Raw genomic sequence first — 122,925 nt, 5'->3', positions numbered from 1 at the left:
TGTTGTTTATCTGAAATTGAACTGTATTTTAACTGGTGTCCTGTATTTTTGCTTGCCAGATCTGGCAACTCAACTCTATGTGCATTCACTTCTGTACATTTTAAATTTTGTTCCATGGGTACATATTCCCCATTCTAAAAATAATTAAATTTTTTTAAAAAGTGGTTTTTGCAGTTTGTCACATATTGAAAGGCAATTTTAGCAAAGGACAAGAAGTAGACACAGGATAGACTGCAATTAAATATGTGGCCTAAGGATAATTTCTCTAAATAAGTATAAAAGAGCGAAATTTGCAAAGATAATTCTGGCATGGATTTTGCCAACAGGGTACAGCCAAAGGGAAAAAGTCTGAAAACACACTTCCTGGTGAATCTGTAGTCATTGGAACCCTGAGGGAGACACGCCAGTCCGCGGATCTTGAACAAGACTAAGTCAGGAGAGGAAAGAAATTGTTATCTGAATTCCAGGTACCTTCAGCTCTATTAAGGTGGAGCCTTAAACTGACTGAACTTTAGAGCTGGAAGGAACTTTGGAATTTTCTTTTCAATTACTTCATCTTTTCCAGCACATTTGAAAATTAGGAAATTCTATTTCCAGTTCCTTCCCCCACACCTCTCCACCCCCATCACCAGCTCCCACCAGGGGCCTAGGGATGGTGTCCCAGTTTTTGAGGTTCTCAAGGTAACATTAACATACCCATTATGTAATAACCCTACCCTAAGATCCCAGCCTTGGGATCTTAATTTACCAATGGTAATGAAAGAGAAAGTGACCCAGCAGGCCTAGCAGAGGACACGTTATAGGAAAGGTCAGAAGAGCCCGCAGTATTCCCATTCTAGCTGTGTCTGTAACCAAGCGTGTGCTGAGGAAGGTTACTTAACTGCTCTGGGCCACAGCTTCCTTAGTTATTAAAAGTGGGGAGTAGAGTTTCCTGGCTGGCTCAGTCGGGAGAGCATGTGACTCGTGATCTCGGGGATCATGAGCTCAAGCCCCATGTTGTAGAGATTACTTAAATAAACAAAACTTAAAAAATTAAAAAATAAAAATAAAAGCGGGAGTAGGAGCCTTATTTAGGGGCATGGGAGGATCAAACGGGATCACGTACATGAACTACTTGGATTAAGTCAGTACTCAGTCATTTCAACTATGACTTTTATCTTAAAATAAGATCAATCCACTTCTCAAATGTAAAGACATCTTATCCTTGCGAGAAATATAATCTCAAACTTACTATAGATCTAGCTAGAGGATAAATCAACTGACATAGTGATGATTATTTAATTTTCTATGGAGTTTATTGTTTATTTGCCTACACTCACATATTTATCTCAGCAAACGACTAAGACAAAACATATCACGTAATTGAATACAGTTACAGTTTAATTTTTTTCTACCTTTTTTTGTTGTTGGGAACAGCTTTATCAGGACATACTTCACATACCATATAATTCACCCCTTTCAGGAGCACATTCAATGGTTTTTAGTGTATTCAGAGCTGTGCAATCATAAAATTTTTTTTAATGTTTACTTATTTTTTTTTTGTTTGAGAGAAAGAGCACGAGCAGGGGAGAGGCAGAGAGAGAGGGAGAGAGAGAATCTCAAGCAGGCTGCATGCCCTCAGTGTGGAGCCCATAGCAGGACTCGATCCCACAAACCATGAGATCATGACCTGAGCCAAAATCAAGAGCCATACCCTTAACTGACTGAGCCACCCAGGTGCCCCTCGTCACCACAATTTTAGAACATTTCATCACTCCAGAAAGAGTCCTTCACACTTTAGCAGTCACTCCCATCCCCCACTCCCGTTCTTTCTAGCCCTGGGCAACTGTTAACCAATTTCTATCTGTATAGGTTTACTTATTCTGGACACTTCGTATTAGCAGAATCGTACAATATGGGACTGTTCGTGACTCACTTCTTTTCATATAGTGTGTTTTCAAGATTTATCCATGTTGTAGCATATATCTGTACCTCATTTCTTTTTGCGACCTAACATTCTATTTTATAGATATGCCACATTGTATTTACCCGTTCATCAGTCGATGGACATTTGGGTTGTTTCCACTTTTGGGCTACTATGAATAATGCCGCCACGCGTATTCATGTACATGCTTTTGTGTGGACACAGGTTCTCAGTTCTCTTGGGTATCTACTCGGGAGTGAGGTTGCTGGGTCTACCTTTAGCCATTCAAGGAACTGTCAGACAGCTTTTCAAAGTGACTTCATCATTTTTTTATTTCCATCACATTAATGTGTGAGCGTTCTGATTTTCTACATCCTTGCCAACATTTGTCATTATCTGTCTTTTTGGTTACTGCCATCCTAGTGGGTGTGAAATTATATCACACTGTGGTTTTGATGTGCATTTCCTGGATGGTGAATGATGTTGACTATTTTCCCGTGAGCTTATTGACCATTTACATATCTTCTCTGAAGAAATGTCTATTTAGATCATTTGCCTATTTTTCAATTAGGTTGTAGTTTTTATTACTCAAGTTTTCAGAATTGTTTATATATTGGTGTTTACATATTCTGGATACTAGATCCTTGCCAGATATATGACTTGCAAATATTTTCTTCCACTCTGTGGGGGGCCTTTTTCACTTTCTTGAGCATAAAAGCTTAGTTTTGATGAAATCCAATTTACCCATTTTTTTCCTTTTGTTGCTTGTACTTTGTTGTCATGTCTAAGAAACCATTGTTAGTACAAGATCATGAATACTTACTTCAATGCTTTCTTCTAAGGGTTTTACAGTTTTAGTTATTACATTTAGGACTTTGGCCCATTTTAAGGTCATTTTTATATATGTTATGAAGTTCAGGCCCAAGTTCATTCTTTTACATGCGAATGTCTAGTTGTTCCAGCACCATTTGTTGAAGACTATTTTGTCCCCCATTAAATTGTTTTGACACTCTTGTTGGAAAATTAATTGATCACAAATGTGAGGGTTCATATCTGGGTCTCATTCTTTTTTCTTTTTTTTTTTTAAAGTTTACTTATTTATTTTGAGAGAGAGACAGCACCAGCAGGGGCAGGGTAGAGAGATTGGGAGAGAGAATCCCAAGCAGGTTCTGCACTGTCAGCACAGAGCCTGATGTAGAGCTCGATCCCTTGAACCATGAGATCATTACCTGAACTGAAATCAAGAGTCAGTTGCTTAACTGACAGAACCACCCAGGCCTCCCTCTAGACTCTCATTCTGTTCTACCGATTTGTATGTTTACCTTATTCCAGGACCATATAGTCTTGATTACTATAACTTTGTAGTAAGTTTTAAAAAGCAGAAGTATAGATCTTCCAACTTTGTCCTTTTTCAAGATCGTTTTGGCTATTCTGGTTTCCTTGAATTTCCATATGAACTTTAGGAACAGCTTGTCAATTTCTGCAAAGTAGACAGTTGAGGCTTTGATAGTTATTATGTTGACTCTACAGATCAATCTGGGAGTTTGCCGTCTTAAAAATCATATCTTTCGGGGCGCCTGGGTGGCGCAGTCGGTGAAGCGTCCGACTTCAGCCAGGTCACCATCTCGCGGTCCATGGGTTCAAGCCCCGCGTCGGGCTCTGGGCTGATGGCTCAGAGCCTGGAGCCTGTTTCCGATTCTGTGTCTCCCTCTCTCTCTGCCCCTCCCCCGTTCATGCTCTGTCTCTCTCTGTCCCAAAAATAAATAAAAAACGTTGAAAAAAAAATTAAAAAAAAAATCGTATCTTTCAATCCACGAACATGGGATGTCTTTCCATTTACTTAGATCTTTTTAAATTCTTTCAACAATGTTTTGTATTTTTCAGAATATAAAAACTAAACTTTTTTATTAAATTTATTTCTAAGTATTTAATTCTTTTTATGCTGTTATAAATGGAATTGTTTTCCTGATTTTACTTTTGGTTCATCGATTGCAAATATTTGGTGATATAAAGGCGTTTTGTATTTTGGCCTTGTATCCTACAACCTTGCTAAATTTGTATATTAGTTATAATACTTTTTTAGTGTAGTGCTTAGAATTTTCTACAAGATCATGTTATGTGCAAATAGAGATAGTTTTCCTCTTTGTACTCTAGATGCCTTTTATTTAATTTTCTTGCCAAATTGTCTGATTAGAACCTCCAGTACAATGTTGAATACAATTGGTGAGAATGAAAATCTTTGCCTTCTTCCTGATGTCAGTGGGAAAACCTCAGTCTTTTACCTTTAAATATGATATTGGTTCTGGAGTTTTCATAGATGCTCTTTATCAGGTTGAAGAAGTTTCCTTCTATTCCTAGTTTGTTTGGTATTCCCTAGTACAGATCTTACCTGACTTATGATGGGGTCATGTCCAGATAGATCCAACATAAATTGAAAATATCATAAGTCAAAAATGTACTTACTACACCTAACTCTCCAAACATTACAGCTTAGCCTAGCCTACTTTACACATGCTCAGAACATTTGCACTAGCCTACAGCTGGACAAAATCATCTAACACAAAGCCTACTCTATAATAAAGTATTGAGTCCCTCATGTAATTTATTGAATACAATACTAAAAGCGAAAAACATAACGATTGTATGGGCATAGAATGGTTGTAAGCCTATCGGTTGTTTGCCCTCATGATGGCATGGTTGATTGGAAGCTGCATCTTGCTTACACTGCCCAGCACCGTGAGAGAGGATCGTACCACAAATCACCAGCCTGGGAAAAGATCGAAATTCAAAATTTGAAGTATGGCTTCTACTGGACGCATATCACTTTCACACCATCGTACAGTCAATAAATTGTAAGTCAAACCGTTGTAAGTTAAGGGCCATCTGTATTTTGTTGAGGATTTTGTGCCTGTATTTATTAGTCTTCAGTATTCTTCTCTTGTGGTGTCTTTGGTGAATTGTTTTTTAAAATAATAAACATACCCCCCAAAAATCTACAAGGGTATTAGGTCTTCTCCCTGCCTTGGCTACCCACCCTTAGCCACTCACTGTTACTAGTTCATATAAACAGCTATTTAAAAATAAATCTTTTTTAGATTCCTTACCATTTATATTTTTGTAAATAAGTTATTAAAATTATAATCAGTTACTCTGAGTACTTGACAGAAGTTATTCTCTATCAGATTGTAATAATAAAATCATTGGAATTTCTATAGTAAAAGACCAAAACTCACTGACCATCAGAAACTCCACTTCTAGAGGTATAACTTGGATAAGTCATGCTTTCTGAGCCACATCTGTAGAAACAAGAATAAAAGCCCCTACCTGCCCCCTTGTTCTGAGGACTGAGGGAGATGATATTTGTGAAAAAAGGCTTGGGACAAGGTAGACTCAATTATATTTACTATTGATTCACAGATTGCATATCACAGTATCCCTTTAAATAGCAAGCTGCTTGCTTGTGTGTTAGATTGGCATAAAAATTTTCAAAAACCCTCTATTGCATAAAACTAAATACTTCTGTATGTAATCTGTTTTTCAGAAGTTATCTTTCAGTTCTTAAGTCCTTTTTTTGCCTAGATTCTTTGATTTGTTGCCTATTTCGGAAACTTGGAAAGTACCATGCAAATACAGATATAGCTTTGCTAAGTTAAAAATAAAATACTTAGTGTTTGCTGGTGAAGGAAAATATGATGCTATGTAGGTAAAACTGTGTGATGAAAATCAGATTCGCATTTCATAAGAACATTTCTGGAGAACCTTAGACTTGAAAAGTAGGAGCCAAATGCTTCTCTCAGACGATAGTTTATAACTCTCACTGAAGTCAAGAGTAATTCTGAGGGTAGAATTTAAGCCAAGTGTTTGGAAAGCTGGGAGAAAAAAAAAAAAAAAAAGAAGCATGCATAAATTTCCAAATCTTTCCAAAGTACTTAGATGGGAGGAGATTTGTAGTTAAGATCTTGAGAAATGTTTTTTCCACTAGTGGGCTATTCATAACACCTTACTATATATTATTTTACCTTCCCTAGGATTCTAATTATGATCAAATTTAGTTAAATAATTATTTAAGTAGCAAAAACTACACATACAATAATACCAATTATAATATCTAACACGGAGTAATTATTTTTAAAATTTGATTTTATTTAGTTTTTTAAAAACACATATGGACTTTTATTTACTTACTTTTTTAAGTAAACTCTATGCCCAACGTGGGACTTGAACTCACAACCCTGAGGTTAAGGGTCTCATGCTCTACTGACTGAGCCAGTCAGGTGTCCCTGACATGGTTTTTAAAGATATCTTTAAATGGAGAGGTTCTCTAAAGCCTTTTAGAAATGAAATAAATCATTATGAGATTGAGATGAAACTTTTCAGACATACCTGTTACATAAAACTAAGTCCATACTCGATATTTTTAATAGCCTAATTAGAAATGATCTTAGATACCTTTTTTCCTACAGTAATTTCACAAGATCTTTTTTTCAATTCCTACATGTTGAATAATTAAACTTCTAAAAATTAATTACAATTAAAAATGTGGACGATATTGATATAATGGCAATCATTAAAAGTGACAATGTACAACTTTGATCATGATGTTTAAGGGCATTCTTAGTCGACTGTCTGACATAGGTATTTCAGAAGACAGGAACTGATATCTCTCACTATTTGTCAGTGCTTGAATAGACTGGCTCCAAAGTTGATCTTAGTCTATTTTGGGCAAGGGTGCTAGCCACAAAGGTCATATCTACCAGTTGATGCTTATCATGACACTATCTATGACACAAAGTAACACAGATGCAAAGAATAAAGGCTTTCTTTGAAAAACTGGTAAAGGCCACCTGTGCCCAAGGTTAATAGTAACACAGGTCAGAGGAGAAAATGTAGGGGTCTTTTTCTGTTCTCTTGATTTCCTATATAACCATAGTCAAATTTTTACAAATAAATGTGCCAACCAAAAATAAATACAGTAAAATTATTGAGAGACAATTATTTCCATTTATTCAACTACATAATTATCTAGTTTGATCTGTGCAATGAATCTCTAAGGGAAGTAGCCTTAGTCCAACTAATAGAGAAAAAACAAAACAAAACAAAACTCAGCATCAGTATGGGTGATTTTCCTAAAGAGGTCACATTTACAGAGTACGTACTATGTATATAGTTATTTCATGTAATACCTGAACGAATTCTCGAAACTTCCCTAAGCAATAGGTTCTACATTCCCCATTAGCAGGTGAGGAAAAATTAGCTGGCCCCCACAGTTGGCCTTCTGGCTGCTAGTAGGACTCAATGGTAGAGCTAGTCCGGTGCTCTTCCCTTCATACCCCAGCTGTTCTTTTTTTTTTTTCTTTAATTTTTATTTGTTGTTGTTTTTTATTTATTTTTTATTTGTTTTCATGTTTTATTTTATGTTGGAGAGAGAGCGAGACAGAATACAAGTGGGGGGAAGGACAGAGAGAGAGGGAGGCACAGAATCCCAAGCAGGCTCCAGACTCCGGGCTGTTGGCACGAAGCCCACGATGGGGCTCGAACTCACGAACCATGAGATCATGACCTGAGCTGAAGCCCCCTGCCAGCTGTTTTTTAACTATGGTGTTCAGCACTGACTCAACGCAGAACCAAAAACCACTGCAATATGTGATACATGACCAGGCGGAAAGTTTAGGAAATCAATATATATATATATATATATATATATATATATATATATTCCTTTGTCAACAAATAACTGGTATTTTATGATTCATACGGTATTTTCGTGTTTTGTAAAGTGTTGTTGTTTTGTCATTGTTTGTAAAACTGGCTTTGTCTTGTTTATATCATAAAAAGAACAAGCCATATCAATCCCACGTGGAAACATTTTCTTCCAATTACATTAGCTATGAAAACTTTTGACAAATTATTAGGTTTGTACACACCAAATGTGCATTTGATTCCATTCACGTTCCACATCACTGGAGTAAATGGCCCGTTCTTTTTCTTACTTCACCTTCTTGAACTGCTGCACATGTTAGCAACTCATGTAAAGCTTAACTTGGGCCTGCAAAAAAAGAAAAGAAAAAAAAAAAAAGATCAAATTCCCAGGGCCAAAGAATCCTGTGAAAGTCAAATACATTGGAAAGAAAAGAATGAATATTTATTTTTGTTTTTCAAGTTCTCCTGAAGGCAAATCTGTGACTCATTTCCAATGCTCTCTTTATTTCTTTTAATCCTTGTTTTCCTTATAGAGTTACACAGTCTGATGGAATCCTGGACACTCTTTCAATCCCCTGTACGTTTTATTGACCTTAATTAGCATGGAGTAGAAAGTGATGGGAATATTGGTATTAAAAAAGGTATGAAGTAAAAAAGGTATAAAGATGAATGAAAGCCACCAGAAACTTCTCTGGAGTAAACAGTCCCAAATACCTAATGTGAGTTGTCAGGTTTTCTTAAGCACACCATCCCATCGCATCAAATCCTGCTTTACATCGTGAGAGGCTCTCGTTGCCTATCTACAACAGGTTTCCAACCTTTTAGGACCCGTGCACCTCCTAAAATTAAATAATAATAGTGATACTGCTATTTCTAAGTGGGAGAGGCTAAAGAAATGAATTCACACCAATCTGGATAAAATTGCCACTGTAGTCAGCTGTTTATTCATTTACTTATTTTTTATTTTTTGAGAGAGGGTGCACATGTGTGACCAGGGGAGGGGCAGAGAGAGGGGGAGAGAGAAAGAATCCTAAACCGCCTCCATGCTGTCAGCACGGAGCCCAAAGGAGGGCTTGCTCTCGAGACCTGTGAGATCATGACCTGAGCCGAAATCAAGAATCAGATGCTTAACCGACTGACCAACCCGGGCACCCCTATATTCAGCAATTTCAACACTGATTTTTGAAGTGTTAAAGATATTTTCACATGCTTTGCAATAATTTTCATTAGATGAATGCAACTCATAGATTTATTGAATAAAAATAATAATGATACAAACTAACACCACCATAGCAATTATGTCCCGGGTGTCATTCTGTGTGATTTAGACATAATAAACACTTTGAATCCTCATGACATAATACACATTTTGAATTCTTATGACTGCCCTATGAATTAGGTGCTATCACCTCCATTTTACAGGTGAGGAAACTGAGGCACTGACAATAGGCAGTAACGTGTCTAAGGTCTTAGAGCCAGAATCCATACGATGTGGCGTTGGAGCCCACGTTCTCCGTCATGAGGCTGATGTTCAATGTTTCACTGTGCCTCATTAATAGAAGATGGTGTAATTTAGTGTTAGAATAAAAGAATTGTTGAAATATGTCCCTGTGGTTTAAACCACCACAGCAAAACATGCCCCTTTCATGAATGTGCTTATGTCATTGCCACTAACTGCTTCACATACCTATTGGATATACACTCGGGGGCTCCCAAACTCATGCCTTTTCATATTAAATATTGTTTATTGTTTTTTGACCTGAGCCGAAGTCGGATGCCCAACCGACTGAGCCACCCAGGTGCCCCCAAACGTGAACCTCTTGAATAAAGACTACATCTACTCCCTACAACAAAGATTCTCAAAATTTGGCTCATGAACAATTTGCATCAGAATCCCTGACCAGCCTGCTAGAAATGCCTGTTTGCGGGCCTCAGCCCAGATGAACTCATTTAGAGTCTTAGGGAGTGGGACGCAGCTGATGCCGATGCCAAGTTTTGAGGACCTTTCTGCAGGTCCTTCTTCTGACCCTGTTTAGGATGCCTCCCCCCTGCTTCTACATGCACCGACCCCCCCACCTGGAGTTCCCCTGAGTACAAGATGCTTTTTCACACCTCAGAGCCTGAACATGTTGTTTCCTGTGCCTCTCATGTTTCTTCCTCCTCTGATTGTCTTCTGAACTCCCCTCCATCAAGAGTCAGTTCAATAGTCATCTCTGCGAGGTTTCCCAGGGTCCATCAGTCAAGACTTAGGTGCTTCCTCCATTGTACTCCAATGCCACTAAACTACATCTGTCCTAGAATTACACAGCAACCAGTCTGTGTACTCTGTTGGCCAGGGAGTCCCCTGAGGTCTCTACATTATCCAGCTTTTTAAACCACCAAAGATGATGTCTGACGTGGATGGTAGGGACTCTAAACTTGCTGTGTGAATGGGTTTGCTTATGAGTTCAGGGCTGCCCGATGGCTGGAGTGAAATACTGACCGTTCTGCAGTTAATTCTACTGGGATGGTAGGTCACGTACATAACTTCTATTAGTAACTAATTTTGGGGGTGCCTGGGTGGCTCAGTTGGTTAAGCGTCCAACTCTTGGTTTTGGCTCAGGTCATATCTCACAGTCTGTGGGTTCGAGCCTGGCAGTGCAGAGCAGAGCCTGCTTGGGATTCTCTCTGTCTCTGTCTCTCTCTCTCCCTCCCCCTCCCCCACTCATTCCCTCTCTCTCTCTCTCTCTCCCCCCTTCTCTCTCTTAAAATAAATAAATTAAAAAATTTAGAAAATAACAAACAGAAGGGAAATAATTTTCTTTGGTCAATTATTTTTATTCTCGCACATTTTTTCCCTTTTCTCTCCCCCCTTTTTAATGTTTTATATTTTGAGTCGGCAATATATGCACTTGGTACCAAACTCAAAATATCCAGGGTGCCTGAGTGGCTCAGTCGGTTAAGCGTCCAACTGCAGCTCAGGTCATGGTCTCACAGTTTGTGAGTTCGAGCCCAGAGTTGGGCTTTGTGCTGACGGCTCAGAGCCTGGAGCCTGCTTTGGATTTTGAGTCTCCCTCTCTCTGCCCCTACCTTGCTCGCACTCTCAAAAATTAAAAAAAACAAAAACAAAAAAAACAAAGCATTAAAAAAAAAAAAAGTCAAAGTATCCAAGACAAGTAGACTGTGAGATAAGTCCTCTTCTCGCCTACATCCTCCAACGGTTGAATCCCTTATGCTGTGCAGGCATTGTTACAGTTTCTATTCCAGAGCCATTTTAGATACATAGAAGCAAAAGGTATGTATTTATCGAATACTGTTTTGTATCTTGTAGTCTAAACTTTGTGATAGCTCCATATAAGTACATGAAAAGCAGCCTGGGCTTATTAACAGATGCATACTCTTCAATTCTATGAACATACCATGATTTAAAAAAAAAAAAATGTTTATTTTTGAAAGAGAGACAGAGTGCAAGGGGTGACAGACAGAGAGAGAGTGGGAGACACAGAATCTAAAGCAGGCTCCAGGCTCTGAGTTGTCAGCACAGAGCCCGATGTGGGGCTCGAACCCACGAACCATGAGATCGTGACCTGAGCCGAAGTCGGATGCTCCACTGACTGAGCCACGCAGGTGCCTGGGTTTTTTGTTTTTGTTTTAAGTTTATTTATTTTGAGAGAGACAGTGTGAGCAGGGGAGGGGCAGAGAGAGGGAGAGAATGTTAAGCAGGCTCCTCCACGCTGTCAGTGCAGAACCCAACACGAGGCTGGAACCCATGAAATTGTGAGCTCATGACCTGAGCTGAAATCAAGAGTCGGACGCTCAACCGAATGAGCCATCCATGTGCCCTGAATATATCATGATTTTTAAATTAAGTTTTAAATTTTAAGTCCAGTATAGTTAACATACAGTGTTAGTTTCAGGTATATATTTAACTTTATTTATTTTTGAGAGAGAGAGGCAGAGCATGAGAAGGGGAGGGGCAGAGAGAGAGGGAGACACAGAATCTGAAGCAGGCTCCAGGCTCTGAGCCGTCAGCCCAGAGTCTGATGCGGGGCTCGAACTCACGGACCGTGAGATCATGATCCAAAGTCAGATGCATAATGGACTGAGCTGCCCAGGTGCCCCCATTTTTTTTTTTTTTTAATAAGACACCTCTTGATTGACATTTAGGTTGTTACCAGTATTCTCTACCATCAATAATGCTGCAATATATAGGTAATTTCATACATGTGTGAGTATATTTGTAGTCTAGATTTCCAGAAATGCAACTGTAGGATTAACAGGTTAACAGTATTAACAGATTAACAAGTTGTATAAAATGGTTTCATAAAGATTATACGTATTTTCACTCCCATTAGCAACATACGTAAATACCTGTTTCTTTTTTTTTTAATTTTTTTAATTTTTAAAAAATTTTTTTTCAACGTTTTATTTATTTTTGAGACAGAGAGAGACAGAGCATGAACGGGGGAGGGGCAGAGAGAGAGGGAGACACAGAATCGGAAACAGGCTCCAGGCTCCGAGCCATCAGCCCAGAGCCTGACGCGGGGCTCGAACTCACGGACCGCGAGATCGTGACCTGGCTGAAGTCGGACGCTTAACCGACTGCGCCACCCAGGCGCCCCAGTACCTGTTTCTTAATATCCTTCCAATAGTGTTTTCTTTCCTGGGTTCTAAAATGAATAAAGGAAAGCCTTTGAATAAGTGTAGATTCATCTACTGGCCTAGCCCAGGAACAAGAAATTTTTTTTGCAGTAAGTCAACACAGATGATTACTCTATAGGATCTCTTCTCCCCAGGCAGGCTGGCACTGGGGTATTTCTTGTTGGTCTAACCCCAATACTGTTTTCAACCCTAGGAGGCTTAGTGAGCTTCTAGAATCATTTCTCCTCTGCTGTAGAGAAGACATACTGTTCATTCTGTAAATACACACTGAGCGACTATCATGCACCAGACGTTGTTCTAGTGGCTTAGGTTTAAACAACGAATAGACAAAAGTCCCTGTCGTTATTAATGTTACAGAATAACGAGAGAAGGCAGAGAGGAAACACAACACACAGGTATGATATGTGGTATGTTAAGTTATAAGTGCTTTGGGAAAAAATAAAGAAGGGACTAGAGAGTACGAGGAGTCACTTTTGTGAAGGGTGGTCAGGGAAGGGCTCGCTGAGAAGGTGACGTTTCAGCAAAGGTTTGAAAGCGGTAGAAAAAAATGAACAAGGTATCTGAAGGAAAGACCAAAAGCAGTTGATAGTGTGCCCGGTATGTCCTGGAACAGCAAGTCAGACTGCTGGTTAGAGCTCAGTGAGCAAAGGCAAGAGGAAGAGGTGAGGTCAGCGACATCAGGGGATTTGGGTAGCAGGTCAGACGGCATAAATCCTTATAGTGAAATGGGAAAACCATAAAGAGCTCCAGAGGGTTGCTCTGAATGCTCTATTGACAACAGACTGGGGGCGGGAGGCAAGAATGGAAGAAGGGAGAACCACTTAGGAGACTTTCTAGAAACAAGGCGAGGAAGGAGATGGGTCACACCGGGTTGGTAGCCATGGAGGTGTGGGAGTATTTGGACTGTGGGTCTATTTTGTAGGAATGGCTGGCATGATTTGGTTAGACTGGATGTTGGATGTGGGAGGAAAAGGAGGCAAGAATGATTCCAAGGTTTTTGGCTTAGAGAAGTGGGAGGCTGGAGTTGTCACTTACTGAAATGGGGAAAGAATGTAGGCAGTGCATGTTTTAGGGTGAAGATGATTTGTGACTTGGCTTATGGTTACCGTGGCTTTCTGTGGCTGGGACTCTCAGATGGCCATGATTCCAAATTAAGTTAATGGCCTGGACTAGACCACGACTGAAATGCCTTCTTGGAATGAAGGCTCCAACGAATCTGCCCATGGGCATGGTCCTTGTCCTGAGCTATCCCGTTCCAAATATGACTTGCACTGAGCAATAGTATTAAATATTCTTACAGCTTTTTCTCTGTGAAATATTTAATCAAAGGGATAGGAAAATGCGCGCACACACATCATCACACATAACTAAAAATCCTGCAAACAACTCAAAAACTTGATTCCTTGTCCACTACGTAACAAGCAGAACGTGAGCCTCTATCAGAGGACTCACTGTCCTCCAAAAATCAAAACTCAATTCTACCTGAATCAAAACTAATTGCCGGTCCGTGACGTCACTAAGCCACCAGTTCCTGAGAATGCCCTGCTAAGCTGGTACAGAAACCACACCAGGACAATATGAAACGCGCCTGATTGAAGAATGTAACCACGAATTCACTGGTCCAATAATTCAAAAGAAGGGATACACTGAAACCAGTCATCGCTAAAGCATCTGATGAAACAATACCTAAAATGGAATGAATATTTCAGCAAATAGAAAGGTAAAGGAAAGCAAAGCCAACAGTTTAACTCTTATTAGTGGAAGGAAAGGAAAACCCACAAGAACAGAAACTGATATATAGGAATTACTTCGAAAAGCTAGGAAGAAATCAGGGGAAAGAAAATTTTAAATTGTGTCCTTGAATGCGAGGCGGGCGACAGTGCAGAAGCGCAGAGAGCAGTATTCTTTCCCTACCCAACTCGCGAGGCCAGCGGGTAGATCAGAAAGAAAACAACCAATTGCTAGAAGAGAGTAGCTAAGGAAATCTGAACTTGTTTTAAACCAAGTAAAGTGGTGGCCAGACTAGGTGACTCAGAGGCATGACTCAAACCCGACAGTGGGGGCCGTCAGCTCCCGGAGGCCGGGGGTGCGGCGTCAAACACATTTTAGGAAAGTACCCGGCTCGAGGAAGGCGACAGGAAACCTCCCCGGGGGATCGGCCTGGGGCTCCTCCTGCCCTACAGTCTGACCTCTTACCAAAAGCACCAAGAGGAGTTTCTAATCTCCTGGCTTCCCCTTCTTGCTTTACAGCCCGCCCACCCCGCCACCCATTTTTCTTCCACAAAGTGTCACGCGGCGTGTGTGTGCAACACGTCGTGCCCCCTCCCAGCGGCCTTCAGCCCCGAGCTCCCCGCCACGCGCCCACCCGCCCCGCCTCCGCGGCGAGCCGCTCCCTTCCCACCCCGCCCGCCGCCCGGGCACGCGCGGCACGAACAGCGCCTGGAGCTGCACTAGACAAACACCTGTCCCGCCTGGGCTCCGCGAGATTTGGGGGCGAAAGCATAGGCAACAGTGGGCGCGTTCTCGCGAGGTTTAGGAAATTTCCCACGGCCCGTGTTGTGTCTGAGTTGAGTAGTGGAAGGCGGTGGGAAGGAGGTGTAGCGTGAGACTGGGCTGCCCGCATTGGGCACATGCGCAGTGCCGCTCGCGCGTGCCGCGCCAATCCTGCAGCGCCTTCAGCAGGTCTCCGGCAGCGGATTCCAGTTCTCCGGGTTTTGGGGCTCCCTACAGGAGGCAGTGCCCGATCTGGGAATCTCTAGGAATTGAAAGGGCAAGGCTGGCGGGGGTGGGGGTGGGACGGTGGGGGTGGCGGTGGGGGTGGGTTGGAGGTGGAGAAAGGGATGTTGCAGGTAGGAAGAAGGGGTCAGGATTCAGGCCCTTCTTCCTCCTAGTAAATGTCCAGACGGACCAAGTTGGCTCCGGTGTTTCCAGGGTTAGGTTGCCTGAAGTACGTTTCGGGCAGCGACCAGCGTCCTTCACTCTGCCAGGCCCACGGGAGGACCTGGGCAGGGTCTGCCCCCGTTACCCCTGCGTTCACACACGGCTGGGGACTGCGATCAGATGCTAAAAAGGCTCACACAGCAAGCCAATCTGCGCCCCAGCGGCACCCCTGGTTTGAGTGCGGGGTGGGGGAGTGTTGGCTCTCAATTCCAACGCAGTTTTCACTTCTGGAGAAAACTGCGCAGAGCCCTAACATGCGTGAGAGAGGTGGACATGAGGGGTGTCTTTGCCAGAGGCCTTGGCCTGACCTCGTTTCACACCCAAGGAGAAGAAAGTTAAGTCCACAGAGCTGAACTGCAAAAGTTTTCCATTTACAGAGCTCTGGAGGGCCAGCCCACGTTGTAACTTGTCTGTCTATGCGCTAGCACGGGGGACCCAATGAGCGAAGACAGTTCTAGGTTTGTCACTCGCAGAACTCCAGGCATCTCTGTAGCTCCAGCATCTAACGCTGACATTAGCATAAGGGAGGCGTCCAATGAACGTCTGAATGAATGAAAAGGGCTGGGAACCAGAGTGAGCGGGAAGCCACTTGGAAAACACCCATTTGAGGAGGTGTTTCATCTAGGCCTGTGAAACGCGGCAGATTTTCCCAGGACCCCTCCTCCCTTCCCCTCGGCCCCGCCTCCTGACCCCTCCATTCCCCGTCCCCGTTGTAATCCCCTCCGGTTTTCCTCAGTCTCCACGTACGTCCCTCAGGGCGCGTCCCAAAACCCGGATAACCGGAGCGCTCCCCATGGACCACACTGAGGGCTCGCCCGCGGAGGAGCCGCCTGCGCATGCTCCATCGCTTGGGTAGGTTTCCAGGGAAGGCAGCGAGCAGGCTCCCCTACTCCGCGGGCGGCGCGAGGCGTCTGGCTCTTCGCGGCGGCTGCGAGGGGAAAAGAAGCGCGGGGGCTGGGTGGAATTGAGGAGTGAGGGAAAAGGGAAGGGGCGGGGGAGAGGGACCAGGGAAGGCGTCAGGGGGAATCTCGCGAGGGTTGGAGTTTTGGCGAGAGTTTGTGGAAGATGGCGCCTGTTGTGACAGGGTAAGTCTGGGGGAATCGGAGCGCTGGGAATCGGGAAAGTTGCGGGCGTCTCGCAGCCCGTGGCGGGCAGCGTGTTCGGGGGCCGCGGCGCGCTTGGCGTCCGGGGCCGCGGGGGCGGCGTCGCGTGCGTCGAGCGCGGCGGCGGCCGCGGCGTGTGGCCGTGCGCTCCCCGCTCTGCGCCGCCGTGGCTCGGGCTCTCGCGCGTGAGGGCGGGCGGCGGCGGCGACGCCGGCGGGTGCGGGCGTGAGTGGAGCCGGGCGCGCGGGGCCCGCGGGCGCCGTGCCCGCCGTGCCCGTCGCGCGCCTCTCGCGCCGCCGCCCGCGGGCCCTGCTTCCCGGCCCCGCGCAGCTTTGTTCCTCCGGGCGGTCGCCGCCTCCTCGCCCGGCCGGTGCCCCCGGCCCCGGGCGCTTTGTCTTTCCCCGCTGCCCCCCGCGACTCTCTACCCCCGGCCCTTTGTTTCACCGCCTTGGGCGCTTTGTCCGACCCGTCGCGCCCCGCATCCCTTTTCCATCTCCTCATCTCAGCTGTCCTTCCTCCCGTGCCCCTTTGTTGTGCCCTTCTCTACTCGGTAGCTCCGTGACCTGCCATAGCCCAGGCACCAGATTTCTGCCTTTTAATTTTTCTTCCGTTTTCTCACTTGTTTTCCTCTCACCTTTCCGTTTGGCACTTGATCACCCCCAGAGTCTTTGTCTCCCCCATCCAGTGGCTTATTCGCTTGGCATCCCCCTTTCCCTCTCATCATCGGTTGATTTATCCACTACCCACGGAGTATGTCGGCTGAACTGTCTCAGCCTCGGGGACTCCATCTGGTGCTCCTGCGAGCAGACAGACCCTACGGTTTGTTGTTGTTTCTGTGGGTCTTAAAGATGCATGGGGATACTTAGTTTCCTCCTCGGCGCTCAGCACCCTTTTCTCTTGGGATTACGTGCACAACCCCCCCTCCCCCCCCACCTTTCTCTCGGGATTACAGTGTCTCCAGTTCTCTTCGCGGTCTCTTTGGGCCCTGGTTGTTTTGCTTGGAAACAGTAGCCCTGGAAAAAGATCTGGTCTCTTGGTTATTGCTCCCCCCGCCCCCTCCACCGCCCGCTCTTAGGCTGTTTCTGACGGCCTAGGCCAAGGGCAGCTGTCGTAGCTTTGCCTCTGGGTTACCTGAGGGTATTGTAGGACGGTTAGAAGAGGTGCGAGGTATCCTTTTCCTGCTGGTGTGTGAGACTAGTTTCAGATATCCACACTGAATATTCATTTTGTACGTGAACAGTAGTAGAGTGAATTTTGATGTTAAAGGACTTGTGAGTATTCGGATTGAAAATGTCAGCATTTTCTAGACTCTAGTTCTAGAGTTTATTTTACCAGTAACTCCTGCCTAAGGAAAAAGGGAGGCATCCTGCTTGGGAATTTGATATAAATGGTTTACTTTTTCTTAATCTTTAGATAGTTTATACTTGTATGTTTTTGCTCTGTAGATTTGTGACAACCCTTCTGTCCCATCTTGGAGTTGAAATGAGGAACACGCTTAAGAGTGCAGTTTCTGGTTGATGAATACTGCTTCTAGAATCTTCGTGGAATGCATTAATCAAATGCAATTAAAAGGCATTTAAGTAATAGTCTTAGGTAAAGTCACTTCTAATGTTAAAGGAGCTTTAAATTGTTCAGAGTGCTTTTTGTTATGGTAATGTAAAAACTGGGCGTTGTGTGTGGGGGTGGGGGAGAGTTGGTGTGGTGTATTTAAATAGCCTGAATATTCTGGTGCTGGGGATAGGAAGTTTTTGATTTACCAGGATTACTAGACTGAATATACTGTTCACAAGTTTTTTCCCCCTACTAGTTGATCACTATTTTTAGAAGTTGTGTTACCCACAAAATCATTTGGAGTGTCATTTCCTTTGTAAACTAAAATTCCACGTAAAGTGATGCTTAGTAGAGGATGTACAAGATTTAGTGTGGGGAATGTTGGTGCAGTAGAAATCTTTTTTTTTTTTTTAAGGCTGTGATTAGAATTAGTAGTTTGAATTTTAATTAATGGAAAATGACGTTTCATAATTGATACGTGAGGGTTTTGTGAAACTTTGTTTTCAGTCTGGGTTCCATGAGTGGATTTTACCAGTAATCATTTGTCTCCCATACTTGTTCTTTGTGCATAACCATTCTGTTGCAGGTAAAATCTTGAGTGCGCTTTTTCTGACAGTAAGCAAAGTATAAATATGGTGTAATAATGGGAGGTATTTTGTTCTGACTTGTACGTGTAAGAATGATCACACAAACATCATAAAAACTACTTTCACAAATTGTTTTTTGTTTCTGAATTGAATAAGAGTTTTATTTTGTGATCAAATAAAATGTTGCTTTTACTAAATTATATCAAAAACAGCATATTTAGAAACATACGGGATGGGTTGTGGTTGGGAAACTTTCATTCTGATTATTCACTATAAAAGCTTTAAATTTATTGTCCATGCATATTGTAAGTCGGTCTGCAGAGTGTGTTTTCAGGGAAAAAAATATAAAGTGCTCACTTTCCAGATCTATTTTAACATATGCTTCTAGGTATCAGATTTTAAGCAGTTAGGTTGTTAAAAAGTTACCAATTGTCCAATAACAGATTTCTATCAATGTCTTTTAAAGGGGTAAGGTAAAAAATGGTTTGTGGGGGGGGGGGCATTCTTGCCAGCTGTAATTTATTAAATAATCTTTGGCACTCTGGATGGATAAGGTGTTAGGGAAAAAATGGTGTGTTTGAAAGTTCTCACAAATCTTAATTCTAGTATTGGGTCATTTTAAAAATAAAATTTAAAAACCTAGGATGTGGCTTTAAAACATTTTTTGCTTCCTCCTAATACTAAATTTCATGTTATTTCAACTAGGGGCAGTATTTTCTCATGGATTGACTAAAAGTTGTTATTCTTGGCATCTGGCTTTATGATTATTTCCAAGTTACTCTACTTCCCCTGGGCCAATTTCCTAACTATGTAGTAAAATGGGAATTGTAATAACTTGCCACATCTGCACAGGATTGCTGTGCCGTAGGATTTGCAGAGAGCATCCTTGGATAAAAGGTGTAGTAAAGTCTAGGAATTGTTACCAAAATAAGCTGATGTGAAGTAGGTCATATTTTACAGGAAGTCAAGTAGGAGGTTATGAACGAAGTTCTTGGCAAGTTGCAATGGTGATAGTGGGATGAAAAAAAATGAAAATATGCATTATAGTTGGGTAAATAAAACCAATACATTTTTCCCCCTATAGGCTTAGACGGAGACGGTTAAGTATAACAAATTACAGGTGACGTGTGTGTTGTATAAGAAACTGAAAATCGGTCAAACTCCTAATAATATGTTGTAAAGTTGTGGGATGTTTTCCCTCTATTGATTTGTTTTCTGCATGTGGTAATATTTTTTCAAGTTTTTATTTTATGCATGTGGCAATATATATTTTTTAATGGTAGCACAAAATGTTTTTACTAGACTGTAGGTCAAATTTGTTCATAGTAATGACTGATTTTCAGTATACCTTATAGTTTTCAAAGCTTTGTTATTTGCTCTAAAGAATATTTTCTAACAACCAGGACCATAAGTTTCAGGGTTGGCCCTCGGTCGAGGAGAGTTTCACATTTGGGAGATGCTCAGTAGATACTGAACACACGAAAACTGTTGCTTCTCTGTTCCAGGTAGATGATAACATGTCCCAGCTAAGTTCCCCAAGCTAGGTTTCTGGATTCCTCTCTCACACTAACTCTTCACATTTAGTCACTTAACAACTGAAACTTTTCTCTCCTGAAAAATCTCTTGAATCTGTCTCCTTCACTCCTACTGCCACAATTCTTGTTCTCCTTTCTCACCTGGATTACTATAAACGTTGGCAGCTTCCTTTTTGTTTGTAGACTCTACTCCTTCATCCAGGTTCCACACCGTCTAAAGAGCAAATCTGATCACTTCATTTCTTAGTTTAAAAACCTTTCAATGGCTCCCCCTAGCAGTCTTCATTAAAGAGGCAGTGGAGTAGAGAGTTGTAGTTCACATTTAGAATTTAATCTGAACTGGATTCCAGTTCTGTCTCTGCCTCTTCAAACCTCTGTAACATTGTAAAGTGATCTAACTTTCCTTGCCTTTTCCATCAATTGTAAGATAATTATTTTTCGTTCAGTGGGATGTGAGGATTAAATGCAAGAAAACACATTTAGTAGGATGTTTGGCACATAGCAGGTGCTTAAAAAATGTTAGTGTGGCATATAGGGTCCTCTAACTATTTCATTTACTTTGTCTCCATCTGAACTGTTGATATTTCCCTTCATAATCAGTGCTCCAGCTGTATTTAAGAATCTGTAGTTTCCTGGATGGATTTAGCAATTTAATGTGCATGAAAAGTGCTGGTATTGGGTTATTATTCAAGACATGAGTCTGAGGATGGTCTACCAGGATCTAGCAGGCTAGCCTCCTTGCCTCTTCCATGTGTTCTTAAAGGAGTCAGTATAATTCTCTTGTGTCGTGCTGAGTTGTAATTGTCACACTCAAAGGCTTATAGTTATCTGGTGACAGATACTGTGTGTGTGTGTGTGTGTGTGTGTGTGTGTGTGTGGTCATTTATATATTCTTATACCCAAAAGAGTGGCCAGTACATGATAGGGACTCAGTAAAAAGGTTTTTTTGAACAAATGACTCGTACTTTGAAACCTTGTTGCAAACTGGTTCCTGTAGGCAGAATTTGATATATACAGGGAATGTATTGATTCTGTAGGGAATTTAGTTGCTGAGGTACCCAAAGGAATTGATATTTTCAGCTACAGGCAGTCTCATAGCCTATGAGAACATTGTAGTAAAATCTTAGAATCTCCTTTTGGATTATACTGTATTGTTTGTGCAAAACTGACAAGCTTAAATTTCACATTTTGTTTTTTGCATGATTGGCGAGTGTTTCTCAGAAGGTTCTATTATTTTTTAATGTTTTAAGTCCTTAGATGCATGGGGATGTATGTTGAAACTTAAGACTCTGTGGACTGCTTTTTTGGGTGTGCGTGGGGGGAGGGGCGGGGGGAGATCCATGCCACTGAATGAAATAATAACTTGATAATCTTCAGGAAGCCTCAGGAATTGTGGGCAAATTACCTATGATTTCTCCAAGCTTCATGTTCTACCTCTATATAAAAGGGAATGATAATTTTGTTTTATTTATCTGACAGGTATCGTGGCTGTCAAGTAAGGTCAAATATGTGAAATTGTAAAGTTCAAATAAAAACATGTATGTTTAAGTGATTTGTAAAGAGTAAAGCACTGTATACAAATATTTTAGTTGTAACAATTGGTTTCTTCTGGTAACCTTTCATAGGCAGGGTTCAAGATGGGCTTTTTATTTTGTAACCTGTGGTTTGTGGGTCATGTTTTAGGAAGGCAGCAGTGTATTTAGTGCAGTGGACCGCAGCCCTTGAAATATGTATTTTGGCATTTTGAGCAGACATATTTGGTAAATTACTGCTTGACCATGGATGTTGCCATTAAGTCACCCCCAACTTTTGGGGTCTCCTTGTTACTACTTTCCTCTCTGCTTGGACAGTGGTAATAATAATGTAGGAATGTTGAATGCCCAACTGCTACCATCTTTCATACACCCTGCCCACAGTTCTGGATGCCCCTTAGACCTGGCACGATATCATGGTGTCACTTATGCCTCATTAGGCCTTTTTCTGCTTCAGGGAATGAAATGATATCCTAGTGGTATGAAAAAGATAATGTGTTTCCTGAACATGCTTCTGAGGAAAAGCAAGCATTAGAGGCATTGTGGCTTGGGTTGTATAATTGGTAGTAATTACCGATCTGCATAAATATTTGTGTAGGTTTGTTATGCTGAGACAGTATATAATGATAAGCACGACAGTTTTTTAGTCAGATTGGTTATGTTCATGGCAGTCTTGGAAATATCTGCACTATTTTAAGTTTACAAAACAGTATAGAAACCACTGTTTCTTAGGTATCCTAAGTTGCAAAAGCCTTGAGATGAAAATGCTGCACCTGTTGGATGTGAGCTACAATGTGCTAGAAAATCAAATTGCCTCTTTTTAACTCCTCATCCATGCTTCCTTTCCTATATTTGATAGTTTTAACTTGGCCTTAGAGCTAATGTGTCTTCTGTGCATTATTAATCAGATGATAGAATTATAAATGAATAAGAGTGTATTTCTCATAAAACGTTTATATAACCAGGAAAAACATTGCTCACTTTATGAAATCCTGTTATTTTTTATTAGTGTGACAAAGATTATAAGGTAAGTAATACTGCAGTTATATAACATAAAGTATAGAACTAGTGTTGTGGGTTTTTTTCTTTATCATTATGAACAATTTATTTTGGAACTAGTCTTGCTCCAGACAGAACATAGTAGCTTTAGGCTGGTTTGCATAATTGAAGGAAGGGTATTTGTTCCCTCATTGGAAAACTGCAGACCCACTAAGATCTTATCTTATTTTGCTAGCATACCTTGTTTTTATTTTATTTTTTTTTTATGGACCTTATTTTTTAGAGCAGTTTTAGGTTCACAGCAATATTGAGGGGAAGGTACAGAGATAACCCATGTTCTCCCTGCCCCTGTACATAAATAGCCTCCTTCGTTATCAACACCCCCCAGCATAGTGGTAGATTTGTTGTAATTGATAAACTTACGGGGCACCTGGGTGGCTCCGTTGGTTGAGCGTCCGACTTTGGCTGAGTTCATGATCTCATGTTTCGTGAGTTCAAGCCCCGTGTTGGGCTCTGTGCTGACAGCTTGGAGCATGGAGCCTGCTTCAGAGTCTGTCTCCCTCTCTCTCTCTCTGCCCCTCCTCCGCCCACTCTCTGTCTCTGTTTCTTTCTCAAAAAATAAACATTAAAAAAAAACTTACATCAACACGTTATTATGTGTGTCTGTAGTTTACCTTAAACTTCTTTGGGTTTGAACAAATGTAAATGTATCTCCCGGTGTGGTATCCTACAGTAGTTTCATTGCCCTAAAAATCCTCTGTGTTCTGCCTCCTCATTCCCTCCCCAACCCTAACTCCTGGCAACCACTGAACTTTTTATTATCTCCACAGTTTCCAGCATACTTTTTCAATTCATTTAACTTTTGGTTTGAGTCTGAGAAAATTTTTCGCTCAAAAAATTATATAGTTCTGTACAAAGCTTCTGATCCATATACCAACTGGAGGAAGTGGAAACATTGAGGTTCCCCGTCATGAAGGGGTGGGGAGGGTGGTTCAGGGAAATGAGTGTAACCACGCTTTGGTGGTTCTTCAGTGTAACTGCAGAAATAATGTTTTAAACAGTTGTTGAGCACGTAATAGGTATGCCTGCCATGTATTGGTCTTAAAAAGAAGTCCGGTGAAGCTTATGATTTAGTGGAAAGCAAACAGAGTTATAATAAGGGAAATTATAAGTACTGTAACATGTATAATGGTGGGAACACAGAGGTGTGAATGATTATCTTAATTGGAGGAGAGTTCATAGAAAAGGTGAGAGTTGATGGGGGGGGGGTGTTAGGAAATCAAACTGGAAGAGTGTTTGGGTCTTCTTGGAGGACCTTGAGTGCTAAGTTAAGGATTTGGGTATCAATCAGGGATGGGGGCAGGAAGGCTTGAACGTTTTGGAAGAGGTGTGGCTGGGTGTAATCTGTAGAATAGAATGGGATGGATGGAGACCAAAAGAGAAATACAATCAGGGTCTGATCTTGATGGTAGTAGGCTTATCAGTGGAAGGAACAAAGCAGCTCTTTTTGAGACAGGATGGTATAGGAAGCTTTGGAATCCGTGCACTGTAGATCTATGGCTATGAGCATTCACTTAATCTGTCTTGCCGTTGTCTGAAAAATCGGAGAAGATAATACTTCATGGTATTGTTGTGAAGATTAAATGAGATATGGGATATAAAATGCCTAGCTCAGTTCTGGGAGTAGTAGGTGGACTCAATAAATACGTCCTTCTCTTCCCCCTCTCTCGAGAATTTAAAGGATAAGATGGAGAGTGGGCAAGGGTGGAAAGGAGAGTGGGGAGGAAAAAATGGAATGATTGAAACTTGGGTAAAGCAACTGGAAGTAGGAAAGTCTGAGTGATGTAAGCAGGTACAGGAGAATCTGCCTGATAGTGTTTTGTTTCCTTTAGCTTTTAAACAACTGCTGAATACTTACTTTTGCTTATTTCTGTAACAATTTTGTATACTTTGGTAACATTTAACATCTTTCTGCGTTACATGAATAGATCTGTTTCGAGTATCCCTCCCTCTCTCTCTGATTTGTCAGCGAGCTCCATAAAGACAGGATCAATATTTTACTTATCTTGTATAATTATGGTATAGCTGTTATCAGCTAGAATGTTACGTGCTGGATGAATAGGACTTGAATGGATTTAATTATATATAACGCTTGCCACTAGGTGGCACTTAGTCTAAGTGATAAGGCTGACATGCAGCATAGTTGGTCTATGAAAAACCCGTGGAGAAACTTGACCTCCTGGATTATGTTCAGCTTTCTGCCATTTCTGGACCATACTTTTTGAAGTAGAATACGAAACATTAGCAAACTGAAAACCCATAGTGTTGAAAAATAGAAAAAGCATAATGCCATTTCAACATGTCCTCTAGAAAAAAGCTGAAAGGAGAGGCTCAGTGAAATGCCACAAGTGACCAAACTCTCCATCTCCAAATGTATTGACAGTGAAGCTTGGTGGTTAGAGTTTAGGCTATAGTTTCTAAGGTTAAAGGAGGAGACTTTGGGAATTTGCTTCTTATTGGACTTAATGAAAGATGATGAAGTGTGGTTTGTAAGGATACTAGACTGTGATTCTGTATTCTTATTTATATTTTGGTATATTGTATTCTTCCTGTAACATACCATAGAATGTAATTATATCTTGTGTGACAAATGTTACAGATTATTAAATCCATGCCATTCAGGAAACTTCAGAGCTGGAAAAGATCTTGCTAATCATATGTTCTAAAGTCACCACTCATTTAAACGTAGGCACAGATGGACTGAATAATTTCCAGTTGGCTAATGGCTGAGACACATTCAATGAATGAGGTGAGACTAGTTCTAGCATGCTTTTTGGGGAGAGACTTGTGCTGGTCTTTTACTCTCTTCAATTTGTACCACTCAGCTCCGTTTTTAAAAAAAATATTTTAACTTAACTTTAAAAAAAAAATTAATGTTTATTTTAGAGAGAGAGAGAGCGCGCGAGCAAGCGTGCAAGTGGGGGAGGGGCAGAGAGGGACCGAGACACAGAATCCCAAGCAGGCTCCAGGCTCAGAGCTGTCAGCACGGAGCCTGACACGGGGCTTGAACTCAAGAACCGTGAGATCATGACCTGAGCCAGAGTTGGATGCTCAACTGACTGAGCCACCCAGGCATCCCCATTCAGCTACCTTTTAATGTTACATGCACTTTGCTTTCTTTTTCTTTCTGTGAGTGCGGTCTTCGACCAAGAATACAAATCTCTCATCTCCGAGCCTGGTTGGAGTGATACTGCCAGTGTTGCTTAATAAACGGTCAGCTCTGGGGCACCTGGGTGGCTCTGACTCTGACTTAGATCATGATCCCACAGTTCGGGAGTTTGAACCCCACATGGGACACTGTGATGTCAGCTCAGAGTCTGCTTCAGATCTTCTGTCCTCCTCTCTCTGCTCCTCCCCTGCTTGCACTCTCTCAGAAATAAACAAAACAAAATAAATGGTCAGCTCTGAGCCTGCCGTTCTTACCTCCTCTGCTGTCTTCCTTCTTGATGCTGCTTGTGTTCTTTATCTTGTATTTCTGACTGACCAGGGTGGCCTCTTTTAGAACACATTTCTTCTCAATGCACACTTCTCACCCAGTGTGTTTTAGCCATCCCTCCTCAAGAACTGTCTTGGTTCAGTTACCCCTGGCCCAGCCCAGCCTCTGCCTCTTGCCTCTCGCCTCTCTAGCATCTTAGTTCTGCCACTTGCACTAAATTGCAGCTGGTTGTTTCCAAAGCCGCTGTTAGAGAAAATGGAAGGACAGAAGAGGAGATTGAGAAAAAGAAGATGGTCATATAGGGAAGGAGGCCACAACTTGAAATTTTATAGTGAAAGATAGGCTCATTTGTGAGCCTGATGATTTTCATACAGTGAGTTTTCTAGTGTGTATTTCAAGGCAGTATCATTCTCTTGACTGTGGAATTCATTAAGTGTGTTGTGTCTGTCATCTGTGCTTATTCAAATGTGAAGGAAGTGAATTAAATCCATTTCAGCATTCCAGAGGTAGTAGTGAGTTTTAGTAATTTACTTACAGCTTATAATGAGTGCCATTATTTGATTAAATGGATCGCACTGAATTAGTGGGAGTTGCCAGTTCACTATTATAATGTTTAAAAAATGAACTTGGTAGCTGTAGCTTTCAAAGATTCTTTCCTAATTATTGATAAACAATAGTTCATCAATAGTCAATAGTCAAAGTCAATAGTTTAGCAAACATTAAGAAGTTTTAGGAAGTTTTCATCCTGGCCTTCCCCCCCACCCCAATATAGGGGAAATACTTTTCCATATAGGATTTTACCTAGACAATACATATCACTGACATAAGCCTAGTTTCCAGGGTGCAATTCCTGAAAGTTGTCAGTTGGTCAATTAAATATCTTAAGTTACATTAGGATTTAAATTAACATGGAGGCTTAGATGTGCAGTTGATTTATTTTTTCATCTCATTTTAGCTTGTTTTTCTAATTATTTCAAGGAAGTGACTGTGTTGATGTGGAAGTTTTTCTTAAGGGTTAATTAATGTCATCTGTAAACAGTTACCTTGATTATTTTTTGTGTTGGAAAAATCACTCATATAAGAAATTCAAAAGTTATTTAAATATGTCATGGAAAGTCAGCCATGGTAGTCTTCCACCAGGAAATTAACTACTGTGAACAACTGGGAGTATAGTTTTCAACTTTTTCTTTTAAAGTGGAAATGCTGACATTCTGTTTATTACGTGTCAATAGTTTAGCAAACATTAAGAAGTTTTAGGGAGTTGACATTTTGTTGAATATCTGCTGAGTCCTCAACTACGTTGTGAGGGAGATGGTATCTCCATTTTATAGATAAGTCTGAGGGTCAGGAATTTAGTAATTTAATTCAAGTTCACACAGCTTTACTTCTGCCTCTGCCATTGATATAGATTTGACTATAACTGTATTCTTACGGAATGTGTCTTTTTCTTATTTTGTGTAACAAGTTTTTATTTTTTAGATGATACTTTCTGTCAACTTTATGTATTTTGTCACAGATTTCCATTTGTCATTCAATTTTACTTACTTATTGTCTTAAATGGTTTAAAAATTTTTACGTAATCCGGTTTGTAGTTTGTCCTTTTGCTTTGTGTTTTGCTTGTCTTCCTCACCCCTAAGATTATGAAGGCATTCTTATGTTTTTCTTATAAATGCCCTTTTACAGTTTATCCCTTTAACCTTTCTGGGACGTTTTTGTTTGGTTGTTTGGTTGGTTGGTTTTTTTGCTGTGTTATGTGATGTAGAGGCTGACCTTATTTTTTCCAAATGTATAACCAAATGTACAGCCTTGTTTTCATATACTCATTTTTTTGTCTTCTGTTTTAAAGGGTTGTGGCTCTTAAAATGACGTCTTTGGACCAGCAGCAATGGGATAATCTGGGAACTTGTAAGAAATGCACATTCTTTCACACTCTACCCCAGACCTATGTCTGAAGCTCTGGAGGTGAGGAGTCCAGCAGTCTGTTTCCCTCCAGGTGGTTCTGGTGCCAGTTGGAGTTTGTAAAACACTGTGAGAACTCTTTAAGGAAGGGCAGGCCCTCTATTTGCGCACAAGGTCCCATCTCTTCTCGGCTACTCTAGAACATTGGATAGCCAGCTAGCCTCCCCTGTCTCTGGTCTCAGTTTTTACCTTTCTGCTGAAACATGCTTGACAGTATACAAACATGCTGTTATTTCTCTGGACTCTGCTTTAGTCCTCTATTTCTCTTTTGCCCTTTGCAACAAACTTCCTGTGGAGAGTTCTTCTATCTCCAGTTACTCTTCATTCTCCCTAAAGCAACTTCAGCCAGGCTTTTATCTCCACCACTCCAGCAAACCTGCTCCTCTCCAGTTACCAGTTACCCTGCAGGTTATTGTAGTGGTCAGTTTTTTCAGATGTTATCTGAGTTGATGAACATTTGATATCTTAGATCACTCCTTTCTTGCTCACACATTTTTTTTTTTTTTCATTTGGCTTGTAGGATACCACACTCTTGGTTTTCCACCTTGCTGGCACCTTTTTCTTGGTCTCTAGTATGTTCTCATTTTACCACATTTATCCTGCTTTTTATCCCACACTCTGTACTCCTTCCTGTTTTATTTTTCTCACTCACATATATCAATTTCTAACTATGTATTATTTGCCTTTTGATTTTGTGTTTCTCTGCCCTACTAAAATAGAGTGCTTGGTACATAGAAGGTACTCAGTAAGTATTTGTTGAATGAACGAACCGATGAAGTGTTCTAGCAACATCACTTTTTTTTTTTTTTAATTTTTTTTTTTTCAACGTTTATTTATTTTTGGGACAGAGAGAGACAGAGCATGAACGGGGGAGGGGCAGAGAGAGAGAGGGAGACACAGAATCAGAAACAGGCTCCAAGCCATCAGCCCAGAGCCTGACGCGGGGCTCGAACTCACGGAGTGCGAGATCGTGACCTGGCTGAAGTCGGACGCTTAACCGACTGCGCCACCCAGGCGCCCCGCAACATCACTTTTTGAATGCTCTGTCGTTTTCTCACTGATTTAAAACCCTACTTCTACTACCGTATGTTATCAAGGTTTTTAAAAAATATTTGTGTATTTTGAGGGAGAGAACACGCAAGCAGGGTAGGGGGAGAGAAAGAGAGAGGGAGAATTTAAGCAGGTTCTACTCCCAGTGCAGAACCTGATGTGGGGCTTGATCTCACTCCTGTGAGATCATGACGTGAGCCCAAATCAAGAGTTGGATGCTTAACCAACTGAACCACCCAGGCATTCCTAAGGGGCTTCCTGGTATTAATACAGATTCATCTAATGTGTTTTAAATGTAATCTGTTATCTGAATGTGATGCTCAGTAGCCTTGAGATCTGTTGTTAAATTTAGCTTTTGCCATTGTCTGGTGGGGAAAGTAGCAGTCGTGTTTGATACAAATTTAACCCAGGTTTACCTGCTAGTTGGTGGAAGAGTTGAAATTCAGACTCCTGTCACTAAGGATTGTGGAATCTAGTATGTGATGATGCTACTGGGCACTCTTCCTCTCCACACCCTCCTCCTCAAATTTGAGATTAATAACCTTTAGTCCTCCGTCTACAGGATTGGGTGTGCTCACTGAATAGAAGAGCCCCTTCCCTAACTCCAGCCAGAGTGAAGATCTGAGGCAGGAGGATGAAGTTCAACAGGAATTTGGTTTATGTGGGATTTTGGTCTCTGCATTTCAGTGTATGATTTTGGAAGAAAGGTTGTGGAAAGAACACAGGCTGAAGGTCACGAAACACATTCTTTTCACTACTACTAACTAATTTGATGCTCTGCTTCCCCTTTTGTTTGTGTGTGTTATTAATACCTGTGATTTAAGCTGTAAGTTAAACAGGATATTATACGTGTCAGAGAACTTAGAAAATAATTCTTATACTGTGTAAATGAAAGGTAGTACTATTAAGAATGACTTGAGTCACGTGTTTTTGGTGCTCTAGATACGTTTGGTTTTTTTTGTATTACACTGGAGTACTTTTGATTTTGTTTTATGTCAAACTGTTTTATAAATGTAATTTTAAAGTTTTTGCTGCAAATGTTGTTTTTCTAAGACAGCAGCTGTGGATGTGGCTTAAAAACTGATGAGCATCTACAATGATGAGCCTTTATGGAGCAATGAAAGGCTGCTCACAAATTGTAGCCACAGTTGAAATGAATTCTGTGTTTGTTATTTGTGAATCCCTAAGGGTAAATGTGTTTTGAGGGGGGTGAGTTAGGATAGTACAGACTGAGAAAGTGTTTCTGTTCTGGTAATCTTTGGAGTCATTTCTGCTACTGCTCTTTCCTGTGGCTGAAGGAATTTGGAATATTTTGCTTGACCTCTTTGATGATTCTTTCTCTATATGTATCATTTGGATATATGTAAAGGTAAATTGTAATACTACGATGTTCTGTGGACCTAGTTTCTGTCATCGAATATTTTTACTCTCAGCAACTACTGTGTATAATAGCTCTTGTGAATGATACTTAACCTGTGTCTGCTGTCTAAAACTATTAAGTGTTGGGCTGTTTGGACCTAAATATTTTCTATTTGGTATGATTAGCTCATGCATATCAATAGTTTTAGGTACAGCGCATTTATTCATTTTTATCTCAAAAGCATATGGTTTTAAAACGTTATTGAACAGGTTCATATAGTTAACTCTAAGTTACTAAAAGTAGTTTTACTCCAAGATACGAAATACCACATCTAGAGCTGAGCTACAAGGAATATTGAGGAGCTGTGGTTTTTTTCTATCAAAATATCTAGGAGATATATTTCTCAAAAGAATTCTAGAAAATGTCTCTTTAAAAAAAAGGAAGGGTGGAAAAGTGATAGTTGGAACAAATGAGGATCCATGGCCAAAAAAACCCCACCACTGTGTATGTGGAATTATGACCAGTATTTCTGAATGTCTTAGAATATAGAATTGCAAATGTCTGTATTTATGTATTTAAATCATCATAATAGATTCACTTTACTTTTTTTTTTTCAAATGTTTACTTATTTTTGAGAGAGAGAGAAAGAGAACACCAGTGAGGGAGGGGGAGAGAGGGAGAGACAGAATCTGAAGCAGGCTCTCCACTGTCTGCACAGAGCCCGATGCGGGACTCCAACCCACGAACTGTGAGAACGTGCTCTGCACCGAAGATGGATGCTTAACGGACTGAGCCACCAGGCGCCCCAGATTCACTTTGCTTTTGTAGACAGTACTTAACATGCTTCTTCATCATAAATTGTTGAGTATTGAGGATATAAAAAAATAAGTTGTTAAAATTGACTTTTTTTTTTCTGTTAAATTTAGTCTCATTCCTCCTAGTAGTAAATTTTAAACTTTGACAGTAATCTCTTTATTGTATGGGACATGTTTTCAAGAGGATTTTATGCCCATTGAAAAATAACAATTTTTGTGAATTGTACTTACTATCTATAGTCACTTGTAGCTATAAAAGCATTTCCGGTGAGTTACCTCTGATTCATAACCAAGTTTTAGCAGAGCAGATGTAGACTACCAATGGAATAATTAGCCAAAACATATTAGGGGGTTAGAGAGCCCTCTGTGTAACATTTAATTTCTTGGCCAGTTTTATATGAATAATTAGTTTTAAGGCAGTTAAAATGTCTTCTCTTGGGATTTCACAGTTGTCACTGATAGCTGTAATCACTAGGGGAGTAGAAATATTCTTTCCATCGAACAGATGGCTTTCCTAGCTCTAGTCCCTAACAGTGCCTATTGAGGTTGATGTTTATGTTGGATGATTTCCTAATCACACCTTTTGAAAGATCACACCTGGTAATAGAATATGATGTAGATGATAAAATGACTTAGTGAATTTGAGAACTTGTAAAAGTTGGAAGTGTATATAGTTCCCACGCTCCTGGGGAAGGTAATCTGCTTGTGTTAGAGCAATCGGTAGTCGCTAGTAATGCCTCAGCTGTCTTGTCAGGGATTCCTTAGCTACCTCTTCCACTTTTTGACTTTCATTAGCTCTGACATTAGTGTGCTGTTTTCATTTCTGTCTGGTCAGATGATCAGCCCATCCAGTGCTTTGAGGCATTGGTAGTTTCTGTTAGGATTAAGGATAGGTTTCCATTGTGTATGAGGAAGATTTCCAGAGGATACAATGATGCAGGAGCTTACAATTACAAGATCACATCTTTTTTCAGCTCTAATGTGAAGCTTATGTGGACATTTTACTTGTTACTAATGGGATTATTTTATCCCTTTTTATTTTTTTTATTTATTAAAAAAAAATTTTTTTTAACGTTTATTTATTTTTGAGACAGAGAGAGACAGAGCATGAATGGGGGAGGGTCCGAGAGAGGGAGACACAGAATCTGAAACAGGCTCCAGGCTCCGAGCTGTCAGCACAGAGCCCGACGCGGGGCTCGAACTCACGGACTTCGAGATCATGACCTGAGCCGAAGTCGGCCGCTCAACCGACTGAGCCACCCAGGCGCCCCATCTTATCCCTTTTTAACACGTCTGTTTTCTTTCTGTTTGGAAATTTAAAAACTCTTGCACACGTGTATTGGAGATTTGCATGTATGCTTATGCTCCTGAAATTTCAAAACCATAGTCAACTATTAAGAGTCTAAGAACTTTGCATTTGTAGGCTATATTTACTCAATAGCAATAAATGTTTGTTTGTTTGCTTTGAAGTCATTTCTTAATGGCATCTGAAAGCCACTGACATTTTGGAGATTGGTGAAGACAGGTTGCCTTTTGGAAAGATAGGGCTGGGCTTTCCATCTTTAATGGAACTGGTTGGGGCAAGTAGTAAGAGTAGATACAGTTATGGTAGATCTCAACTTTGGAGCTATCAGAAATTTGTCAAGGAAAAAAATTCTGGTGCTTTATACTTGTCAGAGGCAGGGTAGTGGTGCCATTTGTTAGATGGGATGGCACAGAGATAAATGGCACAGTAGAGGAGTTGAGTTAGTGTTGAGGGGGAGAAGTTGCTGGTTTTGAGTGTGTTTAGTTTGAGGCCCTTGTAGGAGAGCCAGATGAGGACATCTGGTGGCCAGGTATGTATATGTGTTATGTCTGTGGTTCCTGGAGCTCAGGAGAGAGGGCCGGGTTGGAGATACACACCTGAAGGCTGTTAGATGGTAATTATAACCTTGGGCGTGGGCACAACGTTCCTTGGGAGTTGGTGTTAAGCAGGGATGAACTGCTGGTGAGCACCAACATTTAAGGAATCAGTAGAGATGTAGAAACCAGTGAAAGGAGACTAATGCAAGAGACAGAAACCTGGGCAGTGTAATGTCACAAAAATGAAAAGAGTACTTTCAGAAGGAGGGAAACTAGTCACTTGTGTCAAATTGGAAAGAGGGCAAATGCTGTAAATCCAAGTGTTCACCAGATGTAAGACTTCAAAGACCTTGACCAGAACAGTTTCAGTGCAGTGGGGTCTGTACTGGGGATTGTCATGGGTGAGGGCACGGAGACAACTCTTTCAGGAGTGACGGCTGTGAACTTGGTGTGAGGGACGCTGTGTGTGTTGTGATGGAGCTTTTGAAAGTGAAGTAGGCTGGACTTGTTTAGCTGCCGATTGGAAGGAACACAGAGAGGGAAGAGGATGAAACTTAGATTGAAAACTCTGTTGGTGCTTTTTACAAAGGGTTTTTGTTGGGGAGGCGGGCGCACATTCAGTAATGCTGTGACTGTGAGGAAGTTCACGAATTTGATTCTGTTAACTTCTCAGTCTTTTCACGTGCACTGTCTCGAGTTAAGATTGAGATTCTTTTTTTTCCTCCTGAAGGGGTGGCGCTTATGCTTGGTTCTTTAATATTTTTTGCTTGGTGTCTCTCTGATTATGTGAAGTGGTGGTTTTCATTTCCTGTGAAGCCAGAGAAGGTTGCGTGTCTTTGGGATCTTGATCCGCACACACTGCAAAAGCTGTGCGACACGTGCAGCAGTTCGTTTTGTACTGTGCACTGTGCCACAGTTTCTAGACTTCTGATTGCTCACCTGTATCCATAGAAAGTTAACATGTACCACAGTGTATGTGATGATGTATTCAGTTACGCTGAACTGTTGTACTTTAATAATAAACACAGCAAAATATGTACGGAAATTTGAAATGTTGAAAAATACTGTGATAAAAATGAAGTAAAGTTTTAAAGATACTTTAATAGAATGGAAAAAAACACTTTTTTTTTTTTTATCTTTGCACATGTTTTTTAGTGGTGGCATTGTATTTAAAGACCACTTTGCTATTTTTTAAATTGTGGTAAAGTGTACATAATATGTACTTCATTAATTTTTTAAAATCTTGGTTAATTTTTTGTGATAGGGTCATTCAAAGGGCTAGATTCAAGTTCATTTTATTTCTATACACATCAAGTGATTTTTCTTAGCTTAAAAGCCATTGTTTACCTTAAGTGATTTTAATTTTACAAAAATAACTTGTAGATAGCATACTACAGGAAGCTGCCTGTCTTCACAAGAAAACTAATCAATTTCAGTACATTTTTGTATAAGAAAAACGAGTAACTGTCTTGTTTCACAGCCCTTTGAAGTGCTTTGCCACTAGTTACAGAGCAAAGCAAACCTCTGTGTGGTAGGAGAGATTTTCCTGGTTACTTCTTATCTCATGAAGATACAATGTTTTACAAAACTAGCCACATCCATAGCATCTGGTAGTACTTTGTGCCTTTCTGTCATCCTGTTGTCACTTGCTAATGAAAGATAAAATGAAAGTTCTTGTGTGATGGGATTTCAGTACGCTTTTTACAGGAATCTGCTTTTATTTTGGTTAAAGCAGCCATGCTCACAGCAGATAATGCTCTCACTGGTTTTCTGTAAAATGCTTTTTATTAAAGTCAAAAAAGCTCCCTCCTGAAGATACCTTGTCTTTTTGTTCATTGCTCTATCACTTGCACCTGGAAGAGTGCTTGTTATGTAAAAGACACTCAGTAAATATTTAACTGTATAATGAATTTGCAATTGAGAATATTTTCACATAGATATTTTCTTAGAAAATTTTGCATTTCATTAAAAAGTCAGAAAAGACTATAAACTAAGGCATATTAAAAAACCATCTATACTACCAACTATATGGCAAATTTCTTATACTATGTAATTAAATTTTTTTAAATTTATTATTATTGAGAGAGCATATGAGTGGGGAAGGGGCAGAAAGAGGGGGGCGGAAAGAGGATCCGAAGTGGGTTCTATGCTGACAGCAGCCCAATGCTATCCAGGTGCCCTGAGCTTGTGACTCTTGATCTCGGGGGTCCTGAGTTCAAGTTTACTTAAAAAAAAAAAAAAAAAATCATACTAAAAGGTAGTTTTAGTGAAAGAGACAGTGTGGCTTCTGGATTTGCATGATGACAGATTAAAAGATGTCAGGCTAACTCTTGGTAAGAAACATGTTTTACTCTAAATTGATAGTTAAGGAAGATGAACAAATTTATTTGCCTGAGCAAAATGTAATTGTAAAGGAGAGGAACTTTACAGGAGTTAACATGTTTTATACATTAATTTGGATTACCTAAATAATTACTTGAAAAGTTTTGCTTTATTAAGGTACATAACGTTTCTGCTAATGCTGTTGATTTAACAATAAATATAGCACCATTATACAGATTAATATATAATCTCTGACCTAGGAAAAACATAAATACTAAGACTATTCAGACAGAAGTAGGGAAATAGGACAGTGTGAAGGCCTAATGTTAAGATCAGTGGGAAAAAGACATAAATATTTGACTGCTGGGATATTGTGATTTATGAGAAGTATATGTTTGGTTATTCAGATGACCACACTGCCTTTTTCATATAGGTCTTCATCCACAGGGCATGGTTCATAGTTGCTAAAACCCTTGGGATTTCCTAAGAGATGGGAGTGATAAGGGTTTCTCTTCTTACGTTATTGAGATGACTTTTGGAAGGCCCCTTAGGATGGGGGCTGGTTGCCGGAGGGAACCAACCTTGTGATTAGAGGGATGGAACTTTCATTCCCCGCCCCTCCCCACCACCTCTGTAGGTTGAACCAATTACCAAAGCCCAATGATTTAATAAATCATGACTTTGTAATAAAGCCTCCACTAAAACCCCAAAGGACAGGGTTCAGAGAACTTCCAGGTTGGTGAACACTTGGAGTTATTTACTTGGGAGAGTCGTGTATGCCTGGAAAGGGCATGGAAGCTCTGTGCCCATCTTCATACCTTGCCCTGTGCATCTCTTCCATTGGGCAGTTCCTTAGTTATATCCTTTTATACTAAACTGGAAGGCAGTTCCTTAGTTATATCCTTTTATACTAAACTGGAAATCTAGTGAGTGAAATGTTTCCCTCAGTTCTGTGAGCAGAACTTGCAAATTAATCAAACCCAAGAAGCTCCTTGGAACCTCCAATCTATAGCTGGTCTGTCAGAAGCACAGGTAATAAACTGGGCTTGCAACTAGCATCAGAAGTGGGGGTGGGGGCAGTCTTTAGGACTGAACTCTTCACCTGGGGAATCTGTCTCCAGGTAGTGTCAGAGTTGAGCTGAATTGTAGGACATCCTGCTGGTATCCAGAGAATTGTTTGTTGGTGTGGGAAATACCCTCCCCATGTTGGAATTGGTACCAGAACCCATTTAACCACATACTTAGGTCTCCAGGCATCGCTTAAACTTTTTTTTTTGAGAATGCTCTGTGACATGAACAATTGATTCAAGGCAACTATGTCTATCAGAGTAACTTCTTTATATGGCCTGTTTTCTGTACAAACTTTTATCTTTTTCTATGAGCTTTCTGTTTTGATGGTATGTTTATATATTTGGAATTATGTATATGCTAGATGGAACCTGCTGCCTTAGTTTATACGGTCGGTTGCTCAGTAGGAAAGCTATAGTAGGAAAGCTATAGTAGCAGCTTCTCCAGTTAAGAAGGGAAGTATGCCAAGAGCTGCTTTGGTGTATGTGTGTTTGTGTTTGTTGCATGTCTACTTTGGGATCACAATGAGTTGATACTGTTTATGATAGCGATACTGTTTATCTTTGATTAAAGATCAATAAAAAGTCATTTAAATTGTTTTAAATTCAAAGTAGCATTAATCTCTACCTCTGCGTTTTTGTCCTAATGGTAGCAGTTTTAACACATCCATTGTTTTGTCTGTAGGATTGGAGTTGACCTCACAGCTTTTAAAAACCAAAACCATTGGGGCGCCTGGGTGGCGCAGTCGTTTAAGCGTCCGACTTCAGCCAGGTCACGATCTCGCGGTCCGTGAGTTCGAGCCCCGCGTCGGGCTCTGGGCTGATGGCTTGGAGCCTGGAGCCTGTTTCCGATTCTGTGTCTCCCTCTCTCTCTGCCCCTCCCCCGTTCATGCTCTGTCTCTCTCTGTCCCCAAAATAAATAAACGGAAAAAAAAAAAAAAAAAAAAAAACCAAAACCAAACAAAAAACTCTCCGTGGCATTTTAGTAAGTCCATATATGAGAAGGTTCATAGGAATTGTTTTGTCGAACGCATACAGGAGTTTCTGCCACGATGCCATATATATCTTGACAAACCTTGGACTGCAAAATCATGCCGTGAAAGTAATAAAGCTTATTGGGGCAAAACGGATGGATGGGGCAGACTACTGAAAATCCATGGAACTCTGCTCTTGAATACTAACTAAGAACAGTAGCAATTCTAATAAAAAACAAAAAACAAAAGACCACACTTTTTGTACCTTGTATTACCATCAGTCTTCGGAGTCTTATACCTTGAGCTATAGCCTCCTCGCTGTTGTAGGAGTTGTAAGTTCTAGAAGGGCATTGCTTCCGAGAGACTATTCATTAAAATTAAAAATTGAATCCGAGGTGTGTAGCCTTCTTCATTAATCCATTGTTTGAATACAGGTGGAATTTTTTTGCAGTTTCTTCATCTTCACAGGCAGCTTTGTTTTGCCAAATAGGTTAATTTAGCCAAAAGAGTAACAATTCCTGAAGCCACTAGATCAACCACTATTTACAAGAAAGAAAAGTACTTTGGTAGATTTTTCAGGGTTTTTTTCCTTAAAATATTCATCTTTTGCTAAGGTTTTCTCTGTAATTGTGAAAAAGCTTGTTCCAGTTGCCTTAAAACATTAATATGCTGGGAAAAATCATGTTAATGTCAATATGACTTCCTTTTATACTAGCTTTATTTCCCTGTTTCTAGTCTCCTGAGAAGTAATTCACAGCAAAGGGAGATACATTTTAGCAGAACAGAGTTTATTTTTGTTTTGATTGGATTTATAAAATTGCATATGGTGAGTGGCAGGTGAGTATTAGTTTTGGAATCAGACCGGACTTTGAATTCTGGCTCTGCCATTGAAATGTCACTTTCTGCAAGTTACTTGACTTCTTTAAGCCTCAATTTCTGTATTTATAAAATGGAATTATTATACTTCCCACAGAGTTGGTAGTAAGTAAATGAGATAATACTAGACAATCTTTTTTACACACCAAGTTTACTAATAAATGTTAGCTGTTATAATTCAGAATATTCTTCAGAGCATGACCTAACGTACCACTACCAAGGAATATTTTCAGCAAGTTTTAACATTTCCAATAATTTTTACATCTTGATCAGTTTTATTTAATATAAAATAAGAGAAGACAGGATTGTGTTTTTATCATCAAACGTAGGTCACAAGGAAAGGATATATATAAAATGTAGTAAATGAGATTTGTATTTTCATTTTTTGGCAAAGATTTGTATAGTATACTGATAAAATAATCAGAATATGCAGAAGCTGTGATTATATTTAGGCTCTTATGACGTGAAGGGGCTACAAACAGGTTTTTTTCCTTAGGTTACCATAGGGACGGACTTTTTTTCGTTTAAATGCCATTGAACGTTTTATATTCTCTTCCAACTCGAAGCTTTCATTTTGCCCGATAAGTTGATATGGAGCTCCATTTAAAACTTACTGCTCAGTCTTTTAAAAATTGATGTTGCCTGTTGACATTTTTATTTCTGAAGTTAAAAATATCCCATCTGCGAACTGTCTGGTATCATGCACTGAAATGTTTTCAGCAAATTCTATTCACAGTCATTTCTTAAACACCTGGTACAGGCAAGAATTTTGAACACCTTCAGTTTTGTAAAAGATGAGTTAAAGTTTCGTCCTCAGTAGTTTGGGCTGTAGTGCAGAATCTGTCATTGCTCATAACTAACTGCAGGATGCCAGGAAATACAATGGCTCCTATAATAGAGACATTTCACAAGGAACCTTCAGGTACAGGAGAAGTTCATTCAGACTGGGGGTTTTAGCAAAACTCAAAGGATTTCTTCTTCCTCTTCTTATTTTTAAACTTTTAAATTATGCTAGAGGAAGATGAGTTCTGGAAATCTGGAGGCAGATTTTGCGCAGGAATACCTATGTACTGACTCTGTCCTCTGCCCTTCCCAGTAGGGATGTGGTTCTCTTTGGAGATTAAGTTGATTCAGAAGCCAGGAGTGCCAGTGTTTACAAACATTCTTTGACTGGAAGAAAATAGAAAGTCAGTTGAAAAGTCAGCCTGAGTAGTGGCCCAGGGAGAATGCATCTGTTTTCTCAACTCTGCTAGAGCTGAACCTGAGTGTGGTACTGACAGCTGTGAGAACCAAGGTTAATCTGTGCCAAGGTTGTCTGCCTGCGCTTCTCCAGATAGCCACTGCCGTTCGGTTAAGTTTGGTACCATTGGCTAAATAGAGTAGGAGCTAAATCAGGCCAGATAGATCAGGAGAGTCTGTCTTACCTGTCTGTGTAGGTGCTTCCTGCTTATTTGTAACCTATTGAAATGTAACACAGTTAATACAAGAATATATTCCTATGTCATTATTATGATAGTTTAGAAGTCTCCAATGCTGCTCTCTTCCTCAGAGGTAACCACTGTTAAAAATTTAGAACATATTCCTCCGGACAATTTTCTGTGTACTTACACGTTTAATGTACATACATATAGTTTGGGTTTTCTTCAGGGCAGATGGTCTCATATTCCTATCTTATGTTTATTTTTAAAATGTAATGGTAATTTGAGTTCTTCTCTTGGCATGTATTTAGGATTACTTCACTCTTGTTTTAAATCTGTGTGGTATTCCATACCCATAATATAGGTGTAATGGAATTTATTTAGCCACTTCCCGTTCGGTGTACAATTAGATTTCTCTTTTAGGAACAACACTGTAGTAAATATCTTTGTGTGGCACATATGCATGAATATTTTTGCAGGACATACTTAGAAGTGGAATTGCCAGGATACATACACATTTATAGTTTTGATAGATGCTGCCAAAATTGTTCTCCAAAAGCTTATATTACTCGCACCCATATTTATAGCAGTATATGAGAGTTGGTGAATACAACTCAATGGGAATGGAAACAAAGGGGATTCTGCACCGATAAAGAAGCATGAGTAAAAGCATGGAGGCAGGAGAGCCTAGTTGGTATGGTGAGGAAACAAGGAGTATAGAATCTGATGTAGAATATAGGAAGGAAGAAGGGCTTGTGGAAGATGAGTCCAGAAACGTAGGCTGGACCAAATAACAAAGTATTTTTTAATGTGTTGTTCAGAACTTTAAACTTGAGTAGACAATGGAAGCCTTTCAGAAGGTTTTCATGTGAGCTGTATTTTAAGAGCAGTAACTATGAAGGCTAGATTTTTGAGGATGGGAGATTGGCTATGAGGCTGTTACAGTGATCATATGCAATAATGAAGGTCGCGTCTTTAGAAACGAGAGGAAAAAAATCAGATTCGAGCAGTGGTGCAGATTTAAAATCAGTCTTAGTGGCTTAGGATGAGAAGGTAAAAGATTGAATGTTGTGGCTCTCCGAGTGCCTAGGTGGCACCTTTTATGAAGATAACAAAAATAGAATGAGAAATAGGTTTGGGAAAAACCTAGGTTTGAGGAAAAATAAGGGAAATTTTTATTAAAATATAAGGAATAAAATAAGTTACTATCCACTGATATATTTCTATAAGGTATGTTCAGTTTTTTTTATTGTGGTAAAATATACATAACATAAATTTTAAAATTTTAACCATTTTTAATTGTATAGTTCACTGTCATTAAGTACATTCATGTTGTTGTACAACCATACCATCGTCTATCTCCAGAACTTCTTCTGTCTTCCTAAACTGCAGCTCTAAGCCCATTAAACAATAAGTCTCCTTCCCACCTTACCCTGAGCCCTGGTAAGTAAATTGGTAACCATGATTCGGCTTTTTAGTCTCTATGAATTTGACTGCTTCAGGTCCCTCCTGTAAGTAGAGTCATACATTATTTGTCCTTCTGTGACTGGCTTATTTCACTTAGCATAATGTCTCCAAGCATCCATTTTATAGCATGCGTCAGAATTTCTTTCCTTCTTAATGGCAAAATAGTATTCCATTTGTGCATATGCATTTAAAAAATCTATCCATCTGCCAGTGGACACTTGAGTTGTTTTTGTTGAGGTTTTTGGGGGGAGGGGATAGGCCTTATTTTGTTTTATTAGAGTGTGAATACAGTAAAATTGAGTTTCATAAAACTGTGCAACCACGGTACTCTTGTGTAGATCCACTACTAGAAAATAGTGTTTGTTGCCACAAAGATGATTACAAAAGATCTCACTTTTTTACAACTCCTGCATATTATGGCTATTGGAAAAATGACCCCAAATGCTTATCCTACCAGTGGGCAGACGCTGTGATGATCCAAGGTATAGCATAAACTGGATTTAGAGGACTGCAGGCTTTTAATATCATTATTGGAATATTGTGAGGATTAGGCAATATGTACGAAATTTTGTACACTTTGAAGTGCCCAAAACACAGAGAAGGTATTGTACTAGATGTTCTAGCCTGCTTATTGTTTAACCGAGGAACTGTTTTTGAAAGAATTTTGAATTATTAGGTAGATGAAATAAAATAGTCCCTGCATCTGATGAAATAACCTAAGTGACACAGGTTTCATAGAAGAGAGGTGAATGAGCTGCCACCGAGAAGGTGTTACCTGTTAATTGTGAAACTGCCTCCAGAATCTTGATGACTGTCATAATAATTTTCTAACTGAAATTACAATGAGAACAGAGAAGTGAGAATAAGTGTATGAGGGAGGTTCCTTGCTCTTATTATTCATTGCTCTCTAGAAAACATATATTTACTTCCCTAGGTCTCTGCAGTCCATTGCTCTGTAGCAGAGTTGTAATTATAGGCCCACCATCTGAATTATAACTTTTATTAATACATTTCATTGTAGTTCCATTTCAGAAAAATGTGTTGTTTTGGAACTCATTCACACATGCTTTTCCTTGCTGTTCCTTTCCTATCAACACATACACCCACACATACTGTTTGTTGCATGTCAAACTTGCATAGCATTTGGCATTGGAAAATTGAAAAGCATGAAGAGAATACAAAATATAGATGAAGATGGTAAATGGAAAAGTAAAACAACAGATTAAAAGGAGTGTCTGGAGACTTAAACTAGTTCTTCCTAGGATGGCTAAAGTTATAGGACAGCTCTTAGCTTTAATAATTTCTTTCAGTCCCACTGTAACAGGTAAGCTAATGGAAGATAATTGGTAATTTAAATGAGATGCTTAGCATGTGGAAAGCACTCCGTGTTATCTGTTAAACTTATTATTTCTAATCTGTGGGTTTGAGACTGAGGCATTTTAGTAGCTGGAGAGCATCCGATAATAGGTTGCTGTTCTTAGCTGAAATTGCCTTTATTGTTTAACATCTACAGTGTTTGACTATGGATTATCTCCCTTAAATTAGTCTCTGTTATTAGACATTTTCTTAAATGTTCTTGCCACTTTATCTTTTATTTAATACTGACAATTGCAGATGGCCCAGGATGCATAATTAAAATATGAAGATTATCAGAACACTTGTTTAATAAAGAATACTTTTACCTCATCAGTTTTTTTTTTTTTCTAATCCAACTGCAAGAAGGAACTAAAGAGACTAACTTGACTTGTCCCATCTCCCTATCCTTGGCAGAAAGTTCTGATAAACTGTAATTTTAAACTCTATTAGAATATCTGAGCATATCCAGTTTATGTATGTCCACATCAGAGTATTGAAACCGCCCTCAAATCTCCGGTCTTCCCCAGCTCAGTAACTCACTCCATCCTTTGGTTTTTTAGGCTAGAAGAAACCTTGGAGTCACCCTTGGCCTCTTCCTTTTTCCCTCCAACTCTGCCATCCAGTGTGTCAGCAGATGTTGTTAGTTTTGTCTTTAAAATATGCCCAGGGGCACCTGGGTGGCTCAGTTGGCCAATGAGCCTCAGGTCACAATCCCAGGATCATGGGATCCAGCCCCGTGTGGACCTGCTTAAGATACTCATTCTCTCTCTCTCTCTCTCTCTCTCTCTCCCTCCCTCCCTCCCTCCCTCCCTCTCTGCCCCCCTCCTCTCTCCCTCTCTGCCCCCCTCCTCTCTCCCTCTCTCTCCTCACCCCCCTGCCCCTCTCCCGCTCACATGAGCATGTGTTGTCTCTTTCTTTCTCTCTAAAAAGATGTAAAATATGCCTGTAGTTTTTGTCACGTGTGACATTTCCACTGCTTCCACCCTGGTGTCAGGCTCCGTCATCTTTACCTCCATAGTTAAGTATCTGCCTGATTTGTCTCTGCTTCTTCTTTTATGTCTCACTATCTTTCTCTGCTCCCCAGCCAGACTCATGCTCATCTTCCTTGGCTTAGATCTTAATCTTCCTCGACTCAAAATTTAGAGTAACAAGCTGAGGCCTTGGTGATCCGTGGTGGCCCCAAGAACAGGTGCATGCGCACCCCTACCCATACTCCCTCACCCTCACACAGTGGCCCGTCTGATCCATTGTCCTGCAGCCTCTGTGTCCCAGCCACACTGGTCTCTTGCTTCAGGAGTCCTGGCCCTGCCGCTTTCGCCACCTCCTTCAGGTCTTGGCTCAAATATGACCTCAGTGAGGGTTTAGTTAAAGTTGCACCCCGTATCCTGTCTTCCTTGTCCTTTTCTTCTCTGTTTCTCTCCATAGCATTTACCACCATATGGAATTCTTAATTACAGTGTTAACTCTGTGCTGGATTTTGGTGTGATCTGTGCAGTCAAGTATCCATAGTGCTTAAAAACGGCTGCCACGTTGTAGTTCAAATATTTGTTGAGCTAATGAATTTGTCAAGAGAAAGGAGAGAATGCTTGAAGGCATGATGAGTTAGGGCCACAGACTGGATCATCGCCTGCATAATTGGAATAAACATTAAGTGTGAAAATTTTTTCAAACTTAAATCATAAGTACTTCTTGAACATTAAATTAAAACATTCCTAGGAAAGTGTTTTATTTTGATTCTAGAATTGTGGCATTGGCAGACGTTGTAACTGATTCCCAGATTGTGCTTCCAGAGTCAGTAAATGTTTATGCCTCCACAGGCAGGCAGTGTTTTTTAATGCTTTCATATAGAAGCATTATTACTGCAGTTTTGTGCAGGTATTAGCCACCAAGATTGTGATGGGTGAGATGTCACGTGATCAGTAAGTGTCTAACCTGTGACTCCTGACTCGACTGCAGAACTTGATCAGCACGTTCTTGTGTTACTCATGACAACACGCTCTTTTTAAGTCACCAAAATTTGCATTTTATTTCAAGGAAAAAGGGACCTAAATAGCTAAGCTGAAGGAGAGAAGAAGCTCAGTTCACCCGTAAACTCATAAATGTGTACGTACATAAAAAGTACGAAGAAAGTAGAGGTAAATTTGACTCAGGCTCTTTAGCATTTCTTAGTTTCCTCCCAAGTCCTAGAACGGAAAGAAGCTTCTGTTGATTTGCTTGTTTTGAGTAAGTGTATAGTAGTGTTTATGAGCTGATTTACTTTGCTGCTACTGCTTTTGCTTCCCTAACATCCTTTACTCAGCACTTTTGAACGACTGGTTTTTCATGTCCCTCTCCACTTTCCCCCCCCTCCTAGCTTTGGTCTCTGGGACAGGTAACAACTTGCTAACACCGATCCATTTGAAAAAGGATAGGGGTGTGTGTGTGTGTGTGTGTGTGTGTGTGTGTGTGTGCGCGCGCGCGCGCGCATGCCTGTGTGTAATTATGTTTAAATTATACCTGTGTATGTATACTGTGTCATCTAGAATTCTAGCAGAAATATGGGGGCATATCGTGGTTGAACCCTGGGTGTTTATTTAATTTTTTTTTTTTAAGTTTATTCATTTTTGAGAGAGAGACTGAGCGTGAGCAGGGGGAGGGCAGAGAGAGAGGGAGACACAGAATCCAAAGCAGGCTCCAGGCTCTGAGTTGTCAGCACAGAGCCTGATGTGGGACTCAAAACTCACGAACTATGAGATGATGACCTAAGCTGAAGTCGGACACGCAACCGACTAAGGCACCCAGGTGCCCCGGGTGTTTACTATTTTAAGAGTAGCAGCAGCCTCAGCCACTTTGATGGAAGTTTTTATCAATGTTACCGAAGGTTAGGATATACGTTTTAAGAAAAGAGTTTTCCCAGTTGGGAGTTCCTCAAAAGTAAAATTAGGTGAATATTCCATCTTCCAGAATTGCTGTATCACAATGTCTTTTAGTTATTGAGCCTTGTTGATCTTGAGTTTAGCCTCTTAGCTATAGGTTCTGATGTTCTCTTATCCCTAATTGGAAAAGGAAGTACAGTTTTATTATCAGGATGGGAATCATGATAGTTTATGATTCTTGGAAAGATTCTTTGAAAATTACTCAAAGTTAGGTTTAACTTTAGGTTTATAATCCTCTTTAGCATTGGCAAAAACTAAAGTTGAAATTCCTAGAATGTGTGGTTTTCATACTTTTGATAATAGCAGTTGTTAATTTTCTGTCATTATATAACAAGATTGTTTCCAAAACTTGGTTGACAGAAATTGTTTAAAATTCAAGTGTCTGTAGAACACATCCTGTAAATTATGTTACAAAATTTAAAAGACTTTGCTTCATCAACTCAGTATACCATGTTTTCTCAAAATATTTTTATATACAATAAGCTTGTGAGGATTTATATAAAAATACCAACTTGGCTCAGTATGTCATACGTTGTAGGCGCTGAAAACATTAAAAAAAAAAACAAACTTGTTTTTCACTTCTGGTCTCACCTATTTCTTTTTTTTTTTGTCTCCTTTATTTATTTATTTATTTATTTATTTATTTATTTCATAATGTTTGTTTATTTAGAGCACATGAGCCAGGGAGGGGCAGAGAAAGAGGGAGAGAGAGAATCCCAAGCAGGCTCCACACTCTCAGTGCAGAGCCCAATGTGGGGCTCCATCTCAAGATCTTGAGATCATGACCTGAGCTGAAATCAAGAGTTGGGATGCTTAACACTCTGAGCCACCCAGACTCTCCTTTACTCTTATATTGTCATTGTGATGTTAAAGTCTATTTCACACACTGCTCCTGCAGTTTGGGGGTCATGTGAAGAAGTCCAGAGATCTGAAACACCATTGTGTGTTCTGAGAAATCTCTAAGTTCCACTATGGCTAGAACGTACATTGTATTTGTATGGGTAGGAGAATCTAAGAAGCTGGATCAGGAAAAGACCCTGTGGGAATGCAGTTGTCCAGCTAAACCCCAAATGCACCAACCTGTATTCTTTCATAACTTTCTTAATTTTATGTTCTTTTGTCGTCCAAACTTAATTTCTTCAAGAGTAACTCTACCTCCGTATGTTAAAAGCTGGCAAATTTCTGTATCACCTTTTAATGATCTCTTAAATTTTCTGTTGAGATTTCTCGTCATTTAAATGTAAAGAGTAGAATTGAGAAAGAAGGAAACAAAAATATGTGACAGATCAAAAACTTTTTTGGAGTATTTTCTGACCTTAGATTCTTGATTTAATGGGTAAATTTTCTTGCCCTTTATTTAGAAACATAAAGTTGAAGGACAGAAATAAAGGAGAATTTAAGAGTCTGTGATTTAGAAAGTGACCTGCTAGTTGGCATGAAATTAATTTATTGGGTTACAACTAGCATTTAAATTAAATCATGACAGAATAGGATACAGTTAATATTTCTGAGTGCATATCAGGTTATGTATAAAAACCTACTTTTGGTGATGGTAAGCAAAGTTTGGAAAACTCTTATTTAATATTTATGTATGCTTTTAGCATTTCTATCTATATTGTAAAGATAGTATCCATTCATTTACTTAGGTATTTGAGAACCCACTGCTTCTCTTTCTCATCCTCTGTCTCCTTTCATTTGGGCAGTATTATGTGCCAGATACTGTTCTAAAGCTTTTACATGTATTAACTCATTTTTTTTTCTTCCATTACACAAACGGTATTTTTATCCCAATTTTTCAAAAGGAGAAGCTTAGGTGCCTAGTGATGATTAACTTGCTTGAAGTTGCATAGCTAGCTCGTAAGTTGTGGATCTGGGATTCAGATTCAGACCCAGGCAGTCTTTTCTTCAGAGCCCGTTCTTCTAACCACCACGCTTCATTGTCTCCTATGTGAAGACACCTCTCTGACACTGTGATAAGTGCTAGAGGTACATCTGAAATGGTTCTTGATGTCATGGAACTTAGATATTTATAAATGTTGTGTTTATAAGTCTCTATATTTGTTAAAATATATAAAAAGATACACAATGTGGGAAAACACTGTATATAATTAAGTAACTGTATATAATTAGCATATTACCATGTTATAAATTTCAGTATCGTTGACTATTATTTCCATTGTGTGGATATGCCATAATTTAACTATTCCTGTGTTGGAAAGAAATTCTCATTCCTTTCTTAGTAAGTAATATTGCAGTGAACATCAGAATGCATTCATTATTGTCATTTCAAATTACTATGTGAGTCTATTTACAAAAACCTAAAAATTTGAAGTTACTGGCATCTGTTTCTAATTTTTTGAAGTTTACCCTTTAGCAGTAGTGCTAATCTACCTTCATAAGCATTGTATTCAGTAGTTACAAACAAAACAGAATTCAGTCAAAAATGTCCTATGTCAAACTATCTTCTTTTAAAGTCTCTGTTGTCCTTAGGGGCGCCTGGGTGGCGCAGTCGGTTAAGCGTCCGACTTCAGCCAGGTCACGATCTCGCGGTCCGTGAGTTCGAGCCCCGCGTCGGGCTCTGGGCTGACGGCTCAGAGACTGGAGCCTGTTTCCGATTCTGTGTCTCCCTCTCTCTCTGCCCCTCCCCCGTTCATGCTCTGTCTCTCTCTGTCCCAAAAATAAATAAACGTTGAAAAAAAAAATAAATAAAGTCTCTGTTGTCCTTAATATTGTCATTGCAGTATATAAGTCCTTCCTAAATATTTTCTTTCATTTACTCAGATGTTTCTTTTTTTAATTTTTTTTTTTAATATTTCTTTATTTTTTGAGAGACAGAGACAGAGCATGAGTTGGGGAGGGGACAGAGAGAGAAGGGGAGTCACAGATCCCGAGGCAGGCTCCAGGCTGCGAGCTGTCAGCACAGAGCCCAACGCGGGGCTCGAACTCATGAACCATGAGATCATGACCTGAGCCGAAGTCGGATGCCTGACTGAGCCACCCAGGCGCCCCTCAAATGTTTCTATACTTACTATGTTTTAGAGTATATCAGACATGCCCCCCATCATGAACATTCTTTGTTTAGTTGTCAATCATGTATCCAAAATGTGGTGCATAACATTTTCACATACTTAGGTCGTTAGTGCCTAGTTTGTTCCAGGTCTTTGGTAGTTAGATAATACGTTTAAAAAGATAAAGATAACAGTTTCCCTGTTGGACATAGCATAGTGAAGGAGGCTGTAACGACTGGCATGGAAATATATTTGTCTCTTTTATAAGAAGTGAAATATTTTGTAGACAGTTGCATAGAGTCTTTAATTAAAACACTAATTTTACAATTAAAAAGTATATAGTTGCACATCAGAATTTCTGAGGGGCATTCCTATTGTAATCCACTATTTTGGATATTAATGCTTGTAAAATGAGTTATACAGAAGGGTTAGTGTTATTGATGAAGATATTTTTAAAAAGACCTTTAAGTTTTTTATTGTAATAGTTTGACTCTTAAATGTAGTAATTCTGCAAGATTTTGTTTCAGCAGTGTATAAAGTGGTTTCTTTGAGTCATCTAACTACTTACCAAACAGTGGCCGTAGTAGTTGTGTTGATCACTTCTGCAGTTAGTTTTGGAATGTAGTGTGGATGCATGGTTTCCATTCAAATTTGAAATTGTTTAGGAGTTTCCTTTCCTTAACTTGGCGGATTTTTCTTCAGTGCTTTTTGTTTCTCTTTTAGTTTAATAATGCTTTGAAGTATTGGAGGGAGCTGTCCATCTACTTTTGGGGAGGGGGCTTGTTTTGTTTGTATTTTTAATTACTGATAACCTGACTGAATGGCCTCCCCTCTCTGAGCTAGTAAATATCTCTTTCCATGAGGCTAATACTGGTAGTAGTTTATGAGACAGGACCTATTTGGAAAAATGTGGCAGTGTACCCTCTTTTTTTTTTTTTTCCTTAAGTAGCTTCCACACCTTACATGGGGCTTGAACTCATGACCCGGAGATCAAGAGTCACATGCTCTGCTGACTGAGCCAACCGGGCATCCTGGCATGTATCCTCCTAAGGAAAATACTTTTCATTGCTCATTTTTCTTTGGTCATCTAAAATTCATGTTGATAACTACTGTGGTTTCCAAGTCCTCTTGAAAAGATATTTAAGTGTATAACTTCATGGAAATACTAGATTTCATTTGTAGAACTCAAATGGAGATTCTGATTTTAGTGTATATGTCTGATTCTAATCCTTAGTGGCTTGACAAAGTGTACATATAAACCATGGCTACAGATCTATTTACATATGTTTGACTGGGTTTTGAGTGAAGAAGGCTTTGTAAAATTAAATTATTGTTATATCACCCAGGTTGAAAAACAAACGTAAGTGTTGGACTTGATTTCTTCTGACTTACTCTAGAAGATAGATTGGCGTAGCAGATTGCTTAAATAATCTCTGAGCCCGACCTCCCCGCTGCAGAAGGAGGCAACTAACTCCTCAGTCTCGGGCGTGGTAGACCAGGATGAAATAGCAGTGGTGCTTTGCACGGTTCTTGGCATAATGACAACGGATGTCAGCCTCAGGACCCCCACTCCCCCAGCAATATTCTGCAACAATATTGTAACAGAAAAGTGCTGAAATTCTAGCTAAAAGGTCTAGATTTAGGTCCTAGTTCTTTTGCTGCTTGCTTTCTTGGGTCAGTTAGTTGACCACAGTGTCCATTTTGTCCTCTATAAAATGAGGTTCTAAAAATGAAACGACGTAATAAGAGCTTCGGACCTAGGCTTTGATTCTTTTTTATCTAATGTATTTATATTTTGCCCTATTTCCCAATAGTTGACATTAATTTTTACGTGCAAGGGAGGAGCTGTCCTTCAGGAATATTAAGCTAGTAGTTGTGTGTAGGACGCATTTATGTGGAGGAGCAGGGTAGAGGAAGCAACGCGAGCGCCCTTCCAGGGAGTTGTAACATCCATTGGCCCGTCAGGAGGCCTTGAGGTGAAGTGAGAAGGGGCAGGGGGGTTCCACTGCGTGGTAAAACAATCTGTTCAGAAAGACTACCGTGGCTCTAGTGATTTCACTGGGCCGGGTCCCTTGATTGTGTTCTTCATTAGCTTCTTCCTGCCTACCCTGGTAGAGTTCTTTCCTCTATGCAGTTTTGTCACTGTTATCAGCTTTCTGAAGAGAGACCTGTATTTTGTTATCTGCGTTCTCCACAACCTGCAATAAATCTAAATCTCAAAAATATGTAATTTTCTGACATTGGACTTTGAAAGGTTTTCATCAATTGAACCTACTTTTGCAAAAAGGAAATAGTTCCACTTTTTCCTGAACACAGACTTTTTAGTGCTGGCTGGGAAATTTTGTCATTTTCCATTTCTTGTCTTTTACCGTCACACGAGCTGTTCCATAGACCCAGAGCATAACAGACCTGTTCCGGTGACTCTTTTTCTTTGGAAGCCCTTTTTATGGCTTGCTTTTATTTCAGTCATCCTAAAGTAATTTTAATTGCTTTATGACAAATGCGTATTGATTGTCAGTTTTACTTTCTCTGTGTAGCTTGAGTACTCCTTCTGGTGACTGTCACAGATTGCTAAACCTGAGGCAAAAGTAGAGTGAATTCTTAGATTTACAATGTGGCATATAAACTTATCGTATCACTTGAATAATGAAGTGTTTTAAGTATTTTATATAAGAAAGGTGGGTGGGAGTGAGGACCGCGGGACAGAAACCTGCCAGGGCAGCCGCAGAGCAGCAGTACCACTTGGTAGTTAGCCATGTGTTGTTCATTGATACGTGCATACTCTTATAAAAGTAAGCTTTACGAACTGGAGCTCTTTTCAGCGTAATGACTTCCATGGAATTAAAAAGATTTAGCAATGTTAGCATCAGGTGGGACAGGACCCTCTGCTGTACTTACTAATGAGTTCCCTTTTATATACGTTGTGTGGGTTATTTTCAGCTCTCTTTTAACAGAGAGTAGAAGAGTTGGTCCACCAGAGGCACCCACCAAGTGTTCAGATCTGTCTTTTTAGATTATTTTCATTTCGTGAAAAGAACACTGAAGAATCAGTTGGGGCAAAGAGATTTTGTGGGGTTTTGTTGGATCTCCGTAAAGCCAGAGCTGTCGCGCCAACTGCTAAGCATGTATTCCTTCTCATTCATAATGAGGCCTCACGTTAAAAAATGACTTCCGTAATAGCAGCAGCAGCTTTGTTTTTGTTAGTCGTGGCAGCAGTTAACAGTGCACCAGTGGCTTAACATACCAACACTTAAGTCCTTATTTTTTGTTTTTGTTTTTAAGTCATTGAAATTATGAGACTATCATTCAAATGGAAGCGTTATAGTTCTTCGGAACCATTATGATCTCAAAAGGAAAGGAGAATGATACAGATACACTGGCTGAGGTGTTTTGAGGTGCATCGAAGTGTTCCAAGCTGTGACTTACCTTAACATGTTCTTGAAGTACCATGGCGTGGATTAAAAGGTATGCTTTAGAAATCTCCCAGTGACCCCAGGGTCATGGATAGAATGAACGCTCATGATTCTATATTTAATTGTCACATAGTTAAAGAGACTTTAATACTTAGATTATAGATGTGGTTATGGATTTATGGTGATAGTATTTTTTCTTTTGTTAAAAAAAACCCCATGTATCTATCACCAGCTTGATGAATGATTCCCTCCCCACCTCACCCCCACCCCCGCCCCAAGAAATGGTTATAGAAGACACTGGGATGGATATTTTCCCTGGATTTTAATAGTGATGGGCTGTAATTTCTTTTACCAAATAGTTTAGGAATTATTCATGTATTAGTCTGTAATAAGCTCTGTGGTCTGCATCATAGACTAGTTTGTCTGCCGTGCTGTCATTTCATGGCCTGAACAGGAAATAGTTGGTTAAATGCTTTAGTTGGAGCCTTAATTTGACTAAACAAAATCATTCTTACTTGGACCATTTATAGTTCATGCTTGTTTTGTCTTTTACAAATAATTTTTCCTGAGAGGAAAATGAGTGTCTTCTTATTAACAGCGATTGTTACTGCTTCTCTAATTAATCATTCACGTGTTTGTGGTATGTAGTCCCACTGTTATTTGTGGTTGCTAATAGTGGTAATTCTAGGTTTCATATTACCCACTTAACCATCAAAAATTGTTAGGGTTTTTGTGTTCATACATTTTATTTGACTGATGTAGTCAAAACTACTTTTTAATTATTTGAAACCTTGGAAACCTACTTTTGTATGGCGTGCTTCCTGCTAAATGTTTGCTTAGGGATGGTGGAAGTGAATAAACCCAGGAAGAACGCAGAGTTTATTACTGTTGTACTGGGTTTGGAATTCTTCATCTCTTAGGTAATGAAGGAAAGTATATTGGGAAGGTAACAGTTTAAATCATTGATAGGTAAATTTAATAGAAATATACCAGAGCAGTCTGTAATTTTTATCAGTTGGGCTACCTTATGTTAAGATCTTTTGACAGGTTAGCAGTTAAATTCTAGGTGGAATTTAGTTATTAAACATAAGACAAAAGGGCTTTATATTAAATTCTAGCCTATAATGACAGCAGTGTAATCAAGTTTTGAGGTAAGGTCGGCTGCTTATTAACCAAGGCAATCATTCAGTTCAATAGTATCTACTCTCTAAAAAGATCTTTTCTGACATGGGTTGGAGATGATATTGAATACATTGTTTATAAAATGTATTTCTTTATAATATTTGCTATTTCAGCTTTAAAAATCTCTTTTTGTGGGATAGTACATGGGGCATCTGTTTTTTGTTTTGTTTTGTTTTGTTTTGTTTTGTTTTGTTTTGTTTTGTTTTAACTCCACAGAGGATTCTTGATGCAGAGACCAGAGTTGGGAACCCTTTGGAAAAGTTTATAACTTAGTGGTTAAGAGCTTACACTCTAGTGCCAACTGACCTATGTTTCAGATCTAACACTTAGTTTATTATTTTGACAGGTTGTAAAAATGATATGGAAAAAAGGTTTATATATTAAAAATATAGTAACATAAGTATACATAATTATATAATTTATGTTAATGCATTTTATATGTGTGTGTATGTATATGTGTGTGTGTGTGTGTGTGTATGTACACGTACATATCTATATATAGGTTATATATCTATATAAATAAATTATACACACAGTGCTGGGTAGGAAGCCATTGTTGAGTAACAGATGATTATCAAATGCCAGATTAGGAACCTGGTCTGGGAGGGGGGATGCTATTAACATATTTTTCTTACCTTGAGTTTTACACTTTCTCAGATGATCTTCCTAGAGCTAAATGAACAATCACTATTTGACTGATGCTTTCAATTCTTTGGGCTTTTTCTCATCAGTGAAAGGTGGTCACCAGAGACTGGTAATTTATCTATGGTCCTCTAATTCTGCCCAAGTAGAGCATTCTCTAAAGCTATGTTTTTCAGATTGCAGGTTTCAACCCATTCAAGAAATTGATTTAATGGGTTATGATCAGCATTAAGACACATATTAGAATAGAAAATAAAATATCAGAGAGCATGGGCTATAGAAAAGGCTATTTAAAAAATATTTTGTTTCAGGTTTTTAAAATGCTGAAATAAAATGTATACACATTTATGTTGATTGGATTGCTTTAAGTGTGCCTACCATGGTCACAGATGCTATTGGTCTGTCTTGTTTCACCTTGTTAAGAAATAACTAGGATACGTTCCAGTCTGTGGCTTGTGATGGTATGCCGTGCTCTATATTACCTTCAAGGATCCCCTTACCATCCCTTTCATTTGAAGTGAAGGTTATTATAGGAGAGTATCTAAGGAGTAGAGGAGAATAGGAGAACATAATGGCTTTTGAGTGGCATTACAAGGGTGTTTTATCAAGTAGAGTGATCAAGTATACTGCCCCTTGGCATACATTCTGGTATTTATCATCTGTAGATCAGTGATCTTCAAACTGCCAGTAGTAGCCTATTCTGGAGTCAAATTAATAAGTTACTGCCTTTCCCCCTTAATTAAATGAAGCGGAAAAGAACAGAATAGCAAATGTCTTAATGTATCCCACAATATGGCTTTGTAAAACTTTTGTTTTAGGGGCATGTATATGTGCCAGATTGCAGAGACCTAAGTACTGGTCAATTGGGAAATTGTATGAAGCTCAGTCTTACAAATCTAGATCGCCAAACTGACCCTGGCCAGAAGACTTCAGATATCTAAAACAGGATTATCAGTTCAGTCAGTGGTCTTATCTCTGATAGTAGGTTATAGTTAATGAGCTGTGAAACATTTTTGTTGTTGTTGTTTTTAAGAGAGACGGTGCATGTGCAGGGGAAAGGGGGAGTGAGAGAGAATCTCAAGCAGGTTCCATGCTCCTCACAGAGCCCTATGTGGGGCTTGGTCCCATGACCCCCAGTATCATGACCTGAGCCGAAATCAAGAGCCACTCAGGTGCCCCTTTGTTTTTGTTTTTTGTCATGTTATTGGTATGTGTGAAGAGGTGTGAGCTTGCCCTGGTAAATATTTAAAGTCTCCTAGGTAAGAAATTTATAATATATACTGCTTGAGGACGAATTTACTCTTACTTTACATTGATGAAAGTGGCCCATACAGTTAAAAAAAAAAAAAAAAACCCAAAACCTGATGATATATACTAAAACCCACCCAGTTCATTTTCTCATTCCTTATATGTTAGGACTTTGCATGTAATAAACAGGTGCTGCTTCAATTCAGAAGATAGACATAAGTTTAATGTTGCAAAAAGATTAAGCATAAATCAGATAGATTATAATATTTAGTGTAGTTAAATGTTAGACCTTTTATTTTTTTGTATTTGTGCCTGTGTCCACTGCAGTGTCCTGCTAACAGGCAGATATTTGTTTTATAGATTTGTTGAAGGTGATCACAGAGTTTCTGGTGAATATTTTAAAATAAAGCTTCAAAGTAGGACAATATCAGCATGTGTTTGTTTTAGGATTGTGTCTGAAATACAGTTTCTCTCTAGAAAACAATAAGAGAATGAAGACTTCTGGTAAATGGTTTCATAGCAATGGAATTTGTATATTAGCTTTCTCCACTTGGGAGTTGAAAAATGGAAGAAATCTTTGCCAGAATAGGAGGCCAAAAGATGATAAGCACAATTCATCTTTCTTTGCAAGTTCTTGGAATTTGAGTCAGACGTACATAGTTCCTGCTCTGAATTGGGTACGATATACTAAACTTAGAAATCATGTTTTGAAATTACAGAAGATAAAGTAGTAACCACCCCCCCCCACCCCCCACCCCCTCAACCAGTGGATTAAGTATGCCATTGATGGTAGGTTATCTTTGCAGGGGTGTGCAGGGGTAAATTGCTAGTGGTGAGGCAGAAAACAGCCTGTGGATTCAGAGAATGGGAAAATTAATTCCTTTTTTCCATTACTCCATTTCCCCAAAACCTCCCACTCCCCACCCGACCTTGCCTTCTCCCAGACTGTTCAGTTCTTCCTACCCTCATCAACAGCATCGCTTGGCTTTTCATCATTATTTTAGTCCGGTTTATTCTCAACCTCCTCTCTCTTCCTCATGCTGCTTCTCCTGTTGAGACTGCAAAGTTTCATGGTGTTGCTTCCTGGCATTTATTTCTTCTTCACAACTATGTCCCTTTACTTTAGTTACCAGCATGCATGAGAATGAGAGCAACTTGTATCCTTTATCTTTGGTAGATTTTTCCTCCTAACATGTAGTTTAGAAAGAAACTAAACTGTATTCTAGTTTAGTTGGCCTCGAACTGAGAGCAGTGGCCACAGATGGCCCCAACCACATATCTAGGATTAGAAGAAAGAACATTTCATAAATTACTGTTAATTATTAGATATGGTTCCAGGATACTTTTGGTTACTAAAAACAAGTCAAAAACTCTCTTAAGAATGAAGATTAGCTGCTTTGAGAGTGTTTTAAAAAGATGTTTTAGATTATGAAAATAACAAAGTTTTAAAAATCTTTTGTATAAATGATAACATTGTTAGCATTAGGCACTTTCTCAAGCTAATTTATAGTACTTTGAAAAACATTGCCATTTTGCCTGTTTCTGGAATCTGGGATATCTATTAAAAGAATACTTTAGAACCCTATCTCAAGCATGAACCTAACTGAAGTGGAATATACTAGGTCAGTAATTGTCATGAAAATTGGGGAATATCTTGCTTGTGAAAAAAAAGAAATTAGTTTATCTTGTAATATTGAACTGCTAGGTGATTATGGGGAGGCCAGTGCGTAGGTGAGCCGGAAATGTGCACACATGCCAAACCTGTTGCTTAAATGAGGGGTACGGTTTTCATTATGGAGACCTTATCAGCCATGTGGCCAGGTTCTTACACATCAGAGCGAGTGAACTGCAGATAAAATAATGGCAGCTTTAGATGACGCCCACAAGTCGTCAGGTGTTGCTTTAACAACCGTCACGTCAGCATATACTCTTTAAAAATAATGACTGGAAATGTACGACTTTGGAAAATAGCGATCGGAAAGGACAGCTGCCTTCTTCCACTCCCCCGCCCTGCCCGCCCCTCGCTCACACGCTTGTGCTCTGTGATTATTTGTTATAAGGAATCCTGGGGAGGAACTCTTGGGGTGGTCGGTAGGACAAAGTATGTTTTCAGAGCATTTACTTTGGTGGAGTGCTTTTGTGTTTCATTACCACAATGGGAGGACCAAGGTGATTAAAAATGTGCTGCAAGTGCTGATAGTAGCAGCTAAGCAGCTAGATTAATCAAGTCTGCATGAAATTTACCTTTGTGAAAGTTCCTTTTTGGTTAAAATTCCTGTGGACAAAGTAATCTGTGAGTGGGAAATTGTGGCCTGGGGCAGGGACAAGGCAGGTACAGGTGGTGACTTGGAGCAGGTAAAATCCTTTGGAAACATTGACTTTTGAAATAAAAGCTGTGGCTCCACCTGCTGAGAACCAGTTTTCAATGCCACTCTCTCTACCCCCGCAAGTCACACTGTGTTTTGTTGACTCCTGTATCCCCTGCCCCCAGACAGTGACTAGTCATAGCAGGTACTTAGTAAATACTTGTTAAGTGAACAAACTTTTGGTAATAGAGGTTATTAATATGCACTTGACCTGTCATGGCAGGACAGACCATTTCTTACGTACCAGCTTCTTAATTTACAAATGGAGAGAATGAGTGGATATATAAGGAAGTAATCACATTTTGAAATGATTTTAATTTCTTCAGTTTTATCCTCACTGAACTCTGAGTTAGAATTTGTATTAAAGACCGAGAAAATCTTGAGCGCATAATAGCTAGTATTTAAGGAGTGTTGGACTTACAAAATGCCCCCTCCAGCTCTCCAGGTTGTTACAATTAATGTTTGTATTTTACAGTGAGGAGACTGAAGCCCTCGAATAACTGTGTAAGGGCTAGAGTGGTTTTTTGTTAGAAAGACCTGGACTTCGGGGGAACAAATCTTGGAAATAGTTTATACAATAATTCAACAGATTTTTCTCACAATGGTAGATCTCCAAGTGTGAGTTTTTTTTTTTTTTTTAATAGGGAAAGAATGATTGTGATCTATGCTCGTATCCCACAGAAGAAAAGCTCTGTATTTGAACTAAAACATTTCCATATTTGGGATTGACCAGATTTAGTTTGTTAGGAGGTGGACAATTGCCCTTTTATGGCCGCAGACACTCCATTACTGCTTTATTTCTCTTCGGCTTGGTGGCTCTGACACTTCCTCAGGCAATCCTTTTCTCTTCTTTTTCACTGCTCTGTTGCATCCCAGTGTTCTCTGTATCCTTTCTTCTCTTCCTGCCCCACAACCTCCTCTCTATTTTACATGCAGCCTTAACAAACAGGAATATTTGCTCTGCAGTCTTCCTGTTTAAAATAATGTGTGAACAGTGCTTTTGAGTGTGAGAACTGGGCAGACCAAGTGAGAGAAAGGAGGATGTTATAAAAATAGTATAAAATGTAGGTCCTAGCAAGTTGTCCAGAAGTCAAAAGGGTTGACCCCAGGACAAGTAGTATTCCTCTGTCAGATTAAAAGATTTGTTGAGTATAATGACCAGACTGGTCGGATTAATTCTTGAGGAATACTGGAACCAAACCAAGGCATTGAGGGATAACCAGGAAAAAAAAAATCAACAGTTAGAACTGTGACTCCCCTTTAACTTTGATTTTCATTCCGAAGTTCAAATTTATACTTAGAATTAAGGATCTAATTTTAGTCTTAAACTTTCCTTCATACCTAGGAACCACCATCATTTAAAAAGCCCAGAAAGTTAAGGGTGCCTGGGTGGCTCAGTCGGTTGGGTGTCCCGACTTCGGCTCAGGTGATGATCTCGTGGTTTGTGGGTTCGAACCCCATGTCAGGCTCTGCGCTGACAGCTCAGAGCCTGGAGCCTGCTTTGGATTTTGTGTCTCCCTCTCTCTCTGCCCCTACCCTGCTCGCTCACTCGCTCTCTCAAAAATAAACATTAAGAAGAAAAAAGCCCAGGAAGTTAATTTGTCAGTTGCATCAATATTATTGGCTTATACATAATGGATCTTATATTAGTATTTGATTATTGAAACTACAATGAAAAGTTGCCTGGGTGAAATTGCTGGAGACCTATACCTGGTATATGTAAGTTTTCCTATCAGATTCCTCAAAACTGTGTAAAGGAACATGGACTTCTAAGTACCTTGTTTCAGGAGTATTGTTTATAGCCCCATTTAGATCTTGATAAGAATCTATCAAAAACATGGATTAATACTTTTTTGAAGATGTCAACATGGCTCATTAAGGAACATTGGTATTGTTGAGCAAGTAATAATAGTAAACTAACTATAGCAGGACATTCTCCTTAGGAAAAGTAGATAGTTTAATTAAGGTGAGGAAATTAGTCATCATTTTAGGTTTTTGGACTTGGTAAAATAGTTTCTTTTTCTCTCCTTTATAAAACTTGTAAATTTAATAATTGACTTATTTGGGAGACTATAATTTTTTTCTCCAATGTGGAAAATAGTGTTCTAATTTCAGATCAATTTGTTCATGATTATTTTTAATTCAGAATAGTTCATCTAAATAATATTCTAGTTTAAGAGCTACTATTCCATTTTTTTTGTTTTGTTTTGTTTTGCCACCTTTTTTTCTTTTTTAACATATGACTTGCTATTATTCTGGTTTATTGGGTTAGTGAACACATACTGTCTACAGGCTTATATTTGAAAACTTGATGTTAACACTATACACACTTGAGCCAACTTTAATGTGAATAATATAAGCTTATAGGTTTGGCCATATTTCTCTTATGCACACTTCTATTTAAAAAAAAAAAAAAAGGTTGTTCAGCATAAAAGTTATGGCCTAAAAAAATCCACTGTGCCTATCTGATTTATTGAGGAAACAGGTTGGCATTTTTTTTCCTCCTATAGCTCTTTAAAGGCTCTGGATTCCACTAATCCCTACAGCTATTAACACATCAGATTTCCCTGGTTTATTTCACCTAGTGGCATTGTTTCATATTTTCTAGTTTGATTACTACAGCATTTCATTCTTGAGATTCAACAGTTTTTGTTTGCTGAGAAATAGTTTACAGGTTAAAAAATGATTTTTCTGAAACATTAAATTTTCATATGATGGGTGGTTTGTTTAATGAAAAAAGAAAATAGACATTAATTTATCAGTGAATTAGGGAGAAAAAAGTCCTTATTTTGGGAAGATAAAGAAGATAAGCAGTTTAAGGACCAGAGTATGGCTTGCTTATGTATTTATGTGTGGGTCTCATTATCTTGACCTTAGTATGGTCAATGCATAGTCAGAGGTAGGAGAAAGTCCTGCCTTGTGACTTTCTGAGCTCAATTTTCTAAGTTTGAAATAATGCCTACCTGTCAGGGCTATGAATGAGAATTAAGTGACAGCATATATAAGGAGATACATGCTATTTGTTGGTACATACTTCTCTGTTCTGCTATATGAGGCCAGTTTAGGAAGCTGTGGATAGTAGTAATGAGAGCTTCATTTAGCCTTGTGGAATCGGGGAATGGAAATATAGAAGATAATTTGAGATACAGTTGGCAGCATTAGTCAATGATTTGTTTATGACAGAAGGAAAGAATGAGAAGAGGTCAGTAAGACTACTACTGTAGAGAAACGACATGTCTTCAGGGAGCATGCAGGTGTAGAAGTTGGTAAAAGGAATGTTAAGAATTAAGTGGCTGCAGTAGAGTTTATCTTTAAGGAAGACCTATCCTCCTGTTTTCTAGTTAGACAGTTTGATGTTGGGCCGTCGACTAGACAGTAAATTAACTCTGACAACACAGCTTTGCAGTTTGCATAATTGAAATTCATAGCACAGCAAAACACTAAGTACATACATACGTGAGTGACTCAGATGATGAGTGAAACCTCTTCCTATTAAAGGTGGTTATTCTCGTTTTCTTTGTTGCTACCCTGACTCCCAGCTTTTGCTCCTGTGTTAGTGCTTCGACACCATCAGTTTCTGATGATCTATACTTTTAATCACTTCATGGTCGTTCCCAGTTCAGAACCTTTCCTTTATGCTGAGCAGAGGTCCTCAGATGATTCGAGTATTCGGCTGCTTTTCCTCCCACCCAGGGCAAAGCAGTTTGCCGTCAGATTGCACTCTCAACTTCTGTGCCGCTGTCTTGCGTATTACCTTTCAGAGTCCTGGGCCTCCTGTGAGGCTTGAGGAAGCAGATACTAGCTGCTGGGTCCGTGTTTTTGGTCCTAGCGGTGCGTGAAGGCAGCGTGACAAGTTACTGGCTCGGATAGACTTTGGCAGAAAGCCATCTTTTAAGCTTTGAATTGTGGTTAAGACCACTTCTTCAGAGTGGTTTAGGCATTACCACAAATGCAGGTCTATTGTATTATGGCCTGTTGTAATTCAGAAGAAATGTATTGTTTGGGCCATTAACACTCAACGCTGAAAGTCATTTCCTTATTCATGCAATGGTATTATAAAAAACATTTTGGAAGTCTCTTTCCCATTCTGATCATATGAATTTTGATCATTTTATTATTTTTGTTTATTAAAATTCTCCATTTTAATTCAGTGTCCTATCTTACATATTTTAAAGTGATAATTGGCATCGTTTATTATGCCCTCAGGGACAGGATTCTTTGAAACTGCTTAACTCCTTTATAAACCCGAGTCCTAGCCTTACCTTTATTCATTAGACCTTATTCTGGCTACCCTATCCATAAATGTTCTGGTCCGTGTTTTTTCAAGGAAAATAAAAGGCGGATGCACTGCTGAATTCAGATACTTGAGAATACCAAACTGTGTTAGAGATTTGGCTATGTAAGAAATTGGCCAAACATGGTTTGATGGAGGTTGGGCTGGTACTGTGTTTGTATAATTTCTATCACCATAAAAAAGAAGAATGTAAAACCTCTTTGTTTACTGAAGATGTTTGTGTAGATTCTTGGTTCCTTTCAACTCAGAAGAAAATGTACTTTGCAGAATTATGATCGATAGTGTAAATAGTAAAGTCATAAGACACAGTTCCCACTACAATTGTAACATTTTTCCTTGTGCGAGGAAAATGTAAGAGTAAATGTCAAATTTATGACAAACATATGTGGGCACACACGTGTCTGTATTCATATGTGTGTGGTAGCCAAGGTGTGGCTCCTCTGACAATTGTCTTTAGATTTGCTGAATTTTATGTATTGATAACTTTAAACAGCATTTTTTTCACTTTCTAGTATTCGAAGAAAATTTTACCCTTTACCTTTAAGATTTAGTCAGTAGCTGAAGCATTGGGAGGGTAAAGAAGGTTTCCTTTTTGGTTTTTTGTGGACCCCTCACTGAAGCAAACCACATCTGTGCTTGTAGAAAGTTTTAGGATCAGTTACTGGACTTTACAATTCTAGCATAAAATTCATATCCCTGGCCCCATGTTCGCATGTTAGCTAAATTCCATCTTAATGCAGAGTATATGGAAAACCGTGAACATTATACTTTAGTTCTGGTTTTTTTGTTGGTTTGTTTTTAATGTTTTATTAATTTTCAGAGGGACAGAGACCGAGTGTGAGTGGGGGAGGGGCAGAGAGAGAGGGAGACACAATCCGAAGCAGGCTCCAAGCTCCCGGCTCCCAGCTGTCAGTATGGGAGCCTGGGGCTTGAACTCAGGAACCATGAGATCATGACCTGAGCCAAAGTCCGACACTTTAACTAACTGAGCCACCCAGGTGCCTGGGCAAGGTAGTTTTCTGAGCTAATTTCCGCATCTGCATAATGAGGATAATAGCACCTACCTTATAGGACTGATAAGTGTATGCAGTTGAGATATGCAGGCACAGTACTAGCCTTACGCCAGCCCTCTAGTAGCTGCTGTTACAGTGTAGTCTGTATGGATAGGGACAGTGTGTCTTATTTGTTGCCACATGTTCCAAGTCTAGTGCAGTGCTTAACACACAATAGGCACTTAAATGTGTGTTAAATGATTAAGATAAAAATAACCAGAATATAGGAAAACAATTAAACCATTTTCTGTCTCCTTCCTTTTCTCAGTTTTAGATTAGATAGGCAAAGGAAGCCAGTTTTAAGATTAATAATGGGAACATTTTAATCCTAGTACATATTCAGCATTTTTTCCATGACATTTCATAGTTAGTGATTTTTAAAAAATACGTGGTATTTTTAATCATCTTGTGGTAGATGATTTACCACAGATGATCCTGATATTTTGCCTACTAAATAGGAGAGAAGATTGTGGGAATATCTGATCTACAATTTGGATGGAGAGGGAGGAAGACCAATTTTGTTAGGACTTATATGCCCGTTGACATGATATTTAACTTTTATTAATATGAAATATATCATCCTGGAATGGTGTAGCCCAGGACTAGAAATCACTGCCTTATAAAATTTTGATGTTAAAATAAAATTTGAAGGCAATAGGAATGAATTCCAGGAAAGAACTCTTTCCCTCCACCCCCTCAACCAGCCATTCATTCAAAAAACAATTAAGAAAAATATACATAATACCCACATACACACATATATATTTCTAAATTAATGTCATAAACCTACAGAAAACAAAGCACACAAATTGTAAACGTACAATAAAGTGAATCTTCACAAAGTGAATATACACGTGTGACCATCACACGCATGAAGCAAGAATGTTACCAGCTCCCTGGAAGCCCTTCTTGTTGCCCCTTCTGGTCTCTCTGCTACTCTCCCACAGGTAACCTGTATCCCGATGAACACTGCACATTAGTGTGGCTTGTTTTTGAATTTCCTATAAAAAGATTTATATAATTTTGTGCCTTTTTGAGTCTGGCTTCTTTTGCTCGCGATCAGCGTATCACATATATGGTGATAGTTTGTTCACTTTGGTTACTGAATAGCACTCTATTGTATGATTATTCCTTAATTTATCTGATCCTTGACACTGGTCTTTTGGGTTGTTAGTTTTGGCTTATGTCTGATGCTACAGATGTTCTTGTACATGTCTTGGTATCCATTTATACACATAATGTGGGGAGAGTATTTTTACTACTTTGGAATTTCATCAGCAATAATAATCTCAAGTCAGCAAACAATATATTTTAAACTGTTGTCAATGGGCTAGCAGTATCACTACGTTCTAAGGTGTACTTGCCTTAAGGAAGAGTCACAGGCCTCCATGTCCTGCCTAATTGCATGATACTGCCTCTCAGGCTTTTCTGTTGCATAGGCTGAGTCAGGACTAAGTAGGGAGACACCCACTGGACCTAACTTTGAAAGGGAAACATGCTTTTTCTACTCCTCCCATTTCCTTCCGTGTGATGGGACCTATGTGATGTATGATGCTTGGCCTCTCTCCACATACCAGGTGTGTGGAACATTTTATTTTTAGAGCCTTAGGACTCAATATAGAGTGTGGCTTTAAAATTTCAAGTTCTTTTGGCTTAATAGTTGTGTGGGTTTTTTTTACTGAAAATTACTTATTTTTCCATAACTTATTCTCTGGAGGCAGGAACTCCTGATGTAACCATTTTTCTCGTATCCTTTCCTACTAAAAATCTCCTTGGCCCTTTGTACTATAGGGTAAGCTTCCATCTCAGAAATCATTGATGGCCACTTCTTGGGGTTCTGACCTATCTCAGTGTCAGACGTTTCTTGTTCACTTGTCCGAGGCCGTGGTTAACAGGTAACTGGAGCCCTTCCCAGACAGATGTTTTATACACTAAATGTTGCATGTATTTGCAAGAGTAGAACCCACGAAGAACAGGTGGGAAAAAAATCCCATTGTGGATGGTTATACTGTTATGGCCTTCTAAATTTTCTGTAGGGAGAAAAATGTCTTTTGCTGCCTTCTTTTTTCTTTTCAACCCCTCCCTCCCTTCCTTTTTTTTTTTTTTTTTTTGGACTCACTAAGGTTAGAATATTTAAGGATGAGAAAAAAGTTAATACCTCTTCTGATTAATAATCAGATTTATTTCTTCCTGCAAAGAAATTCCAAGTGGCTGCTTAGCCTTTAAAGAACTGACAACCTTAACATCTCTGACAGAAAATTTGTAGGGAGGAAAAAAAATCTTCACTGCTCGTAACTTGAGGTGGGCATGAAAAATAAGAGGGGACATGCGTGGGAGAAAACTTTGTGACTTCATCTCATATATAAGCCAGTTGTCCATGATCACTTGTGGATTTTCTGTGAAAGGTGTTTAGTCCTAAACAGTTTTTGAGGGGTTACTTGTATGCTGTCTGGGCTGCCCTTCCTTGGAAGGGATAAATTCTAGGGCAAACCTCTCTTTCTCCTTTCGTATCTTTGCCTTGATGGTGGTAGGAACCGTTTGTGTGTGTGTCTGTGTACATGTGGATACACATGTGCTATTTCTATTTATATGTTCATATACTCCTCATTTGTTTGTTTTGGCACCTGCTTGTTGGTGTTTAAGTTACTGCGCAGCTGCTGTTACTTGAACTGGTAGTAACTTAGGACCCCTCAAAGCTGAGCCCTTATCCCTCTCTAAGCCGTAGTTTAAGGCAAAACTAAGGGGCGCCTGAGTGGCGCAGTCGGTTAAGCGTCCGACTTCAGCCAGGTCACGATCTCGCGATCCGGGAGTTCGAGCCCCATGTCAGGCTCTGGGCTGATGGCTCAGAGCCTGGAGCCTGTTTCCGATTCTGTGTCTCCCTCTCTCTCTGCCCCTCCCCTGTTCATGCTCTGTCTCTCTCTGTCCCAAAAATAAATAAACGTTGAAAAAAAAAATTTATTAAAAAAAAAATAAGGCAAAACTAAATGTGTTTTTGTGTGTGGTAAATTATATATGACATAAAATGTATCATTTTAACCATTTTTAAATGTACAGTTCAGTTGCATTAAGTACCTTTACATTATCGTACAACTATCTCCATCCATCTCCGAAGCTTTTTATCTTCCCAGACTGAAACTCTGTACTCTCTCTGCTCCCTGACCCCTATCCCCAGCCCCAGCCCCAACTCCTGGCAACCAGCATTCTACTTTTCTGGCTCTGTGAATGTGGCCACTCTAGGTACCTTATATAAGTGCAGTCCTAGAACATGTGCCCTTTCGTGTCTGGCTTATTTCTCTCAGCATAAAGTTTTCAAGGTTCATCCACGTCGTACCATGTGTCAGAATTTCCTTTTTAAGGCAGAATAATATTTCATTATATGTGTATACCACATTTGTTCATTTCTTCATTCATCAGTAGGCATTTGGCTTGTTTCCACCTTTGGGCTGTTGTAAATAATGCTGCTGTGAGCAATGGTGCGCAAGTATCTGTTTGAGTGCCTGCTTTCACTTCTTTTGGGTTTACACCCAGAATTGAATTTGACTGGTCATGCAGTAACTATGTATAATTTTTGGAGGAACCACCACACTGCTTTCTATAGTGGCCGCACCATTTTACATTCCCACAGTAAGGTACAGAGGTTTTAATTTTCCCATATCCTCACCAACACTTGTTATTTTCTGTTATTTTTGATAATCACCATCCTAATGGATGCGAAGCAGTATTTCTTTATGGTTTTGATTTGCGTTTTCCTAATGACTAGTGATGTTGAGTATCTTTTCACGTGCTTATTTGCCATTTGTTTATCTTCTCGGACAAATATATCTGTTCAAGTCTTTTTCCTGTTTTTTTCTCCTGTACCTATTTTTAAATCAGGTTTTTTGTTGTTGAGTTAGAGGAGTTTTTTATATATTCTGGATGTTAATCCCTATGAGATACATGGTTAATTACATGTATTTCTAAAACAATATAAATGTGTATTTGTTTTGAAGGGTCGATTTCAGTTTTACCGTATTTGTTAGAGTAAATATCGTTGAGTAATCCAGCCTTGAAGGAGTAGTGGTGTTTTACTGAGTGCTTATTCGTACCAGGTACTCTTTTAGGTGCTATACATAGATCAACATTTTAAATTCTTGTGAGACTCATATGGAAGTACTGTTATCTGTGTTTTCAGTTGAGGAAAATGAGACATAGAATTTAAGTAACTTCCACTTGTTGGCATTAAATCTGGGATTTGAATTTAAGCAGTGCAGCCCTGGAGTCCATGTACTTACCACAGCACTTGTCTACCATTCCCATGTGTGATACTCTGTGTTCCATCAGGTGACACTTTGCACCTCTTGAACGCAGCCTTAAAAGGCAGTTCATGAGGTCAAGTGAGGCATTTGAAGGAGTTCTTAACAAAAATTAAGCAGATAGCTAAGATTGGAACCTATTTAAAGCTCTTTAAGTTGCATTGTATTTCCCTTTGTGGAAGTATATGTTTTCCTTAAGGGTGTGAATTTCTTTATTTGAATTGGGCATATGTTTTTCTAAAGTAGCTTCCCAGGGAAATTTGCAGAGACTGTTTTTTGAGTAAATTCTTAACTCGTATGCCTTTATCTATTTTTACTTTAAGCTACCTGTGTTGTACACTTGGTGTGTGAGTTGATTTCTAGAGAATGTAATTTTATTTTGCTGTTTACCTAAACCAGACTTAATTAGTAAAGAATAAGGCACCTATTAAATTGTGTGACACATTCTAGAACAAAATGGAATTCTTGCTGCTGCCTGTAATTATCACAAATAATTGTGTATAAGGTGTATGTATTTTTTTATATGTGCACTTGGGGGAGATGAAAATGTGGACCTTATTTTCTCATTCAAAATGAATGCTGCTAACTGGTTTGCTTTTTTTTTTTTTTTAATTTTTTTTTTTTTATTTAATGTCTTTATTTTTGAGACAGAGAGACACAGAGCATGAGCAGGGGAGGGGCAGAGAGAGAAGGGGACACAGAATCCAAAGCAGGCTCCAGGCTCTGAAGCTGTCAGCACAGAGCCTGACATGGGGCTCAAACTCATGGACTGTGAGATCATGACTTTAGCTGAAATCGGACGCTTAACTGACTGAGCCACCCAGGCGCCCCTAACTGGTTTGCTTTTTTAGGTATATATGGCTGCGACTGGGCAGTGGTAGATAATCAGAAAGTGATTCCTAATTGTACACATGACATTTACTTTTTTTGTTGTTGTTAATACAAATGATGCTTTATTCATCATGTTTCTTCGTATGCATATTTTTCCACAGTCACAAATTGTCTACCTATATAATAAATTTCTTGAATTATTAATAGACATTGTTAAAATGTGTTCCAAAAAGATTGCACAAATTTAAACTCCCGACAGTGTGTGAGATTTCTGTTTGTCCACTTGTGCACTAGCACCGAGTATTAGCAAAACTTTACATCTATAAGCGAATCTTGCATAATTATCAAGAGAACATAAAAGCTGTATCAGGAAGCTGGCCATAGTCTTTTATATGACACCTCCCCTGAATGTTTTTGATAGGTTTGTCACCACCAGTTTCTGTGGCAAAGCAGGGTCAGGCCAGCAACTTGATCAAGAGATTAGTGTTTCTCAGAGTGTGGCCTTTTTATTCTGATACAATTTCAGTTTACAGAAGAATTACAAAAATACTACAAGGAAAATGCCAGGGATCTCAAGTGTTAACATTTTACCACATTTGCTTTATTCTTCTGTATGTCTACACACACACACACACACACACACGCACGCACGCACACTTTATTTTCTCTAGACCATTTGAAGGTAAGAAGTAGACAACTTTCCTTTAGTTTCCCTAAATATTGTGGTGGTTGTTTCTAATAAAAGTAAGAACAGTCCCTTACATAACCCCTGTACAGTTATCACAACTAGGATGTTAAGATTGATATAATCCTGTTCTCCACTCTGCTAGCTCTATTCAGATTTTGTCAGTTGTCTGAATAATGTCCTTTATAGCAGAAGTAAATTCTGGATAGTATGTTGCACTCAGTTATCATGTGTCTTTAGTCTCTTTTAATCTGGCCAGTTCCTCAGTTTTTTATCTTTCATAACCTTGATGCTTTTTATTTTATTTTATTTTTTTTAGTTTTTAACGTTTTTTATTTATTTTTGAGACAGAGACAGAGCATGAACAGGGGAGGGGCAGAGAGAAGGGGAGACACAGATTCTGAAGCAGGCTCCAGGCTCTGAGCTGTCAGCATAGAGCCCGACGCGGGGCTCGAACTCACAAACCTCGAGATCATGACCTGAGCCGAAGTCGGGCACTTAACCGACTGAGCCACCCAGGCGCCCCCAATTTTTTTTTTAATTTTTTTTTCTTTTTTTTTAATGGTAACCTCGATGCTTTTAAGAGTATAGTTCAGATACTGGGCACCTGGGTGGCTCAGTCGGTTAAGCATCTGACTTTGGCTCAGGTCATGATCTCACGGTTCATGAGTTTGAGCCCCATGTCTGGCTGTGTGCCAACAGCTCAGAGCCTGGAACCTGCCTCGGATTCTGTGTCCTCCTCTCTCTGCCCCTCCCCCCGCCCACACTCTTTGTCTCTCAAAAATAAATATTGAAAAAAAATTTTTTAAGTAATTAAAGTATAGCTCGGTTATTTTGTTGACTAATCCATGCTTCAGGTTTAAATTTTCTTGTGTTCATCTTTAGTTTCTACATTTTTTTGGCAGTAACATCACAGAAGTGATAATGTACTCTACTTAATACATTATATTAGGAAGCATTGTCAGTTTGTCCCATTCAGTCTTTTGATACATGAAATTAGCATAGTTTGCCCAGTGTCCAGTTGCCCCCTCTTCTAGAAGCCATAGATTTTAAGATGCATACTTTTCATATAAGATCTCATCTGCAGTGTTAATGGATGCCAGTGTTCTCGCAACTCAGTTATGCCATCTGGATAGTAAGGCTTATGGCTCTTGCAGATTTAACCCGGGAAAGCCCTTCCCCAGGTAATGGATTTTGGAAAGGCACCCCCTTATCCCAGTAATAATATTGGAAATATCTAAGAAGGCAGATACTGAGAATAGCTGGAGATGATGGTCTCAGTCACCCTTCAGTTATGTCTTTCCGGTTTTCCTGTTGCTTTTCACAAACTGCTGCCACATTGTTACAAAGATGACTTTGATATTTTTCTTTTATTGTAAAGAAAAGGTAGAATCAAAATTAAAGAAACCATGCTTTTAGATGTTCTACCAGTACAGGGAATTGGGGGAAGCACGTTTCTCCACCTGATGGGGCCAGCTGCAAGCATGGCTTGTCTTTGAAATCTACCCCGTAGGATATTTGTTCTTATAGAAACACATTTAATACATGTGATGGCCAGGAGGGCACGTGGTGCCAAGGACCACTGGTTGCACCTCAACAGGTTGTGAGCAGTATTGTTACCAAATGTGATTCTTGAGGGAAGAGCAAGTTCAAAACTAGAAATTAAAGTAGAACAAAGGCAGACATGTTTTGCTCAAAGTTGTGTGACTTAATAGGCTGTTTTCTGCCACGGACAGAGAATGGATGAGCTTTTTACAGTAGAGATAAATTACATATTTATTTTTAAAAATTTTCAATTGGTTAAATATTAATCTCCAGTTCTATCCAATAGGTACAATATGTAGTTTCTAAAATTTTACTTTTGGTAATTACATAGAAGAACATCTTTGCATATATTTCACTGTCCATGTGTCCTAATAGCATATATGTTCCATAAAGACATAGATTTGTTCACTGATGTATTCCATATATCTATACTTGATTTCTACTAGGTGAATGAATGAATCTGGAGACAAGGACAGAATGTTATATGTAGCCTTTTCTAATTAGCCTCTTATATTTTTTTGTGAGTAAATTATCAAACAGCTTCCTAGTATATTTTGCTTTCTTTTCATATTATACATTATCATAAAATAGAATAATAATGTGTATTACCTATTTGTTTCCTTCTGGTGGCATGGCCAGGTGTGCATTCTTGAGGATATGAGTCAACATTACTAATTTTTCCTCAATCAAGTGCTAGTTTATTTCACTGTCTTAAATCATGGGAATCCCAATACTTTCCAACTGTATAAAATTAATATGCTGTTTACAGCAAATTTGGTATAAAATTTAGTTTAAGAGTTTGGATTGTTCATGCTTTCTTTTCTACTTATTTCCTGCAAATACTACACCAGTGTTTCTTGCCTTTATTTTATTCTCATTTCTGTTAAAGCAGAAAATTTGTGAAATACAGTAAAATAGAGGCAGTTGCTTTTAGTTCCACAACCCAGGGGCACAAGAGTTTCCCAAAGACTTGAGCTTGCTTTTCCAGCCACATCTGTTTTTAAAACTGATGTTCTAATATTGTTACTCTAGATAACATCAGGTTTTGGGGACTTTTTGTAGCAATATGTTAAGATCAAGTCATGATCTTATGGTTCATGGGTTCGAGCCCTGCATCAGGCTCTGTGTTTCCCTCTCTCTCTGCCTCTCTCTGTCTCTGTCTCAAAAATAAATAAACATTTAAAAAAAGCCAGAATCATAACTTTTCCCCTTAGATATATAAGCAGATTATTATATATTATTACATTTAGTCAGAACTACATTTTATATAATACAGCATGCATATAATTTGAGAAACTTCTTGCCGATGAGATATCGATAATCTATACTATCAAAAAGATAATTGGATAGCAGTGATTCTTTGTCACAATGAAGAATTAATTCCGTATTTTATAAAATTAGAAGCATCCTTAGAGTACTTAGGGATTTAGATTATTTTTTATTGTTAAATACACCATACACCTATTATGAAAATCATTTTACATGAGAGTGGTCTAAACTTGGTTGGTCCAACTTATTTCTGGTTCAGTTGTTAACACAGATCATGTGAATAGACACCTTGTTTTTATTTTTGACACCTTGTTTTTAAAATAGATTGCAAATAAAGATAAAAATTTATGCCTGTCTTACCATTCCCTATTATAAGAGTGAGAGATAGAGTTTAATCTTTAAATTATAATCAGTCTATGAGAAATTGATAATGGACTGTAGTCATTTCTGCTGAAAGGTGAATATTTTGATTGCATGATATAAATATTACATCATGAATTTTTTGAGTCATTCCTGTTTAAAAATGGACCTTCTTTTTTGCAGTAGATAATTCTTGAAGTTGTATATATTGTATATCAGATTAGTAGTGAAAATTACAGGATTCATAATGCACCTTATTATGTAACTTGACATTTTAAAATATGTAGACCTATAAATTTTATTAAATAATTAGGATTTAGTTCAGCTGCAAGCTTCAGAATACTTCATTGTGAACCTAGTAAATGCTTTCATGACTTTTCTTAAAAAACCCATTTTCTTATCCTTCCCCTATTGCAGTAAATACAGTAACCATTAGTTTTAATGAGATAGTGTGATGGTGTATGCATTAAAGAAAGGACTGGGATCGCTCACAACAGTTAATGGAGGTGCTTTATTATCTACTGAAGAAGCAATTTAATTTTATTAACAGATTCCTCACCTTAGGATGGCGCCTAGATAGAATGTTGCTAAATTTTGAAGTGCTGTTCCAAGCTCAACATGCAAACTTGCTGAGTTCTCTTGCTCATGTTTTCTGTAGGGGCAGGAGGGATTCTGCATGAGAATGTTGTGTAATTGTTGATTGCATCCAAGGGGTATTTCCAAAAAGGAATAGAGACAGATATTTTAATTAACACTTAGTTGTTAATCTAATTTTGTAAGCATTTCAGAGCACCGAGAAACAAAATTTATGTTTCAATTGTGAGTACAGTGGATCTCTTACTTGTCCTGTAATAAAGCTATGTCAGAACCAAAAAGGTGCCTGATGGTTGGAATATTAGTATGGAATACTAGTATGAAGGGTACCATGTCATGATCTCCATTGGAAAGTTTTATTTATTTCGTTAGCTGTGTCTCTGTAAAATTTTCACCATTTTAACCACCTCACTTTGCTTGTCTTTATAAAGTGCAACTGTGCTCTTTCTTACATACACAGTATATGCAAAGAAATATTTTAAAGGCTGTCTTAAACTTCTTGGTTTTTGTAAACTATATCTAACATAGTAAGGCAGTTTAATGGTATGTGTAATCAGTTTGAAAAATTCAAAAAAGTCTTCCGTTTGGAAAAAGATTCAGGAGTAGATTTTCAGCTTTAATTCCAGAACTGAAATTTACAGATTAGCCAGTAGTTCAGTGAGTGTTTGTTGTTGTTGTTTTTTGTTTTTCAGTAGTTCAGTGGTTTAGAACCTGTGGTCTTCAGTGGCCCTGCTGATGTTGCTGGTAAAACATTGTGTTTTGTTTCTTGGTTTTTAAAATTGAATATCCTGCAGGGTAAAATCAAAGAATTAATAAGTAATTCTTCCAACAGAAACTTAGATTGTTTACTCATATTTTTGTACTGTTTGAGTTAGAATACTATTTCAGTATTTCAGGGTTAACAAAAATGTAGTCACAGATACCCATTGTTTATAAATCCTGAGTTCATAAACAATGTCATATAGCATTAAATTACACAACAAAATGTACTACATCAGATGCTAAGGCTTTTATCATCAAAGTTAATAATTTTGTGGGACATTAAGTACAGTAGAGAACTCTTAAGTCAAATTAGGCTTTGCAACCTGTAACTGATTATAAGCAAGTCACTTAGCCTGTTTGTAACTTCAATCTGCTTGAAAACACAATTCTATTGGTCCATTTTCAAGTGTGCTTCCACCATCTCTTAGAGAACCTCGCAGTGGAAATAGGTCATCACGTAGAAGTTAGTTTCTTCTTCCTCTATACTTATTTATTCTTATTAACATCACGCTTAGTTCCTTATTTCATAATTTTGGCTTGCCAATTTATAACAAAAGTGTAGTAATAATGACTAACATTTGTTGAGCACTTACTGCATACCAGGCACTATTTTATGTGTTTCTAAATATTAACATATTTAATCCCTTCAACACCTCTTTGAGGTAAATGTAGTCACGGTGCCCTCTTCCCATGTGAGGAAACTAAGGTCTGGAGAGTCAGGTAACTTCAAAGTTACACAATAGGAAAACACTAAATCATGGATTTGAACTCAGCTAATTTTACTCTAGAGAGTTTTTCTTAACCTCCATGCTGTATTATAATTGCAGCCTAAATTGTGCTTTCTTGACCCTTGCTCAAGCTTTTCTCCTTGCCCTCTTATAACCAGTTGAAATGCTTTTGTTTGTCCACTTAGCCTATTTCTTTCTGAAGGGCCATGTACTATAAGCTTCTTGAGTAGTCAACATCTAGGTTTTTTTTTTTTAATTTTGTTTGCATATAATTGACACAGTGTTACATTAGTTTCCTGTATAGCATAGTGATTCAACTTTTCTCTGTGTCTGCTGTGCTCACCGTAAGTGTAGTTACATTCTGACACCATACAACACTATTACAGTGTCGTTGACTATATTCCCTATGCTGTGCCTTTTATTCCTGTGACTTACTCATTCTATAACTGAAAGCCTGTGTCTCCTGCTCCCCCTCACCCATTTTGCCCACCGCCCACTCCCTTCCCTCTGGCAGCCATCAGTTTATTCCCTATATTTATAAGTCGGATTCTGATTTTTTATTTTTTTATTTTTTTTTTATTATTTTAAAAATTTTTTTTTTTAACGTTTATTTATTTTTGAGACAGAGAGAGACAGAGCATGAACGGGGGAGGGTCAGAGAGAGGGAGACACAGAATCCGAAACACGCTCCAGGCTCCGAGCTGTCAGCACAGAGCCTGATGCGGGGCTCGAACTCACGGACTGCGAGATCGTGACCTGAGCTGAAGTCGGCCGCTCAACCAACTGAGCCACCCAGGCGCCCCTGATTTTTTATTTTTTTTAACTTCACATATGAATGAAATCATGGGGTATTTGTCTTTCTCAATCTGACTTCACATAGTGTAATACCCTCTAGGTTCATCCATGTTTTCTCAAATGGCAAGATCTCCCCCCCCCTTTTTTTTTAATGTCTTCATGATATTCTTTGTGTGTGTGTGTGTGTATGTGTACACCATATTTTCCTTATCCGTTTGTCTATCAATGGTCCTTAGGTTGCTTTGATATCTTGGCTCTTGTAAATAATGTTGCAATAAACAAAAGGGTACATATATCATTTTGAAATCGTGTTTTCATTTTCTTTGGTTAAGTACTCAGTAGTGGAATTACTGGGTCATAAGGTATTTCTGTTTTTAATTTTTGAGGAACCTCTGTACTGTTTTCCACAGTGACTGTACCAATTTACATTCCTACCAGCAGTGCGCAGGGTTCCTTTTTCTCCATATCCTTGCCAACACTTGTTATCTTTTGTGTTGTTTATTTTAGCCATTCTTACAGGTGTTAAGGTGCTGTCTCGTGGCTTTGATTTGCATTTCCCTAATGATTAGTGATGTTGAGCATCTTCTCATGTGTCTGTTGGCCATTTGTATGTCTGGAAAAATATTCAGGTCCTCTGCCCATTTTTAATCAGATTATTTTGGGTGTTGAGTTGTAGAAGTTCTTTATGTATTTTAGATATTAAGTCCTTATTAGATATATCATTTGCAGATATTTTCACCCATTCAGTAAGTTGCCTTTTTGTTTTGTTGATGGTTTCTTTCACTGTGCAAAAGCATTTTATTTTGATGTGGTCATAATAGTTTATTTTTGCTTTTGTGTTTCCCTTGCCTTAGGAGACCTACCTAGAAAAATATTGCTGTGGCCACTGTCAGAGACATTACTACCTACTTCTCTTTTAGGATTTTTATGCCTTCAGGTTTCCCATTTATGTCTTTAATCCATTTTGAGTTTATTTTTGTATATATTGTTAAAAAGTAGTGTAGTTTCGTTCTTTTGCATGTACTAGCCCAGCTTTCCCAGCACCACTTACTGAAGAGACCCTTTTCTCCATTGAATATTCTTGTTTTCTTTGTCATAGATTAATTGACCATATAAACACGGGTTTATTTCAGGGTTTTCTGTTCCATTGATTTATGTGTCTGTTTTTGTGCCAGTACCATACTGTTTTGATTACTACAGCTTTGTGTAGTATATCTTGAAATTTGGAATTGTGAGACCCTTAGCTTTGTTCTCCTTTTTCAAGATAACTTTGGCTATTCTTGGTCTTTTATGGTTCCATACAAACTTTGGTATTATTTATCAGCAGCTGGGTTTAAATTTCAACTCTGCCTTGCCACTTAACTTACTTAGTGGGCAAGTTGCTTTCTGCATTTTTTAAATGGGCCAATATGTGCTTTACAGAATTGTTTTATATTAATTAAAAAGAGTAATGTATAAAATATGGATAGCAAAGTGCCTGGCACATGACAGACACTGGTAAGCTCTATACCACCTCTTGGGCTGTGAGGATTTTTCTGAGTGCTGCAGATTGTGTGAGACTGGGTGTCTTTGGTTAGTTGTGGGGTTTTTTTGCAAGGTGTCTCTAGGAGGTATTGGTCACACTCCTCTGATCATTGTGCTACATGCTCAGAGTGGGTATGTAAGGCATACTTAGGGTGTGTTGTTTTTGTTTAGAAACCATTTTTAAAGTATGTATTTTGTTATTTCTGGGTAAGGATGGTTGCTAAAGGACGTCCCTTTGTGCTGTTCTTAGTAGAGTTGAAGTATACGTCGCAAAGGAGATTTCATGGTGCCTAAAAAGCTTCCTGTGGAATAACAGCCTATATATATTTATTTATTTTTCTTATTTTTTCCAGAAAATTTGGTGAGCGGCCTCCACCTAAACGACTCACTAGGTAAGCATTATATTAGTCTTTCACCCAAACATTAAATGAAAATACCAGATCCTGTCATCTTAAAAATGATATTAGGTGCTCTTGAAATGATTCAGATACTGGTATCTAGATCATAAGCTTCTTCCCATCCTTCCCTACGTCCTCCCCCCAAAACCAGGCTAATCGGGTATAGTTCAAAGGGGAAAATGAAACCTTTTAAGAAGTAATCTTGAGTATGATATAGTGAACATAACAAAGGCAACAATGTAAAGATAGCTTCCGATATCTGGCCAATCTAGCTGCATTTAGCTAATCATAATTTATTGATTATAAGTGAAACTTGAAAGATAAATGCTTTAAAAAAATTTAAAGAAATGTAAGATTTTAACCATTTTAAGGAGACTATAAATACTACATTGTGTTCTAATTATGCGAATTAATTTTACAATATACATTTTAATTACAAATGTTAAATTTGAAAGGATTAGTCTTAAATGATTTAAAATTTTTTCAATCAGCATTTGTAAATAAAAAAGATACCTGTTGCACAGTTACAGCCCTAGAGTTAATGCTAATCCTGCATTGTTAGTATCTTTCAAGAAAATTATATGCATGTATAAGCATATCGTTGTCATTTTTTCTTTTTCTTTTCTTAAGTCTGGCATCATACTCTACCATCGTTCTGGACCTTTTAACTCCACCTAACTGTACATCTTCTACCTTGTTCTCTTTCATATCTCCGTAGTCTTTTATTGCCTTCACACTGCTCCTTCTTTAATATTTCACATTGATGGCCATTTGGGTTATTTCCACATTATTGTTATTATTAAAAAAATGTTGTACTCAAAGAATGATGGAGACATGCTACAAGGACACAGAAAGGGAGCCAGTTTAAATAGGTTCTCCTTAGACAAATCATGAGCACTTTAATCTTCAAAATAAATAATGATAGTAATAGAACCCACAGAATAAAATATAGTTTAAAAGTCTACACTGAGTTAAAGAAATGACTCTGTAGTGGAGGCTAGGAATTTTTCTTATAGCAGAATTCCATCTAATAAATGTAGAAGGAATGATGGAACTAGGAAATCACACTTTGGCAACCACTACAGTAATAATTGTTTCAGGAAGAAAAACTATCGGTTTAAAGTTTGATGAGAAACAAACATTTACTTAGTCTCTAAATGTATCCTCACAAAGTATGTATTAATTATAAAGGGAACAAAAGGAGCATGACAGTGAAGAAACTTGACAGATATCACCTTAATGAAGTGATTGAAATTTAACATCACTAGTAGTGGACAAATAAACATCATGTGCATCCTCAGGAGGATGACATCATGTCACTTTTGTGATGTTCCTGCCAAAAATGCACAAGCTACGTCTAAGCATGAGGAGACAGACACAAACGAGGAACATTCTATAAAGTAAACAACATTTACTCTTCAGACTTATCAAGACGACGAAAAACAAAGACTGAGGAATAGCAGACTAGTGGAGACCAAAAAAATCATGACAACTAAATTCACCTAGATTCTGGACCGGGAAAAAAATTTTCTTTTGTTTTAAAGCTGGAGTTAGCAAACTTTTCTATAATGGGCCAGATAATAAACGTATTAGACTTAGCCACACTGAGGCTGTTGTGACTTCTCATCTCTTCTTACATCCCCAAATCAGCCATAGATATCAATATATAAATGAATGGAATGTCTGTATTTGAGCTCAAATTAATTTAGAAAAATTGGTGGCTGTTCTGATTTGGTCCAAGGGCATTAGTTTCTCAACACTGCCTTCCATACTCCAAATAAAGGACATTTGTGGGACAGTTGGCAACATTTGAATAAAATCTGTATATACAAGTATTGTATCAGTGATAATTGCGTTATGCTTGTATATGGGCATGTCTTTGTTTTGGGGAAATGAACACTGAAGTATTTGGGTTCAGGGGCTGTATATCTACAATGAGCTCTTAAATTGTTTAAAAACATAATATGCAAATATGGTAAAATACTGATATTTGGGGAGTCTGGAGGAAAGGGGACTAGTACAGTTCTTTGCCTACTTTGGCCACTTTCCTAGAAGTCTGAAATTACTTAAATTAGAAAGGTTTTTTGTTTTTTTTTCTCTAAAGACGTTATATACAATTACTTGTTTGTATATATCAGGAAGAAATTTGAAGCAGAATTATTTAATTCACATTTATGGACATTTTGAAATTTATAGTTTAATAGATTATTTTATTTTATTACCAGTAGTAATAGATTGGAATGACTCCTAAGCATAGAATATATTTTGGTGAATAAATCACTTGCTTTTAATGGGGATACCTCTGTAAAAATAGCAGTCACTGTGATGGTAATAAATATCATAAGGAAATTTTCCTTTCCTTAAATATATACAATAATATAATTAGGCCCTGTTTACTTTATCATGATTTTCCGTTTACTCTTTAAGCAGTTTTCCCTGTTTGGAAAATTTTTGTAAGCTTTTAAGCCTTCTGCTTTTGGCCAAAATGGAGTAACAGGGACTGGAATTACTCCAAACTGAAACAACTGAAAAAACCTGGACAAAATATATTAAAACAATGTTTTTCAAGATACTAGATGGCAGGCAAGAAAGGACAGTAAGCCTTGAGAGACAGGAGACCCGTGAGGTGAGCTCCACAGTTGCCCCAACTTAGTACCTAGAGAGTTTCTAGGACATGATGTAGGGAGAAGGAATCCAGGTGTGGAGCCTAGGAAGCACCTGGAACCAAGGAGATGGAGCTGGGAATCCGGGGGTCCACGGTGGCTAGAGTTCCCAGGCAGAGAGCTGGAGAGGAAAGAGCTATGTAGTTCCGGAGATCTGCAGAAGGTCCCTTCTTTTCTTCAGCTGAGTATCGATCAACACACAAGTGTGAGGAAACTACCCAAGGCTGGGGGATAAAAATCAAGCTAAAGATTTAGAGGGGAAAAACATCCTGAAGCTCATACTACAAACTTGCCTGTTCCCACTAGCTAAAGTGGAAAAATATAATTCATGATGCATCTACTACAGTACTGCACAGCAGGATTTTCCTTCAACAATGGTGCAAAATTTGGCCAACACCAAATGCTGCTGATTTTACTGTTAGGTAAAAGTTTTGTTAAAAAACTCAAAAACAAGATTGAAAGGATCAAATTCTTTCCAAGTAACTTAAGTATATACCAAGACAAAGGTCAAGAATATTTACAGGAATAGAAAAGTATCAAATACTCAGAAGTCAGATTTATTGTGCCTTAACATATAATTAAAATATACCAGTCATACAAAAAAGCAGGAAAATATGATCCATAATGAGGGAAAAATTCAGTCAATTAAAACCAACCCAGCAGTGACAACATCTGATAGAATTAGACAAAGACATTAAAGCAGTTATTGTATTTGTCTTCTATGTGTTCAGTGTGCTAAGACCAGGAGTTTGAGATTTTTTTTCGTTAAAGGATCAGGTGGTAAACATTTTAGTTTTTGTGGCCCATGTATCCTCCGTTGTAACTACTCAGCTCTTTTGTAAAAAAATAGCCACAGACGATGTGTAAACAAATGGGCATGTCTGTATGCTGGAGTACAATTTTCTGTCACAAAGAGGGGTGCATCAGATTTGGTTTATGATTGTAATTGCAGATCCCTGAGCTAGAGAAGAGATTGAACAAGTTAAATAGAAGACATGGAAGATTTTAAAAGGTATCTAAATCAGGTTTCCTAGAGAGGAAAATTACAATATTTAAGATGAAGAAATACAGTTGATGGGATTAATTATAGGTACATACTGCTGAAGAAGAGACTAATGAACTTGAAGACATAACAATAGAAAGTATCCAAAATGAAGAACACAGAAAAAGTTCTCGGGGTAAAATAACTCAATCTGTAAGGGAGCTGTGGTTTATGTTCAAGTGGGCTAATATCCAAGTAATTGGAGTCAGCAAAGGGGGAGATACGATTAAAAGAATAGATGAAGAGATAATGGCTGAAATTTTCCTTAACTTGGTGAAAATCGTAAAACCATAGTTCTGAGAACTCAGTGAACCCAAGCGCAAAAACTACACTGGAGCATATTATAATCAAGTTGCTTAAAGTTGGTGATAAAGAGAAAATGTTAAAAGCAACAGAGAAAAAAGATGTGTACAAAGGAAGACAGATGAGGATGATGAGAGACTTTTCATCAGAAATCTTCCTAAGAAGACAATGAGACAAGAGCTTTAAAGTACTCAAAGGGGGAAAAAAGGCAGCAACCTGGGATTCTGTCCCTGGGCAAGACAAAATAAAGACCTTTCTAGACATAAAAAAATGGAAAAGAATTGATCATATTCAGGCCTGAACTACTAGAAATGTTAAAGAAATCTTTCAAGCAGGACAGTCATAGCAGATAGAAATCAGATTCTGTACAAATTACTATGAAGAAAGAAAGGTGACATCACTACAGATTCTACTGATATATAAAGGATAACAAGCAAATATTATAAATAAGTTTCTGTTAATAATTCAACAACTTTTGAAGAAATGCACACATTTCTTGAAATTAGCAAACTACCAAAGCTTACTCAAGAAGAAACATAACCTGAATAGCCCTAATGTCTAAAGAAATCGAATTTGTAATTATAAACCTTCCCACAAAGAAAACTACAGGCTCAGATGATTTCACTCTTGAGGTCTTCCAGACGTATGAGAAGTAAATTATACCAGTTCTGTATACACTCTTCCAGAAAATTGGAGAGTAGGATGTACTTCACAGTGCATTCTGTGAGGACAGCATTGCCCTGTTTTAAAAGCAGGGCAAAGACATTTCAAGAAAATAAAACAATAGACCAGTATCCCTTACAAACACAGATGCAAAAAGTCTTAAATTTTCAAAATGAAAACAACAATGTGGCTTTATCTCACAAATGGAAATCAATGTAATTCATTATATTAACAGAACAAAAAGGAAAATCATGTGGTCACCTCAAGAGATTTAGAAAAGCTTTTGACATTCATCCTTGATCATAATTTTCATCAAACTAGGAACAGAAGGGTATTTCCTCCTAAAAAAGTGTACCTACAAAAAAACTGTGTTTAACACAATACTTAACTGTGAAAAGACTGAATGTTTTCCCTCAAGATCAGGAACAATGCAAGATTGTCTGCTTTCACCGCTTCCATTTAACATTGTACTTGAAGTTCTAGTTAGTACAATCAGTTCAGGAAAGAAAAGGACGCCATCCAGATTGGAAAGAAAGAAGTAAAACTGTCTTTATTTGCAGACATGATCATCTATATGGAAAATCCTATGGAATCTTAAAAAGCTGCTAAAACTAATAGGTGAGTTTTGTCAAGATAGTAGGATACGTGATCAACATAAAAATGAATTGTTTTTTTATGTAAACAGTGGGAAATTGAAATTTAATAAACAATACTATATATAATCACATCAAAAGTATGTAATTCTTAGGGGAAAATCTGACACGAGATGTAAAAGCACTGTGCACTTGAATCTTTAAAATATTGTTGAGAGAGCTTGAAGTCCTGAATAAATATTCTTGGGACAGAAGACTCAATATTGTTAAGATGTCACTTCTTGCCAAATTGATCTATGGATTCAACTTAATACTTGTCAAAATCCCAGTGGACTTTTTGTAACAGTTGACAAACTGTGAAATTTATATGGAAATGCAAACAACCTTAAGCTACATTCAGTAATCATGGATGGTATTGGTGTAAAGACAACCAGGTAAATCATCCTAACAGAATAGTGGCCAGAGGAAGTTTTTGAGGTATATGTTCTTCATTCAAGGTGCAAAGGCAATTTAGTTAAAGGGTCTTTAAAGATTCTGGAACATTTGTATGTCCATATGCCCCTGTCATTTATATACATAGACACAAAATAACTATGATCCGTGGCTAGAACCATATGCAAAGATTAGCTTAAAATATACCTAAATGTAAAACTTCAAATTATATATATTTTAGAAGAAAATACAGGAGAATATCTTTGTGACCTTGGATTAGGCACATATTTCCTAGATATAACACCAAAGCACTAACTCTGGAAGAAAGAAATGAATACATTTTACTTCTTCAAAATTATGAGTAAAACATTTGTATCCAGATTATGAAAATAATAAAAAGTCAATAATAAGGAAATAACCCATTTTTTAAATAGGAAAATGATTTAGACAGGTACTTCTCCAGACACTGTGGCAAATAACCACTAAAGAAATGCAAATTAAGACCACAATGAGATATCTAGTAGGAAGAACTGATACTCTTATACTCTGGTGGTATGTAAAGTAATACAACAATTTAGGAAAATAATCTGGCACTTTCTGAAAAAGTTAAGTACACTCCTACCATATGGTGCAGCCATTCCATTTTTACATATTTATCAAGAGAAATTAAAACATAATGTGAATACAAAGACTTGATCACAGGTGTTTGTGGTAGTGTCAGTTATAATAACCAAACAGGCATAACCCAAACATCTACCAACAGGTGAGTGAATCAACAAATTGTGATATATTCTACAGAGGATTTCTATTCAGCAATAAAAGGAATAAACTGTTGATACATGCAACAACATAGATAAAATCCTATGATAATTATGCTCTGTTTTCAAAAGAAGTCAGAAAAAAATGGATACATACTGCATGATTTCATTTACACAAAATTCTAGAAAATGGAAGCGAATCTATAATGGCAAAGCAGATCAGTGGTTTCCCGGGGACAGGGAGAGACAGGAGGAGGGATTAGAGGCAGAAGAGAAACTTGGGAATGAGGACTATCCTTGTAATGTGGTGATGGTATATACATATACCAAAACAACCCACTGTACACTTACATTTTACTGTGTTTCAGTTAAATCTAGGGGCATATGGGTGGCTCAGTCGGTCAAGCATCCAAGCATCCGACTTTGGCTCAGATCACGATCTCACGGTCTGTGAGTTCAAGCCCCGCGTCAGACTCTGTGCTGACAGCTAGGAGCCTGGAGCCTGCTTCACATTCTGTGTCTCTCTCGCTCGCTGCCCCTCCCCCACTCACACTCTGTCTCTCTCTCTCTCAAAAGTAAATAAACATTAAAAAAAAAATAAAGTTGTAAAAGATTTTATTTGCTTTTATCCTTTAAAAATACCCTAAAAGGAATTAATATATCTTCAAGGGGAGAATTCAGTTAAGGTTTATTTCTTTTTAAATCTTTTTTAAAGATAGCAAGCTTACAGATTTTTATTCTTTATTATCAAAGCTAATATAAAGCAAATTTAGCAAAACAGTTTGTATAGAACAGAAAACTGGAATGTAAAAATCAGTGACCAATTCTATGATAAAAATTTAATTTTAAACCCAAAATTAAAAATTAGGAAGTTTTCCCTTTTGATAGTATAGCAAATTTAGGTTTCCTCTGGTTCCTTTTAATCATATTTTTCCTTTAAAGAGTTTCTGTTAGGAAAACTTTAGTGTCTTTTATTCTATCAAAAATATTTTTTAAAGGAATTTTATATCTCTTTTATTGGGGTATGGGGAAATAGGGAGTTTAATTCAGAGAAGGTCCCTTAAGAAATAAATCTTCTAAACCTACCCTACTCTGTCTGTACCCTCATCTTCCAAATTAAGAAATATTGAAAAAAAAAAGCCTTTTTATTTAGAGGATGATATTTTGGGTAGTGTTCAAAACAATTATACCTCCTCAAAATTTAAATTTTTGATTAAGGATAGTTAACACTATGTACTTACTATTCAATGTTATTATAGATTCACTTTTTTTTTCCTTTTAAATAATTGCATTCTTTCAGAAATACAAATAGAATCAATTGAGTACTAACTTACAAGGGCATCCTACTCTTCCTGAAATAGTCCCTGTAATGTGGCTTATGGGTATAGCAGACTGTGGATTCAAAAATAAAACCGAATGCCCAGACCTTATATTAATATATAGAAACAGTTGTTCTTTTATTGTGGAGGCTTCTCATTTTGTCATTTAGAGCCTGGGGCCATCAGTAAAAATATTAGTTGCAATGCAATTAGGTGTCAATCTCCAGGAATGTGTGCCTATCCCTTATGTGAGAGTATGTCTGAACTCTGGAGTTATGACCGGCAACAGCACTATAACATATACTTTTAGAAAACATAGATATTACTCAACCTAATACCCCATTGTACTAAGAGACTTTGCCCTATTGTCAACAATCAGGTTAGAACTGGAATTTTGAATATATTTGTGTTCTGGGTAACCTTCAAAGGCATGTACTCTTAACTTTCTTCCCCTTTGTGACACTGCGGACTGGTACTCACTAATTCATGCATTTGCTTGAATTAATTTAGTACCAGGATTTCTTTTGTAAGGTTCTTTCTCCCCCCCATCCCCCCTTTGGGCTTGCTGTAATTGTAATTGTTGGAACTATTTTATGTTATTTACTCTGAAAACCTGTTTTCTATCACTTGGACTAACACTGTTGTTTTGTTTTGTTTTGGATTTTTTCTGAAGCCCTATTCTCTGTTGGTCTCACTGCCTCCCCTCTGTTCTCATTATACATGTACAAACCTCCATTACTCTCCTGGTCACCCTATAGAAAAACTCAGTATCTGAAGCTATTTCTTGGTTTGTTTTCGAGGTTGCTCCAGAGTAAGTAGTAACATTCTAAGATGATAGTTAAGATTTAACCTCTGTATCTGTTGTCTACTTCACAGGTTATATATATTTTGTCAATATATTTGTCAATATTAATTTTGGGATTCCATTGCCTTTCAGTGAGCCCCTATTTTTTCTTTTTGGATCTCTTTTCTTTCTTGTCCATAGCATGCAGTTTTGAGAAGCATTTTACCAGTGCCTGCTGAGAAACTCTTAAAGCAATGTATTCTCACCTACCCTGGATTATAGCTAAAATTACTGTTTGCTAAGTCCATTTATGATCCACCCTCTTCGATTTGTGACAAGAGAATCCTCCATTCTTTATTAACTTAGGTCAGATTAATGTCTCTTTTGGTTCTTTATTTGTATTCAGATGTTACTAAGTGTTTTATATTACAGAGTACATTATTCATGTTTTAACCTAATTATGGATTTTACTTTATCATAAGAACCATGGGTAGCAAACACCATATAAACTAAGTAGAAATGAGATGAATTTAGATTTATAGTAAAATAAAACTATAAAGTTGAATATACATTAAGAGTAACGTGTGATCTTTGCTCTGTATGGTTATTAGGTAGTTAGTTTATAAGTGGTAAATAATTCATATAAAAATGGTTGCAACTAATATTCACCTTAGGCCAGTCACATGTTTATAGGACATTTTGGGGGAAGAAGAAAATGAGCTGGAATAGGAAGGGTCTGCGTGGTCCTTGGGATTCGAGGAGCCAAGTTTGGATCAACCAGGCCTAGATATGTAAGAACCGAGGTGATGACTTAACCTTTGAATGTCAGCACTCCCTACTGTTACATGTTCTCAAAATCCTCAAGTCTCCGATTTTTCTCTACATGGGTAAAGCCTTAAAGAAGTAGTGAAATGGTTTATTTCCAAAATAAACTTCATAGAATACAGAAGTGATGATGACCCAATCCTTACAATATGGTGGCCTTTGTCTATTTGGGAGGGGGAACCATGAGATCATGACCTGAGCGGAAATCCTGAGTCTGATGCTTAACCAACTGAGCCACCTAGATGCCCCATCAAATAATTTTTACGTTCTAAGGAATCGTTAAATGAAATTAACAAAGAATATACTTCAGACTTGTTAGAATAGTAACTATTCCAAGAAACTGGGATTTAACTTTGTCATTCTTTTTCAGAATTCACTAATACAAAGTAGTAATTCTAGTAAGATTCTTACGATACCTACATTATGCTTTCTAATGCTAAAATTTCCCTTATTCTTTTAAAAAAGACAATGGATGATTTTGCCATCTTGTTGGAATACTTTTGGCTTTTCTCTAACCCAGTGGTTTTCAACCCAGGTGACTTTGTCCTTCAACTCCCTTCACATTTACCATTATCTAGAGACGGTGTTGGTTGTCATAGTTTGAGGAAGGGTGCTATGGGCTTCAAATACGTAGATAGAAGTGTTGCTGAACACCCTACAGCGCACAGGATAGTCCCTCACAGCAAAGGATTATTTTGCCCAGGATGTCAATAGTACTGAAATTGAAACCCCATTCTGTTGGTGAAACCCTACTCTGTCTGGATGAAAGGCACATGGGCTGCATTCTGTGGGCTTTATTATTTAATTGTGTTTCTTCAGAATATATCTTTGATTGTTGGTTATGGCTACTTAAGATGCTGGAGGAAATGATCAGGCTTTAATTACCAGAGAACACAATTTTTAATGTGTTCGATGTTCTATTAAGAAAACAGGTTTTTTTTTTTCCTTTTTGAAAGAAGCTATATGGCCAATTAGTTATAAGGCAACTATTATTGATTATCTTAAGGTTCTAGTTGCTGTTTTAAGAAAGGGAAAGGATGAAAACTGGAGCTGTCATCTGCAATCACCATAAACAGCTTAAGATCTGAAATCTTTTGTCATAATCATAATTGTACACAGCTACTTCCAACATAGGCAACTAGCATGATGACCAGTGCCCAGGATGTAAGAGGCTCTCAATAAATCCTGAATGGGAAGATGGGTAAATGTGCAGCTTACCTGTTGTGCCAAGTCAGGTGATACGCCTGAACATTTACCTCTAGGCCCTTTTCAAGTTTGCTCTATAGCTCCAGTGGAAGTGGTGCCATGCCTTGCCCTCCTGCCCCTCTCCTTTCTAAGAAAATAATAATAATAATAATAATAGCAACAACAATAATAATGGGAAGAGTTTACGGACATTTCGTAGATGTCCTTTTGTGGGGCTAACTTTAAACGTGTATCTACACATATGTTTTATGGGTGAGAAAACTCAGGCTTGGTGACAAGAGTTAACATTCAGACCTGTGTGTGTGTGTGTGTGTGTGTCACAGCAAAGAGATTGCAAAGTATCTGATAGTATAATTTTGTCCTTGAGAGTTGCACTACCTAAGTTTGAATCCTGGGTGTTTATCATCTTGCGAAAGTTATTTAACCTCTCCCCCATTTCTAAAATATGCCTACTAGTATGTCTCAGAGACTTTGTAGTCTGGGAAGACAAAAAATAAGACGTGGAATCTGACAAACATATGAAGTAACTGCTGACTGATACAATAGAGATATTATAGTGATATAATGGTTAATGATATAATGCTTGTCATTGTATAGCTTGTCACTATAAATGCAAATATAATGTGTTAGGAGTAAGTATACTTAAAATTTTTCTTTTCAAGTATATATCACTTTTTCAAGTTCAATGCTAAGAACTGGACTTCTCCGCTAGCTTTGTCAAGATACTGACTGGCCTTCTGACTTTGTTCCTGGTTTCTTACGTACCCTGAATTCTATGATCAGGCATCTGACTTAGCAACCACTCAGAAACCTTATTGTTATCCTTTCCAGACTGTACCTCTTATCCATTACCCAGCAGTGTTGAGATTATGCTTTCTGTATTCCCACCCTTGAAATGCTAGTAGGATTTGGCACGATCACGTATGGATTCCACAATTAGCTATTCCTTTGATACTGATCTTTGGTCATTTTATTGTCCATTCCTTTGAAGGTGTTGCCAATATTTATGGCTCCTTTCTTACCCATTAGACATTACAGTGGCTTCTCATTTTACAAATAATTTATAAGCCTTTCTGTTACCTGGCATTTGTTAGACTTCTTGCTAAAATTAAAATGACCTTGACCTCTGCAGCATCTCACCCTTTGACAGTTACCTCTTCAAGGTTGTCTCCTTCAATAGCATCTAATGCACAGCCTTAGTTCTCTCTCTTACTGGTTCTTCGCCATTTCCTTTTATACATTTTCTTCTTGACTCTCCTGTCACTATGCTTTCTTTCCAAGATTGCATTCACTGCTGTGGTTTTGTGTGTGAACTACACACCAGCAAACCCTATTTTTGCCCCCCAGACCCCTTACCGGAACTACAGATGAGTATTTCCAACAGCCTTTTGAATACTTAGAGCTTGGAGGTCCGGGATGCTTCAGAATTCACATTTGTCAAACAGAATCTGTTAATATACACTTACTTCTCCCAAAACAAAAGATCTAAAAAATTATCAAGTCTTTTCCACCTCCCCTCCTACTGTCTTGTTACTTCTTTTTTAATATGTCAACCTTTTTTCAAGTTTTGTCTCAATACTTTCTAATCCTTTCCCTATTCCACCACAAAAAATTAACTGAAACGGAAAAATAATTGTACGTTTAAAAAAACCCTTAAGATCTCCCATTGCCTTTTGTCTAGATTGAAAATCCAGATTCTATAGCACAGTGTTTTAAGAGATGGATTTTATTTTTTATTTTGTTACATTTAAATTTTTTATCCAGGTCTCTTAAAAAATTTGTAATACTTGCTACCGCTTTTATCATCATCTAGCATAGAATAATATTTGAATTAACTTAGGCTTTCATACTTTGTATATACATTTACAAATGTCAGATTTTCAAGGCGTTTGACAAGCCTCTCACAGTTTTACTGTACCCAGTTTATCAGCTTTATTCCCTTCAGTGGCTCACTTCAGACTCAGAATTGTTTCAGTTCCTGGCTGCCATTAACTGCAACACATTGGGCAAGACATTCAAAGTGGTAGGAACAATACTTTTACCTTTTTGAATTGTGAGGATTAAATGAAACAGTGCATATAAAGAGATTGGTTCGGGACCTGGCACGTAGTAATCAAGAAATATTAGCTGCTGTTTTGTTATTGTGTCTGCTTGATTCCTCAGCCTGAATCTCAGTGTACCCAGATGTGCCGGATCTTTTTTGTCTTTGTGCATACTTCTCCAGACTCTGGAATGCCCTGTTCTTTCCTCCTTCCACTTCCTGTGTCTACCCCTCTTCCTTTGGAATTTAACTCTTCTAAGAAATTTTTCCTAGCATGTACAGTTAACCCTTGAACAACAACATGGATTTGAACTGCATGGATCCACTTATATGCAGATTTTTTTGATAAATGCAGTTTAGTACTGTAAATGGATTTTCCTTATATGATTTTTCTTAACATTTCCTTTAACTTACTGTATTAGAAGAATACAGTGTATAATACATATGACATACAGAATATATGTTAATCAATTATGGTTATCAGGCTTCTGGTCAACAGTCGGCTATTGGTGGGGGGGGGAGTCAAAAATTGTATGCAGATTTGTGACTGTGCAGGGTGCTGGCACCCAGCCCCCACGTTGTTCAAGAGTTTATAGTTCTTTATCACCCCTAACTTTACATAAACATTCCTTTAGTGGTACTTTTGTTCATACCTCTGAGTCGTGTATTTTATTACAATTTGTTTTCCAAAGTCTTGTCTTCATTCGACTTCAGTGAAGTCCCTGGTGAAGTCCCTTCAGTGATAGGGATTAATTCTCAAGCTATTGGATCCCAGTGTTAGCTGCCCTGCCTTGCATCCAACAGGTTTTCAGTCAGTAACCACAAATGCTGCCATCTGGATTATCTCATTTAATACCCACAACTGCTCTGTGTTAGGTCTGCATTATTATCTGACTGGGTGAGGTTGAATGTTTGCCCCAAGCCACTTACTTTCTAAGTGCTACAAGTTCTAGGGGCGCCTGGGTGGCTCAGTCAGTCAGGCATCCGACTTGGGCTCAGGTCATGAGCTCACAGCTTGCGTAGTCTTTATGTAAGGCTGTTTTTTTAAGAACATGTAATAATGACCTAATGTGAAAAAGTTATGGCTTTGTATTCGTTGGAAGATACTGATTCTAATAGCTGGGGGAGTGGCGCTGGTGGTGGTGGGTAATTAGATTGTTAAGTACAAAAGTGTTGCATACCATTAATTTTACAAACAATTAAAAGGTAAATCAGGAGTGTGTATAATGATTCTAACTAAAATCATCATATAGAAGTTGTAATTGTGATTTGAGTTACAGCATAAATTCCAAGGCAACAGTTTCTTCTTTTAAAGAATAAAATACAGAGTTGAAGATGAACAGTATTTATATAATATTTAAATTTAATTCTTGGGTTGGTTTTGCTTTTTTGTTTTCATTTTTAGAAAATAAAAATACTTTTAATTATTCTTTTTATCATACAGCATAGTAATATTCTAAATCTCACCCCTGTAATAGTAATATTTATATTTTATTTTAGGGAAGCTATGCGAAATTACTTAAAGGAGCGAGGGGATCAAACAGTACTTATTCTTCATGCAAAAGTTGCACAGAAGTCATACGGGAATGAAAAAAGGTAAGGTTATTGTTTTTCTGGCGGGTGGTTAATGGTAACTATTACATGGATTTGCAAATGATGTATTAGTATACAGGTTAGAGGTGGTTTCTTTTATTGGGTTAATTTGTAAGTACAAAATAAAAAATAGGGGATTTGCCCCTACTGAAGGGGAGAAACAAAGTGAACTGTGGCATATTTAATAAAGATCATCTGGCTAAATCCCTGATGTCATAAAATAAAAGAATCCATAATTTCAGGCGGGGGAGCTACATGATGTTCCCTAAGTATTTCTGTGGTGCATTAGCTTTTCAAAAAATACCTTTCCTTTTGGTGGAAAATGCAGTTTTATAAACATGTGACCCCCAGAGAACTATTTTGAAAAGAGGAAGGCTAACCAAACCCTGAATTGAACCATGGAGTGATTATAAGGAAAAGAGCTCCCAATGCTCTCCACCTTGACCCTGTGTCTATTTAGATTAAGAAAAAATAGTAAAATTGAGTTGGCAAGTTTGTACTCAGCATGTGGGCACTACAGAAATAACCTAGTGATCAGGTTAGCGGAATTAAATTATAACAAAAATGATCTTCATATTTAGCATCTGTTGCAGTATCTTATAAATTTCAGCATCTTGGGTGTATAATTACGGACTTTTGTTGCTTTTCATCTGGTTGCTGGAGTTTTCTTGTCTTCCAGATTTTTTTGGATTGGCAAGAAAGGCACCAAATTGGTGTGAGAGAAGGAATGAAAACTTAGGTTTGGACGTTAGGTTGAAGGGGATGACTGATATTTTAGAGTGTGTGAGGTAAAGGAAACCTTAGCATATGCATCAGAGAAGGGAATTATTAAAGTCCTCTAAATCTGAGCCAAGACGAAGGTGAAGCTATTTAACTGATAACTTTATCCTCAAATAGGATGAACAAATGCAAGTAATATTTAGGGCTCATACTGCCAAAGTGTTCTTTTTTTATCATTATTCAGATTTACTACATTTCTGATTATTTTATCTTAATTGACTAATAAAATGTAATCATCTGATTCAGAATTAAATATGGGAAGAAGTTGGTATCTTCAGTTTGGGACATAGAAACCAAGTCAGTATAAGTGGAACCCTCTTTTTTTAATGAAGTTGATAGTGGATATTCTTTATACAGTGAAATTGAGTGTATGTGCAGAGCATCGTCTGTTTTTTTGTTTTTGTTTTTGTTTTCCTAAGCAAAACAGCAAGTTAACACCCTCCATGCTTGTAAGTCGAAAGAAGGCCAGCCTTGTACCTCATCGTGAATCTGAAGAGGAAACACTTTCCCTTTATTCAGCTCCAATTATGAACAAGAGTATAACTGCCTTACAGATATTTTAAATTTTTAATCCTCAGAATAATCTTGTTAATCAGTACGCTATATTCCTCATTCTATGAGTGAGAAAACTAAAGATCAGAGACTTTAGATATGCCCAGGTTCATCTTAGTTTAGGAATTGATGGAGCCAGGATTGGAACCCTGGAACTATAACTCCCAAATTTCGTATCCTGTCCATCGCCCTAACGTTCATAGCTTTCCATTTTGTGTTTGAGTGTTGCTCGCGCGCACAGTAGGGCTTAAAGATAGATGGAGGAGGTAAAGATGACTATAGAACGTCAACTGTGAACTTTGCCTAGGATTGTCCCTTCACCATTAGCGAAGCTGGGCTGGATCTGATGGAAGTAGGAACAGACGTGTTTATTGCAGCGATGCTGTTCTCTCTCTCTCTCTCTCTCTGGATTTTTGAAGGTGCATTTTGGTACAACTGGATTCATTCATTAATTCATTTATTCTTTATTGTGGTTAGGAAATTAGGTGCCATATACTTTGCAAAAGGATCTTTAAAGTCACTGTGTCTTTTAAGACCAGGACTGAGGCCATGAAGGGAAAGCAGAAAAGGAGTCCAAATAAGGTTCCTGTTTGTTAGTCACTATCAAAAATAAGTGAATACAAAATGATAGTGGCTTCTCAGGTTGGTGATTTAAAGGTTACCCTGTGTGTGGTTGCCTTCATCTTCAGCTCTTCTCTGTTTGGGTATGGCCTGGCCAGGCTAAAACACCAGGTAAAGGAAAGACTCAAGAATCTAAGCTTCTAGCCTCCAAAGAATGAAGAAGAAAAAATGACGAAAAAGCCTGAGTCCTGTATTTTTCTTTCCTGTATTTTTTACATATTTGTATTATTACATTTTCAGAGTAGACATGTATTAGTACTAGCTTTACAACAAAGGTGGAAACCTATTAAAATTACTTGATTTTTAAAAAGGATTATTAGTAGTAAGGGACTGCTCGTGTAGTGCAGCCTCCTGGACGACTGGCAAGCCAGTCGGGCCCCTTACGCATTGGTGGAGAGTAGAGTGGAAAGGGTAAAAGATCTGTCTTCTTTCTTGTTGATACAGATTCAGGCCTTTCTGAGAAGCTGCCAAGGCCTAAGGCGTGAGGTCACCTGGGGACATGACCACAGTCTTCTTGGCACTTAAATAACTATAGCAAATGATGCTAGAAATATTTGGTCAGGAAAATTTATCCTAAAATTTTGAGTTGTTCTTGGTATTAGAACTTTGTACCTAATAACTTTTTTTTTTTTTTTTTTTTGGACATCTGGTATCCCACTGATGTTAATGATTAGTTTTACTTTTTCATTAAAGAAGATTATTCCAGGTTGAAAAATAAGCTTTTAAAAGGATTGTTTTGTTTAGAGGAAAATTTTCGTTAAAGATAGGGAAATTACTTTTGACGTGTTAGTATTCCTTCAACTTCGTGTCAAGGGAAGTCATTAAACAGTACTGAAGGTGATAATGATGTTGTTGAGACAACAACAGTAAAGCCATTTAGACAATTTGATGATGCTTCTGAAGTCATACTGAGAATGTGTGTTAATAGAGGTAACTGAGGTGTGCAAAAAGTTTCTATTTGGTGCTTTTGGATTGGATAATCCTCAAAGGATCATGATTCTGCAAAGGTAGTCAGATAATGTAAATGACGCGTTTGGATTTGGTCTAACCTAACCTATTTTATATATTGGGCTGAATAAAAAGTCGTCTTTGAATCTGTAAGGTATTTTCCAGACCTCATCTCAGGGTTTGAGGAAAAAGTTGTTGAATCATCCTCTGAAAATAAAGACTAATTGTTTGAACTAGGAAATGAGTAAAATTGTAAATGTGTGTATATTGCCACCAAGTGGCAGAAAAAAAGCATTGTTTGTCATAGTTGCTAGATATAGCCATGGGAAATGTTAGAAAATAAAGGCACATTGTTTCATTGCATATTCTTTTACGGCAGCTGTTAAACCGTGAGCTGGCCACTTGTTTGTCAGACTTTTCACTGAGTATTTGGTACATATTGACCAACTGTCCAAATTTAGAAATCACTGATTGCACGTGGCATTATAAGGTGTATTTTAATTTTTCTTCTGCTAATTAGGTAGCCTTTTTTAAATCCTCACTCCCTTTAATTTCCTTTTTTTTAATCTGCTCTTTTTTGTATGTATGCTTATCTTCTGTTTGATTATGCTGCTACTGAAGTCTGTGGAAATGCAAACCTGATTCATTAACTATTTCTTAGGGAGTGCCAGTATTGGGATATTTAAGATATGATTTAATCAGCACATTGTATAGAAATAGTCTCAATGGTTAGATTGTATGGGATTTGCTGTTTTCTTGCATCACAACTTCTTTGAAGTGTTGTAGAGTTGACTAAAAAACAAGGCTAGTTCTGAGGCATTTGTGAAGATTCGTCTTCATTTTTCTTATTACATGATTTGGAAAGCACTTTCAGTATAGAGTCTTGGTCCGTGTTTTAAGTGATAAAGAATTGCTTGCCAACCTAATTTTATACCTTGTTTCATGCCATTTTATCCCAGTACTCTTGAGAAAACGAGCACTACCCAATCTTGTACAGTTTTAGTCTTCTTTATAGTTTTTCAGATGTGAAATAAAAGTGTCTTCTATGAAAACTTGTTGAAATTTGACTCCCGCATCTGGTATACTCAAGCATGGCTCTTTGAATTTTATAGCTAGTATACCAGCTTATTAAGGAATCTTAATACCAGTGTTCAATAAAAAACGCTCATGGGAGACAAGTGTCCAAAATTGATGCCTTCTCAACCTCCCAGTAGTATGCCAGCTAGGTATTTGAGTCTGTGCCACGGTAAGCATTGGGTGGCTCCCAGCATTAGAGGCCAGAAAGATCCTGGGGGTAGACTTGAATTGAGCCAACTCCAGAACTAGCCCGGCTAATCCAGGCATCCCTCCAAACTTGGAGTGACCTGGAGCTGAGCCCACTACCTCGGCTGTGACCTCTGTGTCCATGGTCACAGTGAGAGTATGCAGGCATGAAAGCTGCTCTGCTTCCTTTTTACTGGTTTAAATAAATCTGAAAAGCCTCCAGGGCTTCCCTCCTTACTCAGCTTGACCCCTAGGTCCTGCTTGGTCCACTTCCCTGTTATCTAGGCTTCATCTGTTCTCAACTCCAGGCACACTGGAGTGGTCTGTGTTTGTTTTGACACAGACCATTTTGGTCCTTCCTACTTGCTTTTCCCTCAGCCACCCATGGCTTTAGGTTGTGACTCAACATCACCTTTTAAAGGAAGCTTTCTCTGGCCACCCTGGTCTTATATAAGCCGTTTTACTCATTTATGAGTAAAATGTTTTCTAAACTTTATGAGTAAAGTGTTTTTTTGTTTTGTTTCTTTTTTTTAAAATTAGCTGTCTCTCCTATTAGAGTTCGTGAATTCCATCAGGACAGGAATATTTGACTTTTTTTTTTTTTTAACTACTATATTCCTAATGCCTGCGACACTACACTAGGGGTTCAGACTAGGGGTATAATAATTTAATGAATTGATGAATATTAAATACACCTAGCTCACTACTTATAAATTAATTAAAGTAGTTTTTAGTTAGAGTTGAGCAAAAAGTAGGTGTTATACAAGTTTGATTCAATTCAGTAAATATTGTAGTTGGATGCTGGGGGCTGGGGGGGAAGCAAACAAGAAGTAGATACTAACTACCTTTAGGAAGAGCTGAAGCCAAATCCAGCCTGGTGTTGTCACTGTGTCACATACATATGCACAAATAGGTATGTGGGCACATTTTTTTTTTAAGTCTGCTATTGTTGGCCTCCAAGGTGTTAAAAGCATAAATATTTGCTAACTTTGAAAGTGAGAAATCCCATATAAAGTTTGGCTTCAAACGTTTGTGGAACAATTGGAGGATGTAACCAACACTAGGCCCACATGGCCGTAGTTCAGCAAAGTGATCGAGTGGGTGTGTAGCCACAGGCTCGCTATTCTCTGTTGTGCCATGTCATCGGAGTCACAAACCAGTGGCTGATTGTCATTGCATTTAAGCCCTTCTTTCTCTTACAGTGGGCTTACAAGAGTTAAGAAGAATGCTCCTTTACTCATAACTGTATAAAAAGCAAGAATTACCATGAGGGCTGTGTGTTTCAAGAAAGAAGAGGGAACCTACTTGTTTGAATAATTAAAGGATATTCTTCCTTATTTATTTATTTATTTATTTATTTATTTATTTATTTATTTTTTCAACTTTTATTTATTTTTGGGACAGAGAGAGACAGAGCATGAACGGGGGAGGGGCAGAGAGAGAGGGAGACACAGAATCGGAAACAGGTTCCAGGCTCTGAGCCATCAGCCTGACGCGGGGCTCGAACTCACGGACCGCGAGATCGTGACCTGGCTGAAGTCGGACGCTTAACCGACTGCGCCACCCAGGCGCCCCCTTCCTTATTTATTGTGCACTTGGTTCACCCACTAAATTACTTACCTGGTGACTCTTTGAGTTTACTTAGCTACTATTTGTGGTAGATATTTGAGTTTTCAGGCCCCTTGATGAGACATGGTGTCACTATTGAGCAAAAGCAAATTACCCTGTATATAAGGACTGGATTAATGGTCTGAATTATAAAATGTGGGGCTTGAACTAGGCTTTGAAACTGATATTTTTTAATTGTTAAGGAGAAGATAGCAGTTGACTCTTGCAGTACACGGGTTTGATCTGCATGAGTCTACTTATGTTCAGGTTTTTTTTCAGTTAATACAGTATAGTATTAATAAATGTATTGTTTCTTCCTTATGATTTTCTTAGTAATATTTTCTTTAGCTTACTTTCTTGTAAGAATATAGTATGTAATACATATAACACACAAAATATGTGTTGACTGTTTATGTTAATGATAAGGCTTCCTGGTCAACAATAGGCTATTAGTTAAGTTTGGGAGAGTCAAATTTAGACATGGATTTTTGACTGCACAGGGATTTGGCACCCTTTACCCCCACATTGTTCAAAGGTCAACTGTATAAGGAAGTTATTCTAGGTGGGAAGAATTTTTGAGGGCAGGTTTTTGGCAACTAGCAAGACAAATCTGTTGGTGATCTGTGAGTTGAAAGGGTACAGTGGATTGTTCTTTCAGACATCCACTTGTCCGGGGTGTCATATACATAAAACACAGAAATCCGCTTACCCATTTGCCTTTAATTCTTCTACTTTGGTTAATATTTTGAAAGTTTCTCCTTTGGATATTGCTCTAATTCTATTTTCCAGGTTAATTACCAAATAAATTCAGTGTAATAGCCATAGCAATAATGTCATTAATTAATATATCATTTTGAGTAGATCTTAATAACTGCAGAGTCTGCGATGGCATATTATTTTTTGTAACCTGTTAGACATCATTGGATTTACTGAACTCCAATAGTTCAGAACTCTGAGCTGTGAAAATTTAAAGGGAGACTCCATCCTCTAAAAAGTATCTATCTAATCTTGGAGTGCTTGGATGGCTCAGTTGATTGAAGGTCCAACTTTGGCTCAGGTCATGATCTCACGGTTCATGAGTTCGAGCCCTATGTCAGGCTCGGTGCCGACAGCTCAGAGCCTGAAGCCTGCTTCGGATTCTGTGTCTCCCTCTCTCTGTCTCTGCCCCTCCCCCACTCACACTCTTTCTCTCTCTCTCTCTCTCTCTCTCAAAAATAAATGAACATTAAAAAACTAATAAAAATTAAAAGTATCTAATCTTATTGAATGCATAATTCCAGTATAGATGAATCTTCCCCAAACAAATGTAGTCTTTGTGGAAGCCTTGATTTCTGTGCTATGGACATGATTAATTGGCATGACAAAAGGCTTCACCAAAATAGTTCATTAGGAGATGACTTAGTATAGTTCAGTATAATTTTATATTCATATGTTCAAAGAAAGGTAATGCTTTCTTGAATCTAATTGCATTGTTTGGTTTTGTATTTGTGTGTGTGTGTGTGTGTGTTTCTACCATTGTTTAGGTTTTTTTGCCCTCCTCCTTGTGTGTATCTTATGGGCAGTGGATGGAAGAAAAAAAAAGAACAAATGGAACGTGATGGTTGTTCTGAACAAGAGTCTCAACCATGTGCATTTATTGGAATAGGAAATAGTGACCAAGAAATGCAGCAGCTGAACTTGGAAGGAAAGGTAAATTAAACTCTGTTGGTTCTCCTAAAAGGGCACCCTGGTACCCTATTAGCATGCAGTTTCCTTATTTATTTTTGTGGTGATGATTTTTTTTTCTTTTATGGCTTTTGGTAGCAATTTTCTGAACACACCCTCCCCGGTCCATCCCTCAGAGAGGAACTTCTTAAATAGTTGCAGTCTAGTCACAAGCTGTTGACATCTAAAGGTGGCTTGTTAGCAGTTTTAACAGTCTGAATCAGATTGCCATTGGAAGCCAGTAATAAACTTAAGAGGCTAATCCCTCATGTGTCTGACAGGGGGGCACGATACTCAAGTAACAGTGAACGCGTATAGCTCAGTAATGTTTTACGCTGTCTCTTAATCTTAGTCTTAATCTTAATCTTAGTCTTACACTAGAAACAAAGTGACACAGATAAATTCTTAGAACAATTTACCTGGGCTATAAAGATCTTAAATGTTTTACGTAGCTTCTCTGTGAAGCAAAACTATGCTATAGACAAAAACAGCCACAATTAGCTTCACTCAAACTTTTAGGGATTTTCTGTGATTAATTTGCTAGGGAATGAAATTTAAGTATTAGTTTTGCTAATTGTGTTTTATGAAATTATGAAGCAATCATTTCACTTTATACCTTTAGTATTCAAAAATAGTTCTTAATGACTTAGCATTTAACTATTATTTTATTTTCCCTTGATATTAAAATCTGGAAAATGGTTAGTTCTCAACAACCACGTGAATATCCTTTAAAATAGCGTATGAAAAGCTGTTTCCTCATTCAGTAAATCTTCACTGAATATCTTCGTGTTTGCTGTGTTGTAGCTGGCAGTACAGATGGGGGCTGCAGAGTGACATTGAAGGTGATGAGCTAGGAGATTTGTACATTTCGATTCAGTTTTAGCCATTTTATTGCTAATACGGAGCATGAGCACTAAGAAGCCTTAATATCAACCTTCTTCAGATATTTTTATGAATGACATTTGTATCCTTAAAATGTTTATTGGTAAGACTTATCAACTGTGTATTTTTAATTAAGTTTGCAATAAAACTTACTATAATAGAAGTGGTTTCATCTTAAAAGAAAATACAGCAGCAAGAAATATTTCTAAATTATGACCCTACAACTGGAGTAAAGGATGTATTTAAGTGATAGGGTGATCTGATGGGCCTTAGCTGTGTCTCCTCTATTTTCCTGTTACGTAGAAAGTCTCAGAGTTACAGGTCTCCAGGGTGTACATTTAGATACTTGGTACTATGAAATGAGTACTTAAATAGGTAGTGAGAAGCCAGGGATTGTAGCTACCAGGGTATATAATTGTTAACTGAATTTCTTTGCCTACTTTAACCAATTCCAGCTTCCAGCATTTTAAGGGAAGTAATACCAAACAAACAGCATCCTCACTTGCCTGTATCAGCATCGTGGCTTAGTATACCTTTCTTCAACTTATACCATTATATTCTTTCCCTAAGCCCTAAAGATTCACAGAAGAAGAAGAGAATACCTGAAAGCTTGAGCATTAACTAGTATTTAAAACATCTAATGGGTTATATTTAAAACATATAATGTCTGTAAGCCAAAGCTGTTAATATTAGTTTTCATGAAAAATGCTATCAGAGAAGTCTTACTTACTTTATATAAAGGAAGACTTGTCGGGAGTCAGCAGAAGGCATTCGAGGTGGAACAGGAGCATCATATGTGCTTGGAGCCTAAAGGCGTGTGTAATATATTTGAGCCTAGGAAGGCAGAGATGTCCTGAGTAGTGACATGCTGAGCCTCAGAAAAGGGACCCTTTGCTCCCACCTGTCTCTCTTAACCTCCATTCACTTAAGGTAACACTGTTTTCTTTTAGTAGCCTCCTCATTGAATGGTACAATTTAGTCATTAGCGGAAAAGAAAGGCTATTTATTTTGTACTATTGGGTACTTATACTTAATATTCATTACAATAAAGTTCTAATTTATGTGGCACTTCATACGGTCATGACATTTGACTCTATGTTGATAATATTTTGGATCTGAGATTTCACTTAATGATGTTTTTATTTGTTAAATACTCATTTTTCCTCAGTTTTACATCTTACATAGTTGGAACTAGGTAAGCTATACAACATGAATTGATTCCCTACTTAGCCCACCTGTGTTTTTCTTACACTTAAAAGTTACATCCCCTACACCTCACTTGCTAGCACTTTTTCATTTCTATAATTCAGATTCTATGATGCGGACATTTCTACAGTACTTTTGCAGTGCTGTATTTGGTATTGCTTTCTCATTTGGGGGCACATTTTTTACTATGGCCTGAAGATCTTCAAGTTCTTAAGTTACATTGTTCATTATTGATAGAAAGGTTTATTATATGCCGTTTTCTATTCTAGAATTTTGTTAGCTAATCTAGCGTTTTGGTATGACGAATGTAACTTTAAATTTTATTTATTTTCTATTTTCTTAAAGCAATAGTACTTTTTCTGAGTGGTGACTTTTTCCTTTTTTTTTTTTTTTACATTTATTCATTTTTGAGAGACAGAGACAGAACGCGAGTGGGGAAGGAACAGAGAGAGAGGGAGACACAGAATCTGAAGCAGGCTCCAGGCTCTGAGCTGTCAGCATAGAACCCGATACAGGGCTTGAACCCATGAACCGCAAGATCATGACCCGAGTATGAAGTTGGATGCTCAACCGACTGAGCCACCTAGGCGCCCCCCCCCCCTTTTTTTAAATGGAATTTGAGTTTGTAGTCAGTGGTCTTAGTTTTTTAAAAAATAATAATTCTAATAAAGTTATCCCAGGGGCATCTGGGTGGCTCAGTTGCTTAAACGTCTGACTCCACCTCAGCTCAGCTTGATCTCAGGGTCGTGAGTTCAAGCCCCATGTTGTGCTCCGTGCTGGGCGTGAAGACTACTTTAAAAAAAAAAAAAAAAAAAGTCCTAGCCATGATTATTTTCTTGTGGATTCAGACTACTCACTTTTATAAAAATAGGGATACATTTTCCTTTTTTTTCCAGAGATATGTGTTTGCTTTTTCCAGACAAAAACTTTGTGTGAAAGGCTTTTGCCTATGAGAATTTGTCTTTTAGATACACATTTCGTTTTGTTCCTCGTAACCGTCTGCGTTAGTTAGTATATCGATACCCATTTTCCTAGACTTTATGGTGCAGAACAGTTCCATCAGCTTAGGCTTAATTTGACCTTCAGTGCTTTTTGATGTATGGAAGACCTGTCACTCCCGCCATAGCATCTCTGAGCTTGGAGATCCTTGGGTAGAAGGAGTTGTGTGAGTACGAAGAACTGTTGTTTTTATTTTTCTTATTACTGTTATTAGCTTTATCTTAATTTTATCTTCTGTCGAACAAAGCTTCTCAAAGCTTTTGCCACATTTTTGAATTTGTGAAGACCTAATGAAGTGTAAAATACAGTGGCACCTACATCGTTTTACATAACTTTTCTATGAGAAATGAAATAAACTCTGGCATTATTTTTGTTGTGCTAAAATTACACGTGATTAAAATTTAAAAAGTTAAAAACTTAGAGTACATTAGCTGTTTCCTAAACAAGTGGCATTTTTCCTGATTTTTAAAAGAAACACACAACAGAGGTAGTCAAGGAAACTTGTGTAGCCTAATTACAAGGTAGAGAATTGATCTTCTAAAAAATATAATTTAGATATTTTAAATACTTAAGCTGTGTTTGAGCATTATTTACCCAATCTGGAAAAGGAGATCAATAATTTAGGGGCACCTGGGTGGCTCCGTCGGTTAAGTGTCCAACTTCGGCTCGGGTCATGATCTCGCGGTCTATGGGTTCGAGCCCTGCATCGGGCTCTGTGCTGACAGCTCAGAGCCTGAAGTCTGCTTTGGTTTTTGTGTCTCCCTCTCTTTCTGCCCCTCCCCTGCTCACACTCTGTCTTTCTCTCTCTCAAAAATAAATGAACATTTAAAAAAAATAATATAGTTCCTTCCCTAATTCATAGGGATCAGGGGAATAGGAATGATAATAGAATTGTCATATATATTTGAGATAGTTGCTGCTACTTTGTGAGTGCTGTAACTCTTGAATGCTATCTTTTCAGGTACCAGAATTTATTTTCTGGTAGACTGGCATTATACCTTGCTATGTTTATCTTCTCTATTACCTTTCAATCCAGTTGCATATTTTTTTTTTAAGTAAGCACAACCCCCAATGTAGGACTTGAACTCACAACCCTGAGATCAAGAATCATATGCTCCATTGATTAAGCCAAACGGGGGCCCCTCAATCAGTTCTTTTGATGATATAATATGAATTATCCCATTTGGCAAAGTTTACCATTTTTTATGAAGAGTTCTTTAAAGTATACTCCTAACCTTTTCTGGCATAAAATATTTTATAATTCTCCAGTTACTCTAACTTTGTTTTTATCAGACTTATAGGTGGTTCTGTAGTGTTCATCCATGTAAAGAAAAACTGTGCACTATTTTGAAAAGGATCACTGCTAAAAATCTTATACAGATTCAGTTGAATTCTGATAGCTTTATTTATTTTGTTTCATTGCAGAAATACAGTCATGGGCTTTTTTTGAACTGTAAAATTCTGTGGTTTTTTTTTAATGTTTATTTGTTTATTTCTGAGAAGGAGAGAAAGAGAGAGCAGAAGTGGGGGAGGGGTAGAGAGGGAGAGAGAGGGTTAGAAAGAACCCCAAGCAGGATTCTGTCAGCACAGAGCCTGACGCAGGGCTCGAACTCATTAACCTTGAGATCAGGACCTGAGTCAGGATCAAGGGTCACACATTTAACTAACTGAGCTACCAGGTGCCCTGTTAAGTTCTATTTTTAAAAAATTACTGTTACAGCATTTATAATTCTTTTATGTTGGTATAGAGCTATATAAAATAAGAAAAAACTGTGTTTTAAAATGGATAAAATGGATCGTAATGTAGTATTTCATAGACTTGATAAGACTGTCCTTTGCCTTCCAGGATCAATGTCAGTAATTGTTACAATTGGTTTTTTCAGCTATTCATCTAATTCATTCATCGAAAACCTAGCCATGGCTGTACTGAGTTGTAAGTACATAACCAGCAAACTTTTGGTGCTATTGAAACTTCCCTTTTTTTCACAGAACTATTGCACAGCCAAAACTTTGTACATATCTGATTCAGACAAGAGAAAGCACTTCATGTTGTCTGTAAAGATGTTCTATGGCAACAGCGATGATATTGGTGTGTTCCTCAGCAAGCGGATAAAAGTCATCTCCAAACCTTCCAAAAAGAAGCAGTCATTGAAGAATGCTGACTGTACGTATCCTTGAGTTTTCTTTTTTGTCATCAATTCCCCTGATGGATTAATAAGACAAATTCAACTATTTTTTTAACTGAAAATTGCTTTTTGATAGCAAATTCATTTGTTTGTAATGGTTTTGTGGCCCTCCACTTAATCTGAAACTGTCACATGTATTATTGCCATTTTATGGTCATCTTTTTTTTTTTTTTTTTTTTTTTAATTGAAATGGACAATGCCCGGTCTATGGAGATGGTTCCCAGCCAGAGTTGCTTCTGCAGTGTTCCCCAGAGGCATATGGGAAGTGGGAATTTATTCCTTGTGCTGTCAGTGACCACAGGGAGTGCTGATGGCATTGGGTGCATCAGACAGTGACGCTAAAAGTCCTTGTTCTCATTCCACAGAGAATTGATCCCCCAAGAACATCAAAAGCTCCTCTTTGAGAAGCACTGTTATCAAATGGGCTGTGGAAGTCCTTCCTGAAAACCTAAACAAAATTTTTAACACAGTTGCTCTGGCAAAGACCGCTGCCTCATGAGCAAATTTTTAGACTACCAAATACCAAAGATAAACGCTGTCTGACTGAGTTACACATTGCAACCCCTGCACCCAATTTTCTTTTTCTTTTTTTTTTAACTCTTTATTATGAAAATTTTCAAACTTACCTAAAAGGGAGAGACTTGTGTAAGGTGACCGGCCCCCTGGCCTCAACAGGTTTTGCCAGTTCTGTTTCATTTTTTCCATGGTCCTTCCTCCTCTGACTTCTGGAATATTTTAATGGAAATCTCAGATGACCTGTTCTTTCAACCATCATTTCTGGAGTAGTGGTGCCTAAAAGTATTGACAGTAGTGCTTTAATGCCATCTAAAAACCAATCCGTGTGCAGACTTATTACATGGTCTCTGAAGTGTTATTTTACAGTTGTGTGTGTGTGTGTGTGTGTGTGTGTGTGTGTGTGTGTGTGTGTGTTTCTTAGCAGTTGGCCTGTTCAAACTGGATCCAAATAAGGCCCATACATTTTAACCTATAATAGTGTGTTCTCTCCCCCTCCAATCTTTCCATGTCATTTGCTGAAGAAACTGGGTAATTTTTCCTTTGGAATTTCCATATTCCGGATCTGGCTGATTACTTGTGCCTCTGTCTCTCATATTTTCCATAAACTGGTGGTTAGACCTAAAGACGTATTTTAGAATTAGCTGGTCCTCTATATGTTTGTTTCCTTCTAATCAGAAGTCAGAGATGATACCTGAGATGATACCCATGTCTTGTCCTGTTAAGATTGTTTATAGTAAGTTGAGCTGTTGCTAGCCTAATCCATTGGTACAGAGTTCCTCAGCAACCATTAGCCACTGACAATGGCTGCTTAAATCTAGTGTTTTATGAAGGGCTTTTTCGTATTCTTTTACTTAGAACTTGTTAGCGTTTTGTTTCAAATAGTAGTCTGCAGAGAAAAGGCAGGATAGACACTTGCTTACTAATTTGCAGAATAGCAGTAGTATTTTTTGAAAGTGCTCAAGGTTTTAGGAGTTTTGTTTAGTTTGCTTGTTTTTATTTTGTTTTATTATGAACTTACTCGGTTTTTATATATTGGTTGGTTTTAGTTCCCTCAGTCATTATTATTATAACCATTTATATTATGGAAATTTTCAAACATAGTAAAGTAGACAGAGTTGCATAATTATACGAAAGCTCTGTGTCCAGCCTCTAATTTCAAGACTGATCTTAACTGCAGGCCAGTCTTATTTCATCTATACCTGTATCACACCCCCACTTTCCTCTGCCCTCATTTTAGTTCAATGCAAATATAAGACCTCTCATCTGTAAACATGTATCTCTGAAAGACTGAGGCTCTTGCTTTTTTATTATAATTAAAACACCATGATCACATAAAAACAAATATGTTACAAAACAACTATAAAAAGAAATAATTTCTTCATATTATCAAATGTCTAATTAAACAAATTTAAAATTATCTAAAATGCCATTTTGTTAGTACTTTGGTTGAATCAGAATTCAAATTTTGAATCCCCATCAGATATTTATACTATATATTATATTGACATGTCCTTGAGTATTTTTTAAAGTAAACATGTCTACTACTTACTTATTTTCTTTTTTATTTTATTTAGTTTTTAGAGAATGAGAGAGAGAGTAAGTGGGGCAGAGGGAGGGAGTGGGGGAGACAGAGAGAAAATAGGCTGGCTCCTTGCTCAGCAGGGAGCCTGATGCCTGCAGGGCTCTGTCCCTTGACCCTGGGATCCTGACCTGAGCTGAAATCAAGAGTCGGATGCTCAGCCAACTGAGCCACCCAGGCACCCCACCTTGAGTACTTTTTATCTTTGGATTCCCTCTTCATGGCTCTCTCTCCTTGCAATGTATTTATTGAAGAGACTGAGTCATTTGGCCCTGAGAGATTACCACATACTGGATTTTGCTAATTTCATTTCCTTGGTGTAGTTTAATGTATCTTATAAACTGATAGTGTCAAAGAGAACACAGTAGAGCCAGACACTAGTTAAAGGTGGTAAAGACAGATTGTATTCAGTACTGTCACAGAAGGGAGAAGAGACTTCAGTGTGGAGCTGAGCTCAATGGATTGTTAGTCCAGGAACAGAGTGAGGGGAGGGGGCAGTGGATAGAACATACCAAGAGGAAACATTAAGGGTACAGGGGCTCTAGAGGAGCCAGCTTAACAGGATTTTTGCTAAAGGCTGGCCTCTCTCTGGTGATCAGATACTCAGGGTGGCTCATGAGGAACTTAATCAGATGTCAAGGGTGGGAGAAAGACTTAGGGAATCTTGCAGTAACTGGGCTGGGAAGGCCAAGAGGGAAGAGGAGCCTGTCTTTAAAGTATGGGCAAGGAGAGGGGCGCCTGGGTGGCTCAGTCGGTTGGGGGTCCAACTTCAGCTCAGGTCATGATCTTGCAGTTCGTGAGTTCGAGCCCCGCGTCGGGCTCTGCTGACAGCTCAGAGCTTGGAGTCTGCTTTGGATTCTGTGTCTCCCTTTCTCTGCCCCTCCCCCGCTCATGTTCCCCCTACCTCCCTCTCTCTTTCTCTCTCTCAAAAATAAATAAACATTAAAAATTTTTTAAGTTTGGTCAAGGAGAGCATCTTTGTAGTCCATTTAGATGCTTGCTCAGATTTAAATTTGTTCTTTGGTTTTTGTTGTTGCTAGAGGACAAGGCTTACTTCATAATGGGAGTTGGGTGTTCTTGCTAATGTCATGGATTCACACTATCTCCAATTCAAATTATAGGATTTTATTTAAACTCACTTTTTCTAAAAAATAAAAATAAAAAAAAATAAACTCAATTTTTCTGTTGATTGTAAGTTTCTTATTGACAGAGAACATATTTCACTTTCAGAATATTTTCCTCCTTACATAGATGTGGTTGTTTTTTCAAGAAATTTCATGCAATGCTATATACTTCAAGGTATTTAGAAGAAATCAAAATCTCTAAAATCACAATATCCAGGGGCAGTTGGCCTCAACTTTGCTAAACATTCTTCTAGACTCCTGAGTACATTCCATAGGATTGGATGTGAGCACGTGGACACACACGTACAGCCACATAAATACATATATAATGGAACCACAGTATAGAGAGGGTTTTATAGCCCGTTTTTCCACTCAGTGATATACTAGGGAGATACTTTTTTTTTTAATCAGTGCATTTTGATATACATTATTTAATAGGTGAATGATATTATAATGTATTTAATCACTTTCCTATTGTTGGATATTTAAATTTTTTTTTTTTCAACGTTTATTTATTTTTGGGACAGAGAGACAGAGCATGAATGGGGGAGGGGCAGAGAGAGAGGGAGACACAGAATCGGAAACAGGCTCCAGGCTCTGAGCCATCAGCCCAGAGCCTGACGCGGGGCTCGAACTCACGGACCTCGAGATCGTGACCTGGCTGAAGTCGGACGCTTAACTGACTGCGCCACCCAGGCGCCCCTGTTGGATATTTAAGAATAATGTCCCTTTACTGAACAGCACTGCATTAAATATACTGTATAGTTCTCATTTAAAAAATATTTTATGGACGTATTTTACATCTTTAGCCTGACATCATTAATGAGAGTTACCTTGATTTTTTTTTTTTTTTTTTTTTAGGGTATCAATTTGTTAGCAGAATCTATTAATTATTAAGTAATAGTAAAGAATAGTTATAACTTACCAGGTATAGGTCCTTTCCCCCCAGTCACATAAATAGAAGCTGTTTTTTCTTTGCAGTGTGCATTGCCTCAGGAACAAAGGTGGCTCTGTTTAATCGACTTCGATCCCAGACAGTTAGTACCAGATACTTGCATGTAGAAGGAGGTAATTTCCATGCCAGTTCTCAGCAGTGGGGAGCATTTTACATTCATCTCTGTGAGTATGAAAATGTGTATTTGATGTTTTTAGTGTGCAGCTGTTGAAATTCTTTGATAATAAGACACACAGATCTATTAAGTTTTATCATTTTCCTAAGTAGATTAAAGAACTCTAAAAGATAATAATTCGATCTCTTTTGTCATTCCACTGTAGTGGATGATGATGAATCAGAAGGAGAAGAATTCACAGTTCGTGATGGCTACATCCACTATGGACAGACAGTCAAACTTGTGTGCTCGGTTACCGGCATGGCTCTCCCAAGACTGGTATGCTCTGCTCTTGCTGCTGTGTGTGGTGAAAATTAAGAACACCATGGGGCGCCTGGGTGGCGCAGTCGGTTAAGCGTCCGACTTCAGCCAGGTCACGATCTCGCGTTCCGTGAGTTCGAGCCCCGCGTCAGGCTCTGGGCTGATGGCTCAGAGCCTGGAGCCTGTTTCCGATTCTGTGTCTCCCTCTCTCTCTGCCCCTCGCCCGTTCATGCTCTGTCTCTCTCTGTCCCAAAAATAAATAAACGTTGAAAAAAAAATTTAAAAAAAAAAAAAAAAAAAGAACACCAAAAAGGCACAACGTTCAGATGTAAAAATACGCTTCGGTTTCATTTTTTAATTTAAGAAGACGTGTCAATAATCACTGCTATTGATTATTGACAATCACACCCCACCTTATTTAAAAACCGATTTAAGGCAGACAGCCAATTTTTGTGAATGCATTATTAATGACTTTCTGTTACACTGTTTCGAATAAGTTTTGGTGGCGTTTTGCTTCTTGGTTGCATATCTGAACATGTTCAATAGAGGGCACTAAATAATTGCATTATGATTTCTTTCCTTAACCAGTACAGATATACTATATTCATTTTTTGTGGTACCTGATATTCCCACCACAGGACCAAGTTTTCAGAAGCATAGAAATTCTTACTTCTTTAAAAATATAAGCATAGTTTTTACTAGTTTACTCTCCAACAAGAAGATAGAGTTATTAAAAATTAAATTGTTATTTCATACTCTGAGAGGGAAGCACGGTGTTTAGGACTTTTTGCTCGCTAGGACAATTTTGAAACTGTAAAAACTGCGTTTCTTCGCAAAATGAACGCAAAAGCCCCTTACACTCCCGCCTTTATATTCCCCCTCCTTTTCAGAAAGAAAAGTTAGTTATGTTAAAGACAGAGGGGATTTAGGAGTATGTCTGATTCAAGGTCCAGGGGGTGGGGGGTAGGGACACAGTGTTGGGCTATATCCAGTTTATCTCAGAAATACGGTAGATATTGTACCAGCAAGCTACAGAGCCAGCACAGGAGAGAGCGCCGGCTGGAGTTCTCCCTGATGTTTTAGGAATGTAGAATTCACCACACACATGGCTTACGTTGTAACATTTGCATTGCCAGGTGTCTCAGATTTCTTTCCTTTTCTTGATAATTAGAAATGACCAAAGCAAGTTTCTGATGCCAAATAGTAGTGGCCATCTTTGGTTTCTTTATTGGTGAGAGGTCGTTCAATAGGGTCTCTGTCCAAAGAACTGTTGTGGGGATAAAATCGAACCAGACGTGGCTCATGTTCACGATGTGCTTATTACTAGCTAGTGGAGAAACCATGGAGCGCACAAATAACAGGACTGCAGACGACTCTCACGTAGAGGAGAAGGATGAGTGAGTGCTGAAGGCTTACATCATTCAAAACTCAGTTATTTCTCTAAAATCCAGACCTCCTCAAATTTAAATATTGCCCTAAGACTTTAGCATCAAACTGAAACATTTTGCTTGAATTTAGTCAGTCTCGAAGACTGTCTTAGAAGTTCTCATTGCTAAAGTGTACTGTCTCCCTTTAAACTCAAAAATGGGTGTGGTGTTAGTAGAATGGAAGATATTCTGACTAAATGACCTGCAGAGCTAAAAAATGTAAACATGAAGAATGCTAACTTCAAAGATGGGGACTTTTATACAATTGTAGCTTAGTTAAAGAAAAATCTTTGGATATTGAGATGTAAACCAAGTAATAAAAGCCAATATTATTGCATGATATCAATAGTATTGTTCTAAGCACTTTACATATATTGATTTAATCCTCATAAAACTCAGTAGTTACTGTGAAGGATGTTCATTGTGGAGCAATGTGTAACTGCCCTACGTGCACAGGTTCATTCTATAAATAGTCCTGAACCTTCCATGTGCCAGACACTGTCTAGATGCTGGATACAGTGGTGAGCAAGATGGGCTTTCTTTTCCTCATGGAGCTTGCAGTTTTAGGGAGATGGACAACATTAGCTAAAGAAATAACCATATTAACGTATTAAAGGTTAACACAAATGTTAGGAAAGTAAGTTAAAACAGGGTAAAGACCTAGAGACCTTGGGGAGTGCTTGGAGTGGTTGGAGAAATCTTCAAAGTGGGTATATTTGAACAGAGACCAGAACGAAGGTGGGAACCACAAACTGTGAAGGGCATTTCAGACAGACAGCACAAGTGGAGACAGAATGTCAGACCGGAGTGGTGAGGACTAGTGAGGAAAGCGCTGTAGTCTGAACTGGGGAGGGGTGGGAAATGAGGCTACAAGGTCAGCCTTGTAGATGTGATGGCATCTTGTAGAGTCTCTCTCTGTATCTAGAGTATGGACTTTATATTACCTACATATGCCAGGAGGCCACTGGAAGGTTTTAACCAGGGCATGATGACTGATTTATGTTTAGGAGGATAATTCTGGCTGCTCTGTGAAGAGGAGAACATGGGGTATAGCAGTGGGAACAGAGAGACAGTGGTTGGACTTTTGTCATAATTCAGGATGGTAGCAGTAAGGTGATGAGAGATGACACATTTATTTGAAAGTAGATTTAATAGAATTTGTTGACAGTTTGGATGATTAGGTATAAGAGAAAACAAGGAGTCAAGGCTGACTCCAAAGTTTTTGGATTTGAGTGAGTAGTGGTGCCATTTACTGAGCTGTGAGTTGGAGGAAGTTAGAAGTTTGGGTATTTTTTTTTTTTTTTAATGTTTACTTACTTTTGAAAGAAGAGAGAGACAGAGGGTGAATGGGGGAAGGGCAGAGAAAGAGGGAGACCCAGAATCCAAATCAGACTCCAGGCTCTGAGCTCTCAGCACAGAGCCTGATGCGTGGCTCGAACTCACAAACTGTGAGGTCATGACCTGAGCCGAAGTCGGATGCTCAACTGAATGAGCCACCCAGGTGCCCCAGGTTTTTAATTATATGTATACGTATATGTACACACACACACACACACACACACACACACACACGGAGAGGGAGGGAGGGGGGAGGGAGAGTAGTCTTCAGAGATTCTCTTCTGATGTGATTGTATATCATTGGAAAAGTCAACTGAACTTGCTACATAAAATACGGTCCATTGGCCAGCAGGGTTAACACCAGCTGTCAGCTTATTAGAAATGCAGACTATTAGGTCCACGTGAAATCTGTGGGATTAGAACAGATGTGTTTTTAACAAAAACCCCAGATGATTTATATGCACAGTAAAGCTTGAAAGGCAGTGATCTAGAAAACGAGTATCTGCCCGCCCTGTTTTTCAGGTATTCCCAGAAGAAGGTAACCATTTCCACATTCTACCATGCTTGTGATCTGAAAGTATTTTTTATACCTAGCCTTAGTGTTTGTAAATGTTTTTGTATATACACTGTGATGTGTTGTTATAGCATATTCTTTCCGTGTGCCCTTGGCAGTGTCCAGAATGAAAGCTCTCCATATGTGATGACCTTTTCTTTCTTAATTATTGAACTATAGATAATTAGGAAAGTGGATAAGCAAACCGCATTACTGGATGCAGACGATCCTGTGTCACAACTCCATAAATGTGCATTTTACCTTAAGGATACAGAAAGAATGTACTTGTGCCTTTCTCAAGAAAGAATAATCCAGTTTCAGGTATGTTCTTAAATTACTGATTAAAAAAAAAAAATGTGTCAGCTGTTCGGTTAGCAGCATACAGAAACCTAAAACTCTTGTTTAATGTTAATTGTACCCAAAGACACAAAGCCGTTTTCAGGTATTTTTCTCAAGTCTGAAGGTTCTTAACCTACTTGATCCTGAGACATGGCAGTCATCCCACCTCAAGGAAGAACTCAAATCCATAAACATGTTCTTGGAGAGACAGTTAATATCTATTTCTGGGAATCAAAAAAGGTTCTCAGATCATCCAAAAGTAGATTTTGGGTGTTCATTGAGTCCTCTGAAACTGTGTGAAGATGTTGTATATAGATGCACACACATTTCTGGGGAGGGTTCATAATTATCAGATTTACGTCGAGGTCTTCCTAGATAGTAATGAGGAAATGTTTCAAAAGCTGATTTTTAACTGCATTTACTAGAAGTCTTTCACGAAGACGTCTATGACATGGGCAGATGATTTAGTGGGATGGTTAACACTTCGTGTGAAACGCACTTGTAAACACCTGAAGACCCCGTTTCAGAGAGATGGCCACATACAGCCGTCCTCCTCAGCCCAGAACTGCTGGACTGGCCTGGGTGTTTGAAGGTAGGGGTGGGGGGTTGCCAGTTCACATCTTGGTTTCCTCCTGCTGGAAGTACCTAGGTTCAACTGCTCTCGACGCTTGAAGGGCTCTTACTCTCTTAGGGATCCATAAAGAGTTTTAAGTAGCTATTTACATCACGAATACTATCTTTTATTAAAGAAATTATGCAGGTACTGGTGTGCTCTTAAATGGGTATTCTGAAAGGTATTATTTTTAATATGTCACTGAAATATTTCATGGTATAAAAAACTACTGGATGTGAGGTTGTCATATTGATGCTCTGTGTTTAGTTAGGGATTGGCAGAGCACCATGTTTGGAAAGTTCAGAAATTTGTAGTAAATTGTCTGCCTGTTAACTCCAGTCTATGAATGTTACCTTGTTAAAATTGTCTTTATACTGCAGTGTATATAAACTTCCATTTCTAAACATTTCTTTCTTCATCAGGCCACTCCATGCCCAAAAGAACCAAATAAAGAGATGATAAATGATGGAGCTTCCTGGACAATCATTAGTACGGATAAGGCAGAATATACATTTTACGAGGGGATGGGCCCTGTCCTTGCCCCAGTCACCCCTGTGCCTGTCGTAGAAAGTCTTCAGGTGAGACCCCTTACAAGTTGACTTTTAGCTCTTTGCAGTTGCTTTCTCTGCTCTGACTTAGCATGATTTTATTTCACAATTAATCATAAGATTTGGAGATTTTGTTAATACATTGTTGATTAAAAAAAATAAAAGCATACTTTTTATACAAGAAAATTTAAGTCAACTATATTATCTTGAGATGTTTTTAGCTCATTTTGTCCTTATAATCATATTATTTAAGAGTTGTATTTTTCCATTTTTTTCACAAATCATAGTCAAATGAAAAACTAATATGTGTACTTTAATGGAAAATGAAAAGTTTTCTCAACATTGTTCTGATTTTCTGTGAATTTCAGTTGAATGGCGGTGGGGACGTAGCAATGCTTGAACTTACAGGACAGAATTTCACTCCAAATTTACGAGTGTGGTTTGGGGATGTAGAAGCTGAAACTATGTACAGGTACTTAATGAAACTTTTTACATCATCCAGAGTTTTTGATGGGGTTGGGTACATGAGATTCTTTCCTAATACTGATTGTAATGTATCGAGCAAGCTTGTTTTAAGTTCCAGTTCTAAAATTTACCTTCCTTTTAAGTGCTTTATATTTCCTCCTCAGATGTGGAGAGAGTATGCTCTGTGTTGTCCCAGACATTTCTGCATTCCGGGAGGGCTGGCGATGGGTCCGGCAGCCAGTCCAGGTTCCAGTAACTTTGGTCCGTAATGATGGAATCATTTATTCCACCAGCCTTACCTTTACCTACACACCGGAACCAGGGCCACGGCCACACTGCAGTGCGGCAGGAGCAATCCTTCGAGCCAGTTCAAGCCAAGTGCCCCCTAATGAATCAAACACAAACAGCGAGGGAAGTTACACAAGTGTCAGCACAAATTCTACCAGTGTCACATCATCTGCAGCAACAGTGGTGTCCTAACTACCGGCTTCTTGCTGGGACTTAAACTGACTTGAGTGCGGCAAAATGTTGACAAAAAAAAAAAAAAAAAAGAAAGAAAGAAAGAAAAAAAATGAACAATCTTTTGTGGTTTCTTGGGAAAACTTTTCATACCAGGTGATACTGTTCAGAAACCCCATTACCTACAAGTGCTGATCTGAAGTGCAGAAGCCGCAGTAAAACAAAACGTCGAAATGTACAAACTATTGGGAATCGATTGTTTTTGGCTGTTACTCTTGTTTGGTTGGTTTTTGTTTGGTTTTGTTTAAATGGGCAAGAAATAGAGATGTGGCTGGAATAAAAGTTAATCAAACTAGAAGACACAAATCTAACATAGTTTTTACGGACCAAGGAACTTGTATAAGCTTTAGCAAAAGGTACATTTTCACCATACCTTTTTTTATATCACAGTATATAGTACACCTTTGTTACCAAATAGGTCCCTCTCCTCCCCACCCCGTCTGAGCTTTTGCTCTACAGTACATTCAAGTTCCAAGCCTGACCATGCTTGTTTAACCTAATTACCATATTCTTCCAGGTTTTTTTTTTTGTTTTTTTTTTTTGGTTTAAGGCTGGAACTGATCTTTTTATTTTATTTTATTTTTTTAAAGCTGATGTCTTATGACTTTTCACGAGTCGAAATTGTTCTGATTTCAGCAAGTCAAATCTTGTAAAGGCCCGCCTATTTTTTTTTTTTTTAAGATTATATGAAGTCTGTGCAAAAGCTTTAAAAAAAAATGCCTCTGCCTTGCCTGCAGTACATGCAATGTATGTTAACTTAGTCTCTATTCTCAGACACTGTTGGTAGTTCTTTCCTTGTTTTCCTTTTTTTGTTGTTGTTGTTCTAAATGTATTTATAGTGGTATTCCAAGAGGTTCTAAAATTTCCGTGGAATTAAATGTGGCCATTTAGTCATTAATGAATTCATGGTGCAGAACATGTTGGTATTTGAAGCGTTCTCTCCCCTTTGCCCATGTGTAAATGTATCTACATGTTCCAGATTCGTTCAGGTCCCCCGCCCCACTCCTAATCTTGTACATAACTTGTATTATGTGTAAGTTAAACATTTTATTTTGAACTTGGAATGTTCCCAGTGATCTCCTTCAGCAGGGTGTTTTCCGCCTTGTTAGCATAGGACAAAAAAAAAAAAAAAATATCATGAGAAGTATTTGCTACCAGCTGGTAGATGGTGCCCTTATTGTATAATGAGAAAATCTCAGCAAAAGCATGTGTTTGTTTACTTATTTTTTTTATTTTATTATTATTATTATTTTTTTGGTAGCCTAGGTCAAAACATCATTGTAACCTTGAAACAAGATGCTTTTATTAGATGACCAACTCAAATAGCTTGGAAGACAGTACTTTAGAACAGATAGTTGTGAGATTGTAAAACTGCAAATGCAATTAATCTTTTCATCTCTCTTCTGACTCCTCTGTCTTCTCTTCCCCAGTGCTGAGTGTCTCCACAGATGTCTCCTACTCAGAAGACATTTCTTTTCCATTCAGTTAAGATTTCGTGGCATTCGGGTTGTGCGTTGGCCCTTCCATGCTGTAGGCTCACCGGTTTTTCCTTGCTTCCATTCCTGCACTCTGGTCAGGCCTTTGTTCAGTTTCTTAGAAATTGCAGCCGATTCACTGGGCTACATTTAGTACAGGAACCGTGTGTGTGATGTTCTAGGACACAGTCTAGTACTACAATCATTCTTTCTAGAGTTCAAAACTACCTCTAGAGTGTGGTAAGCTTTTACTGTCCCATAAAACAGGAGCCACAAGTACCTTATGAATGCAAGACTAACTTCCCACAGTGTTGCCATACAGAACATTGTCTTTCTGGTGTCATGGGCGGTTTTGAAAACGTCTTCATCGGTAGACCTTGTAAACATTAGTAGCTTTCCCCCTCTCCCCAGCTTTGTTATCTTCATCACTCATTCTTTTGCTCAGACTGTGTCATTGTAAATACAATTCCTAACTTCTCTACATCACCTTTTCCTCAGTTTTCAAGGAGGAAGTCACTTGTAAAACACATTACTGGTTAAATCAGAGTTATTGTGGTTTTATCGTACTGCAAGCCTTTTTAATTACTCACAGGCTGCATTATTCTATATGTATAGCCTTCTCTTCAGATCTGCTCCAGTCACTAGCTTCTCTCGTAAGCTGACCCTGCCTCACACTTCAAATCTGATCCAGTGATCAAGGGCAGAATTGTGGCCTTACCTTTCTTTGTTTTAACTGTTTACTAGCTCCTTCTTGCAAACTTGCTTATTTCTGAGTAGTATTTATTCTTCTCTGTTGAGTCATGGAAGTAATCTTTACACTGCTTTTGGTTCGGAGCGTGGAAATATTTTCAGTGCCGCTTTACTTCCAATGGGCCACAAGTTTCCTCCACTTCCCAGGTTGGTGTTTAGTTACATACAAAACTATGTTAAATTAACCGATAACAGATGAGATACTTTTGAAGAACAGACTATTCCTTACGTAGCTTTGCAGCTCAAATTAATTCTTCAAGTTTATGGCTTTGTTAAAATGAACTTTGCTTTTTTACTATTTAATTATACCTTATTTTGGCTGTTTGTTTCTTTTAATAAGATAATTTTGAAATACTAGACTGTAAAGCCTTTTCCTGTTTGTTTTTTGTTTGTTTGAAAAGTCCACGAATGTACTTCTACAGACATTTCCCTTGCTATTTTATGCCATTCTGCATACCACAAACTAAAGACTGAAATGATTTCTGTTGTAGCTTATTTTTTTTATCAGTAGTTCTTTTGTCAGCTGCTTTAAAAAAAATCTTTATGGATTTGTAAATCATTTTCAGTGTATAATTTATAGGAGCCTTGTCCTCTGGTTACAGCAGAATACAGCCCCTCCTCCGATGGCATTATTAGAGATGCTAGATGCTCTTCTTAGAATGGTGACCACTTCAGTTAGAAAACATTCGAGTTTTGGATTGTTTCTGGTTTTTTAAAATTCTGTTTTAGAAGGGTATCTTGTGCTCTCGTGAGCTATGCAATTTCTAAAAATATGCTAGAAGCTGAGTCCATGATCCAGTCTGTTTTTTAGTTCCATTGAATCGATCACCTAGATTGGGAAGGCAGTTAAAGGCTTTAAATGTAGAATGCCCTTTTGATTTTGAATGATTTCAGAATCGAACACTAGTGTAATATTTAACCTGCTGCTGACTCTTCTTCAACTGTGGCAACTAAAGGCATCCTCATATATGTGTTAGTGAAATATTTATCCCTCTTCTGCACAGACTTATTTGCGTTCATAACTGGTTAGTTTTCGTTTTCGTTTTTGTTTTTAATGAAACTGGTACCATCTGTGCCCTCACAGAATATTCCCCATGCAGTTTTTGAGAACTAAACTCGTCCTGTTTAACCAGATAATCCACGGGGTGGGGGAGGGGGGTTCCTTTTTTAAACAAAATGCTATTCAATTATTAACCAAGTTACTTAACTTTTGATTTCAAAAGCAGCTGTGTTTTCTAATGAGTGCTGAACAAATGTGTGTTCGGTACTTCTGATTTTGTTTTCAAGCACTGTAATGTGGGCTGGATGATTAGAAACAATAATATATTAGGGTTTCTATTTAACCCTTTCAGGACTGAACTGTATCTCCTATTAATTTTTCCCTGTGTCGTGATAAATGTTTGCCGGCATTCAGTACTGTGTTGGTCCAGACGTAGGTTTATATGCTCATTTTTAGCTTATTTCTTGTACCTTGCAGCATGCTGTACGCATTCAGTCCTTAAGGGGTTTATTTTACAAACTGTGCGCCTGTAAGGTTTATTAGCAATAAGATAGAAAATTGAGCAAGTTTATACCATAATTTTGTAGAAAAAAGAATCTGCTCAGTTCCATATTTCGCCCATGAGAAACCTGCAATACGGGCAGTTTCAAGGAATAAATAAAAAAGGAAACGCAAACCATTGTAAAGTCTTCTGTTGGCTGTGCCTGATGCACGTCTTAGCGTCTTGGCTTTCCGAATAGTTCATGAAGTAGAATTAAATTACGTATCACAGTTTGCGTATTAAAAATCTTACCTTGCTGTCTATATCACGTCAAAGCGATAGCTATGCTCTTTTTCTATTCAGTATTTGTAACTGTGTAATGCTTTCCAGAGAGATAGTTTTGGGGGTTTTCTCCATGTAAATAATAAATAAGGAAAGGGCTTTGTCACCCAAGGGGCAGATCTCCCAATCCAGGAGCATTTCAAGCTAATCTCAACAAGATTAACGAGTATTATTTAACAGCAGCTTGCTTTTCCAATATAAAGTTGGTATTTGGTTTGATGCACAGAAGAACATACAATGATGGTTTGTGCTTTTTAGTGGGGCCTCCTGATATGGAGAGAGAAGATTCTGTGTTTAGTACTGAAACAGTTAAAGGGGACGTTACATATTTTTTAAATCCTAGCAAGTTTGTTTTTTATCTGACTTCTCCCCCCCCTTCCAAGAAAAACATGTTATCAGAATTTTTCTAAAGACCTCTTGCTCTAAAAATAGTGATTGTTAAATAAGAGACAATTTAAGTCGGAAGCTTTTAAGGCTCGAGATTGATAGTGATTACTTGATTTAGAGTTCAGAAGAGAATAATAAATGTGTATTCCTTGCCATAAACAGTATGTGAGCCCTTTCCAAGCAATCTTACCAAAGATCCATTAAGTGTATCTTACTCTTTTTGTCACTGCACCTCCAGATGATTGCCATTTACACGGGGATGGAGAGGGCAGGCTACATCAGGTTCTAGCAGTAAGTGGTCACAGAAGGGAGTCTTTCCCTTTAAAAAAAAAAAAAAAAATCTAGAATGTTAGACTAAAAAGAAATCCCTAAAAAAAGTTCAGTGCTAGGAAATCATGAAGGAGACCGATGTAGCTGATGTATATAAAGAGGTTATTCACCTTGACCTAAGGGTTAGAGCCTAAAGCATAAGGTCAAGTGATGGCCCTGTAAGTCACAGGCCCAGTCAGAACCTGTAAGAATGTACTTTATACATGTAGTTTTTTGTGTTCAGGATAAACTCGTTTGAGTGCCTGGCACAAAGCTGTTACTCTCACACATGTGGAGTTCATTGAAAAGGCGGATAAATACTCTCGACTACAGAGAGGGAGAGGGTTTAAACTACAAGAAACATTCATACCAAACACAAATAGGTTATAACTATTGGAACTTACAGAATGGTTTGCTTTGAGGAAGTGGCACTTTAAACTGTGCTGTTCTATGAAAAAATGTCTCAAGGTAAGTATGAAGCTTGGGTGTGTGTCGAGTTCATTCTGGCATTATGACTGTAGTCCCTGCTTTTCATTTCCTTACATTCTGCCCACCTCACTTTAGTACAGACACGTAGGTCAGTCATTTCTGGCACCTTTACCTGGTTGATAATTTCTGCTGGGGCTGGACAAGTAGGGTTACTGGTATGTATTTAAATTCCACACTGTCGACCTAGAAGCACCCACCTTCGTCACGCAAAGGAGGAAATAGCGTGACTGGGTGGTCTCCACGGTGGCCTCTTCGGTGACTTGACAGGGGTTCCTTTTACCTAGAACTGGCTTCTCCTTGCACGCCTCCTCTCTGTTTTTCTCACCGCACAGCACAGAGTAATGATGACTAAGTTATATATATATATATATATATATATATATATATATAAAGTTATATATATATAAAATTTATTGTCAAGTTGGTTTCCATACAACACCTAGTGCTCATCCCAACAGGTTCCCTCCTCCATGCCCATCACCCACCCACCCACCCCCTCCCTCCCATCCATCAACCCTCAGTTTGTTCTCCGTTTTTAAGAGTCTCTTAGGGTTTGGCTCCCTCCCTTTCTAACCTTTTTTTTCCCCTTCCCCTCCCCCGTGGTCTTCTGTTAAGTTTCTCAGGATCCACATAAGAGTGAAAACATGGTATCTGTCTTTCTCTTTATGACTTACTTCACTTAGCATAATACCCTCCAGTTCCATCCACGTTGCTACAAAAGGCCATATTTCATTCTTTCTCATTGCCAAGTACTATCCCATTGTGTATATAAACCACAATTTCTTTATCCATTCATCAGCTGATGGACATTTAGACTCTTTCCATAATTTGGCTATTGTTCTTAATATGGCATTCAGATGGTTAGACGATACAACGAAAAGTTTTGGGGAAAAATAATTGTGACTTGGCGGACAGTGATGATTATTTTAATCACCAAATGTCCTAGAGATTTCACAAGCTGAGAATTTGCTGGTAGATTCCAAAGGTGCAAATGGTGTGATTGGGGGGAAGAACTTCAGCTGAAGGATAATGGTATATGCGGCTATTTGCTTGGAAGCATGAATATCCATCCTTATTTCTGGGTAATGCCGGAAGTTAGAATTTGTTAGGACATAAGTGGGAATTTTTAAATGGCCAGGAACATTCTAGGCTCTGAGCTCAGTCAGGGTGTGGCTATTTCTGAAAATTTCCACTAAGGGCTTGTCTTAGTGTGCTCCAACTGCCATAAGAAAATACCATGGACTGAGTGGTTTCAACAACAGAAATGAACTTTCTCACAGTCCTGGAAGCTGGAAGTCAGATCAGGGCACCAGCCAGCCTGGTCAGGTTCAGGTGAGAATTCTTCCTGACTTGCAGACAGCCACCCTCGCTGTGGTCTCACATGGCTCAGAGAGAGAGAGAGAACAAGAGAAAGAGAGCTGGGTCTTTGTTCAAAGACCACAGTCCTATCTGACTTGGGCCCTACTCTCAGGACCTCATTTAACCTTAATGAACCCCCTGAAGGTGCCATCTCCAGATGGAGTCACACTGGGACTTAAGATTTCAACATGAATGGAGTAGGGGCACAATTCAGTCCATAGCAAAGCTCATCCTAAAAACCTTCCAGGCTGTAGTGTAAATGACACGCGGATGTCCACCTATGTGATGGTATTTGGGTTTACATCATTGTAAGTCCCGGTTGGGGTTTCTCAATAGTTAGCTAAGATGATGAATGGACTGGATTGAGGGACAAGAGGTGAGGCAAGATTGTGGGAGAAGTCACTCTGGCCACTTCTAAGTTGTTCGATGGGCACTGTCTAATCCTCACCACAACCCTATGAGCTCATGCCTGTTTTAGAGATGAAGAGACAGGCCAGGATGTGCCCAAAGTCATGTTAAATTTAGCAGAGCTGGCATTTAGATGTGGCCTCAGGGGCCCAGGATTCTGCTTCTGAGTGCCACACTAGAATTCCCAAGTCACAGTCACCAAAGGATCTGAGGGACGCCGGTTACTATGGAGTGCTTCTGCGACAAGTTCTGTCTTAAGGAACTTTATAGGGCATAAGCCCTTCCATTTCAATCCTCACATTTTCCAGTTGAGAAAAACAGCCCTAGAGAAGGTGAAAAATCCAGATGTAGTTCTAGGTTGAAAATGCTTTATGAACTCAAAAGTGCTATTCCGTTGCTAGATATTAATTATTGTCACTATTTATTATTACTGTTATTAGCATGTTAATATCTCCTGGCTAGTCCCCCTAGCCAAGCCTTCCATGTAAATGATGCGCTACATTTCATAATCCTGGAGGGAATGATCCTGTAAAGTTAAAAACATTTTCCATGTTCCAGATGAAGATAATGGGTCTTCTTCATCTCCAGAAGGTTTAGTGGCCAATTGTAGCTTCAGGAGTTTCTGGACCTTCTACGTGGGCGTTAGGAAGACCAGGACTCAGAGACCAGGGTGTGAAATAATGACCTGAGTGGCGCTCAAATCGTAAACCCCATTCTACCATTGATTTATCTGGGTGGTGGATTCTGCAGCTCTCCACTCTTCCTTTGTCCCATTTGTAGGTGGGGGAAATAACATAGTTATTAGGAAGGGCACTAAGGAAAAGCCCTTAGCTGTGGTCCTGGCTCTGTTTAGCCTCAAAGCCCAGATATGTGCTTTGGTGTCCTCAGTCGGGTTCAGGAGCCCATTTAGCTTGGTCTTTCAGGGTCAGTGTGAGTTTAGTCCTCAAGCCTGGTTTTTGCTTATTCATTCAAGAAAACAGTGATGTGACTGTTTTGCATATAATACCACAAAGATTTAGAAATGTACACCTTCACTGTGATCGTCATTATTGGAGTTAAAATAGGTTTTAAAGTCAGAAAGCAAGGCTGGTTACTAGGGAAAGGGGATTTGGCAAGAAAAGCAGAAGCCCACAGGATTGAAGGGAAGCCAGAATCATGTTTAGGACTAGAACCCTGTGGATTAAGGAGCCTCCTTCGTAAGAGCGGTCTGCTCAGGGAGCCCCTACCCTTGTGCATTCCCTCTCTTATCCCTAAGTCACCTGCTCCAGATTCAGTTTTGCAGATAACAGCAACTGGTCATGGGAGCCTAGCCCACTACCACTCCCTGCATTTACAGGAAGGGTCGGTGAAAAGGAACCTCTCGGGGCTTTTTGGTTCCTGTGCTGAGGCCTGAATTGACAACCAATAGGGAAAGAGATCATTACCCACAAAGGAAATTGAGGTTGCTACGATGGGGAACAAACGCTAGGCAAGTCACTCTAGGGGGCTACAAACCATAAATTCTGGAATAAATCGTATTAAGTGTATTCTATGTGCCAGGGTGTTTACATGAAAACATTGCTTATTCCTCAAATTCCTATGAGCCCATTTAATAGGCAGTTTTGAGAAGGATGCTCAGATCATGAGCCACATTATGAAAAGCCCTCCCATCTCTGGCCTTTTAGCCTTCTTTAGAAAAGCGCCTCCCATGAGATGGGCTCTTGGGAACTGTGTGCTTGTTTGTACCCCCATGGTAGCTGATAGGACCACTGAAAAAGCTTCCTGTCAAGTTGCGCAGGAAGGAAATAGGAGATCACGTGGGCCTTGTTTTCACATAGGAACTGACCTGCGACGTGAACTGGTTTGCAGGGAGAACGAAACAGACACCCCCATTAAAATGAGAGCACTCCCATTTCTAACCCCTTACTGATGCTCAACTAGATTCCCGCCCTTGGGTTCCTAGAAGCAACCCATTATCCTTACCATTTCCCTTCAGTGCCAGAGTTAACTTGAATAGGATTTTATTACTTGTAACTGGCATCCTAACAGGTAAGTGTTGCTGTTGTTACCTTAATTTTACCGATGAAGAAATTAAGAAAAAGGAAGGCAGTTTTCATTTCCAGGACTCCACAGTGTTAAGTGGCAAAGCCATGGTTCAAACCCAGGCCCACTGGATTTGTATTAGTTG

At 38.5% G+C, this 122,925-nt stretch overlaps 1 protein-coding gene across 7 annotated transcripts; it reads left to right on the top strand.

Moving 5' to 3' along the window:
• The first annotated feature begins 15,895 nt into the window (after positions 1-15,895).
• On the top strand, positions 15,896-117,659 carry RBPJ (recombination signal binding protein for immunoglobulin kappa J region). Of its 7 annotated transcripts, none has more exons than XM_032593009.1 (12): positions 15,928-16,036; positions 51,699-51,881; positions 76,352-76,390; positions 90,526-90,621; positions 97,914-98,079; positions 103,171-103,345; positions 107,568-107,705; positions 107,862-107,974; positions 111,455-111,595; positions 112,649-112,804; positions 113,143-113,246; positions 113,404-117,659. In XM_032593009.1, exons 2-12 carry the CDS (start codon positions 51,865-51,867, stop codon positions 113,717-113,719), a joined length of 1,461 nt encoding a protein of 486 aa, XP_032448900.1. In that variant the 5' UTR covers positions 15,928-16,036; positions 51,699-51,864; the 3' UTR covers positions 113,720-117,659. The 7 variants fall into 7 exon arrangements, with proteins under 7 accessions (XP_030169947.1, XP_032448900.1, XP_030169946.1 ...); XM_030314083.2 differs by having other exon boundaries at positions 16,032-16,269; XM_030314087.1 differs by lacking the exon at positions 51,699-51,881 and having other exon boundaries at positions 15,896-16,036.
• The last annotated feature ends 5,266 nt before the right edge of the window (positions 117,660-122,925 follow it).

The sequence above is a fragment of the Lynx canadensis genome, chromosome B1 (assembly GCF_007474595.2).
Source record: "Lynx canadensis isolate LIC74 chromosome B1, mLynCan4.pri.v2, whole genome shotgun sequence".
NCBI lineage: Eukaryota > Metazoa > Chordata > Mammalia > Carnivora > Felidae > Lynx > Lynx canadensis.
The sequence above is the reverse complement of the archived record's forward strand: the minus strand, read 5'-3'. Positions and strand labels throughout refer to the sequence as shown.

Bases quoted from the DNA above. Each gene is read 5' to 3' on its own strand.
- RBPJ (XM_030314087.1), top strand. From the start codon at position 15,978: ATGGACCACACTGAGGGCTCGCCCGCGGAGGAGCCGCCTGCGCATGCT. The intron at 76,391-90,525 runs GTAAGCATTATA...ATTTTATTTTAG, and splicing joins CCACCTAAACGACTCACTAG to GGAAGCTATGCGAAATTACT. The intron at 107,975-111,454 runs GTATGCTCTGCT...ATTGAACTATAG, and splicing joins GCATGGCTCTCCCAAGACTG to ATAATTAGGAAAGTGGATAA.